The sequence below is a fragment of the Nelumbo nucifera genome, chromosome 6 (genome assembly GCF_055504915.1).
Source record: "Nelumbo nucifera cultivar China Antique chromosome 6, China Antique-T2T, whole genome shotgun sequence".
NCBI classification, from domain to species: domain Eukaryota; kingdom Viridiplantae; phylum Streptophyta; class Magnoliopsida; order Proteales; family Nelumbonaceae; genus Nelumbo; species Nelumbo nucifera.
Genome location: NC_142654.1, coordinates 21,403,282 through 21,537,029, shown reverse-complemented (window position 1 = coordinate 21,537,029; position 133,748 = coordinate 21,403,282). Strand labels below are relative to the sequence as shown.

At 38.1% G+C, this 133,748-nt stretch overlaps 6 protein-coding genes across 15 annotated transcripts; 2 read left to right on the top strand and 4 right to left on the bottom strand.

Moving 5' to 3' along the window:
• The first annotated feature begins 17,908 nt into the window (after positions 1–17,908).
• On the top strand, positions 17,909–18,680 carry LOC104608377 (uncharacterized). The gene has a single exon (XM_010274340.3). The coding sequence runs from the start codon at positions 17,968–17,970 to the stop codon at positions 18,400–18,402; it is 435 nt and encodes a 144-aa protein (XP_010272642.1). The 5' UTR covers positions 17,909–17,967; the 3' UTR covers positions 18,403–18,680.
• An 8,642-nt stretch (positions 18,681–27,322) lies between these two features.
• LOC104608378 (Pentatricopeptide repeat (PPR) superfamily protein) lies at positions 27,323–30,469 on the bottom strand. The gene has a single exon (XM_088890490.1). It carries the CDS (start codon positions 30,025–30,027, stop codon positions 27,892–27,894), a length of 2,136 nt encoding a protein of 711 aa, XP_088746616.1. The 5' UTR covers positions 30,028–30,469; the 3' UTR covers positions 27,323–27,891.
• A 6,876-nt stretch (positions 30,470–37,345) lies between these two features.
• LOC104608379 (mitogen-activated protein kinase 8-like) lies at positions 37,346–44,461 on the bottom strand. The gene is made up of 10 exons (XM_010274343.3): positions 43,816–44,461; positions 42,279–42,687; positions 41,819–41,946; positions 41,648–41,707; positions 40,449–40,598; positions 40,151–40,306; positions 39,561–39,772; positions 39,323–39,424; positions 38,517–38,683; positions 37,346–38,146 (listed from the first exon to the last, which is right to left on the bottom strand). Exons 1-10 carry the CDS (start codon positions 43,837–43,839, stop codon positions 37,710–37,712), a joined length of 1,845 nt encoding a protein of 614 aa, XP_010272645.1. The 5' UTR covers positions 43,840–44,461; the 3' UTR covers positions 37,346–37,709.
• A 15,455-nt stretch (positions 44,462–59,916) lies between these two features.
• On the bottom strand, positions 59,917–80,915 carry LOC104608382 (indole-3-glycerol phosphate synthase, chloroplastic-like). 6 transcript variants are annotated; one of them, XR_016077487.1, is made up of 13 exons: positions 80,327–80,721; positions 77,208–77,468; positions 76,936–77,112; positions 76,598–76,672; positions 76,427–76,471; positions 76,173–76,337; positions 75,613–75,691; positions 66,036–66,118; positions 65,803–65,871; positions 65,218–65,507; positions 64,965–65,048; positions 60,598–61,819; positions 59,917–60,523 (listed from the first exon to the last, which is right to left on the bottom strand). XR_016077487.1 is itself a non-coding variant. In XM_088890040.1 (11 exons), exons 1-10 carry the CDS (start codon positions 80,468–80,470, stop codon positions 64,965–64,967), a joined length of 1,182 nt encoding a protein of 393 aa, XP_088746166.1. In that variant the 5' UTR covers positions 80,471–80,719; the 3' UTR covers positions 59,917–61,819. The 6 variants fall into 6 exon arrangements, 2 of the variants coding, with proteins under 2 accessions (XP_088746166.1, XP_010272646.1); XR_737085.3 differs by having other exon boundaries at positions 59,917–61,819; XR_016077488.1 differs by lacking the exons at positions 59,917–60,523; positions 60,598–61,819 and adding an exon at positions 80,768–80,915 and having other exon boundaries at positions 64,724–65,048; positions 80,327–80,495.
• A 2,086-nt stretch (positions 80,916–83,001) lies between these two features.
• Positions 83,002–85,963, bottom strand: LOC104608383 (large ribosomal subunit protein eL32z). Of its 2 annotated transcripts, none has more exons than XM_010274348.2 (4): positions 85,807–85,963; positions 85,455–85,555; positions 83,506–83,687; positions 83,002–83,397 (listed from the first exon to the last, which is right to left on the bottom strand). In XM_010274348.2, exons 2-4 carry the CDS (start codon positions 85,542–85,544, stop codon positions 83,268–83,270), a joined length of 402 nt encoding a protein of 133 aa, XP_010272650.1. In that variant the 5' UTR covers positions 85,545–85,555; positions 85,807–85,963; the 3' UTR covers positions 83,002–83,267. The 2 variants fall into 2 exon arrangements, with proteins under 2 accessions (XP_010272650.1, XP_010272649.1); XM_010274347.2 differs by having other exon boundaries at positions 85,455–85,572; positions 85,807–85,958.
• An 11,394-nt stretch (positions 85,964–97,357) lies between these two features.
• Positions 97,358–114,704, top strand: LOC104608384 (protein MEI2-like 2). 4 transcript variants are annotated; one of them, XM_010274351.3, is made up of 13 exons: positions 97,358–97,452; positions 100,543–100,585; positions 100,755–100,898; positions 100,985–101,454; positions 106,690–106,848; positions 106,944–107,060; positions 107,178–107,329; positions 111,494–111,585; positions 111,748–112,699; positions 112,791–112,875; positions 112,976–113,044; positions 113,323–113,499; positions 113,943–114,704. In XM_010274351.3, exons 2-13 carry the CDS (start codon positions 100,555–100,557, stop codon positions 114,069–114,071), a joined length of 2,577 nt encoding a protein of 858 aa, XP_010272653.1. In that variant the 5' UTR covers positions 97,358–97,452; positions 100,543–100,554; the 3' UTR covers positions 114,072–114,704. The 4 variants fall into 4 exon arrangements, with proteins under 4 accessions (XP_010272653.1, XP_010272652.1, XP_010272651.1 ...); XM_010274350.2 differs by lacking the exon at positions 97,358–97,452 and adding an exon at positions 98,126–98,317; XM_010274349.3 differs by lacking the exon at positions 97,358–97,452 and adding an exon at positions 98,709–99,040.
• The last annotated feature ends 19,044 nt before the right edge of the window (positions 114,705–133,748 follow it).

Here is a 133,748-nt window from a genome sequence, read left to right as displayed (position 1 = left end):
TGGTGTTGGCAATGCTAACTTGACCCCCTTATCTTTATCCTCAGTTTTGTATGTCCCTAAATTTCCATTTAACCTTATGTCTGTTAGTAAGTTGACCAAGTCACTCAATTGCTCTATTACTTTTTACCCTTCTATGTGTGTTTTTTAGGATCTCAAGACGGGGATGAAAATTGGTGGAGGGCATGAAGCCGGTGGATTGTATTATCTTGACGGTGGTGGAAGAACATCAACAGCTCTTCAGTCATCTCTCTCTCCTCTCCAGTGGCACTGTCGATTTGGTCATCATTCGCTGAAAGTTTTGAAATCTTTGGTTCCTTCGTTGAGTCAACTTTCTGTTTTAGATTGTGAGTCATGTCAGTTGGGAAAACATCATCGTGTTCCCTTTAGTCCTAGGGTTGATAACCGTGTGTCGAGTCCTTTTTCTTTGGTTCATTCAGATGTTTGGGGTCCTTATAAAGTGATGTCATACAATGGATATAGATATTTTGTCATTTTTGTTGATGATTTTTCAAGGATGACGTGGCTCTATTTAATGAAAGAAAGAAATGAATTGTTTACCATCTTCCAAAAATTTTATGCTGAGATTCACAATCAATTTAGTGTTCACATTAAAATTTTTCATTCTAATAATGGCCGTGAATATTTATCTTCATCATTTCAAGAATACTTGGACCAACATGGCGTTATACATCAGACCTCATGTACCTACACCCCACAACAAAATGGGGTGGCTGAGAGAAAGAATCGTCATCTTTTGGAAACAGCACGATCCCTCATGCATCACATGAATGTTCCTAAACCCTTTTGGAGTGATGCGGTGCTTCTTGCTTCTTGATTAATTGGATGCCTACGTCTATCCTTGATGGTCATTCCCCATTCATTACTTTGTTTCCCACCTTGTCTCCGTTTCCTCTTTCTCCTCGGGTTTTTGGGTGTGTCTGCTTCATCCATAATCTGGGCCCCGGGAAGGACAAGTTAGATGCACGATCCATTAAGTGCATCTTCCTTGGCTATTCCCGGACCCAGAAAGGGTATAAGTGTTACCATCTTAGTTCTCAACGTTCCTTTGTATGTGTTGATGTTACCTTCTTTGAGTCTACTCTGTTTTTTTTGGGGTCCGGTGATGCTTCTTCCTCCTCATCACCTACCCTTCTTCCACTTCCAGTTGCCGATTCTGTTCCCCTTGTTCCAGCTGTGACCAAGTCCTTGCCTCCAGTGCCACCACCTGTTGAACGCCCACCTATCCGTCAAGTGTATACACATCGCCCACATGTACCGGTTGCTACTCCTCCGGCTCCATCACCGTCGACAGATCCGGCAGTTATCTCCGCACCAGCCCCAAACCCAGTATCTGATCTTGATCTTCCCATTGCCTTGCGGAAAGGTAAACACACTTGTACCCTTCATCCTATCTCTAATTATGTTTCACTCACTCACCTTTCCGCTTCCCATCGCCAGTTTCTCTTTGTTATCCTCAGTTGTTGTCCCTAAGGATGTCTAGGAAGCCCTTGCCTCTCCAGGGTGGTGCCGTGCAATGGAAGAAGAACTCTCAGCTCTAATTCATAATCATACTTGGGACCTCACCACTCTTCTTCCTGGGAAGCAGGCTGTCGGTTGTAAGTGGGTTTATACTGTTAAGTATTTACCTGATGGTAGTGTTGAGCGCCTGAAAGCTCGATTGGTTGCAAAAGGCTACTCCCAAACCTATGGTATTGACTACAGAGAGACCTCCCCAGTTGCTAAGATAGGTTCGGTTCGTGTTGTGATCTCTCTTGCTGCTATCTATGATTGGCCCCTCTACCAGCTTGATATCAAGAATGCTTTTTTGCATGGTGATTTGCTCGAGGAGGTCTACATGGAGCAACCACCGGGGTTTGTTGCTTAGGGGGAGCATGGTAAGGTATGCAGACTAAAGAAGGCTATATATGGGCTTAAACAGTCTCATCGAGCATGGTTTGGTAGGTTCAGTGAGGTGGTAAAGAAGTTTGGTATGAAACAATGCCAAGTTGATCATTCCGTCTTCAATCATGACTCTCAGGCAGGGAAAATCCTATTGGTGGTGTATGTAGATGATATTGTTATTACCGGGAATGATAAAATGGGCATTGACAGGTTGAAGACTTTTCTACAGGAACATTTTCAAACAAAGGACCTTGGTAATTTGAAATATTTCTTGGGGATAGAAGTAGTAAGACCTAAGCATGGTATTAATTTGTGTAAGAGGAAATATGTGCTTGATTTGCTGGAGGAAACAAGTTTGTTAGGTGCTAAACCAACTGAAACACCTATGGAAACAAATACTAGGCTGAGCAGTGATATGGGTGAAGTGTTTGAAGACCCTGGCAGATACCGGCGACTTGTAGGTAAACTGAACTACCTAACCATTACTCGGCCAGATATTTCATTTGCGGTTAGTGTGGTAAGTCAGTTCATGCAAAAACCTCTGGTTCATCATTGGGATGCAGTTCTAAGAATTGTGAGGTATTTAAAAGGGGCCCCTAGTCGTGGTTTGATATACAAAAGTGGTGGAAAACTTGAAATAGAAGGGTATACTGATGCTGACTGGGCCGGTTCGATGTCTGATAGGAGGTCTACCACAGGCTATTGTACTTTTCTTGGGGGTAATCTGGTGACATGGAAAAGTAAGAAGCAGACAGTCGTAGCGAGAAGTAGTGCAGAGGCAGAATATAGAGCTATGGCACATACTGCTTGTGAATTAGTGTGGCTAAGGAACCTTCTACAGGAGATAGGATACAATATTAACATTCCAATGAAGCTCTATTGTGACAATCAGGCTGCAGTTCATATTTCTTCTAATCCGGTGTTTCATGAAAGAACCAAGCACATAGAGGTTGACTGTCACTTTGTGAGAGAGAAGGTGTTGAATGGAGTGATAGACACTGCATATGTTAACACAGGGAACCAGTGGGCAGACTTATTTACAAAAGGGTTGAGTCGGGGAAGAGTGGACTACATATGTAACAAGTTGGGATTATATGATATATACTCACCAGCTTGAGGGGGAGTGTTAGTTTAGGGGTATTTCTGTCTTTATACTTATGTTGAGGTTGCTGATCTGTAATGTTATATTAGAACTAGTGTCCCTCACTTAAGTAAGGTCACTTGTGTCTTTTCCATTATGTTAGTAATATAAAACATGTCGGGCCGAATGGGAGAGGTGATTTTTTCCCTTATTCGAACCAGACTTTTCTTCTCTCCTTTTCTCCTCCTTTCTCTCTCTCTTTCTTTCTTCTTTCTTCTTCTCTCTTCTTGGCTGTTATCAGACTAATAGAACTCAAAGGCAGGCCGAATTATAATAGTTTTTAACAAACTACCTAGTCAAACTAGGAAGTTGGAAACAAAATTGCTTCTTAAATAATCCTATTCTCTCATTACTTTAACCGGTTATTTTTCGGGCTTAAACAAAATTTCAAGCCCGCGTACTTGGGCTCAGGCTTTCTCAAATAAGCTCGGGTCAATACTATTACATATAATAAAAAGTACTTATGTTATATATAATAAATATATATAATATTATTTGTTTCTTAAATTATTAATAAATATTAATTTACTATTAGGAAATACAAATTAGTTTATTAAATTATTACTAAATTAATATAATATTAGTTTATAGAAATACACTGAAAATAAGACATTTTGTGTGCAGATTGGGCTTCGGGTTTTATTATAAGGGCTAGGCTCGGACTCAAGATCAAGGCTTGATGGTCGGGCTAGGCTCGGGCTCAGGCCCGCACATTTTCTATTGATAAAGAGGCATAGCCCGACCCGACCCATGAACAGGTCTACCCACATCGATCTCAATTTAAACCAAAAAGGGTTCAACCCACATACTTCATGGTCGGAATTCACTAGGTCAAACTTAGTGAATCGTCCCAATACTAATTAGGTCCAAATTCAACTCAATAAATGTCATAAAATTGATTTGGGTTTTAGGTGCCCTATGAGCCCAAGCTCAATGGCCTAAACTGAGAAATGCCCATCAGATTATTAGCCCAACAAGGCATTTGCAATTAATCTCGTAGCCAATAACATCCAAAACATTGTTGATAGGGAAGAATCTCTTCCCTGATTGCAAGGTGCAGTATCACACCCTCCACTCAAATGGATATTGGGATTAAAACCATTTTGCAATCTCTTTATCAAGATAATTATTTATAAATATAAGTACGCTTTGCAAAACTGATTTCAAATCAAGTTAAAATCTTCTGCTGGTAGTTTTAGGTTAAAATTAGAGAGAGTGTATATCGGGATATTCTCTATGTCCGGCATATTGGCTGAGAGGAATTCAAGGTTATTTTTAGACAAGGAGAGTACTAAAGAAACTACCACAGAAGAGGTCTTCAACAGAGTAGTGCATTGGACTAAATCCTTGGAGCTTTTTAAGGATTTTCCAATGGAAGATTTCTTAAGAAACTGGAAGGAAATTGCTTCTTCAACTTTGGTTAAGAATGCCTTAATTCCCTCTTAGGCACCCCCAACTAATGGGTATATTAAGTTGAACTTTGATGGGAGCAGTGTTGGAAATCCAGGGCCGTTAGGAATTGGAGGTATTTTTAGGGATGAGGAAGGGAAGTTTGTTGCCTTATTCTCAGGCTCAATTGGAGAAGCTGACTCTCTAAGGGCTGAACTAATGGCAGTCTTGGAAGGGGTTAAAAGGGCAAAGGAGATAAGTATTCGTAAATTAATCTTAGAAGGTGACTCCAAATTAGTGGTGGGATGGTTGAATGATGAGAGGAACGACCTTTGGAATTACAACAATGAAAGGAAAACGTTCAAGTGGTTAACACAACATATTTCAAAGTGGTATGGCTCAAAAGAAGTGCCAACTCCATTGCTGATGGCTAGCAAAGCAAGGGGTGAATAGGGATGTTATATTTTGGGCTCAATTTTGGTTGCTTTTATTCTTGTATTTTGGTATGATTGTACTTCTCTGGGAGAGTTAAGAGAGTTTATCTCTTCCTTATTTTGTTATTGGCTTTGATTTTTTAATAAAGTTATCATTATTGATAAAAAAATACTCACTCAAGTACTTTCCAAGTCTACTCCAACATACCTAGGTATTTGACCCCAAAAGGATCTCACGGGTTGGCATATCAAAAGTAGGTCAATCCAACCCTTAGTGTGGTATCACAATCAAGTCAGGAGATTAAGTGCAACTTTCCAATTTGACCCCTCTATCTCCAAGGTCCAAGGTTCAATTGAAATGGTTCCATTAAGTGTTTCTTAAATACCCATTCACTATACCTTAGGTTTAACCTGAGCAGTTGAGCTAGATTGCTCCACCAATTCGACAGTACAGGAGTGTTGGCCTTGATATGATGAACTCCCCAAGTTCATCATTTGGATGAGAACATTTAAGCTTACATAAGTCTCATAAGTGTACAACTAAGGGTGGTACAGTAGCTGAAATCATCAGAGCTGTTCACAAATTATAAGCGGATGATCTGTTAAGGAAATGGGGAAAGATTGTTAGATACGCCCAGGTCAAAACAGGACTAAGCTTGTCTTGGATCCCTCTCCCCTCTGGTTTTTTGAAACTGAACTTTGATGGTAGTAGTAGAGGGAACCCTGGACATTCAGGGGCCGGGGGTGTGTTTAGGGATGAGAATGGGAATGTTTCAGCCCTATTCTCAGGTCCAATTGGGGTGGGTGATTTTCTTAGAGCCAAGATCTATGCAGTTATGGAAGGTGCCCAAAGAGCAAAGGAGATGAATATATAAGAAGACTTGTAATTGAAGGGGATTTGGTGGTGGTTGTAGGGTGGCTGAATAAAAACAATACCGGATTATGGAATTACAACAATGAAAGGAGAAAGTTTTGATGGCTGGTTAAAGACATGGAAGTCAAGATCAGTTGGGTGAAGAGATCAGCTAACTCGTTTGCTGATGGGTTAGCTAAGCAAGGGGTGGCGAGGCAATCTATGTTTTGGGCTCAGTTGTAATTTTAATTTGTATTCTTGGGGGCTCAAGCCTCAGTTGGGGAGATAAGAAAGTTTATCTCCTCCTTTGCAATTAATATTTCTGATTGATTAATGAAATGTGTTATTGATAAAAAAATGTACAACTAAGGGGTAATTCACAGAAACACACTATAACACATAAAATAATAATGTATTTACTGATTTTATTCAACAATAAATGTTAGTATACATCAATCTGATGGAGCTGAGGGCATACACTGTCTAATAGTCATAACACCCGATATGCAGGTTTGTGTGTATTGGGTGTATCAATACTTTGAACCTTGCCCAACACAACTCAGTTTAGGCTTGGGCTTAGGGTAGGCCAGGCCGGGGTTAGTCAAGCTTGGGTGGGTTGGTTGGGTTTGAAAGAATTTATGTATATATACTTTTCATATCCATCTTTTATTGGGATTTATGGCAGTATGGCCCAATTTAAGAGTAGAATTGATTGAAAATATGAACAAATTTCATTTACAAATGTATATATACATATTTTATACATACAAACGTATATATAATTAGAAAAAAAAATATTTTTGTAGAAATATAATACATGTGATATATGTATGTATTTATTTGGCAGGCTTGGGTTGGGTTGGGGCGGGCTCAGGTCGGGCTACCCAAGATCTCAACCCAAGCCCAACTCAAATTTAGGTCAGGCCTGAGTTTTCTGGCCCAGGCCCAAGCCATAGCCTGAAAACTTAGGCCCAGCGCGTGCAAACACTCAGGTTGGGTTGGGTCAGGCTCGGTGCCAACTTGTACCCCTACCATTCAATATGTGTATTTGTCTCTTGGAGAAAGATATCCCTGCCATTCAAGGAATTGAAGACTAATTAGTGATTGTTTATGGTGCTGATAAAATGGATTAACGTAACCTGTAATCATTTCTGAATCTGTTCTTCTGTAGGATCACTTGACTGTCTTTATTTGGTGGTTAATCTTGTATAAAATACAGGAAAACAGAGGTGAAACAAAAGATTTGAAACTTTTTGGACAATGCGGCTAAACAAAAAATGGATAAGCTACGTATATTTGTCTCTTGGAGAAAAATATCCCTGCATTCAAGGAATTGAAGGAGTAATTAGTGATTCTAGTTTATGGTGCTGATTAAATGGATTAAAGTATTCTATAATCATCACCAATTCTGTTCTTGTGAAGGATCACTTAACTGTCTTTATTTGGTGGTTATTCTTGTAGGAAGTACAGGAAAACAGAGGAAAAACAAAAGATTTCAAACTTTTTGGACAATGAGGCTTTAAACAAAAAATGGATTTTTTGATCTTCAAATCAGTTCAATCAGGTCGTACCAAATTCAAACCTTGAACTTTTGAAGGAAGTCCATTAACTTGACATTCATAATTATGATGACACCACGATGGCATGATTGCCTTCTAGTTAAATTGTGGCACTTTTTTTGAATGGTAGTTTCATTGTGGCTGTTGGTCTTCGTTGGTCTCATGATTTTAGGGGTGATCATGGGCCAGGCCCATTCTGGCTGGGGTTCTGGGGTTCCAGTTCTGAAACATAAGCCTGGGCCTGGGGCTGCATGGGCCTATGTCTCTCTATATATATATATATATTAAATACATGCGGGCTGGGTTTGAAGTTTTAGGCCCAGGGCTGACCCTGGAATTTGTGGGCCTGGGCCAGGCTGAAATGATCACCCCTACTCATGACTATTTTTTCTCTCTTTCCAATATTTAGCAAGGAGATCTTCCATAAAGTGGATCCTCAAAGAGAGAATGCACAATTGGCCCTCGAAAATTAAAAAGGGAAAAAGAATACTAGATAGACCATAGATGGTAATCTTTTAGCCCCATATGCATATAGCGCCCCCAGTACAACTACTATTAAACAATGTATGACCCATCTCTACATATGATTATAATCAATAATCCATCCATACGCATATTGGTATCTGAATATGTTTCCACATAAGATATGATGTATACTTAAGCCTCTTTCTTGATATGCATATTCAAATTCTGCTCCATGGATTATCTGCCCAGTTCAGAATAGTATTGCTACTTAGGCAGCCTGAATTGAGAATCTATTAAAATTTGAATGGGGTGTGTCCGGGCCTGTTGTAATTGAAATTTTTTAATAATATATATATATATATATATATATATATATATGCACCTTATTTATTGGTGCATTTCCAAGTTAGCAATTTAAAGTTTTATTTTTATTTCAAAGATGAGACAAAGGTTCTCAATTTAACCACACAGCATAAATTTCTTACTTGAATACTTGAAATATGCCCCATGAATAGAGGCTTGGATCTTGAGAGAGGAACACATACCATGTATTAGAATACTTGCTTATTGCAAAAACTGCAGCCCAACTTTGGACAGGAGGTGTTCCTGTTTATAATTTGAATAAAATGCAACTTTTCCTGTCGATTGTTAAGGAAAAAACCTCAGCCTAAGAATTAAGAAATATTTTACTTCTTTCTTTTGATATTCTACTACATTCCTCCTCCCCCCAAGATAAATTTCTAATTTAACTGTCTGAACATTATAAGTTCATTTCATCTTTGTTACTGATAAAAAGAATGAAGAGGCAATGCAGGCGTTAAAAATAAATAGAACCTGAAAAGGATCTTGTGTGATCATAGTTTTCTAATGAGGGTGTCTGATCCTTGTGCTTATCGAAAAAAAAAGGTGTCTGATCTTTGCAATTTGCTTGTGCTTGTGTGGCTCTTCTAGAAAGTTTTGGCTGCTCATGGTGCTGCAAAGGTTAGTGCATACGTAACCCATGCTGTTTTACCCAAGAATTCATATGAGCCATTTACCCACTAAAATGATGGTATTTCCCTGCATCAACTTACATTTACTTTTTTCTTATAAGTCTACATTCTTCTTCTTACTTTGATAGTCTCTAATACCTATCCAATTTCTCAGAGAACTCAGTGAAGGCTTTCACCTACTTCTGGATTACGGATTCCTGCCCCCTGACTGTGAAGGCAATAACAGGGTCAATAGCAGATGCCCTTCAAATCTGAAATTCATTGCTGGGCTTATGTTGTTGAACATTGATGAGAAAAAATGCATTTAGGAAATAAGGTTTCTTTTTTGGTCTTGATGTAAGCACAATTTATTCCCGAGGCATCTCCAAGATGCACCCCACAATTTTAACTGGTCTTTATTAGGTGGTAGTTAATCTCAGGGATGCATAAAGCTTTCATCAATTTCTTACAGTTTGAGTTACTCGGATTACTAGTCGCCAAGCTTGTCCTTGATGTAATGTAATTTAGCAGCTGGGATTAAGATGCTCATGCCATATATGATATGGGGTTTGGCAGAATGGAGAGGTTTCAGTATATGAAGCTTCTACTGTCTTTGGCACAATTTAGGGGGTGTTCTGAAAACCTTGTTGATTTTGTTTTTGAAAACAAAAACAACTGAAAAACAATAAAATTTTGCTGATGTAGCAGTTGTTTGTTTTTAACAACAAAATCAACCATGTTGTCAAACACCTCTTGTAAGAAAAGGATGGTATGTATCCCCAGATATCCATTAGTTGGCTCTTAGTGGAAGATGACTTGGCCGGAAGTCGGAACTAAAGTTCCAAACACGGCTCTTCATGGAGCTCGATTTTACTGGGTATCAAAGCAAACCCTTTTTTCTTTTATTTTCTTCTTTTTTTTAATCATAAGCAAGGCCGGCAATCTTAATCTTTGTTCTCTTGAGAGCTGCGAGGTGCCTTATTGGTGTTTGGCAGCTTATCCATTTTTGGGCTGTAGGGCATGATAAACCTAATAGGCGTGGGTCAAGTTCCGGGCTCTCAACTTCAAATAAGAAGTATTAACTATATAATATAAAACATTAAATGTATAAATATGTCATAAAATATATAAAACGTACATTGTACTTTATATAATATTTATTATGTCATATTATTTGGTATCTCAGATATAAATGAATTATCTTTGTTTTTTTTTAGGCTCTTCAGATGAGTTGTGATTATAAACTGTCGAGTCTCCTGAATAGATCTTTTTAGAGGAGTAAGATTTTTATATCCCTGCCACTTACGTTTTTTTGGCATATTAAAATTCAACGGTAGGCATCTCTTTGGGAAGTTGAACTGTTGACTTGTTTGATCACGGGGTCATAGGGGTCATAGGTTGTACATTGTAAACTTTTGGATGCCATAATTTTATAATCAGATGTCCAATTAATGTGTATTTTTTTTTTGTGTAACTTTTCGAAATCTTTACATTGTAAGGTGTAAATCCCACTATTTTCTCCCAAACAAGCATTTTTTTTTTACCTAAAATTTAAATTTTTAATATTTTATAAACAAAAAAATTAAAATTGAAATAAAAAAACATAAAATAATACATACCTGACGATTGAACCAATGACTTGCACCTTGAGGCAAAAATGTTTCTTGACTTCATTTGTTAAGATCTTTACTACAACCATCCCTAGCTTATTCTTGTTGTATTTAATTCCTTCATCAAATTCACAGGTACATTCAAAGAAAGAAAAAAAAAATAACAAAAGAGAGAAAGAAACAAAAAAACCCTTAGTTTCCTGTTATAGAACCCACCAACTCCATGCCTTCCTTGTCAAAGTCCCTACACCATGTGCTTAATGGAGTCCCAATCTCCAGGATTATGTTTTTTCTACATTCATCCAGAAAATTGTGCACCCTCGGCCACTTGCTAATGCATCTCCTGCTGCACAGCATCTGCAACACTTTTAGATTAGGTCCAGGACCTTTGCTCACTTCCAACTGCCATCTGCCCCACTACCACATGTAGGACTATAGGACACACCCAAGGTGGGTCTTAGTGAGATCCCTATTGAACCAAGAATCTATATGATTATGAGGATATATTTTTTTAATTGGCTAAAGAACATTCTAATTAACAAAAGCCAAACTAAATTCAAAACCTTCTCATCCTTATTAGGAAAAAAGAGGGTGCTAATGTACCCATGTCCATGACTAGATTAGGCTCTTCTTTGCATTCCATTCAATTAATTACATTATTTTATTATTTTTAGGCATAAAATAAGGTGGATTTTGGTAATTTTCAGTTGCATTAAATGCATTATGTGGTATTTGAAGGTAAAATTTTGGCTGAAGACTAGGTAATTTTGAGTTATGATTAGTATATTTCTAGAACTATTTGTTCCTTAGATATGATTCTAATTAGTAGCATTATCACAGTAATGCCATTCATGTGCACTATCAATATTTTGATATCTTTACCAAACATTTGGGGATTTCATCTACATATTTAGTCCAAAGTTTCCTATGTATTTTGAAATCAATAAAAATAATGTAAAATAATAAAATATCAAAAAATTGATAAAATTCTTAAAAATTTCAACTTTCTACAAATTTCATTTTTATCCTATGGCCTAAGTTAATCAAAATTTCCAATATTTAATTAAACCCATGAATAATTATTTACAAAAAAGTAAAATCATGAATAAGCCTAGCTCAATTATTTTATATGGTTGAATAATTCAAAAAAAGTAATAGCAATTAAGGCCCCATTTAGTTCACGGGAATATGGGGTTTGGAATCGGAATCAGAATGGGGTATTCTGATTTCAACTGTTTGGTTGGGCAGAATTGGAATCCCATTTCCATTCCTGCTTGGGAATGAAATCCCATTCCTACTTGTAAGTATGGAGGTGAGGCTAAATAGGGTGGTCTCCTTGAAGCACGAAGAAAGAGCAGGGCTAAGTCCGCAAGGGGTGATAATGGGTAGGCTTTTACTTGTGGAGAGTTTCAGTAGAGTCAGGTAGTGAGAGCAATCTGAGAGAATGTCTTTGGTCGTACTTTACAACCTCTTTTTATAAGGAAGACCTCAAGACTTTTAGGGGAAGGATTCCAAAAAAGGTTTGGTTCCCATTAGGAAAGGGAATCCTCATCTTTATGTTGGTTATCAAGGAAATACCACTGGGGTTTCGCCACGTATCCGACGAGATCCTTTAAGGACAAAGTTTCATTTTCCTTGAGGATTCTCGCCTAACACATACAAGCTACATCCTGTCATGGGTTTCCTCATGGCCATGTGGAAAAGACGGGATCTGGGTATGATTGATGTGTTTGGTTGTGCGCTCAATCGCTCTCGAGGCGCTACGTCACAACTTCCTTGAGCCTTAGGTTTAAAGTGGCTCTTTGGGCTCATCGCAGGTTTAAAACAGCTTGTTAAGGTCATCACAGACTCGGGATGGCTTTTTGAGTTCATCGTAGGCATATATGTGATTCTATTTTGATACTTTCATCGTGATTACGACAATGAAGGACCACATGTATTTACACTACTTATTCCAATTCTCATTCTCATTCTTGTCTTAACCAAACAGACTATGGGAATAGACCATTCTGATTCTGATTCCGACTGTAAACCGAACAAATCCTAATATTTTCTTTATTCTTATTATATAATCCAATGCCATGTCATTTTCTTCGAGCAATAATGCTATGGTATTAGTACTAATGTGTTATTTATTTGAAAAATATATATGACAATTTCCCAATGATTGTCCCAGCTATCCCCAGTGTTTGGAGGGTTAGACTAGATAACGACCTGACCTTTGGCATTGTTTTGCCAAATAATGCCAAAGTGGCCAGTGTTAGAATTTATTTTCAAATTAAACATTAAAATGTGTATTTTAAAAATTAATGGTTGAGAAATTTTGAGAAAAGCAACAATAATTATAATGTAGGATACCATTCTTCAAACGGTTTTAAAAAAATTAACCATCCAACTCATGCCTGTCTTATATATTTTTCACTTACAAAGATTTGCCTACATAAAATGCTGCACTTTGTTTGGAAAAATAAGAGGAATTTTCAAAATTTTCCAAGAATTTCTTATATACATTTAGCTGGCCAAAGAAACACCTTGTTTTAATTTCTATATTCTAATTTTTCCCTAATTAGATGGTTACTTTATCAAATATAGCAGAAAGTAAGAGAAAATGTAGGGTTATTCCATCAAATATACCTCTTTTTTTCTTTTCATTTTTTTTATTTTTTTTAATCTAATAACAGCTATGTTAATTCATTGTGCACCACCAACAATTTCATATTTTTGAATATTTTCTTTGCACTTCCCCACAAACCCAACAGTGTTAAAAATATTTACATATTTTTCATATTATTTGATTTCTACTAGTTTCTATTTTCTTTTCTCTTATTTCTGGCAATTCAATGGAACCTATGATAAAAAAAAAAACTATATATATATATATATATTTTTTTTTTCTGCTGATTTCATTAAATAATAATTACAACATTACTTTATTCACAATGGAGAAGACAAATTATTAAGCAAATATACCCAAACCACAATAGAAACTGAAAATATTTTCAGGAAATTTCTTTTTGATTATATGGAATGCTGTTAATGGATCAATTTCTTGGTCTAGTAAATCTAACACCTGGGACTGAATTTGAGACAATGTAGTGTAGGAAGAATGTGGACCTCATAAATGGCCACGGACCCAATATTATTAAACGGGGAGTATGGTGAAACGGAGAGCCCATGTGCAGTCTCTTAAATAATTAAATGTGCCTGTTCTCTTGACTCTTGTAGTTGTGTTCAGGCCTCCCAACCTCCTTACATTATTGGATGTCTTCAAATGGATAAGAATCAAACTGGATCCAAATTTGGGTTTGCATAAACTAAAACTGATCCATATCTTATGTGGACTTCTCTACAAGGTCCATATCCAACCCACCATCAACCCCATGAACTTCACACCAGCCACCCCTCCCCCTATGTTGTCAGGTTCAGAACAGACGGTCGGACCATTAGACCAGAAAGTAAGAAATCGGATCTCCCGCCCACAAGGATCTACTCACATCTACGATACAGAATCTAAGTGTCCAAACGGGTTGACCCAGATACAGTTTCCTGATAATGATGGCCCGTAATGGATAGTAATTTGATCCGAACCGATCTAATGATGCTCCGTAATGGAAAACCGACCAAGCTCCGGGAAACAAGTTCTGAGCTCACCATTCTCTGTTTACCATATTATTTGTGTGTTTGTTTTATTGGTTGGACTCAAAGTTCTGATGATATCCATTATTTTATGATGATGGGCACATCTTTCCATGACATAGATATACCTTCCATCAATGATCAAATGCCCAAAGCTCACGTGGCAATCTCTTGTCTCACGTGCATGAGACCCATAACCCCATAGTATCTCCTAATAAACACGTATCCACTGTAAAGGATTCTTTTGACAAACCTCAAATTGGACCAAACCAGACTGATTCGTTACTTCAATCTTCATGGTTGGGCCGGGTTGGTCTTAGCACCTAACCTATAGTAAGGACTATAGCCTTGGCCCGGCTCGCGCTCAAACCCTGGACTTAAGCCTTGGGCTGGGCTGGACACAAAATCTAGGCCCAATCCTAAAAATTTTTGAGCTGGACCAGATCGAGATATATATATAAATGATTAATGATCACCCCTGCACTCTGGAGTGAAAGATTGAATGGTGTGGGTCCATGTATTAACAAACTGGTGTGGGGCATTATCATTGGTCCCAAAGCCTGCTGTAAAGAAAACATTTGAGCCAGCCGGTTCGACCCGGTTTTTAGATAGTAGGTTTTGCTTCAAAATTGAATCGGACAGTTGGGATCCACCATACCAAGTAGCTTTGACCTCCGACGAGATGGAGTGGGATCCAATAATCAACACCACCCACGTTGGTGCGAGGGCTAGGCCTTATCTATAGCCGTTAGTGCGAGGGTTAGGCCTTATCTATACCCATTGGATCCATAATCGGACAGTTGAGATACAGTCCTTACGATCCATAATCAACCCCACCCACGTTGGTGCGAGGGCTAGGCCTTATCTATACCCGTACGAAAACAACATTGGACACTGGGCTTGCTGTACTACAATGTCCTCACATCAAGTCGACCTTATTTTGGCCGGACCCTTCAGGCAATTAATTCATACCAGAGAAATGTCCAAAGTTTAATGATATTTATTCTTTCAATTAATAAAATAATGGCGACAAGACCAGACAGAGATCCGAGAAATATTAAAATTAAATACAATTTAAAAATAATTTACAGTTATTTTTGAAAGGGAAATTAAAAAAAAAAAAAAGAGAATTGGGGAAGAAAGGTGTTTCGGTGCATCCCAACATGAGATTGAGAAAATCCACAGCTTTCTGATCATATGGACTCCCAAATGCCCAGCAAACGGATCGTAGTCTATTCCTACGAGTGGCTGCCAAGAAGCGCGTGAGTACACCGCAGACTGGTTTCCTCCTCGGGAGCACCGCCACTACCACCACCACCGCTATCGCTACTATCACTGCTGCTGCTGCTACTGAAAGTGGAAGTGGAAGTGGCCGCCACCGAAATTTTCGGTTGGGTTGGAGGGGTTGTGGGGCTCAAGGTGGGCCCGCATAAATGGTGCACGTGGCGTGCATGCTTATGTGGGTGATGAAGATCAGGGCAGATGGTGGAAGGAGGAAGGGGCTGCACATGGGGTGTGGTAATTTCAAGAAGATCATGTGAGTGCATGTGCTTTCGTTGGCTTCAGTGTGGCCCAGTAGCCCTTGTTTCATTCTTGGCTGGCTCCGAAGTCATGGGTCATGGCTTGTTTTGGCTAATGGCTAGTTAGGATTGAATTGTGTAGCGTTTGGTTGGATTTTTTCTTTTGAAAACATTCTATATGATACGTAACCATGGATGTGGGGTAAAAAAGTAATTATAATCAACATTCTTTTAATTTTAATTAAAAGGACAAATAAGAAAGGAATAAAGTGGGATAATACAAATGCAAGGAATTGGGATTTCCTCCCACAAAATTGGTCTACACACCCATCTCAGCCCTTACTGTCGCACATCAACAACATCTTCATAAAGTATGGGAAACCTTTTTTTTTTATTTTTTTAATGTCCTAATATGTTGATGCCTATTGTATGATACATATGTATTTTTAGGATCACCGATATATTGAATTTTTCAAATTGGTAAAATGTCTTTTTGGTGGACAATGATCAAAGGGTATCTGTTGATTGCCTTATAAATAAGGGAAAATTACATATAACCCATTTTGTACTTGAGGGTGGTAACACTTAAACCTCTAATATCCATTCTCAAAGCATTCTTAAAATGAATTTCATTGAAAGAAAGTTGAGGGAAATATGTGAGAGTTAATGATGGGGGCAAAGTGATGGAATCAAGAGGTTCAGGAGACTTTTTCAGATGGTCTCCCCACAAAGCGTGTTCCACACATGTCCCACAAATGCATCCGCCCATGCATTTGATACATCTCCCATAATTGAACCATATGAATTAAGATATATTCAATTTTAATCTGATGAATTATAGGTCCAATTTGATCTGAATTAGATATGGATCTAAATTCAATCCAATTTTTTAATTAGATCTGATTTTTTGATCCGATCCAATAATCTAAAGCGAGGATATCGAAATCCAATAAAATAAGATTGGACTTCAGACCGGATTGGATCATATTTAATCCATTTGCAACCCTATGAAAATGAGACTAGTGGTGGTTGAACCGAATGACTTATTACTTTATATTTTAATGGATAAAATAGTCATATGATAAGTATTTAGCCGAGTGAATCATTGTGCTGGATAAAACGAACTCTATATGAAGTCATTTTTTAACTTAAAAGAAAGTCAATGAAACAATGGTTAGCATTCACAAATTAAATTCTCTATTATATTTTATGCTTTTTCATTTATTTTGCATTAAAGATTGGATATTTCCTCATATATTTAAAAAAAGAAAAAATGGTACATTATTTAAAAAAAGAAGAAGATATTTTATGTTTGTTTGTATAAGAAGTTTTTGTCTTTTCCCTTGCTTTTACCCTTTACTTGAGCAAATTTAAGCCATTTAACTTTGGAAAATGTTTAAAATTTTCTTGGTTTGTTTGTTTTTAGAAGGGGTGTTACCCTTCATATTTTTCGATTATTTCTTGCATTTTTAAGGGTTTAGATGAAGTGATCTCATAATAAAAACTCACTAACCAATGATGGAAAAGTCCATTTTAATTTAGATATTAATTTGGTTAGATCTTATATTTTTAAAATAAATGGAGCAAATAACAAGTAAAGCACATAAATATCCAAGATACCCTTTTTTTTCTGTATTGTTGTTGATAAATAGCCAAACATTCCAACAAGCATCATGCGCTGTTCCAAGTTGCACCTCCAGCTACACCAAGTTGCATCCTCTGATATTTTTCTTAACACCGCCCAAGGTTTCTAATAGAAGGATCCAATATCTCATATTCATCAGCACATGGTAACATTAAATTGTACCACTCAACAGCATGCGGTGCAACTTCTAGTAGCATAAAGCAGCATTTATTTTACATAGAAAATGTTTTTGTTTTTTTTCTATATCATAGAATTTGGATGGTAAAAATAAATTCATATGGCCAATTTGTTCCATTCAAAATCCTAATCCCCTCTCTCTCTCTCTTTCAATTTTCCTTGGCCGACTCGGACTGGATCCGGACATACTTGAACCGGTGAGTTTTCCAAACCCACTTATTTGATGGTTTTTATGGGTTGTAATCAGTAAATTTGTTCTGGTTTTCAATCTGGTCCGGTCCAATTCTGGCAATATTAATTGGAGATTAGTCCCGGACCAATAGGGTTTAAGAGAGGATCTTCCAACCCGACCCATTTCTGCCGTGGCTTTTCTTGGGGTGAAGGACCCGAAAATCATGGCTTCAAAGAAGGAAAGGAGCCAAGCCATGTTGTAAAATGCTAAACCGAACTAAGCCAAGTTAAAATACAAACGGAAATGGTATGTCATGAATTCAGAAGTGATCCAAAAACAGTGATTGGGAAGCCAAAACTCTGTGGGCCCAGCTTCGTTGGCATTGACATTTCCAGAACTCAACAATAATTTAACCCCATAAACCCACACACTCACCTTGCATCTCTCTCTCTCTCTCTCTCCATTCTCTCTTCGTCGTCCAAATTATACATTCATGGAGACTCCTGAAAGTCATGGAACCCAACCCACATTGCCAAGAAGAGAGAAGATGAGAACCAAACAAGAACCTGAGAGGACTGAGATGGGCCACATACTCCATCATCAGTCCTCCAATGGCCCCCACCGGAGAAGACGTTCCAAGATTCAACAGAGGCTTGGAAGAAAGAAAAGGAGCAACAGTTCCATCAAGTCCAAGCTTCACAGGAATGTCTTCTGCACAGGAGAATGCGATGAAGACAAGGTTGGGATTCAGAGGAGGATCACCACCCTTCAGAGGATTGTTCCTGGAGGTGAGTCACTTGGGGTAGAGAAGCTGTTTGAAAAGACAGCTTGTTACATTTTGTCTCTGCAATGCCAGGTTAACGCCATGAAAATTCTGGCAAGCTTTTTTGAAGGCTTGGAGAAAGAAAACAACAAGTTTGGAGGCTAAACCACCATCACCATCACCACCATTATTGTTTCATTGCCTTTTCTCTCCTTTTAAACTCAAACTCAATTGTTAAATTCTGATATTTTCTTCTTCTTTTTTCCTTTTGTTAATCTTTAAATGGGTTGTTTTTTTTTGGCCTTCCCTATGAAAGAAGATGAGAGATTAGTTATGCTTAATTTGTTGATTTTTATTTTTTTTTTCTCTCCTTTTTTTATTTTGGAACCAGGAAATCTAATTAATTATGTGAAGATATACTAAACATAGTATCTTGTCCATTATATCTTGGGGTGTTTTTGTAAATTTGTAGCTCATTTCTCTTGAATTCTTGATCAATACATGGACGGATGGACCTACCTCAGAAATGGCCTAAAGGAAGATCCATGAATGCTTGATCTGTTGTTTCTCTTGGATTTTTAGGGGCTTGAGCAAGAAGACAGGGAAAAAGGAAAATAGTTTTTATTTTTTTCCTTTTTGGTGGAGAGAAGAAGGAATTAATGAAGGATATACATCAACTTTCCTTTGGTGGGTTCCTCTGGTAAGCTGGTTACTGGTTAAAGCCATATCTTTATGCCTTTTTACTTACTGGTTTAGATGAATTTCCATTTTGTGAGGGCTGGTGAAAGTTAAATCAAATTGATTTTTGGTTCATGTATTGGTAGCCTAAGGTGCAACATTCTATACTGATATGATGACCTGGAGTCTACTCATCCCCCGTGTATATATGGTTTTACAGTAGATAGCTAGCATGGAGAGAGAGAGAGAGATTGTTTTGGCCAAATGTACCAAATTGGCAATTTGGGTCAATTCAGGTCAGGTAGCAAAACAGAGTGGTGAAGTGCAGTGATTGGCTAAAGTGAGTATCTTTAGGGGCATTTGGGTCATTACACCCATAGTTTGATTTATCAAAATGCCTTTGAAATTTTTAGTGAAGCTACTTCTTGGTGGATCCACCTATTGGAGGAATCTTGTAGCCAATCTGGAATGGCTATGTGTCTACTTTTGCGGTCCGCATCATCCCTATGTCCCTCCTTGTACTGAAGTAAGGCCAAATTATGATGTAATCCATCTCAATTTTCAATTAAGAGTCTGTTTGGGAGAGCTTCTGCATTGACTGAGCCGATTTGGAGAAGCTACCTGACATAGTTTTATCAAAAAGCCGATTTTGCAGCTTCTGTGAGCCTATTCTTGACTTTTCGGATTTTCCGCTACGTAGATACCTTCCCAAAACGGGCACTAAGAAAGTTTGAAATATGACTTCATGGAAATTTTGAGATCCAAGAATGTGTTTAAATATGGAAATTTTCTTAAGGCTTACCAAGCAACCTGACTTGCATATCCATTCTCTTCTATCATCAAACTGTGCCCATACCTAGAACTTTATGGCCTAGGTGTAGGGGTGAGCAAATGGGCAGGTTCTGATTGGAATTAAATAGAACTAACCTCGAATCAAAGGGTGTCAATGGACTGGTTTTGGATTGGATCCTGTCTAGGATGGATTGGACGGACCAACAAGACATTGAGTTGGACCAGTCCAGACTTAAATGATCCAATGTATTTATTGGATTGGGTTGGACCTAGTCCATCTATAATGAATTTATATTGGATTGGGTTGGATTGACCCAATATCTGGTCCATTGATAGAAGATAAGAATATAGGTGTCAATGGACCAGGTTTGGGTTAGAATTAATCCAAGTTAAAACAAATTTGAATAGATTGGATGGTCTAGACATTGGATTGGATCAGTCCAAAATGTCCCAACCTTTTATGCTTGGGGGAAGGCTTAGATGGTGATGAATTATGTCATCCTTAGAAAATTTGTGAACTTGCTTAGATAGGAATGATATGAATAGGGGTGTCAATTGGACTGGATTTGGTCCAATCTGAATCCATTATAAATGGACCAGGTCCAATAGGTCCAATCCAATCCAATAAATGTTTTGGACCAATTTGGATCGGTCCAATTCAATTCAATGTCTGTTTTATCTGTTCAAATTTATTTTGATTTAGATTGATTTCAACCCAAACCTGGTCTATTGATATATATATCAATGGACCTGATATTGGCTTAATCCAACCCAATCCAATATAAATTTGTTCAATCTAATAAATATTTTGGACCGTTTGGTTTGTCTAATCCATCCAAATTGATTTTGGATTGGATGGGGTCCAATCCAAAACCAGTCCATTGACACCCTTAATGATGATGATAAATTGTGTTATCCTTCAAAAATTTTGCATTTTTGTGAATTTGTGAACTTCCAATAAAAACTCTCAATTTTCTGTTTCCTTTTATTTTCTATCAAACTAAATACAACCTAAGTATATACCTATGAGTTGGAGTGGAATCCTCAACTCCCTACCAGTGTGTTTTAAAAACTGACCCGGAGGTCAAATTATTTTTGCCTTCAGGTCATGGGTCACTGTTTTGGCCATTTGGGTTGAATGGGTCAGACCATGCCATGTCACCCAAAGGCCAAATTGTGTGTGTAAACATATATTTATTAATAAATAATGCATACTTATATTTTACATATAATATATCTATTATTTAATATTTAATTTATTTGTAAAATTCAATTTTTAATTTTTTTTTATTTGTAAAAAATATTAAGAATTGTGATTTGAAGCCAAAAAGGAGGTTTTATAAAAGTAAAAAGTCGGACTATTTTTTTATTAGGCCAACAGTTTTAATCAATCACCGAGTTTTAAGAGAATTAGACTCAGAATCATAGCTAGGTGACGGTTCAAACAATTCGACCAGTCGAATTAACAACGGATTGTAAACATTGCTCCTCATCAACAGTATCATGCTTAAAGTCAGCCCTATCTCTGACAATTACAAGCATCGACAATGCTCACTGATCGGGTCAATCAAGAGTTTTCTCAATGTGGATCAATCTTGACATATGGAAGGACTATGTGACCAATATTAGCATTCATCAACTTGGTGTCCACGTCAGCCCCACCAATATACCACCTCTGAAATAAATTGATAAGTGGAAGATTCTGATGTACTTAGACCTCTATATTGCACCAACTAGTGGTGGCTTAGTTGCTAGTGTCTCTGGTTGATCATTAGGGGTGTTTATTCGGTTCGTTCAGTTTGGTTCGATTCAAAAATAAAACCTAACGACATTTTGATTAAACCAGTTTCATGAATTTGGTTAATTGAAATATAAATGTATGTTATGTTTATATTAATAATTATTCTTAAAATTTATCAACGTTTTTAAATAAAGTATATATTATATTTATTATTAATATCAATATTTATAATTAAAATATAAATATGTATTTATTTTCAATTTTTGGTTCAGTTCTGTTGATTTTTTTTCTTGAACGAACTAAAAACCAATATTTCTAAAATCCCCCAATTAAACCGAACCGAACCGAACCGAAAACCAAAGTAACCAAATCAAATTGGCTCATTCAATTTGGTATCCAAATTTGAACATCCCTACTGATCAAAGAGGAGACTCAAGGTCAAATCTCATTGCCATCAAGGTTGGAGATTATGGGTATGGGGATGAGCTACCTCCATTTTGTAGTCCAATATTTTTAACCCGCCATTGAACAGTTGAACTAGATGTTAAATTGTTTGAACTGCCATCCAGCCCTTTTTTAGGTCCAATTTTCCTAAAGCCTACAAATTCCCTAAATGGTCAAAGATCTACCGACGAAAACAATTGAACCATTGACCCATTCAACCTAGCCACCAGGTCACGGGTTACACATTAAAATGTATTGAAATTTTTGTAAGTCACAATTTTATGCTCAGTTTTTAGATTAGGGTAATCTTTTTTGAGATCTATCTATTTTCCTAAGGAGCCATATTAAAGGCGCCTTCGCCCACTATTTTTGCCAAACAAAAAAAAAACAGATTTTGGCCTCAAATTTCATTTTTATCCTTTTATTTATAAAAATTAAAAACTAAAATAAAAATATAAATTAGACCTTATATAAATCAATTATATACATATATTGCATAAGAAACATAATTATATATTATTTAATTGATACGATAAATGTTTATACATACATATGTGTTGACGTACTCCCTCCCCGATGGTTAAACCATTGACTTGTGACACTAGAATAGCCACACGAGGTCACCAGGCCATGAACACACAGAAAAAAAAAAAAGGGAGGGGGGTGGGTGTGCTAACAGTTCAGTCAACCCTAGAAAACCTTGCTTGACCACCGAGTCATACAAATTGCTACTACCACCATTACCATCAGTTTATGGGTATTTTAATATTTAAGAAAATTATAAAAGCCTCCTTTGATTTTCTGACAATAAACTTCTGTGATTTGACACTAACAATAACATCTCCTATGATTTAAACAAAAAAAAAGTGCAACTACGTATGTTCCTTTAACTTTCATGTGAAAAAGACATTGCATGATTTGCATCTGCCCTCATTATCATTATCAGCACTTATTGTACACAATTTAACTAAAATTTCAACTTTACCCTTCATCACTTTATCTCTCTACTCATTGCCGTTGCCTTGTTCAAAGGATAAAGGCTGAAGTGAAATAAGAAAAATGAATCTATTTTTTCTGGGGTATGTTAGCAAATGGATATCTGAACGAAATTGGTCAAGGGTAAGTCTTGTATTTTAAAAATCTAATGCAATGTGCTTTTTTTCATTTGAAATGCTAATAAGGGAGGTATTTGCACCTTTATTTCAAAACTATAGGTCAGATTTATGTTAGGGTCAAAACACTGGAGAATTTTATAATTTTTCCTAGTATTTAAACTTAACCAATGTTGAAAGCTCACCAGGACCATCAAATAGCCAGGACCCAGGAAGATTATAGGTTAACTCGTTCAACCGTTTGGTTTAGTCTCCAGAAATTGAATTGATGTATCCTCTATAGAAGTCTGAAATACATCAAGTGGTCAAACCACCTCATGAGTAAGAGAAAATAAGGTTTGAAGGATATCTAGCAACTTGCTGCAAATCTCATAGCTCCATCAATGTTGATACCTTTGAACTCTTTTCGTAACAAAACACTAACGGTTATTCATAATAAGATTCTTAGAAGCATGGGGCACCTTGTTTTTATTCCTTTTCTCAAAGGGCCTAGAAGACTACATGAATCATGCTCCACCAGAAGACTTTTCTCCAACACCCAACCATTTCATTTCTGATATCGAAGAAGATTTGATATGCTGAGAGGCAGATCCAATCCCAGTCTAAGATACGTAAGAACTATTTCCAAATGTCCAAGACAACAAAAAATGGAGAAATAAATAATTAATTGATTCTCCATCCTGTATATATGCATAAAGGGGAGGTATTTGTAATTAGGCCTTCTCCTTTGAAGCACAATGCATATATTCACCTTCCCAAATGGTAGCTTCCCAAACAAAACCCCTTGCCCTTGGAGATATATGGGAATGGGGTAGAACTTTTAGAGGAGGCCATGTAGAAAAGGAAGGATTGAGTTAAAACCACCTGGTTCAGGGCTTCAAATCCTATCATCAAATTTAAAGGTGATAGAACAACAAATTTAAAGGAATTTAGGAGAAAAGCAACCTCCTCAATCCTCTAATATTCCTAGCAAAGTCAAAGCCCTGTGCAATGCCATTTGGAACAAAAGAGATGACATCAGAAGCAGTGGAATCTCCAGTTGTAGAAATATTAAAAAGGCATGGCTAATCCAAAGAAGAGAACTTTTCCCCACCAAATGTCAGTACCAATATTTAACTCTATAGCCATCACTCACATCTAGTTAAACAAAAAGAACAGACCAAAGCATACCTAAGTTCTTGGCAAGTATAGGGTCCAGCTAAAATACAAATCGGGAGAGAAAAAGAAGCTTATATTTATTGCATGTATAGCCAGCAGTTTATAGATATTTATGTGAAAATATAACTGAAGATGTAAAGAAAAGGAGTAACCTATCTCTAGCCAGATTTAAAAAAGAACAGTTCACTCTGTTCAGATAAGCCTCTTACTTGGAGTGATAAAGAACTAGTTTTTTGGTTAAGTCTATATGAGATGACCTGATGTTAACTATCCAGATTGGAAACAGTTTATCCTGATTGTTAAAAATAGAAGAAAGATGTTTCCAATTTATGCTGAGGCATGTACCATCACCTTTGCCGGAAACTTGAAAACTTCTGATGGCTATGTGCCATCACCTTTCCACACTGGCTATCTTTATTTATGGATATATTAATTTCACTTAAAGAAATAAATGCAATGATTATCTGCAACATTCTGTTCAAATAAAATATAGAAAATATATTTGTTAAGAACTTTAAGAATACCTACCTCTCAAGGCTACTAGGTCTCTAATGGTGTGAATCATAAGACAGGTAATGGGATCTCATGAAAGCAAAAACTCTACAAACACCTCCCCATGAATTTAACATACATGTATGGGAGATATTCCCAATGTGAGACTGGATGCCGTGCTTGGAGTTTTTGCTTTCAGGAGATCCGGACTTTGCATTAACTTGAAGACAGAAATTTTTTATAAGGACCTTTAACTAAGGATGAGTCTCTCAATGCGTTTTGGATAAAAAAAATGTCCCCTTGAAGCTTGACTATTGAATGTCTGAAAATTGCATCTTCAACATGAAATCTCATTCATGAGAGCATTGTGAGGCTGTTCTGTTAAGCAGAATGAGAATTTTCTCAATGATAATTTTACCTTTACAAAGTGCTGTTTTTCCTAAACTATAAACAATTTAATACATTTTAACACAATTCCGCTAGGGATCTTAGACAAGGGGAGTGCTGCCACCTTAGACTATTATCCTCTGTTATGATGCAATACAGAAACCCATGAATTTGGATAAAAGGCACATTTATTTTATAAGGGATAAAAGGCACAATTAAATCATCAAAGTTTCTAAAGAAAGGGCAAATCATCTTCACCTCATATTTGAAGATGACAGCATACAGTTCGCCTCATATTTGCCAGGGATCTTTGCTAGGTATAATGGTAAGGTTGAGAAGTGTGAGAATCCAGGTTCAAGTCTCAGAGCAGCCACTTTGTGACCCTCCCAAGCACATTTTCAGAAACTTCACAGTATACAATCATTTTAAAACTTCAATCCAATATCATCTAGAGAACTTGTGAAAATTCTTGTCTTCTCTCTATGAACAAGGATCCAATACAGAAAAAAAAAAAAAAAAAAGCATCGATACTGAGAATACCTTTATGCTGTGTTTGGTTTGAAGGAAAAAGCAGGGAAAGGAAGGGAAAGGAAAGGAAACCAGTACAAGTTGTAAAGGTTTCCCTATCTTTCACTTCCTTTCCCTACCTTTTCCTTCAAACCAAACATAACCTTAAGGAAAGTAAAATAATACATTAAGCAAAAAGATCAAAATTTATATGCTCATAGCAACAGCAGCAACAACAATGTGCAATACCTGTAAAGTGTCTAATATCATGGTCAAAATGCAGCCTATACTCTAAATACCAATTTGTTGAAATAGACTGCAATCTATAAGCCACAATTAGGAGTGGATCTGAAGCAAGCTATTCCTGAGCCATTTGAGCTTGGCTCACAAAAAGCTCAATTCGGCTTGGTTCAAATTAAGCTTCAAGCCAAACTTAAGCTCAATATAGGTTCGATTGCCAATTGAGCCAAGCTCAAATAGTATGAAGCTCGGTTTTTGAAGTTTGCGAGCCTAATCAGTGCTCATAAGTCATCTATACACCAGAAGAGCTTGATTATTATATATTTGTGAATTGAATTGAAATATATGCATTCAAAGGATTTCAACAAATTGTTGTTGAACTATGGATTTCAAACAGGTTAATGTTAGTTTTTAGTAGTTTTGAGTTGAACAGGTTGTTTTTTGTATATTTTATGATTTTAAATGTTAAATAAGCAAGTTATTCTTGTTAATTTGATGAGAACAAGCAATTTTGATGTGGTTTTGTGGTTTTTAAATGTTAAAATGTAGGGCAGGTATTGAGTTTGAGATTGAATTCGAACTCAAGTAGGCTTGGTTCACAATCAAGCTCAAGCAAAGTTGATCTCGAACATATGAGCTTTTGAGTCAAGCTGAATTCGAGCTATATTTCTAGCTCAAATCAAACACGAGCCTGAACTCAAGCTTTATGCTTTTCTCCAGAGCCAAACTCCAATGGTCTAATAGCTCAATTCGGCTTGGTTCAAATTAAGCTTCAAGCCAAACTTAAGCTCAATATAGGTTCGATTGCCAATTGAGCCAAGCTCAAATAGTATGAAGCTCAGTTTTTGAAGTTTGCAAGCCTAATCAGTGCTCATAAGTCATCTATACACCAGAAGAGCTTGATTATTATATATTTGTGAATTGAATTGAAATATATGCATTCAAAGGATTTCAACAAATTGTTGTTGAACTGTGGATTTCAAACAGGTTATTGTTAGTTTTTAGTAGTTTTGAGTTGAACAGGTTGTTTTTTGTATATTTTATGATTTTAAATGTTAAATAAGCAAGTTATTCTTGTTAATTTGATGAGAGCAAGCAATTTTGATGTGGTTTTGTGGTTTTTAAATGTTAAAATGTAGGGCAGGTATTGAGTTTGAGATTGAATTCGAACTCAAGTAGGCTTGGTTCACAATCAAGCTCAAGCAAAGTTGATCTCGAACATATGAGTTTTTGAGTCAAGCTGAATTCGAGCTATATTTCTAGCTCAAATCAAACACGAGCCTGAACTCAAGCTTTATGCTTTTCTCCAGAGCCAAACTCCAATGGTCTAATATTCGGCTTGGCTCAACTCATATCCAACCCTAGCCAAAATAGTTAAACAATGCTATGAAATAGAATAGAAAATGTCCAATGCAGTAAGAGAAACAAACACTAAGCTAGATACAATTACTCACATAGAAAGTTATCTCAACTTTCAGGAGATTTCAATATTCCTCCTGAAGTTTCTATCTAGGGTCCATTACATTGAGGCATTCAGGCAACGTTTCATTTATTCAAATAATCAACAGTAACAAAATATTAAGTTCAATATAGGGTCCACTAACTCTCTTCTACTTGAAATTAAAGAAAAATAAAAGAAAACAAAATCAAGCACCAACCGACTTTAAATGCTTTTCAACAACATTTCCATGATCTCTATCACTTCTCTGCCATCAATAGTTTCATAAAGAGTGTTAGGTAAATTACATGTATAGCAAAGAAACTATTTTTTTTTCTTACAAAAATCAAGTACGCATGTATAAGATTGCAAGAGATTGTTGCAAACAAATTTGTTGATAAAACTAACATTATCATATTTTACAATTAAAGCTAAGGGATTCACCATGATTTGTTAATAGTACCTCCTGTGTCTTGTAGGCAATGGCCATCGTCATCCAAGAAATGTTCTCTGAATTAAACATCAACTTCTCAATATGTACAAATTTAGTTCTGACCTCTGAAAACAAAATGAAGCATTTATACATGTTGTGACTCATATGCTTAACAGTCATCAGATGCACTATTCCTCCCAAAACATCTTAAAGAACAAAATTCACAATAGCGCTACCAATAATCCCCACAAGAGCAGTTGCCATTCCTAAAGTGATGGAAACGACTAGAATCTCTTACAATGATCTCACGCCCAATAATTTTTGCTATAAGCTTGATGGCAGAATGGCAATCCCCACATACACGAAGGTTTTTCATCACTCTTATGGTACTACCTTCGACAGTAGTAACCAACCCAAAACCAATAGCAAGTCTCTCACTATGATAAGATAAAATTACTTCTTTCTGTTCATCCTCCACATCATGCAAGGCAAAACTTCGATCAGGGACATAGCCAAGCTCCTTCAATTTTCCACCCAAAAAATCCATCTTCTGATATATTTTTTCACTCAATGGATGGGACCTATCTCCACAAAGAAACTCATGCCTTGACCCCTTCATTGTGACCCAACTACAACCTGGATTCTTTACAATTCCTTTCTGTTTCATCATCCCTCTTATTTGTGAAACATCATTCCATCTACTAGCCGAAGCACATAAGTTAGACAATAAAATATAAGCTGCACTATTATGTGGTTCTAGATCAAAAACATACTGTGCAGCTCTTTTGGCCACTTCTAAGTTAGCATGCACCCTACAAGCACTAAGCAAAGCTAGCCATACCATAGAGTTTGCTTTCACTGGCATGTTTCTGATAAATTCCTCTGCCTCCTCCAGTTTCCCACATCGGCCAAAGACATCTACCATGCATGCATAGTGCTCAAGCTTCACAACAATGGACTTATCCTGATTCAATTTCTCAAAAAAATGCATTGCCTTATCTAACATCCTAGAATGGCTACAGGCAGTAAGCAAGCCAATATATGTGATTTCATCTGGATGTATCTCCTCATGTACCATTTGGTCAAAGAACTTAAGAGCTTGAATGGCATACCCATGTTGTGCACATCCAACAATAATAGAATTCCATGAAACAATGTTCCTCTTGCTCATTTTATTGAAGAGGACTACTGCATCATCTATGTTTCCACATTTAGAATACATGACAACAAGAGAATTACCCACAAACACATCAAAATCCAATCCAAGCTTGACAGCTTGTGCATGGATCATTTTTCCTCTATCAAGAGCTTCTAGCCCACTGCATGAGTATAAAGTGCTAGTGAAAGTGGATTGGTTGGGAACTATTCCTACCTTAATCATATCATTAAACACAACCAATGCTTCTTCATATTTACTGTTTAGACCATAACCTGTTATAAGGGCTGTCCACATAACCACATTCATATGAAGGTTTTCTTGGAAAATCTTGTGAGAGTTTTCAATTTGCTTACAGTTTGCATAAAATGTGATGAGTGAAGTAGAGATAAAAGCATCAAAGACGTACCCTAACTTGACAAGATGTGCATGAAGTTGAACACCTTGATCTAATGCCGGTATGTTTGCACAAGCCGTTAGAGCAGAAGAATATGTGCTTGCAGTAGGTATTATTAACCCTGAATCCTGCATCTCCTGAAAGAGAGACAAGGCTTCACCACTCATCCCATATTGATCAAGCCCACCGATCATTGTGGTCCATGATATCACATTCCGAGAAGGCATCTCCTCAAACAACTTCAGAGCATCTTCAATTCTTCCATTACTACAATATCCAAAAATCATCGAGTTCCATGCAGCAGTATCCCTCCAAGGCATCTTATGAAACAAAACCTCAGCCATTTCAATTTTTCCAAATTGCAAGAACCCATTCAGGATTGTGGTCCAAGAGATAACGTTTCTCTCCGGAATTTCATCAAAAAGCTTCCGAGCAATAACTAAATTACCACAATCTAGACATCCCTTCATCATTGAATTCCAAGAAGCAACATCCCTGACCGGCATTTTGCAGAATAATTCCAATGCATCATCAAGTCTTTGGCTTCGTGAATAACGTGCAATCATCATCGTATAGAGATAAACATCGGGAGAAGTGATCTCATCAAATAGCCGACGTGCTTCCTCTAATCGTTCATTTTGGATGTGATACGAGATCATTGACTTCCACGACAAAGTACCCATTCCGGCATAATTCACGATACCCATGAAGGAAGAGAAGGATTTCTTGAGAGTACTTGAGAGCCCAAAACGTGAAGGAGAGAAAACAATCCATGAAAGTAGAATATTTCGAAAAAAGGCGGGAAAAGAAGGCATAGTACAACGTCAACGGCCTCTAGCAGGGGCTAGCCAGCTAGATGGGGCAACAGCAATAGCGATGGCCCTGCAGTGCAAACAGAAACTGAACTTGGTTTCTAATTCTATTAAGCTGAGCAGGTTCCAGCTGCTGCAAGTTGTTAGCAAGAATTCTTCTATTGCATTTCATTATCTTGATTTGATTATCCATAGTCTGGTTTTGAATCTTTTGCAAATTTTGGCGAAATCTTGCATCAGATGATTATATATATTTCCATCAACATAGCAGACATGAACCGATTATAACTTACATTCAACAGGCAAGTGGCTAGTAAGTTCAATTTGAGGGAACTTAAAAGTTGACATCCAGCAAATTCAAACTTAAAAGTTGGAGTTTTTTTTAGTTTGATTTTATGTGCGCACGGTCAAGCATTCGTTTTTACCAAAAAAAGGTCAAACATACCGAAAGTTAAACGGTATACAAGTATAAATAGTATATGGTACCAGAATCATAAGCGAAGATGAATGTTTACAAAGACCGACCCGGAGGCTGAACCGTTTTTGCCTCCGGGTCGTGAGTCAGCGGTTCACACACACATATTGATATATACATATGATTTATACTTTATATTTAGGTCTAATTTATATTTTTTTAGTTTTAATTTTTTATTAATAAATTTTAAAAATTGAGATTGAAGCCATAAAAAGAGGTTTTTTTTTTTTGCAAGAAATAGCAAAGTAATAAGTAGAGGTGTAAAACGGGTCGTGTTGGGTCAACATGGCACGGCCTGCGGGCGGCTTGCGCAAAGTGCGGATCATGTTGTGCCGGTTCCTGGGCTGTCCTGGGCCATGCTGCCCTCCCCTGTGATAACTTGGGGGGTCATCCTGGCACGGCCCACGGCCTAAGCTCGTGAGGGGCCCGTGTTGTGCAACGGGCCGGGCTGGTCCATGGGCCAGGCCGGACCGTGGACTGGGCCAAAGCTATTTATTTAAAAAATTGAAAAAAAAAACTTAAAATTTTAATTTTATATGAATTTTGATGTACACAATTGCTTATATATACAATAATTAAATAAATTAGTATAATAAAATTGAAAACAATTGTTTATTTTATTAATATATTATATACTATATATTATTATAAAATTATAATTTATATAATATACTATATATTATACATTATATATAAATATATAAAATATATATGGATTGTGTTGGGCTGTGCTGACACGACTGAGCGGGCCATGGGCGGCATGGCCTGCTCAATCGTGCCATGCCGGCCTAGCCCACGGACCTAAAACCTTAGGCCTAGCATGACCCACACGATCGTGTTGGGCCTGACACGGCCCATGGACCATCGTGTTGGGCTGTGCCGGGCTGGTCTAAATTCATGTCGGGCTGCAGGTGTCATGGCCCGATTTACACCTCTAATAATAAGATATGACCTCCAAAAGTTTCAATACATTGTAGTGTATTGAAAACATTAGACATTGGTGAAGATAGTTTGGTCATCCGAGTCAACGATGGGTTGAAAATATTGATTTGAAAAACTCGAATTAGATTTGGATTTAATCGGATTTTATTTCATTTTTTAAATAAAGAAAAATTAAAAAAATTAATTACTTTTTAACTTATATGTAATGAGTTAATATAAATATGAAAGATAAATTTATATATACTTTTATAATATAAAATTATATATTTATGTATTTGTATATTATTATATAAATTTTATATATTAAAATCAATATATATATATATATATATATTATAATATAATCAATTTGGATTTTAATTAGAATGAATGGAATTAAATTGGCATTTGATCCGATTTTGTAAACAAATCGTTCAAATCCGAGATAATGAATTAGATTGTTCGATTGGATTTCAGACCATAGGCAAATGGAAAAATCCAAGATGACCTTCATTTGATTTAATTTTATGGAAAATTATATGAAACTACAGGATAGTGACACTTAAAGCCCAATTTTTCACTTGCCATAAAAGAGCTATCCTATACTTTCAAATTCCAATACTCAAGTCCAACCATCAACACTCCAATTAAGCATCTGAAAGATTTGCACATGATGCTATGTGCATATTTGTACATTTCAAAATCCCATAAATACTCTTTGCATAATTCTTTAGGCCGTTTTACCCTTTCCTTCAATGATTCTCTAAAATCCTAGTTGTTAACCCTTCCTATCTTCATTCTCACACTTGGACGAACAGGATTGCTTGGCCCATCAATCCTCATTTTCTCCCATTCCCATGTAACCAGTGGACAAATTAGGCAATAATTACTTGAGTTATTATTAAATTAAATTAAACTAATAGATACATAAACGTTTTGGAAAATAAAGCAGAAAAATCATAAAACAACACAAGAATATATCAAGTATAAAGTTTAAAAGGAAATGCTGAAACTAACACAAGCAGAGTGCAAACAAATCGTTTTTGGGCATTTTAGGAATTTACCCTCACCATAACATCAATTAATGGACTGGACTTCAGTGATGGAATCAGAACATATTGGATAGCCATCTGTCACAAGTGAAAGTTCAAGCTTAAGCCCCTATTTGGGAGTGCTCATTTTGATAAACAAGTGTTTATTGGATAAATGCTTATTCTAATAAGTTGTCGTGACTGTTCAGTGAAAAAGCACTTATTTCAAATAAGGGTAGTATAAGTATTTCCAAAATAATGTGGCGGACTAAGACATAGCAGAAAGAAAATAAGCAGTTGTTGAATAGAAACTTAAAAATAATCTCAAAATTTGAGCTACTTGAACTTAAATAAGTGATTATTTTCAGGAATAAATACTTATTCAGACTTATTTCTCAAACTCAAATAAGTACTTGTTGGTGTGTGATCATGGCGATAATCACTCCCAAAGGGCTAGTGTTACTACCCAGAGTAATGGGTAATTCCCTTTATAATTTTCCCAAATTTTATTGATCCATAAATTCAGCACTGGGGGCTGTCATGAGCCAATCAAAGCTATTGTTGGAATTGGGGAACTTATGACTATTGGTAATTTGGTGTTAAAAGGCTCACCAAGATATATTATGGTTCAGTCTTAGGGATGGCAATTTTCTCCATCCTTGACAGGAATTCAATTTTTCTGATCCAATAGATCGGAGGATGAGGATTGCTATGGCAGGAAGGGGATGGGGATGGGGATTAACTGGGGTCGGTGTTAGGGATGGGGAATGAGGTTCTCGCCTTGCCCCACCCTGACCCCAATTATATATATTAAATATTATATTATATATATATGTCAAAATATATTTAAAACATTATATATATTTTAACATTTTTATTTATGTTAAGTAAATTTATTTTTCAAAAATTACTGTCAACTAAAAACTTTTGGGGATTCAGGTCCCTATGGGGAATCTGTCCCTGTCAAGGATTGGGGATGGACAACTTTTATCCCTGATAGGGATTTATCCAAAATTGGAGTTGGGAATGAAAAATATGATCCTGACCTCGTTGCCATTCCTATACAGCCTTGCTTGGATATGAACCATCATCGATCACAATATATGAAAATCTTGATCTTGTCAAGAGAGAAAATCATGATCTTTGCAAGGTTTAAGTTATCAATATGATATGCCTGATCAATGACTCTTACGTTGCATGAATGGTATGGGGTTGGTGTGCATTCTTTGTACACGTAACAGTTGGCTCCATCTGTATCATGTGGAAGAATGATTTATGTTTGCTAGCCACAAAAGTTAAAAAGTATATTAGAATCAAGAATAAGAGGAAGAATGCATTTTTTTTTCTTCATTCAATTCTTAAAGCTTAGTTTGGAAATAGTACAAATACAAATATGTACAATATAAATACATGAAAAATAATACAAAATACAAGATTTTGCACTCTACATATTTGTATTTGCACTCTTTCCAAATGGAGCCTAAATAGTAGATATGCATATTTCAGTGTTTGAAATGCAATTTTGTTATTAGACTTCAGATGTTTTTTTTTTTTTTTCTTGTTGTACCAGTTAGATCTATGTATTTGCACTCCTTCCAAATGGAGCCTAAATAGTAGATATGCATATTTCAGTGTTTGAAATGCAATTTTGTTATTAGACCTCAGATGTTTTTTTTTTTTTTTTCTTGTTGTACCAGTTAGATCTATGAATTTTCCCAAAAATTGAGAAAATAAAAAATTAATTTTAAATAGGTTTGATGGTGGAAAGAACTATAAGATGGATCTATGGATGATCCATCAACAACATATGTCAAAAAAAAAGATTTTTTTGTAATATTTGATAATATATAGAAATAAAAATAACAAAAAACAGAATAATTATTTTAGTACTATAATTTATGGAGTGTATATTATATAATATGTAACTTATAAATTCTAATGGATCTAATAGTTTTTAAATATGCATATTTCTTTAAATTCCTAGTTAATATTTAACAGTTTAATTTATAATAAATAAGTAGCAATATGTTGATTATTTACAAAAAAAAAATATTATTTATGAAATTGACATAGTTTACATTAATAAATTTTAATAAGTTAAAACCCATTGACTTAATTTTTTAATAGTTTACAAAATAAAAAAATAAAATATAGAAATTTTGATTAAGTAATTAAAATATAACAGTTGTTTTTTGATTTCTGTCTTGTATTCTTTGATTTATGGATCTTGTGCACTTTCATAGATCTGATTCATTTTTAGATTAATCATATAATAATGTTATTAATGATATCTATATGTTCTAAACTCTTTAATGCATTTTTATATAAAACATTAAAGTATGTATTTTTTATATATTTTTATCATTTATAGTTATTTCAACGATAGATTTAATGCTTATCAATGTACTTGTAAGAATCTCCATAATTCGAACATGGTTCAAACTTCAAAAGAGTAACGATACTCAATTTCAAGAAGTTAAAAGCATGCTCTCGCCAAGGCTTATCTGCAGAGAGCGGGTGAGCTCCAACTGATGCTGAGTTGCTGACCTACTATTATAAATTACGATTTACAGATGGCTTAAATTCTTCATTTTTTGATGTATCGACAACTTAGAAAACCACTTCATATCGCACATGGATACATTGAACCTTGGTATTGAAATGTATCCATTGCATTGATGAGTTCTGATGACACATATATCCATCCATTCATTTCCAAACTTTACCTATACCTAACAAGATCACATTTTTAAACCCAGAACCAGCTGCACTACTTCCGATATTTGTTTTTGGATGCAATGAACTTACAGGTACCCCATCAATATCTTTAATGGGTCAGCTCCCCTAGCACACTGTAATTTGTCCGGAAGTCCTAAATTATTGAAAAGTGGACACCCAGGCAAACCATACGAATTTATTTAAAAACTTGCAAAAAGCACTGTCCAACACCGCACGTGGATAAAACTAATCCACTACAAGCGTCCATCAGGTAACTGATCGGGTAGAGCTGGTGGCAGAATGGTCCTTTGCCCTTATGATTTACCAAATTGACTAAGCATTATCTCCATTGTTTTATTCTTACCCTTAGTATCCGTTAATATTTTATAAAAATTCGTACACACATGACATCATATGATGCATAATTTCATTTTCTTTCTCTCGATCCGCACCCCTTCTCCTCTTTCTGAAACAAGACACGGATCTAAAATATTATTAAACTAAATATCATAAAACACTCGAAGGGAATTAGAGTTCTGAACTCTCATCTCCAGACTCCACACCTGCAACCACAGGGTGACCTTAGTGTCACCATCTAAAGACCGTGCATCTACCCTATTTTTGTTGGGATCAAAATAGCCCACTTTTTCTCTAGCCCTCTTTTATAGATACTAAGAAACAAACTCCTCATCGTCTAAATGGTGCAGCTTTTGAATGTATTTTCATATCCGAGTCGGCTTCTCTTGCAAGGGAAGTAGGTTGTTCCTTTCCGTGCTCCTTGGCTTTGGAAGTAGAAGTTGTGGCTCTGAGAGCAAGTTTAGCAGAAATAGTGGCTTGTGGTTTCCCAAGGTTTCAAGCAAGTGGAATCGAATTGGGGAGTTTTGATTTCTATGATCAAGACTCCTCCATTTTGCTTCCATCCAATGCTTCTCGTCACTGGCAACGGAGGAACAAAGAAAGTGAAAAAAGAGGAAAGAGAGAGAAGGAGAGATAGGGAGATAAAAGGGAAAGAGAGGTGGCGGAGAGAGAAGTACCAAATCCGTCACTGCAAGTGGTGGAACAGAATAAGTGAAAGAGGGGAGAGATGTGCATCACGCCAGGAATGTGTTCATACTATAAAGTGTTTATACCAAATCTGCCATGCTACAGGATACACCCACCTTCTTGTCGGTCGGATTAGTCTCGAACATATCTCTACCGACGTGTGTCACGCCAGGAATATGGGGATGCTTCCATAGTATCATCCACTCATCCACCCACATCCACTAGGAACTCCACCCCTTTGAATCCATCGTAGCCCTCCAATATTGCCTTTCATGAATGACACAAATACCCTCGACATAGCCTCCTATATTAGCTCATTCATCTCTGACTTGTCTCTGTAGTATGAAAACGCCGGTTCACCATCCGCCTTCACGAACGGCTCCTCTTTCAGGTCCACTATTGCCTCATGCAAGATAGGCCACACCTTCATCAACACGTCCTACTAGTGCTGCAAAACATAACACGACGTAGGATAGACCCTCGTCAGTCACCAAGGTCTTTCTAATCTCCACCAAAGAATACTTGTGCTCCAAGGAGCCGTTCGCAATTTACTGGAAGTTTGCGGGATCGCCGGTTGGGAGGACATGTTCGACTGGTTTCCATCAGTAATGACCACTGCTTTCAAAGGTTGTAGTGGTGGCCATGGTGGCTTCGTTAACATTCCACTGTGTGCAAAAAGAGGTGAAAGGAGAGAGAAAGAGAAGAGAAAACCGCTTTCAAAAGGGTAAAATTGACATTTCAACTCTTTCATCAATATTAAACGATAATGATAATTTGTTTTTTAAAACAGTAATGATAGCTTTAGACAATATTAAAACAATATAAATATACTTAATCAATTATTAAATCATAAGGATAGTTTAAGAAATTTACCCTATCTTTAAAATCTCCTGTCGTCCAACACCGCACGTGGATAGAACCAATCCACTACAATCGTACAACAACGCGTCCATCAGGCAAGTGATCAAGCAGAGCAAGTGGCAGAATGGTCCCTTGCCCCAAACACATCACGCCATTCATTTGAGATTTTTCGGTACGAGACATTAATTAAACTTTAATGGTTGTACCAAGTAGCAATTAGGAGGATGTTAGAGCTGAATGGGCACTTGAGAGAGAGAGAGAGAGAGAGAGAGAGCAGATAATGATTTCCTTTTTCCTCTATTTACTTTATGCCTTTAACAATGGAATGTATAATTTCACTGAAGATATAATTATGTTTACTGTTGACACAGACTGATTGGTGATTGCTAGCTACCCCTTCTAACTCAATTGTGAACACTTCATCACCCCCAAAGACAGCTGCCCATTCAGTGAATGCAACCCACACCCTAACCCTCTCTTGTCTCCTGTTTTTTTGTTGTTTTCCTTTCTCTTTGTTGTTCATTTTCACTCCCTCCTTCACATGATGATTTCAAAATCGCCCTAGTAAATGGTCTCTCCATTTCTCTGCATCGACTGCTCTGATCATGGAGTACAGATAAATTCATCCTACTTCTCTAGTACATCCTTGACATCCCAAACTGAACAGTGCCCACCTTTCTATGTGCAGCAGCAGCTGCACCAATCCCACCGTACTGTGATTTTGCTTGTAGCAGGTTTGCATCAATGACTATTCGATCATCAACTTGTTCTGCTTTTGTCACTCCTGCTCGAGAAAGATAATATGGAGAGGTGTTGATATCGATGGCTATTTCTGGGGGCAATTTGGCTGCTATGCCGCATTGTGAAGGTTGTGGCTTGGTTTGTGATGAGTCCCTTACGGCCTCTACACCAGATCTTTCTTGCTTCATGCTAGTCCTGCGGTAACAGTATGGTGATGGGGCAGCCTGAGGAGGAAGAACCGCATTCCTGATTATTCTTGGATCATAGGCATCTTTGATGCCAGTCACATTCTCAAATGGCATAACTGGTCCCACAACTTTTCCAGGTTTAGCTAAACAGCAGAAAGACATAATTCATACACACAAATTAGAATAAAAAACAATGTGGCCAATGGTAAGAACTGAACAAAAATGCTGCATGTGGAACACTACACAAAAACAAAAAGCTAAATAGATACGGCAGAAAAACCCAGTTAAGCATGTGCATTACCGATTTTAACTTGTATGTGTTCATATGGATAAAAAGGGCAGCCCAGTGCACGAGGCTCCCACCAATGTGGGGTCTAGGGAGGGACAGATGTGCGTACACAGTCTTACCCCGCCAATGTGGGGTATGTGTTTATACTTTGCCTAAAATACCTTAAGAAGAATGAACTGTATGGATACACACACAAAGGAGAGAGAGAGAGAGAGAGATCATACCTAATGGGATCCTATGGGGCGCATACAAAGTCCTAGAAATGCTTCCAGAAGTTCCATCTGTCTCTCTAGAGTTCTTATTAGAGGCCTCATCTGGGATTTGCCTGTCTTTCAAAGAACCCAAATTTGTATCCTTGGGGGGAATTGTATTTGAATGGACAACTGTTGACCTGCAAAAATAAAATAGATTAGGAAGTCACATAAAAGTATTTATTGGGAAAAAAAAAACATTCGAAGATCAGTACTCCTAATTCCTAAACACTACAACCTACTCTGACCCGCTTATTGATATCATGGTGTGCTATATGCAATGATTTCTAGCATGTAAAATGATTTCGTTTCACAGGTCCACTGGAGAGGGGAGTAGCACATCCCCTACAGTCGTGCAGTAAAACAAACTTAGAAGGCTACGGGGTATTGCTGGAGCTCAAGTCCAAGAATCCAAATCAACTGAATTGTGCTGATCTCACAATGAAATCAGCAACCTGATGAAGTATGTAACATGCCAATTGAGGCATGTATTATACAAAGCAGAACCACACAACTAAAGGAAGAAATCAATGGTACTCAGGTAATGAACTGAATAGCTTATACTTTATCTTTTAATGTACTGTGTAGTGTGTAAGCCATTAAGAAGGTTGTGAGAACAATTCTTCGTTATCGACACATTAAATAACAAAACAGATCTTATTAAAAAGCTTCCAAGTATATCTGAAGTTGGATTAGACATGGTTCATATACTGGGAAGAAAATAGTTCTATATGCTATGAAGTGATTTCGTTAGGAAATGAATTTTCCATGGGAACTACCTGGGGAGGGAAACATGCTTCCTCTCCAATGGGATCACTGGTCCACTTTTGCCACCATTTTCATCCAGATGTGCAAATTGTTTTCTGAACTGATCAACAGCACTGTATATAGATGTAAAGAAAAAACATCAGTGGGGACACTGATAAGAAAGGACCCCGGTGGTAAAAGCAAAAGAAACTTCATTATCATCAGTTAAATGGATTTAAGAACAAAAGATAAATATGACAGAATTAGAACCTAGGATAGAGAAAATTTGTCCTCTCAGTCCCATTCATGTAGTCTTTCAGTAGCTGTGGATGATATTCTAGAATTTCCCTGAATATTAGCTCCCTAATGTCCTCCTTTGTCACCCTCCGCCTCTCAAACTCAAACTCTAGCTTTGTTATTGGCTGACAAGACGGTTCTCTCTCAACTTTTGCTAAGCCTTTAAAGTAAGGATCAGCTAATGCCTGGAAGACCCACACAACAATCAGCAATATATTGAAAACAGTTTTGGTCAAAATTAAATGAAACTAAAGTTGCCAAGATATGGGCTACATCAAAGACGCCCCAGTTCCAGTATAGAACTGGGGGTTGGTAATATGAATCTTCAGGTCTACATTCCTGAAATTAAACTAGGTACACCATCAAAATGAAGAGATGGCATTCTTTAGCAGTTGTTTCTAAAGAACAGAGTAAAAGTTAATTTGGTCACATTGTTTGATTGCTGAAGTTAACAATTAGCCTTTCTCAAATATCCCATATTAGATATAAACAAGAATACGTATCATTGATTGAATACACCAATGGATTGAACCACCTCCAATAGCCATTTCCATAATACGAACCTCTTCAGCAGTAGGTCGATCCTTAGGATCAAATGATAACAATCTTTCCAATAGTTTGAGTGCTGACGGATCTGCATTTGGAAACTTCTGTGCAAATGGAACAGGCTGCTTTTTCCTCATGCTTGTTAAGTATCTCCTTGCCTTCTCATTGCGGACCTGGATACAGTGCAGAAGAAAACATCAATAATGAGATCACCTATAGAAGAAAAAGGGAAATAAAAATGGGTAAGACTATAACATCAGAAGGGTAATCCAAATTTAAAATCTATTTTCAGCAATAAAAGCAAATATGATGTACCTGTGAGATGGTATCCATCGAAGGAGTTCCAAGCAGATCCGTCATCAAATCCAACTGATGAACAACATTTTTACCAGGAAATAAAGGCTTTCCAGTTAAAACCTCAGCAAAGATGCAGCCTATACTCCAAATATCAATTGCAGGTGTATACTGCAACACAAAAACCATGCTAGCTAAGTAATATAATCAAAATATAGAAATTTACACCATAACAAAAGAACTCAAGTGAGTCTAACATCAAAGTCAAACTAGACAAATTTTCAATTTGCAGGAGAGTTCAAAATGCATACCTGAACAAGCATTGTTTTAATCTAGTGATTACCATTTACTTAAAGACAATCAAAAGGCACTCACTAAGAAATGCAGCTACTGAACTCATAAAATTGACAAATTTCAAACATATACAAATGATGCTACAGTTAAAATCAACAGTGATTTGGTTGCAGAATAGTCCATATCAATAAATACTACAGACATTTTCATTTTCCAAATAGGTTTCAAAAAATTAGTGAATGATCCAAACAAGCAATTAACAATCTCAGTTCAGGTTGCCTTGTAAAATAAATTCAAGGACTCTAGAAAGTTCTTTATAGAAATGAACCACAAAGTAATTAATAGCTAAATCAACATCAGCACGAAGTGGAAAAACAAAATTTTCAACAGGCAATATTATATGTCCAGTAACTCAGTTATTAAGGGACAGTGGAAAAAAGATAACGAGACAACAAATAGAAGGTTGAACCTCAGGGAGAACTAAAACTTGACAAGTGTACCAATTACATGGTCAAGCTTACACTAAACATACTGACATGGCTATGAAATCAAGCATCTACCCCATGAAAAACAAAAACAGTTTCTTGAACACTCATCAAAAGCAAGAATGTTTTCTATCAACTCATCAGTTCAGTCAAAATAACCATTCATCACATGCTGGCAGTAACTTTACTCTAGTGTTTCTTGATAAGTAACTACATCAAGTTTTTAATAGCTGATTGCAGACACTGCCAGTCAGGAAAATCATTTAATAGGAAAAAAAAGGAAGAAAAACTGCATTCTAATACCTACATTAAGTACACTGATGGTAATAGCCACACAATCATTTAACCTATCAAATAATAGTGCATGCTAAAACATGTCACTGTTGAATCTAAATAAGGAGAGTGCCAAACAGCTTTGGAGTTTGAACAAGCCACACCTACCTTTGAGAAAAATGATCCACAAAGTTCTGGAGCTCTATACCATCTTGTTGCAACATAATCCTGCAAAATTAAGTGTTTCAGATGAAAAAAGAGGAAAGTATAAAATATCCCCAACATAATTTGCCTTAAGAATGAACAAGAATGTACTGCAAATAACTCTAGGTAGCATACCGTCCAAAATATTGTGGTAGGGGTATCATTGAATGCAACTCTTGCTAACCCGAAGTCACAAATTTTTAGCTTGCAATTTGCATTTGCCAATATATTCTTTGGTTTTAAATCTCGATGGTACACATTAGCTGCAGAAAACAACTTCAAGTCTAAGCCTTGGGCATTCTTCAAAACTCCAGGAAACATCAATTAAAACATCTAACACTAAGTGTAACATGCATCTCCAAGAGAAAAGGAAGATCACAACAAGTTTTAAATGAAAAAGTGGCTCAGAATAAGTAGAATTGAAAAAAAAATGGAACTCACTTAGACAACAACAACAATAATGATGATGACAAGAAATGGTAGCAACAACAATAATGCTGTTGAATGACTCGTCAACACAAATGCTATTAATTTTATAATATATGATTAACATAGATAATGATTGCAATAAAGCAATAGAGAGCTACCAAATTACCTGTATGAATATACTTTAATGCACGTAGCAGCTGATAAAGAAAAAACTGATAATGCTCCCGTGTCAAGTCATCATTAGCTTTAATGACCTGATGAAGATCTGATTCCATGAGCTCAAAAACAACATAAATATCTTTGAAGTCCCTTCTTGAGGGTGGTAAGAGGATGTGCTTTATTTCAACAATATCAGGATGTCGTAAAAGCCTGAGTAGTTTGATCTCACGCAGGATTCGAGCGGCATCTGATATGTGCTCAAAAATGTCATGTATTTTTTTTATTGCCACCTTTTCTCCAGTATGTGTGTCAATAGCTGAGCAAACAACGCCATAGCTTCCTTTCCCTATTACTTCCTGAATTTTATACCTATTGGCGTCCCCATACTCAGTGAAGAAATCCGTCTCTGTTGGATTCTGTGGTATAAAAAAAGCACAATCAGGTTTCTTAATTAAATAATATATAACATGCTCGTTTTTTGCATGGAGAAAACTTTAGTGGTAAACTAAAAATGGAGAAGGCCAACAATTTGCACGACACTGATAAAAGAAAGAACACAAAATCACAAATCCAAAAATAAAAAAAAAACAGAGAGAGAGAATGCATATTTAGCTCTATGATTATAGAGTACATGCAGCTCTAAGAGTCCATAAACTTATATAGAATTTAGTCTACCAATAATGGATTGGACTCCTATGTGTGGACAAAGCATGCGTTTTCTTTCTCAGGAAAGTATATAGTGAAGGAAAATATTATGTATAGACTTACTATTTAGTATTCAGAGCAAAATAACAGACAAATTTCTGAGTTGCTTTAGTAACATAGAAATGATGTACCCTTTAAATTCTTAAAGTAGAAGCCAACCATCCAATCCATTAAACTCAACAGGAAACACCAAATTCTCCATAGCTCTGAAGCCATACCAGGAAACACCGAAAGCAAGTCTCCATCGTAAGAACAGATAAAATCAATAACCAATTTATTTTAATATAAAAGCGCGCAGCTTTCAGATCACCAAAGAATGGCAAAAATGATGGCAAAAAATTTTATTCCCAAACAAAAAAACGATTCAAAGAGAAATACCCATATGGTTCTACACAGATAATTGTTCAAAAAGAGGTTTATGCTTTATCTGAGCAAAACTTTAGAAATAATCTCCAGAAAAGAACAAGTTTTTCTTCTTTACTTATCAATAGAAAGAATACGATTTTCTTTTGATCAGAAAGAAAAAGGCAGTGCGGGAAATTTTATAAAATATGATATGATCGAAATCCAAATTATGCACGTAGTAATGATCGTCATGATAGATTCCAACTATCAATCGTAGACAAATATTGTCCATCAAATCACTCTCAAGTCTCAAACGGATATTATCCAGTAGCTCTGTCGGTTCAAAGATCCAATTTTTCGCAGAAAAGAATCAACCTATATGAACAATTCAAAGAAACCAATCCTTCTAAGCCCAGAGGTAGCACACTACCCTTCCTCCAAGGCCCACAAATTCAAGAAAGAGAACCAAGAGAAAAGGATTCACAAACGCTAACCTTCTTTCGCTGATCTTGCTGCATTTTTAATTTGTTTTCACAAACTCCAAATTCACCCTTCCAAAACCCCGCTAATGAAAAATCTCCGTCACTGCTCAAAATCAAACTCAAACGCAAACGTACCAGGCACCGACAATAACCGAAATCAGCCACATTTCCCCCATCTGCCCCTGCTCCGTATCACAAGCCCACAGTCGCGCCTCACTCTCTTGGAATTCTTGACGAAGCATAGAAACCAAACCAAATCCCTCATGCACTCCTCCTCCTCCTCCTCAGCTTTCTTGCGAACCCTAAGAACCACAAGGACGAACGCTGCAGCGAAGATCATAGAGTGACCAACCACCGCATCAACTTCTGCATCGCCGGATCGAATTTCCAAAACCTCAACCGAAACATAAACAGAGAGATATTCACAGATGGACGAGCCGACGCTTTCCTTTCTCTTTTCTCTGTTCTTTCACTTGGATTCCATGCCGCACAAAAATATCAGCAGACGTCTGGTGAGAACCTGAATCAGTCTCTCAGTTAATCACAGAAGAAGTAACAGAAGTCAGGAGTGACGAAACCCTCTAGCTTTCAGAAGATCTGAGCACAGAGAACTCACGGAGAGAAGAATTGGCCATGAACATGAATATAGGGGCAATTTGTGCTAGTCTATTTATCGGAAACGTATATATACGAATATCGATGAGATACGGCAGTGGCTGTATATGGTAATTATGTGGAACATTAGGTCATTTAATATATTTGGTAACCTAGATTTTATTGTTATTCTTAATGGACTCCATTAAGAATTTTTGCTGAATCGCCAAAATTATTAGCCTAATTTTGTAAAATAAAATACTTATTTCCACATGATCAGGTAATTATTATTATTCGATTCACGTGGCACTTTTTAATTGTTACTGGTTGTTGAGAGAAATTACGGCATGTTCATTAGTTCATATACGGAAGCAATTACAGCCGTCTGATTAGAATAAGTAACAAGAGGATGCAACGGATGGAAAAGGCGAACAAAGGGGGTCCATAGATCTGACGGTCACACTTGTTTTATCGTAAGAAAGAGGGATTTAAATCACGTTGAGCACGTGGTGCGTTTCGCAATCGAGCCAACGGCCCAACGCACCGACGCGGTTTCTTGTTGTTGCCAAATGCCAACTACTGGTCGGTGGCTGTGGCTCGGTGCCTGCTTTGGAACCGCGCCAACAGAAATACCATATCCGGTTCGGCTAAGCCGGTCGAATCGGCTCGACTTTGGCTAGAGGAAAAGGAGGTGGTGCCCGGAGGGAAAGGTATATCATTCTCAACTTCTCATTGATGTGACGTTTTGGATAGATCGAAAGCATTAATTGATTTAGGTATGGGTTGTGTTTGGATAAGCTTCGCGATTTGTGTTTTTGTTTTTTAAAGCCAACGAGGTGTTATAGAAAAGTGCAAGGAGTAAAGTCTTACTTTTGAACCTCAATTAGGATTGTCGATAGATTTCAATTAGGATTGTCCATAGTTCCATCATGGTTGAAGTTTTGGCTCTTTATTATGGTCTATTTTTAGTTCAATAGCTTCAATTATCATCCAAAAAAATTATCATATGTTATTATTGAAGGCGATACTTACAGCTTTTTCAAATTCATGTGGGTGGATGATCTCTCCATCCACGGTGGCAGTTGATCCATATCATTACTGCCTGCAAGAGCTTTTTTATCTAACCTTCATTCTTGCTCGGTGAATTGTGATGGACGGCAAATGTTGCTGTTCATCTAATTGACAGACAGGGTTTACCTACGGGCTTCTTCAGAAATGGACTCTTCATCGAGTTAATGGAATTTTGCCTACGGGCTTCTTCCATTATATTATATTATATTTGGATGTTAGAATTTGAATGTGGATTTATTCTTTATTTGATTAAAATTTAAGTCTAATAAAAATTTATTATTTTATGTATATATAGTATAATTATGTAAGGTATAATGTAAAGTTTAATATTATATATTTATTATACATATATATTTTAAAAATAACTAATTTTTTTAAAACATTTTTTAAAAAAATGTGGATGCAGATGCAGCTAGATCCAATCTTAATCTGATCCATTTACAACCCAAACTTCAATCACGATCTCTTTGGGTGGAGTTGGGATCTATTCACCAAAAAAAAAACTTTCCCAATATGCTTCCACCATACCACAACTCATAAGTACCATGTTTTTTTTAATGGTTGGAAATAGGGGTACTCATTGTTTGGTTCAAACCGTAAAATCGAACCAAACCAAACCGGATTTGCAGCTTGATTTGGTTTGTACCTAAAACTGTTTGGTTCAGTTTCATATTTTTCTAAATTGTGGTTTGTGGTTTAATGGACTTTATAAACTGAACCAAACTGTAAGCCACAAACCAAAATTATATATAATATAAATATATAAATATACAATACAATTATATAAATAAATGATGCATAAATATTATATATAAACTGAATGTATAAAATTATAAAATAAAATAAAATAAAAGTTTTAAGTTTTAGGGGTATTATTTGGGCTTTCCAATTGGGTTAAGCCCAATATAATCAAAGAATGGTCCAAAATTCCTAAACTCGTATTGGGAACCGCACTAAACCGTAGTTTGGTCTGATTTGGTTTCTATGCCAAAATGGTTTAATTTGGTTTGAAAATTTCTCAAACCGTAGTTTATTAGTTTGTCTGAAATCTTCTATAAATTACATTGAACCAGACCGTTAGCAACCCAGAAAAAACAGCACCAATTCCAAACACCGCCTAAGACCCACTAATTGGAAAACATCATGTTTGTAATGTACGGACACAAATAATGTTAGAATGTATTGGAGCTTTTTGTTGTAAAGAGATTCGGCATGTTTGGGAAGACTAAAGTTTTAATTGAACTATTTCTTTCCATAAGCAAGGTGGGATTTCCTCCCAATAAAACTGTTCCAATACTCTTCCAACATAATAATTATGTCCGCACATCTCATCATAATACTGGGAGTCTGGCACCAACCATTTATGAGATGTGAAGACAAATAATGTTGGAATGTTGTTTTGTTAAGAGATCTGGACTCCCAATAAGCTTCAGTGCAAAGCCATATTTTTGGCTAAAATGTGCTAGTTATTTTGGGCTTCATGGAGCCCACCTTGTAAAGTTAGAGATTTTTAGGTTTTAAATTGTTAGACATTTAAAGGCAATTCATACCAAATACTTGAAACACTTGTTGGCTCAAATTTGTTTTATAATACCCAAAGCTTCCAAATGCAAGCTTTAATCAAATTTAGCATTAAAAACAAAGAGTTAACAAAATCCAAACTTTTAACTACTATATCATGTATTTTTAGGATGAATGTCCCTTTCATCTAACCAATCAAGATTTCTCTTCATTTTCTTTCACTTCTTTCCTTTTTATTCTTTTGTTAGCATATGCTTAAAACCCTTAAATCCTTAATTGAACAATGGTCAAGTAATAAAAATTATTAAAGAAAAGCCTTCCACCCTTTTTTATCTTTTTAACCAAAGTAAACCCTAAATCTAACATGTCAACAACCACCAACCGCCGCCACCACCATATTCATGACCAAAAGAAAACCCTAATTATTTGCAAGTACTGCTTATTTTCAATAAACGTTTGGATTCAACAATTAAATTTCTTCAATCATGCTAATTGAAAATAAATTAGGAATTGGCAACATACAAGAGTAAAATCACTATCAATTGTTTTGAACAGACTGGTAAAAGGCATCAAAGTAGGGTTAAGCTTGGATTTCTGGTGCTTCCATTGTTTTAAACACAAAAGGTATTTTATTATTTATAAACACAAGTGAGACAATAGAGACAGGTCATTTATTTTGTTCTAAAAGCTTAAAAGTTTCATCAAGTTCCTGATGACTTCTCTCAAATGCCAATATAAGACATAAGAATGAAATGCTTTCAACCGATCACCTAATTTTGGCTATTTCAACTTTGGGATTTTTCTACCGCACTCCACCTCAGAACTCTGATTTGAACGGCAGACCTACAACAATTCAAATTTATAAATACCTCCACCTATAACACCCATATCTGCCCATGAATTGACATCAATTCTGAGCCGATACCTACCTTGAACTATACGATGAAGCTAGTATTTCAGAGGTGGACTGAACTGTAAAAACCCCTTCAACTTTTTGCCAAATGATAGGTAGGCAACTCCATGACTTGAGTAGGGTGACATAGGGCTGCAAATGGGGTACCTGATTTATATAGCTCTCGTTACATCAGGTCCAAATGGTTGTGCCGGAGCCGGTCCCCTTTCAAATTTAACAAATTTCAACCCAAATTGCACCCTTGGTGATATAATATGAAGGTTTCTTTTGTTTGCTTGTTCAAGGCTTAAAGTATCATTGCTTGTTCCATCCAAAATCTCTCTATTACTATTAGGGAAGTATAACCACCAAAAGAAATTTTCCCAAACAGGGAAAAACGTGTGAATTTTACATGAAATTGATATTTTGTGGAGGAGATGCAAACTTTTAGTTACATAATCATACCATTTTTTCCTTTTAGGCTCAGTTTGAAAGGAGTACAAATACAAATATGTAGAATGCAAAATCTGGTATTTTGTATTATTTTGTATCTATTTGTACTATATATATTTATATTAGTATCAGTTTTAGAAGAGTATAAATACAAATATATATAGTGCAAATACATACAAAATACAAAGTTTTGCGCTCTACATATTTGTATTTATACTCCTTCCAAGCTGGGCTCAGTTTGGAAGGAGTACAAATACAAATATGTACAGTACAAAAACATACAAAATATAAAGTTTTGTGCTCTACACATTTGTATTTGTACTCCTTCCTAATGGAGCCTTATTTGCATTTGGTTGCAGTGCAAATCTTGACCAGGTGCAAAGTACCCAGTTTAATCTTGCTTTTATTTGTTTGTAATTATGCTTTGCATTTCTACCTGATTCAAAATTTGTACTTTGTCTCTTTTGCACTCTAGCATTGCCAATTTCGCATCATAAAACTTATGCAAAATTTGCACCACCTTCCTCCTACTTCAATTTTTTCTCATATATAGTAAGGATCACATCAACCTAGACAGATAACCCCTCCTACAATCTCCATATTCTCTTTCATTTAAAGCAGAAGTCACTTCATTTTACTTACCATTTTACTCCTCACAAATAAATAAGATAAAATCAAATCTGAAACAAAAGTAAATCAGGATTTACCCTCAGCCCTTTTGCACTCTTATCCATTTAAAACAATGCAAATAAAATCTGTACTGCAACCAAATGCAGCCTTGATTGAATATAGATGCATTAAACCACCAAAAAAATGTCCCTTTTTAACAATGCTTCTTAGAGGATCAACCATGTCCTGGTATGTTTAAGTAACCCTAGCCTACGTAACCCGATTGTGACATTCTAACTCATTTATACCGCAAAAAAAAGTAATAATAATAAAAAAAAAAAAGGATAATAAAAACATGAAAGAAAAAAATCAAAATCAACAAGACTATAGAAGCTGAGAAATCTCTTTCAGGAATTGACCCTTTACTTGTTTTTTTTTTTTCCCTGTGGATCTTTAGCAACCAAACAAAGCACATTGGATTCTTGTTACAAATGAAGAGAATCAACTATCAAGGAAGAAAATATAAAATACATGAATGATTTTTTAGCTAATTAGTAACATGAATGGTTTTCTTTCTTTTTTTTTATCATTAACTAAAGCTGTGTTTGGTTTAAAGGAAAAAGTAGGAAAATGAAGAAAAATATAGGGAAACCTTTACAAACCTTCTATAGGTTTTCCTACCTTACCCTTCTTTTCTCTACCTTTTCTTTCAAACCAAACATAGCCTAAGTGGTAGACATAGTGTTAATGGTATTTGGCCAATTGGGTTGTCATTCATTCCTCCTCAATAGCGACAATTCCACTGTTTAGTAAAACGACAAAAGGCCAGTTTGGCAAGCAAGGACATGGGAGAAGTATCTTGTGTATGTCCACATTGTCCAAACACCGCTAAATTTATATTATTTCTAGTAAGCGTTATTCAAGAATAAACCCATGTAAAGCGGTGTCAAGGGAGACATGATAGCTAAGTTGGCTGTTGTCGTTGGTGAGACAAATAGAGTACCTTGTCCATTCTCAACCAAAAATGTGAAAGGTGGGGTCCCTCCGGCCAAACAAGCCTTAATATGAACCATTCATCTAAAGTGCTACGTCCCCCTTGGCTCGATCAATATGTCAAATCTGCTTCTGCAGTATATGGTGGAATGCAATCCAACAAAAAAAAGGAAAAGAGTTAAGACAATTAATGGACTGATCAAGTGGTAACTGTCAAGATGAACAAGGGATTCTGATTCTAATCACATCTATGAACACATACAAAAGATAGACTGGTTGCTTCTTTGGGTCCAACATATTGATTTTATTCCTTACCAATTTCACTTCTCTCTTTGTTTTGTTCCTCTAGTGATGTAATCTACTATTGTCTATTGCCATTGCAATGTGGGTAAATTATTGAGACTTAATACCAAAGAGACAATACAGTGGGTATAGTGGAAGATGAATGATTTGGGTGTATCCCTTTCTTTTAGGAAGAGAAATGCCCTATATCATCACGGATCACTGGTGTGTTCACTCTTGATTGGATTATGTGGTTCATTATAGGCGCTTGGTTTGTAGCAAATATATCACTCTATTTGTACATCTCATCCCATTTGTGGTTTTAAAAGACAAGAACATCATATAAATTGATTCTTAATGGCTATTTCATTTTTGGTATATGCGATATTTACTGACGGAGATTAGGGACCATGCATGGTTTAAAATATCATGTATGACATACATTTTTGTATATCATGCGATTGAAAGGGTTTTTAGGGTTGAAAAATTGATACATAATTACATACTATATAATATTTATTGATGCATTGCGAAATTTTGAACCTTCATAAGAACTTTGATAAGAATAGAGCAGGGTGCATATGGGGCCAGATGGTTTTAACACTGAATAATTTTGTAGGATCCATATATCCCACATCTCTGCTATGGAAATATGCCTAGTAACCATCTCAACCATTAAGGATGTGCCTGGTTTATATATAACTTATAAAATTATATATACATATATAATGGGTTCGGATATTTATGAAATTGAATCAGATTATATTCAAATTTGATTCGATTATGTTGAACCTTAAATTCAAACTTAGGTACCTCAAACCTATCCCACTAAGTATTGGTTGGATAAATTGTATGTAATCCCTAGGGCCGCCAACTCGTGGAAGTATGGTAGCTATTAGTCTTGTCAGACTTGAGTCCTATCGGATGGTAAAGCCAGTAATCCAATGGCTGGTATGTACAGGCCGAACAATCCAATCCCCTAGTTAACCAGTATAGCTTATGATACAATCAGCTTTCTGGTTTTCTGTATAGTCCCACCAACCCGACAACATAACATGAATTCATTATGTAAGATTCGTGGCAATGTCTTCGGTTTCAAGCCTTTCAGCCAAATGACAGAATAATATAGCCTCACAATCTAAGCTTGATCCAATGAATATGTCAAATAGATCTGTTTATGGGCTGGGCTCGAGTTCAGGTTTTGTCGAAATTTGAATGGGCCCGACCTGAAGCAGAGTAAAGCAAAGGCCAACGGGTGTTCACGGAAAAGGTCTGATCTCAAATCTGGAAACCATAATTGAATTCAGATTTCGAATTCCAAGACCTAAAATTACAATGGGGACATTAGCTAATTGGGTCTTATTGGCATGAAAATTGGAGGCTGAAAAGTATACTTCTGATGGCTAATTTAGTAATTTAAGAAGGGGAAGAGGTAAAATGATATTATGGCTAATTTAGTAATTTAAGAAGGGGAGCCGGTTATATTGTTGAGGAGGTCCCATTATTTCCCAATCTTGCCAATAATGAGATAGAAATAGGCTCCCGAATGTGAACTAAATGGACTTATTTAAAAAAAAAAAAAAACCTAAATGGACCTGAACGTATTTAACCGGCTCAGTTTGTAGTAGGGTATATCTTTAGTTGCAGCGGAGATTTGGGATCAAATTGCCTCTTCATGGAGGGTGTTGGAGAGTTTTCGGCCAGTTTGGGAGTGTTTTATTTATTTTAATAAACATTTACGAGTGTTTGGTGAAAAAGCATTTATTTTAAGCAGTGGTATTATAGGTATTTTTAAAATGATGTGGCAGGCCGAGATGGGCCAAAAAGGAAATAACTCAAATAAGCACTTAAAAATAAGTCTAAATAAGCTTCTCAAATAAGTTCTTTTTTGGAGAATAAGCATTTATTTTGGGCTTGTTTTTCATATGCAAATAAGTGCTTATTGGTGTGGTTTCGATTCAAAATAAACACTTATTTGAATAAGCATTTATTTTTAAGCACTCCCAAACTTAGCCTTATACATATACTGCCATGGGTGTGAGGTTAGTGTCTTTACAAGTATTCTCCTAATGAAAAGGACAAGCAAAGAGTTGAGTGAGACAATCAATGCCTCATGCACAGGAAGCTACCAAACAGCCTAAACTTTTTTGGGGTTACCCCTATTGAATAGCCCCACCACGGAACACACACATGCATATAGACTTTGTCATTCAGTCATTGAACACAAACTCAAAACCATGAGAAAGGCCTCTCTCTCTCTCTCATATTCAGTTGAACCTTACCTAACAAGAAATAAATTGAAAAAAAAATGGTCTTCTTTCATCAACTTTGCCTAAAAATATTTGTATATATCTATGCTATATTATTAAAGCAATGTTTGCCCCATCATATGGCCTCTTTTGTTCCAAAACCCCCCTTCTAATTTTTTCCTTTTTCGCATTTTTCTTTTTATAGATCCGCGTCACTCCAACCCACGAAGTAGATGTGTTAGAATTCACTTTTGCTACAACACTGTCATAGCATAAGGCAGAAAATCATGGCCTGCAATGGTCCCACCAAGAAAAACACTTCATCCAATTCAAGATGGGGCTATAGCAACAAATCAATGGCTTTTGTTGTTTCAGCACAAGGTACAACACTGTCTAGAAAAGGTGGGTTGGATGTGTTATTAGGGAAAAAAGGGTAAATTTCTTAAACTATTCTTTAGGGTTGTTTACGGGTCGGGTTGGGTCGGTTAATTGAGGTTTTTCTAACCAACCCGACCCGGTCGGATTACCTGAGATGGAAATCGAAACCAACTCAGTGTTAAGCAAAACCAACCTGGTTGGTTTGAGTTGGGTTAGGTCGGTTTGGGTCGGTTTCGACTCTAAGTTCATCCATGCCCCCCATGGCCACCAAGTTTTCTGGAAATATATTTAAAACTGAAATATGTATTTTAGAAATATATAAATATATATATATATATAAATATATATATATATATACAAAAATATACATACAAATATATTAGAATATATATTTTCTAGAAATTTATATCTGAATATATATTTTTTAGATATAGATATTGGAATATATATTTTCAGATATTTCAATTTTTAGTTAAATAGGAACTAAGTCGGTTCGGTTCGGGTCGGTTTCAGTTTTCTTGTGTGAAAACCAAAACCGACTCAATCCGATCGGTTTATAAATTTGTACAACCCAAAACCGACCGGTACTGATGAAAATCCAGCTAACTCGGATTGGGTCGGTCTGGATTAGTCGGTTTGGGCCTTCTGAACAGTCCTACTATTCTTATAGTTTTAGCTAATTGACTAAGTGTATAACTAACACTACGTTGTTTTTGACAATTGACTAATACTTCCCTCGGGTCGTTAACAGAAAGATAAAAAATACTATTTTACCTTGTATTCTTTTTCAAATTTTCAAAATGAAATAAAAGGATTAAAAATATAGAAGATATAACAATCTACTACCCATCTCCAGCAGCCCCAACAATTCAGATATATACAAAAATCTTTAGTTACTCATGCTGAAGCTGCTGAATCGGTTTTGAAAGTAAGATACTTGATAAAAAATAGAAAATGTAATGATCTACAGAGGTGGAGAGGGAGAACGAAGAGGGGAAAGGGGGCGGAGGAAGATCACCGCCGCTCACTTCCTCTTCCAGAACCCCACTGCAAACCCCCCATGGCATACGAAAAAAATGCAGCGAAGTCGCTTCTTGAGGCCTTGTCAAAGGAAGGCTTCTCTCTCGAGCCTCGTGGTAGTTCCGTCTCAGAAAAAAATAAATGAAAGGAAGAACAAAGAGCAGAGTGGATGCCAACGTGTCACAGGTGACTCCTTCGTCGCGCCATCAAGCACCTATAGTGAGCCATCCGAGTGCCAACCGCGTGCCTTCATGGTGTCAACATGTGTGTCATGGGTGGGCTTTGCTTGTATTTTGTAAGGAGGACCGCCAATGGCGTTATTGTAATTACTTAGTATGCTTTTCCATCATTTTGATGTTTCCTATTGTCACTCCCCCAAAAGCTTAACGTATTCTTTGAGGGGAGGTAGGTAGTCGAGTGAGCTCATAAGCGTGTAAAGGTTAAGCACGAGATCCCCTCGACACTATATTGCGTGCTTGTGCTTACCACTGATTAATGCAATACAAGTAGCCTTTTGCTAATTCGTGTGTCATCTTGTTGCCTTTGTGTGTGTGTTTGCTTTGTTTCGTAGGCTTATTCGCCCATTTCAAGTGCCACACGGGGCCCCAACGATTACCCCCGTGACAGTTGGTATCAGAGCAGGTGCTCCTACAAATACTCTGGACCGTCTTCGTCCCTACATCAACCCAATGAAGAGCAATCGGGGCGTTTCCGATGACACACCACATGGGCGGATTCAAGCCCACGACACTGACGAAGCTCCACTTGACGAACCTACCAAGACACAAGCCCCAAAGGGGCGTACAACCAAAGCTAGCAAGCACGACAAATCAATCGACCAACTAGCTACCGTGGACATGCGCCTCCTACGTTGCGAGGTGACAATGGGAGAAACCCGAGATCGGGTTGATGAACTCCACCTCAACCTAGAGACGGTTGAAAATGCAGTGGTGGAACTAGAAAGACGTCTCAATGGCGCCTTCAGAGACATGCACACCACCATACAGAATTCGGGAGCTGGGCCTTCCCAAAGCAGCCTATAGGGCTTGCTAGACAGATTCCAAGCGCAATTGGATGAGATGAGAGATGAGATGACTCTCCTAAAGAGGGCAGTGGCCAACACACCAAGCACTCCCTCCACCCTAGCTTCCATGAACATCAAGATCCGAGAGCCAACACCTTACTCGGGTGCCCAGGATGCTAGGGAGCTTGACAACTTCTTGTGGCAATTGGAGCAATATTTCTCTGCTAGTGGCATCATTGACAACCAAACTCAGGTACGTACAGCTGCTATGTATTTGACTGATATCGCAATGTTATGGTGGCGTAGGTGTTGCCAAGACATTGAACGTGGAACCCGTACCATCGACACTTGGGTTGGATTCAAGCGTGAGATCAAGCGGCAATTCTACCCAGAAAATGTGGAGTACTTGGCGCATCGAAGAATGAAGAATCTCAAACATCAAGAATCACTACATGACTATGTCAAGGAGTTTTCGGCCTTGACACTAGAGATCACTGACATGTCAGACAAGGATCTTCTGTTCAATTTTATGGACGGTCTTAGGCCATGGGCTGAGCTCAAACTCTAGCGACGTGGGGTTGAGGACCTCGCCACCGCCATGGCCATAGCTGAACAGCTTGTTGATCTGAGAACACCTAAGGAAGATGTGCAAAGACCATCCAGCCTAGGTACCATGAGTTTGAGTGGGGGAGATCCACAATCAACCCCTACAAAGGAGAAACCAGTGCCCGCGAACAAGCCCTACACTTACCAACAAGGGAAGAAGCCACAAGGAGGCCCAAGCTACCAGGGCCACCAATCCACTAGGAGACCTCCTCCTGCGCCGTGTTACCTTTGCAACGGGAAGCATTGGACGAGTGACTGTCCAACCCAAAAGAAAATAACTGCCCTCATCGCCAAACTCAGCGATAGTGAAGAGAGTGATGAGGAGAAACCCACAGCGGTGCCCAGAGTAGGCGCCCTCCAACTCATCAATGCCATGGTCAAGAAAGAGGCCACATCAAAGCGGCCCACCAAAGCCCACAAGGGGCTGAGTTATGTAGACATCACCCTCGGCGGGAGGCCGACCCAAGCCTTGGTGGACACTGGAGCCACCCATAACTTCATTTCGCTTGCGGAGGCAAAGCAACTCGGCTTGACCACCACCAAACAAACTGGGTGGGTCAAGGCTGTCAACTCTGGGGCCAAAGCAGTAGAGGGCACGGCCCGTGGAGTAGAACTCCGAGTTGGACCATGGAAATGACCCATCAATCTATCTGTGGTTCCCTTGGATGATTTTCAGGTGGTTCTTGGAGTGGAGTTCCTCAAGCAAGCGGAAGCAGCACTTATGCCACACATCAACAGTTTGCTTATTCTGGACGAACACTCCCCTTGCATGGTTCCTGTCTCATCAGCCTTGCAGATACTTGGGAAGCAGCTTTCAGCCTTGCAGTTGTACCAAGAAACTATCAACCATGAAGACAGCTCTGCGTCAACAAGGAAGAACCCCTGTCAAGTACCTCACATCGACACTGGAACTAGTTGGGAAGTCGTCACCCCCAAGACAGTTCCATTTTCAGCGCCAACACCAATGCCAGCGCCCAAGTCAACACCAGCAGCAGCATCAGCTTCAGCGCCAACCACATCAGCAAAAGTCGACTTCGCAGCAGAAGCCGCAAGTGCCCGCAACTGGTAGGCCCAATAGAAGAAGACCCAAGGCCGTGTCAAACCTTGCCCACATCTACTACCACAACCACTGGGGAGAGCGAGTGCCACCCAAGCCATCTAGGGACCACATTCACATCATCCCTAAGGCTAGTTCCCGTAGTAGCCCGGTGAGATACCCTTGGGGAAAAATGCATGGGAATCCACACCTTAATAATCCAAAACACCATTTTGATCTTTACCTGGCCCAAACCTACCCCTTAGCCAAACAGAACCAGCCACTAACATACCTTGAGGCTGCCAGGAAAGGACTTAGCCATAGGAAACCCCAACAGAATGAGCCAACCCGACCATGCCACCAAAATATACACCTCGGCCTTGGACGACAGCCGGTTCGGGGAGCAACAGAAGAACCCTCCTTCCGCAACAGTGACTCTAAGGGACCAGCCGAAGCCGATCTCCGAGGACGTAGATCGAATTGAGTGGGGGAGAATATCACAGGTGACTCCTTCGTCGCGCCATCAAACACCTACAGTGAGCCATCCGAGTACCAACCGCATGCCTTCATGGTGTCAACATGTATGTCATGGGTGGACTTTGCTTGTATTTTGTAAGGGGGACCGCCAATGGCGTTATTGTAATTACTTAGTATGCTTTTCCATCATTTTGATGTTTCCTATTGTCACTCCCCCAAAAGCTTAACGTACTCTTTGAGGGGAGGTAGGTAGTCGAGTGAGTTCATAAACATATAAAGGTTAAGCAGGAGATCCCCTCGACATTGTACTGTGTGCTTGTGCTTACCACTGATTAATGCAATACAAGTAGCCTTTTGCTAATTCGTGTATCATCTTGTTGCCTTTGTGTATGTGTTTGCTTTGTTTCGTAGGCTTACTCGCCCATTTCGAGTGCTGCACGGGCAGTATGTTGGTGCCTGTGCAGTAGTTCTGCATCGCATTAGTTCTTGTGCGCTAAAAGTATCCAGCGGCGAAACACACAGCTCGTCTCCGAACAAAGCGCTAGAAGATAAACCTTGTTCTGCTCTCCCATCTCTTTCTTCCTCTCTCTCTCTCTTCCCTTCTTCCCTTTTCTAAAGCAGTAGGAATAACCAGAAGCAACAATAAATGAATTAAATCAAGAAGACAGTAGATCTAGACGACAACGTTCTCCGACGAGAGAACCGGGGTGTCGGTGTTCTGCCATTGCGTGAAGAGGAGAGGGTGTTGCTGCCGCTGATTAGGAACACTTCGATCTGCCCTCTTCCGAACCCCTGTAGCCCTCCACCTTCTGCAGAGGAAATCACGGAGAAATTTGGCCTTTAAGCCGGTCTCTGGAAGGTATTAATTCAGGGTTGCGTTTAACTTAAAAGTTCTAGTTTCAATAATACGGAGAGCAGTCGTGACCTCAGATGAGAAATCAACATGCCTAGGGGAATCAATAAGGTTTATAAGGTACTCATTCCCTTGTAGTTCTTCAGAGGTTCATCAGTCATCAAATAATACAGAGAAATACCAGTAGCTAAACCACAATGATACGCTCTGCTTCATCTTTGCGTGTATCTGTCATCCGAACATCTCCTGCAACTTCCTGAGCAATGATACTAGCTACAACCACAAGTGAATCGGTGACCGGAGACTTCCCATGATCAACATGAGCAATCACAGACACATTAGGGATGTTGTGTTTCAGCCTTTCAGGTTCATAATCCTGTGAAGATCCTGTACTATAAACTTCACCATCTTGATGGATTTTTTTATCACCCATTGAAGAATCTGGAAGGACTAGATTTGCTCCTCGGAGTGATTACATCTACACAACCCTAGGTAAGAGAAGGAAAAATAGAGAGGCAAGAGAGAGGAGACTGGAGGTCTGAGGAGAAAGGGGTTGCCAGTCAGAGGAAGCGGATGAAGGATGGGAGTAATATGTCTCACGTGTACATGGGTTTTAATGAAATACTAACAGACAAGTAGAATTAGTCAATTGTGAAACAGTAGGGTAGTCTTAGTCAATTTCTAAATAGTAAGAGTACATTTAGTCAATTAACTAAAAAAAGCTTTTTTCCTAGTGAAAAGGATTTGATTTTAATTCTTAACAAGAAAAAAAAAGCGAGCTGATTTCAATTCATGTTGCCATTTTTCAAAAACAGTCTAAAAAAGGTTCCAGTTGAATTTAGAAACTAGGAAGTGCACACTTTTCTTTTCTTTTCTTTTTTTTGAACTTATTGATTTTTTTTATTTCACGTCATTTTTACAAATAACCAATAAATACTCAAATTTCCCTCTATATTCTCCTCCAACCTTATCTTCAAAAAAAGACTCAATATTCTCTCAATTATCTTTAATTTCTATTTATCCTCTCCCTTCACTAGAGCCCCACCCTTTTATACTCCTGATTTATAGGAACTTCTAAATTATCTCCAACTTCTCTCTATTTTCTCCACCTTCTTATAAAAATAGGGCCCTACTAAGTAAGATTTTGTTTAGCAGCTAACACAACAGCCAACCCAACTAACACCTTCTTATACATTATTTCCATTTTAAGTTAATATTTATATCCATTTAAAGACAAAAAAAGAACATGTTTTTATAACCAAATTCAAGAACATGTTTTTTGTTTCAGTTTTGAAAACAAGAACCGTACACAACCAAGAACATGTTTTTTGTATTAAGAAACAATCTGTTTTCAAACCAAGTGGTTTTGATTTATTTTTAAAATCATCAATAATAAAAATAATTCACATTGTAGAACGCCCCCTTAGAGTGCAGGTTTGCAAGTATAGCAAGCTAGAGTTTGTGATAAGTGTGTTGACTACTTTGATCATTAATGCAAGGGATATAAGAACTGTTGATTTATTGAGATTTCTTAGATTCTTGGCAGCTTCTTTAATGTCTTTATTTTTTGCATTTGGTTTGCTGGTGGCTCAATAATTGCATGTGTCAACGGGCTACTGACAGTTTTTTACCCTAATGATTTTTGCCTTTTTCTTGGTAGGCATGAGCATGCTTCGTTTTGCTTTGTTGGTTTTTATTTAAGAATGAATACAGGCTGTGTTCTAACCTTAGTGCCAGAGTTGTAAAGAGGTCAAGCTTCAACTTGGAAAATATTTGGAGCAAGCCTGTTAGTGGAGTACAGAGAACCTAATCTATCTCACTATCATCCACCTTCCCCCATACCTTTGGAAAAACCTTCATCGGTATATGATAAACTTTCCTCAAATTTTTTATCTATCTCAGGTTATTCCCATTTCAGGTTAAGAAAAACTCTTCCGTTGGTAATTTGACAATGCTTTTTTTCCTTATATTTTTCCTTCTAAATCAAAAGTTAGGTTTTCATTTTGATCAGGCATGAATAAAAATAAAATCCTATTTATGTTGAATGCTAGTTAGTTTTCCAATTGAGGTTTGAGGTTAGATTTCTAGATTTTTCAAATTCATGTATCCATGAATGATACTTCAAAATTTTAGGGCTGGAGACCCCAAGAAAAGGGGGAAATAGCAGAATCAAACTGTTTTTATCAAAACTGAGGCACCGTCAATTTTGTGGAACTTTTATTATTTTTTCTGTAATCTGATGGGGTTTTTTCTTCTACAATCAATCAATTTAGTCTACATACCTTACCATCCTCCCCCAGAGCAACAAACCCAGGTGGTTGCTCCATATATACCTAATTGCCAGGGAAATTAAGACACAGACTAAGCTAATCTTTGCCACTGGAGAGAAGGTCTCCGTATAGTCCACCCCATACAACTGAAAATAACCTTTAACAAGAAGTCGAGTCTTCAAACGCTCCACACTGCCATCCGGCAAGTATTTAACAATATACACCCATTTACAACCCACAACATGCTTACCTGGAAGAAGAGTGGTGAGTTTCCACATGTGAGTACACTTAAGAGCAGAGAATTCCTCCTCCGTTGCTTGACGCCACCCGGGTGAAGTAAGAGCCTCCTGAACATCCTTAGGTATAGAGATAGATGACAATAGAGAAACAAACTGTCGATGTAAAACGGAAATGTGAGAGACTAAAACAAAATTAGAAATGGGATGTAGGGTACAACTACGTTTACCTTTCCGTAAAGCAATGGGAAGATCAAGCTCGGAAGATTCTGGGACAAGAGCAACAACAAGATCCATAGACAAGGTAAAAGTCAGAGGAGGTGCCGGTGTCTGTCGACGAGCATACACGTACCGGATCGGTGGTCGTTTAGTAGGAATCTGCACTAGAGGAGATGAAAGTTCAGCCCCAACTGGAACAACCAAAACGGGATCACGGACTGGAAGAGGGAGAGGAAGCGAAGGTGGGGATAACGAAATTTCAGGTCCTGAGAAGAATGGAACGGACTCGAAAAAAGTAACATCAAGACAGACATAGAACTTCCGAGTAATGGGATTGTAACATTTATACCCTTTCTGGGTCCAAGAGTAGCCAAGAAAGATACACTTAATAGAGCGTGCATCCAACTTGTCTAACCTAGGACTCAGATTATGAACAAAGCACACATAGCCAAAGACTCGGGGTGTTAATGGAAAGGGAGACAAGGTGGGGAACAAAATAGAAAAGGGAAACCGACCATGAAGGACGAAGGAGAGCATCCGATTAATAAGGAAACAAGCAGTAAGCACAGTGTCACTCTAAAATCGTTTAGGAACACTCGTATGATGAAGAATAGACCGAGCAGTTTCAAAGAGATGACGGTTCTCTCGTTCGGCCACCCCACTTTGCTGAGGGGTGGATGCACATGAAGTTTAATGAATGATGCCATGTTGTTCTAAACACTGTTGAAAAGAAGTGAGGAACTATTCATGACCATTATCTGAACGAAGAACTTTGATTGGAACACCAAATTGCGTACATATTTCAGCATGGAATTTTTTAAAAATGAAAAATAATTCACTCCTTTCTTTCATTAAATAAATCAATGTCATCCTTGAACAATCATTAATAAAAGTGACAAAATACTTGTAACCATTATAAGACTCTATTTTAATCGGACCCCAAACATTTGAATGAACTAAAGCAAAAGGACTCAACATACGACTATCAATTCTAGGACTGAAGGAAAACTGATGGTGTTTCCCATATTGACATGACTCACACTGTAAAGACGACAAATGACTCAAAGACGGAACCAGTATCTTGAGTGCTTTGAGGGATGGATGTCCCAACCGACAATGCCATTGTAGAGGAGTGAGGGAAGTCTAAAGTTCAACTGACGATCCACCATCGTCAAGATAATACAATCCATCGACTTCATGCCCTCCACCAATCTTCTTCCCAGTCTTGAGATCCTGAAAAACACAAAATGAAGGGAAAATGTAATAAAGAGATGTCGTGTCAACATAAGATTGAATGGAAATTTAGGTACATATAAGAACAGATGATAATGAAAGAGATGTCGTGTCAACATTACCAACACCACATATGGGAGAAGAGAAATCGTTGACAAGGGAGATAGTTTGAGATGTGAAAGTTTCAAGGGAAGAGAATACACTTGGAGTCCCGGTCATGTGATAGAGGCTCTAGAGTCAATAATACAGGGAGAGGGTTTGGATGCCAAACAAGCTATACCTGAGTGAGCAAGGGTGGTTGTAGTATGTTGTGAAGTAGCCTAAAGGAACCTCTCATACTCATCGCGCGGTACACTCATCATCTCCTTCCCGAAAACAAATGTAAATGTGGAAGGTGTGAGATCTAGCTGTTGGTTATCACTGACATCAACCCCACCAGCTACTGCATGATTAGCCCATGTAAAAGGTGGGCCATGGAGATCATAACAAAAATTCACTGAATGTCCTTCCCTGCCACAATGGGTATACTTCCTAGTAGAGTTACCTTTTCCTTTACCATGGCCTCCCCCTGAGTCACAACCACCACCACGGCCAAACATGGAACCACCACCACGGCCAAACATGGAACCACCACAACCTCCTCGAGATCCATGTCCTCCCCCTCTAGTACCATGTCCACCTCTTCTGGCTGCCACAAGTCCTGATTTGTCAGACGGTGTGGTACTCTCTATAGAATCCAAAGAGATCTTACAAAGCCTTGCAAATACTTCCTCAAGTGTAAGAAGAGTAAAGCCACCCAATATTTGGGCTCTAACTAGTTCGTATTCTGATTTCAGCCCCACTAAGAACCTAGTGACATCCAGTTGCTCCCTTTGTTGTTGCTGAACCTTAACATCCGAAGTTAGGGGATAAGAGACATTTAATTCATTTATGAGGTTTTTCACAATGGCATAGTACTCTTCTAGGGTTTTATTCCCTTGTTGCGGATCAAAATACTCCTGATAGAGCTGATATACCCTCGCAATATTATCCTACCCAAAATAAAGCTTCTTAGCATGTTCCCATATGCCCTTAGTTGTATCTAAGAACATAAAATTGGCACTTATTTTGGGTTCCATACTATTCCATAACCATGTCATGATTTGGGCATCTTCCTGTTCCCAATCATCAAACCCTGAAGAGTCAACTGATAGTTTATCTTCCTTCACATGCTTCACTTTCCTCTTTGCCTTGAGAAAAACTTCCACCGACTTGGCTCATGGCACATAATTCTCACCATTAAATTTAATTGAAGTCATCTATACACCCAAATAGTCAGAGGGAATCACTACAGTAGTTTTCTGATCACTACAACCATCTCCAGTTGCTGCCATGATGCCCTCCCGATGCTACTTCTGATGTTGAATACCCAGTCACCAACCAAGTACTACTGTCAGGAATTTAATGTTCTAGACACTACAGCAGTCTCCAAACACAAATAATAGGTTCACAACCAGTCACAATCAATCACCACTATATAAACCACCATTCAGATTAAAGAACAAAAGGTAAACCAACATTCAGACAGCAACAAGGCAGAAAATTGATGTAGACAATTCGGCCATTCCTTCTAGCACAAAAACACAAACTTTTTGTTCTTGTTCACACCACTACTAATTACATAGAACCATAAATCACAATGACAGTAACTCAGCAACTCACTAACCACATACGAGCCCTCTTGAAGCTGCTCAATAGAGGGTGAGCATCACAAGCACCACCATACGACCATAGCCGTCACACATGGTACAGGTCTATTTGAGCTTTTCAAAGGCAATACAAGTCCAAAACCATCAACTACTACCACTGCAGTATTCTGTCAGTCAATTCAGGTCACTCGTGACCAACAAAGGTTTCAAAACCTTACAGATTTGAATCTACAGACCCACACAAAAGGGCAAACATACCCTTATATTACTCGGTCACTGTAAACACAGCCTGTTCTTGGACCTTTTTGCCAAGAACCAAGGCTACAAACAACCTAGTTCTTTAGGTTCTGATCAGTCCAAGCAGATTTTGAAGCTTTTCAACCTAGAAATACCAACAACATAAAAAAAAAAGAAACCAACCTCGATGGAGAGCTTCAGTCAACCATCCACTTAATTTTGAAGTTATTTTCTTGAAAAGCAATCAAGTTCTGAGCAGAGGAAGAAGGACCAAAGTGTTCTCAGACCTAGGTCGAGTCTGTGTTCTCCATTCTCAGTCCAGAAAAAAAAAGAGAGTCACGATCAGAGAGGAGCAGACTTAGAGAGCAACGTCCTGCTCTGATACCATGTTTGTTCAGTGGCTTCAACAGTTCGAACTAGAAGAAAGTGAAGGAGGAAGAGCAGAAGAAGAAGAAGAAGAAGAAGAAGAAGAAGAAATCGGTCGAACTTGGTAGCCTAAACCCTACCAGTCGACCATAATATAGATTAGGAGTTTAATTTAAGTACAATGACTAAACAGCCCCCACTTAAGTATGGGACAGGAAGTCTAATTAGAACTGCCACATAAGCACATAACTTAAACTGACGGAAAAGACTAATCTACCCCTCATTCGGCTAACTGTAACAAGAACCAAATCTATTTACCCTTGATAGAGTTCATAATCTCAGTTTTTTGTTTAAGTTGATTTGAGTAGAAGCAGCTAGAATCAGCCAGAACTAGTGGTAGATTCTATCTTAAAGCAATTCAAATATCAATTCCACGATCTTATATTCTAAATTTTGTTTCTGCCATGATCTTATATATCCATACATGAATGACATAACCCAGAATAACATGACTGGTGCAGTAGTCACCTTATCAAAACCAAATCAAGGTGATGGTGTGAACTTTAAAGAAGTTATACCAGATTAGGTGATCAAACCTTCAACCTCATGGATATGGCATAAAGAACATCCCAACTACAAGTACAATTTTCTTTTGGTTTTTTTGAAGCCTCCCAACTATAAATACAAGTGAATTCAACATAATGGTAATTAAATTACTTTTTTCAGAGTTCAATAGATATAACAGTTTATAACCTATCAAAAAAAATTAAATATAACAGTTTATATTTCCACAAAGCCAGAATAAAGAAAAGGAAAATAAGGAAAACAAAAATGGTGCAGGCAGTTGATAGTACTCATGAAGATATATCTTTGCCAAATAGTCCAGTTATTCCTAAACCTGGATCTTTTTGTTTAACAATTGACTCCCCAACCAAAACCTACAAAGACAACATTGAAAATTCAATTAGAACTACTAAAATGTATCTCTGTCTCAAATACAGAAATGCAACCACACAAGCATTTATATGCATACAAGCATAAATCTGCAAAGGATATACAACACATGAACTGGTGTAACATTGGATACAGATAGTGATATGGGCATACCATGCATATGCATTATGCATGCCGTGATCTACCAAGCCAAAGCAATCTCAGACATGCAATATGAACACACCAAAATGCTTATCGGGGATATGTTTCTTCTCTCAAGAGAAAATTAAGACCACATAATCGTTTATCAAAGGTAAAAGTAACATGCAGATCAGGAGGCATCTCTGGTTTCATCTTGAAAAAATCACATCAATGTGTTGGATCCTCAGGAGGGCCAGAAATGGTAGAAAACTGGACCCTGCTTGATGGTTCAATAGTTGCATCGTCAAATGGGTTCCTGAAGGCTGAAGCAGTCGAGGTTAGTCCTCAATTTTTCCATAGCCAAAACTACCTGAAAATTGTAGAGCAATTATTGACAATTCGGTGATTTTAATTTTCTATGTCATTTTCTGTTTCAATCTTTTACTTCTGTAATCATGGTTTTATATACTAACAGTCAAACCACTGAAGTATGACTTGCTAGTCTCAACAGTTTTCTGTCCAGATCAGGTTTTCACAGCTAGCACCAAAACAGGTATTGCCATTTGGAGCTCTGAAACAATCAATACTCACAATCAATATACAGTTTTGTTGTCTTACCGCTTTAACTCCAGCTTCTTGTACATAAGCTATGTCAGCTGGAGTAAACAGCCCAGATTCCCCAACCACCTGAAGAGTCAAGAATAACAAAAATCAAATCCCATGGTAACACAAAACATAACAATACTTGTAACCTTTACCCACCCAAAAATTTCAAAAAACTGAAGGAAAATAAGGGAGATAAATTTGCTATACCTTAAGATAATAATGATATGGGTGAAAAGATTACTTACAATTATGTCTTTCTGCCGGATCAATTTGCCACGCTCTCCCTCAAGAAGTTTCTTTGTGTTGCTAATGTCAACCTCAAATGTTTCTGTGGATAAGCCAAACAAAAAGTTTAATTGTCAATGTGACAACTAAATGGAGAGAGGTACACATCTAAAATGTTAGTGTATGTTATCAGTGGATGGCATATGATACATGGTATTCATTCCCTCATGTCAATACCTAAAAGAGCAGTGGAATGTGTTGAAAATCCAGCTATATATATTTCTAAAATAAGGTTAAGTAAGGAATGAATAAAGTATGGTAATGCATATTTGGAAGTTTATCTAACTAAAAAAGCTTCAATTGTTTGGACACAACCATCATAAAAGAAGATAGCTAAAAAAATTCCAAAAGAAAATAAACCCCAGATATCATTGTGATATGGCAATTTTAAACACTTTTTTTTTTTGCAAAAGAAGGATGAATACTTAATAATATTTAAAAATGGATCAAACATAAGTCAAATAGATTTTATCCTTGCTAAGAAAACCAAATGAATGATGTGTAAAGATTGCAAAGCTATTCCAGTAGAAAGCTTAACAACACAACATAGATTAGTGGTGGTAGATGTGCTCAATAGGAAATGGAAGAGAGATAGGTGTCCAAGAGTTAGGTGGGAAAACCTAAAAGGAGAAAAGCTAGTTCAATTTAGAAACATGTTGATAATAGAAGGGAATTGAAATTTAGATGAAAAGATTAATGATATTTGGCTTGAAATGGAAAACAACATAAATAAAGTAGCAAAGGATGTCTTAGGAGAATTTAAAGGAAAATGGAAAAGTACTAAAGGAACTTGGTGGTGGAATAAAGATGTTCAAAATATAATCAGATTAAAATGAGCATGAATGGCAAAAAACTAAAAATGCAAAAAATTGGGAAAAATATAAAACCATAAGATAAGAAGTTAAAAAGGAAGTGAGTGAAGCTAAATGTAGGGCCTGTGATGAGTTTTACCATAAATTAGGCACTAAAGAGGGAGGAAAAGGAATTTATAAACTAGCAAGCTGAGAGAAAGGAGAGGCAAAGATCTAAACCATGTTAGGTCCCTAGGTGCATTAAAGATGGAAATCAAAGAGACTTGGTAAAAGATGAGGAAATTAAATAAAGATGGAAAAAATGTTTTGAAAAATTATTAAATGAACAACAGGGAGAGGGTGCTAATGGAGGATGTAGAAACCACTGATGTGGTCCCCACCTCTTTCTATTGTACTCGTGTACAACTACTAGTTATTTAAGTGTCAGTCCACAATTAGTTGTTAGTCTCTTATTAGGACTTTAGTCTTGTCTTTTAGCCTTTTATTAGGACTTTAATTGTTGTCTTTTATTACGATTTTGCCATGTAAGCAGTCTTATCCTTACTTCAGAATTAATATAAATAGAAAGAGGGGGGTGGAAGATTAAGCATCCTCTTCTTTTCTGAAATCCTTCCTTCGAAATCTTCTTCTCTTCTTTTCTCTTTCTCCTCTCATGCTCTCCTCTCATCCTCTTAATTTCCTGTTGATTATACACCATAGCTTGGGCTGTCAGTAGTCTCATACGACTACATGGTATCAGAGCCAACCTAGGAAATCTTATGATAGTCTGACATGGCCGGCTGCATAAGAATTTCCTAGGGTTGGAAAATTTCCAGCAAAAGGGATCACCGGCTGAGTCTTGGAGATTGTTGGTGAAGCATCAGAGGATGACCAGCAATCAGGAAGAGTCAAAAGGAAGAACCCTCAAGATTAGGGTTCAGACTTGTTTTTGAAGGTTGCGGCCAGAAAGTCAGAAGGAAGAACCCTCAAGATTAGGGTTCAGACTTATCTTTGAAGGTTGCGGCCAGAGCTTTGCTGAAGTAAGTCAATCTTTTCTATTAAAAGGATTACCTTTTCTGGATATTTCAAAGGTTCAACTGAAAGTTTTTTCCTCCTGAACTGTTCTTGATACATTAAAAGAATAGTTTTTTGGTTACTTTAAGAGGTGCGGCTGAACTGGTTGTGTTCTTGGCTTGTTTCTTGACCTTTGATTGGTTCTAGGTTCAAGATTCTAGTTTCTTGACTGTCGCCAATTCTAGAGCTGCAGTTAGTTTCAGCCTTGCACTCTCAGCCCTGCACTCTAAGTTGTACTTGGAAGGTTATCTTTTTTGGGTGGATTGCCGACCTAGAAGGATAAAGTAGGTTCGGCTGATAGCAAATTCTGGGTGTAATTATCCAGTCTCAGTGATACAAAAGGCATTTGTTAATCTTTTCTTGACAAAGAATGGAGTTTAAGAGCCAAGGGGAACACTATTTAGGGGCTGGTGGTGTTGGTAGCATACCTAGAATGGGCCCAATCAGCCATGATGGCTATTGAGGGTAGAGGAAAGCTAAGTTATTTACTAGGAGATGTCAAGGAACCAGCCAAGGATGACCAAATATATACCAAATGGGTTCAGGAGAACTATTTGGTTATGACATGGCTGTGTAACTCCATGCAACCACATATCAGCTGAAATTATTTATGAGCAAAAACAGCTAAAGAAATTTGGGATATCATGAAAGAAACCTACTCCCAGCCCCTCAATGTTGCTAGGGCCTATGAGTTAAAATGTAAGGTGAATAACCTTAAGCAAGGAGAGAAGCCAGTCTTGGTTTATTTTTCCACCTTGAAATCCTTGTGGCATGAGATTGATCACTTAGAAACAATTGAGTGGGAAAGCCAGAAGGATGCACAAACCTACAGAAAGCAGGTTGAAACCAATAGGGTATTTGAGTTTCTAGCTGGTCTGAATTCTGAGTATGACATTCTGAGACAACAACTTCTAACAAGAGACAGTGTGACTCTATCACAAGTTTACTCTCTAGTGCACATTGAAAAAAGTAGAAGGAAAGTTATGTTACAGCACTCGCCACTTGAATCAGCCTTGGCAGCAACTAAACCCAAGTTTGGGGGGGATAAAGAGAGAGATATGAAGAAGGAAGACAAGAATGACCTAATATGTGAACATTGCAAAAAACCTAAGCATACCAAAGAAACCTGTTGGAAGCTACATCCTCATCTAGTTCCCACAAAACTCAAGAACAAAAAGGGGAATGCTAATACAATTGTTACTACTGATTGTGCAACCTCATCAAGCACAAAAGCAGCACCACTAGACACTCTAGCTGCTGTCCGAGCTGCCTTGACTCAATTGGAAAAGGAGGTTGGTAATTCAGCATCATCCTCTTAGCCAGTCACAACATCGGCTCCTCCCACCTCAGCATTTGCTCATTCAGGTACACGGGCCTCAGCTTATCATGCTTCAGCTCCAGGTAACACTGAACATTGTTGGGTAATAGACTCAGGTGCATCTGATCATATGACCGGTTTGCCTTCACTATTTACTACCTATCACTTATCCTCTGGTAAAGACAAGGTGTCTATTGCTGATGGATCACTTGTTCCCATTTCTGGCAAGGGAGACACCAAGTTGTTTAGTGCCATTTCCCTGTCTTCTATTCTGTATGTTCCTAAACTTAGCACCAATTTACTTTCAGTTAGCAACATTACTAAAAACCAGAATTGCTCAGTAACCTTTTTTCCTGATCGATGTGTTTTTCAAGACTTGGAGACAAGGAAGGTGATTGGGACTGGCCGTGAGACAAATGGAATCTATCTACTTGGAGGAAGTTCACAATGGGACGGTAGTGAAGTTAGAGGGTCTTTTGTTTCTCAGTCTATTGGTCAAGTCATGCCTTGGCATAACCGGTTGGGTCATTTATCCTTTAGGTCTTTGAAAATCTTGTTTCCTAGTTTATTTGAATCTACCCAGATGTCCAGTTTAAAATGTGAAAGTTGTGAGCTTGCAAAGCATTGTAGAACAACCTATTCATTAAGTAATAAGAGAAGTAGTGTTCCTTTCGACATTGTGCATACCGATGTTTGGGGACCATATCACATCACTGCTATGGGGGGGTACAGATACTTCTTGTTGTTTGTTGATGACTACACCCGGTTTTCTTGGGTCTACTTGATGCGTTCTCGAGATGAGGTCCCTACCCTAACCCAGACCTTTCATCAGATGATTTTAACCCAGTTTGGGGTAAAAATCAAAATTTTCAGATCCGATAATGCGAGAGAATACTTTAAAACATCACTAGCCTCTTATTTTCTTGACCATGAGATTATCCATCAAAGTACCTGCCCTCATACCCCTCAGCAGAATAGGGTGGCTAAGAGAAAGAATAGGCACATATTGGAAGTAGCTAGAAGTATCATATTCAACTCCAATGTGCCAATACATTTCTGGGGAGATGCCATTCTCACAGCTGTGTATCTCATCAACTGAATTCCTTCACGGGTTCTTGACATGAAACCTCCATTCACTCTTTTATATCCTGATAAAGAGTTGTTTTCTATCCCTCTTAAAACCTTTGGTTGTACCTGCTTCGTGCAAACTCTTGGCCCTCACTATTCCAAATTTGACCCTAAAGCCTCAAAATGTATTTTCCTTGGTTATGCACAAACTCAAAAGGGATATTGCTACTACGAACCTACTTCAGGACAGAAATTTGTATCCATGGTTGTTACTTTCTTTGAGGATGTACCTTATTACTCTAGGGTTTCTTCTTAGGGGGAGAGTAGTATGGTTGGGGTTAACACATCAAAAGTCCCTTTACCTATTCCATTGAGTGAAGAGGGGTGTAATGGGGAGGGTTGTCAAAAATGTCGGGATTTGAGAGTTTATCACAGACAATGGAGGCAGGTTGATTTCGGTCATCAGCAGTCTAGGCCAGCCCCAATTCCTTCTGAAGATCTAGATCCAGGTACTACATCTCTTCCAGCTCCCATTACAGATGAGACTTCTGCTGTTGAGCCTTCTCCATCTTCTGAGCCCTCACTTCCATTGAATGACCTTGACCTTCCCATTGCAATTCGTAAAGGAAAACGTCGTTGCACCTCATCGACAGCCCATTGTATCTCACAATTCTTGTCCTATGATCACCTATCTCCCTCTTATAAGTCCTTTCTTACATCAATTGTTGATATTCCCATTCCCAGAACAGTACAGGAAGCCCTGACCATTCCTGAGTGGAAAGATGCAATGAAGGTAGAAATGGATGCCCTTCTGAGAAACAATACTTGGGAGCTAGTTGATCAACCCAAAGGGAAGAAACAGTTGAATGTAGATGGATGTTTACTGTGAAACATAATGTTGATGGTTCCATTGAAAGGTATAAGGCCCGGTTAGTTGCAAAGGGATTTTCTTAGACTTATGCTATAGATTACTTGGAGATTTTTGCACCAGTAGCAAAAATGACCACTATCAAAGTGTTATTATCTCTTGCAGCCAGTTACTCTTGGCCCTTGTTCCAAATGGATGTTAAAAATGCCTTCCTCAATGGAGACTTGCAAGAAGAAGTGTACATGCAGTTGTCTCCTGTTTTTTATAGTACAGAGACAGGTAAGAAGGTTTGTCGGTTGAATAAAGTTTTGCATGGACTAAAACAGTCTCCCAAAGCTTGGTTTGATAGATTTAGACAAGCCCTTGAAAAGTTTGGCTATGTGCAGGCATAATCAGATCACACTTTGTTTATTAAGAAAGTGGATACTTCCTTGACTCTACTTGTTGTATATGTGGATGACATTGTAGTAACAGGAAATGATAACAGCGAAATAATTGAGTCTCTTAAGAAACTTCTCCATCAAGAATTTGAGGTAAAGGACCTGGGAGAGCTACGATATTTCTTGGGTATTGAGGTACTCGGTCCAAGCATGGAATCTTTGTTTCTCAAAGGAAGTATGTCCTTGATTTGTTAGAAGAAACAGGAAAGTTGGGTGTTAAGCCAGTTGATACACCTATTGAACAGAATCACAATATTAGTGCAGAAGGTGGAGAGCTTCTTGAAGATAAAGCTATGTTCCAAAGATTAGTTGGTAAACTACTATATCTTTGTCTTACACAACCAAACATCAACTATGCAGTCAGTGTTGTTAGTCAGTATATGCACTCTCCCAGAACTACCCACCTACTTGTTGTTGAGAGGATATTAGCATATTTAAAGAGGTGTCCAAGCAGAGGTGTACCATTTAAGGATAATAATCACATGAAGATAGAAGTTTACACAGATGCAGATTGGGCCGGTTGTATTGATGATAGAAGAAGGTCTACCTCTGGATATTGTGCCTTTGTAAGAGGTAACCTTGTTTCTTGGAGGAGTAAGAAACAAAATGTTGTTTTTCGTTCCAGTGCTGAAGCTGAATATCGGTCCATGGAAAATGGTGTGGCTAAAATACTATGGTTGAAATCATTGTTTGATGAATTGGGTATTACCTATGAGAAACCTCTAATGTTGTACTGTGATAATCAGGCTACTATTAATATAGCTCATAACCCGGTACAACATGACAGAACCAAGCACATTGAAGTCGATCAACATTTTATTAGGGAAAGGGTTGCATCTCAAGAAGTTTGTCTTCCATATATCAGCTCCAACATGCAGCTTACTGATCTTCTCACCAAGGCAATTTCAAAGAAGAAGTTAGAAGCAGATCTATGCAAGTTGGGAATGACAAACATCTATTCCCAACTTGAGGGGGAGTGTAGAAACCACTGATGTGGTCCCCACCTCTTTCTATTGTACTCGTATACAACTACTAGTTATTTAAGTGTCAGTCCACAATTAGTTGTTAGTCTTTTATTAAGACTTTAATTGTTGTTTTTTATTAGGATTTTAATTTTGCCATGTAAGCAGTCTTATCCTTACTTTAGAATTAATATAAATAGAAAGAGGAGGGCGGCAAATTAAGCATCCTCTTCTTTTCTGAAATCCTTCCTTCGAAATCTTCTTCTTTTCTTTTCTCTTTCTCCTCTCATTCTCTCCTCTCATCCTCTTAATTTCCTGTTGATTATACACCACAGCTTGGGCTGTCAATAGTCTCATACGACTACAGAGGAAAAGCTAGCAATACTAATAGTGTTAAAAATAATGCATACCTTCATATAGTTAGACCTTTTGAAGTAAAAGAGGCACTTAATAAGGTCTAATAGAAATGTGAAAAGGTATGGGAGAGGTAGGGTTGCTATCGCTAAGCTATATAATAAAACAGTAAAAGAAAAGATATATGATGATTAGAGAAATAACAATGGTGCCTATATTTAAGAACAAAGGTGATATACAAAGATATAATAATTCTCATGAACCACACTGAAACTTTGGGAGAGAATAATTGAACAAAGATTACAACTTGAAACAAGTGTATTAGGGAATAGTTTGGCTTTATGCCAAGGAGACCAACCATGGAAGTTATATAAATTTTGAGACGATTAATAGAAACGTTCAAAGAGAAGAAAAAAGATCTTCATATGGTGTACATTGATCTAGAAAGACTTATGATAGAGTTCCTAGAGAGATAATATGGTGGGTCTTGGAAAAGAAAGGGTTTCAAAATAGGTATATAGACCTAATTAAGGATATGTATGAAGGGGTAACAACCAATGTTAGAACACCAACAGGAGATACTACAAATTTTACAATTAAGATGTGTCTTCACTAGGGGTGGATTCAAGTCGAGCCGAGCCAAATACTTGGCTATTCCAGTTTGGCTCACTGAAATTGAATTAGGATAGAGCTTGAGCTCGAGCTCGAGCTCGATTCGAGCTAGAGACTCAAGCTCGATTCGAGCTAGAGACTCGAGCTAGAGACTTGAGCTCAAGCTCGGCTCGATTCAAAGCTCGCAAGTTTGAGCTCAACTACAAGCCAAGTTTTTTCTAAAGAATAAAAAGTATACATATAAAAAAATGTTTTATTTTACGTACAAAAAATTAAGAATTATAAAAATTATTTATTATAATACATATAAAAAACGAAAAACATACATATGAAAATGTTTTTATTTTACATACAAAAAATAAGAATTATAAAAAATATTTACTATTATACATAAAAATAAAAACACTATTATATATAATAAAAATTATTTATTATATATATATATATTTATATATGTATATGTTTTTGTATATGTATATGTATGTAATAAAAAATTATTTATTTATTACACTAGGCTCAATTAGCAAACGAGCCTATATATCAAGCTCATGCTCGGCTCGAAGCTCAGTTTAAACCGAGCCAAACCAAGCTTTTCACGAGCTGAGCTTGAATAGCTCGTGAGAAGCTCGGCTTGTGGCAACCCCTACTCTTCACCAAGGTTTAACACTTAGCACTTATCTATTTGCACTGATCATAGATGAATTGACTAAACACATTCAGGAAGAAGTTATGTGGTGCATGTTGTTTGTAGATGGCATTGTTTTAATTGATGAAACTAATGAAGGATTAAATGCAAAATTAAACCTATGAACAAATTCCCTAAAAACAAGAGATTTTAAAATAAATAGGACTAAAACAGAGTATATGACATGTGAGTTTAGTAATAATAGGAGTGTAAATCAGGAGACACTTAGGATTGGGGACCAAGATATTACTCAATGTGACCATTTCCGATTCCTTGGTTCAATAGTTCATAACAAGGGATAGATAGAGAGGATGTCACCCAAAGAATTAGAGTAGGTTGGGCAAAATGAAGGGATGCATCTAGACTTTTGTGTGATAAGAGAATACCTCTTAGACTAAAAGGAAAATTCTATAAAGTTGTAAGGCCAACTATGTCGTATGGAAGAGAGTGTTAGGCAATCAAGAAACAACATGTTCAAAAAATGAGTGTGGCAAAAATGCGAATGCTAAGGTGGATAAGCGGAAAAACTAGGAAGGATAGGACCAAGAATGAAACCATCCATAGAAACCTAGGATTAGCTCCAATAGGTGACAAAATGAGGGAGAGTAGACTAAGATAGTTTGATCATGTGCATAGAAGACTACCAACAACTCCAATTAGAAGAAGTGATTTTTTACAAGTGGAAGAGGCTAGAAGAGCTAGGGGTAGACCAAAAAGGATATGGGTAGAAGTAGTAAAAAATGATTTAAGCATTAATAATTTAATAATGGATATGGCTTTAAATAGAATGGATTGGCGAGATAGGATTCATGTAGCCGACCCCATATAGTTGAGATAAGGCGTGGATGATGATGATGATGATGTCATTGTTAAAGAAAAAGTTTGGATTGGAAAAATAAAAACCATGGAGTCAAGGACAAGGTTTGGGTAAGTGGAATTCCACAAGGATTGGGCCTCATCACTTCTCACCGGTCTCATATTTTAAGAATCATGACCACCACTGAATAGGTCCTAAATGAAAGATTGGAAATACCAAGAACTAACATAATAAGATGATTCTTAGACAAAATTTGGGCATTATCTGTAGGCCATCTTTTTAACTTTAAAAGGAATTTTTCTTCATCCAATTAAATGCAGTAGAATCAGATTATTATAACACCTTTTGTGCATACTATTTTTTGGTGTAGCTGATTTACTAGGGAGGACCAATCTGACGGTGGGTTTAATGCTCAAAACAAGGGAGACTTGGCAAGTTATAGGAGCCCCAGACCTATCTACAGATCCTGTGTTCCCACACCCAAGATTTAACCACTTCATAAAGCTAGCCATTGATAAAGAGGGAGGGGGGAGAGAGAGAGAGATTACCAAGGTCACGGTTGTTGATGCCAATGAGTTCCACTCCGTCAATTCCTAAAACACGATCCATTTCCCTTTCATTGTGCACCTTAAGAGGGTAAAAAAAAAGAAAATACAAAGAAAACCATGCAAACAATAGCATTCAATTAATCACTGCAAGAGCAATACCTTTTTCTTTCATAAAAGGAATGCAAATAGAAAATGACAGACATAGGCCCAAATGAAGATAAATAAACCAAATATGATAATGTTGTATCTCTTCAGAAAAGTCAAATAGATTGTCTGTCAACTTTCCATTTTTCAATAAAGACTTGCAAATAATTACTTAGAAGCATTAAAAGGAACAAAAAAAAAATCAGTCTATTTGGACCAAAGAGTAGCTGCTGTCAGTTTGGCCTCAATTCACTAAAACTTGATATTAGTTACACACTAACCATGTTAAATAAACAGAATATTGAATCTTTCTTTCCTTTTTCTGTAGAAATGGTACGTATAAAAAGAAGAAATGTGAAGAAAACAATGCAATTACTAAAATAATAAAGTATGTGGCAGGAAAACAATCAACAGACCTCCACCAATGCAGCCAAGCCAAGTATTTTGCATATCTTAGTCATGTAGCTTATGTCAAGATCAGGCAATACAGCAGCAATCAAAAGAACTGCATCTGCCCCTTTTGTCCGAGCATAATAAATTTGCCAGGCATCAATGATGAATTCTTTGCAGAGAAGAGGACACTACATAACTTTTCGAAGTGAGAAGGTTGTATTTAAAAGATAATATGTGTTGATAAGAAAGATTAGAAGACATATCTATCAGGGCAGACCTTTACTCCAGAATTCCGTATTGCCTCTAAATTTTCAAAGCTTCCCTTCATTAGTGAAGAAAAGAAAAACAAAAGAAAGAGCCAATTAGTCGAAAAAACCTTTCTTCAATTGATGTTAGTAGAAAAAAACTACATCTCTCCACCCCATAAATGTCAATTAGTCAAATGTACCTGAAAGTACTTCTCATCTGTCAAAACACTAAGACATGCAGCTCCTCCTTTCTCATAAGCTTCAGCTATTTGAATCTGTTTCAGATCATGAAGTCAGAGACAAATGATTGCCAAATAATCAGGTAGAAACACAAATCAGCACAAATTTGGTGCAACTGCAAGACAGAAAAATTGTCTGGGAATCTGATTTTGGCAAGACAGAAAAACACAGACTTGTGGGCATGTCCATAAGAATCTAAGAATTGTCAGAATCCAATTTGTGTCCAACACAGACACTTCAACCATTTAGGAAAGCCCATGCAACACTGTAGAGACACGTACACAAATAGAAAATTTACCGGATCAAAATCCTCTCTCAATATGCCTCTGCTTGGAGAAGCCTTCTTTACTTCAGCTATTAGAGCTGGTAAATCAGTTCGCATATGAGATGCCTTCAATGCACCAACAAAATCTCTAACAGGCGGAGCATTCTCAAGAGATTTCTTCAGAAGAGATAATGGCTTTCTTTCTTTTAACTGGAAATTAAAAAAAAAAAGTTTAAGGAATGTAAGGGGTGAATCCATCACATTATAATGGAAAAAGAAAAATATGAAACGGAGCATAAACATACTTCTGATACTTCAATGTCCTTGTTCCATATTATTTCCTCTAGAATGTTACGAGGAGTATTGCCCTCATTCTGCAACCGGAACTCAAAGGGGCCCACATAATGCATAGGGGGTCCAGTGGGTGGCCGTCTCCTAATTCTGATACCCTGACTAGAAGCTATTTCATCTATAAGTCTTCCTGCTTCCCATTCCTTGATCTCAAGTGCATTAGCTTTGGAATCAACCATTGGAGGAAGTGTAGAATTTCCATCCTTTGACGCTGACTACCAACACAAATGAAATATAATATAATTTTAGAACCACTTAAATGATTTATCAAGAATTAATTTTGCTTACTGATTCGGGTAAAACGCATTTCTTATAAAGAAGGATTATCTCTAATTAAGAGTTAGAAATGTTTTCTTTTCAAAGGGCATAAGTAGCCTTGTCTACTAACTCATTATTACAATCAAGGTATTATTTTCTTTCCATTTACTAGGAATTCCTTTTCTAATTTCTATAATAAATTGAATGGGTTCAAACAAGCACCATTAACTTTATGGTATATTTGTCTGCAATTCCTGCCTGTGGAAAATTATCAGTTTTCTTACTTGATCTGAATTTTAACATATTTTGAAATTTTTCAGCAGTGTCTTTTTGAAAATCATGTATACAAGGTTTTATTCTTTTGTCTTAAACATTATCAAAAACAGAAACCAAGAACTTTCACGACTCTAGCTTTGACCTCACTGAAACACCGAGTGTTCACTAAAGAACAGCTTGATGGATCCCCAGCATTAAACAAATGGAAGCCTACACTTCGAGAATATCCAAATTCAATTTTAATGGCTGTTCCTTAGGCACTTCAGGGTCATTAGGGATTGTGGGGCATTTAGACATGGAATTGGTGAAATTTACATGATGTTTTCAGGGTCAAAAGGACATGGGGGCTCGACTAGAGAAGAAAGAGCTTGAGTACATGGTCTGAAGGTAGGAATATAGGATATGGCTCAGTTTTGGACAGAAGGGGCCTCTCAAACAGGATTATACAAGTTCAATTCAAATGTCCATGGACTCAAAGAATCTCCTAGGAGAGAAGGAAAATCTTGACAACCAGCTTAAACCACTTGTTTGGATGGATACCAAGAACAGATAATACATTGGCAGATAGCCTAGTGAGAAAAGGAGTAAATATTAATAAACAACATATCTACTTGGATCTTCTTAACTTGGAGTAACATCATATGATACTGTTTTAGGGCATTATCTGGTCGGTTCTAGGACAGTGATCACCTTTCCTTCCTTCTCCTTGGAAAGGGTAAGGAGGCAAGGAGTTGTACTGCTTTCTCTTTCTTTCAAATAAATAAAACTCATTAGTTTTCTTAAGAATATCAAGGAATAAATATTAAAAGAATAAGAAAAATTAATAATATTCAGTGTCATATCCATTGTTATATTATGGATTCTTAAATCACTACCTAAACCCATATCCTTCTTGGTCTGCCCCTAGCTCTTTTGGCCCCTTCAATTTATAACAAATCATTTCTTACTGGTATTGTAGATGTTCTTCTCTACATGTGCCCAGACCATTTTACTCTAATCCTATACTTTCCAGCTTTCCTACTCATCCATCTCATCAATTATATTTCTGCTACACTCATTTTTTGGGGATGTTTCTTGACCATCCAACACTCTGCTCCATAGAACATTGCTGACCTCATAACCATTTTATAAAATTTTCCTTTTAGCCTAAGTGGTATTCTCCCATCACATAAGACTCCAAATGCACCCTCCATTTTTCCCATCTTGCTTTAATTCTACAGGCTAGTTGGCTACATCCTCCTCAATCTCTGCTTTGTTGTGGATTGTAAAACCAAGGTAATGGAAGAGCTCATATTGAAATATCTCTCAGTCTCCAATCCTAACTATACCCTAACTTTCGCTCCCACTATTATTAAATTTACATTGCATGAATTCTGTTTTAATCCTACTTATTTTAAACCTCCTGTTTCTAAGGTACTTATCTATAAATCTAATTTCACATTTAATCCTTCTTTAGTTTCATCAATTAATACTATGCCATCAGTATTTTTTTTTAAGCCATGCCATCAGTAAATAACATGCACCATGGGACCTCCTCCTGAATATGTTAAGCCAATTTGTCCATGACTAGTGCAAACAAATAAGGGCTAAGTTCTAGGCCTTGGTGAAGTTATTATATACATATGCATTCATATATACATACATTAGCCAGGTTGTATACTGACCTTCCCTAAATGACTTAAAAATCTTTAACATGGTAATTTAGTTTGCGGGTCAAAAGGATTCTCCAAATTCCTTCCCCAGTCCTTTATCTAAGGGAACAAACCAGCTCAAAAGAAAGCCACATTTTCAAAATAAGCCTTCTTGTGTAGGCATCATATGGGTTATATAATTAAAAAATGGATAGATATTATCAACTGGACACCCCATTAGAAGGCTGGACAGTATGAATCAGTTGCAGGACCCTTCTTCAGGGCAGAAATAGGTGTAGGGAGGAAAACAATATAACTGCTTAAAAGATAGGCATCAATATAACTTTAGCCAAATGAAAATTTAAACCATTTGGTTAGTTGGATTAAGTGGTTTATATCATTGAGCATCTCCAAACAAATCACCTTGATTTTGTACAGCACGGAGAGGCGGCTCTACGCATTTCCAAATTCCAATAATTAATATGACCCAGAAATAAATTGATAAAAGTAATACTCATAATTTAACAATGGATATGGCATTAAAGTTAACGGAATGGTGAAACAGGATTCATGTAGCCGACCCATGTAGTTGGGAATATTCTATAGTTACACAGAGAACAATATCTGCAACGGTGATTAGAGCTCTATAAGTAAGAACTTCGTAGTTGTCATCAGAACTTAATCCAAAAGATCTTTTTTTCTTTCATCATTGAATAAAACATCTAAATAACTTATAAAAAGCCAATCCAAGCACCTCAAAAATCAAATAATACTCCAAAAAAATAAATTTATGTTCGAATAAGAATCAACGGTTTTAACTCAAGGCTTATCAACTGAAACCGTGACCATAAATCAAAAAGGAACGAAGCCCAGCTGACTTGGGTGGAGTTTGAAAGGGCGTCGCGCACCTGCTGTGCTCGAATGATTTGTGAGGACCCAAGAGCCATGCGACCATTGTCCATTAGAATCGACCTCTCAGTTGTGAAATTCTGTCGTGGTTTAACAGTAGGAATACACGGAAACGAAACCCTAAGTGACGCTGTGATGACCATTGCTTACTGAAAACCTCCGACGATCCTGTAGCAAGATAGGCGCAAGCTGAGAAATGCACCAAGACGATACTGTACTTAGCAGAATGCAATAGTAGTTGAGCAGGCTGTAAAACCAATTATAACGAGAAGGCTGTAAAACCAATTATAACACTGCAAATCAGTCATCATAAAATACATGGCCCCAAAATTATTCAACCTCAGTATGGGATCCATGTATTTTATCAGTGGTGGGTATACCACGAAGTTAAAGCATTCAGGAAAAAATAATGGTTTGAGGGTGACACATATAACCGGTACCTAACCAATTTTGAAACCGAACAAATGAACAATCCGACTGTCCAAAACCTTGGTACAAAATCTTATTGCTGTGATTTTTGACAAGAGATACAAAAAGTCATTTGATTCAGCTTAATCTTATACTCTTATTGTCTTGTATGGTATAATAGAAAGTAATTAATAAATAACGAAAATTATAAGCTAAGAACTTTACTTCGAATTTTCTGTTTCTATCTTATTTTATATCAACCCAAACATATATAGTTGTACTCTCTTTTATTTTATGCTAAAAATATGATTATTGACATGATCCATCTTTTAAAATTTTAAACTATGATTTTCTAGTTAATTCAGATAAGAAGCTTTCCCATGAATCTAGCTTTTTTGGCTCGTGAAAAAAGCAAGCACCAAGGGTGTGATTGGCACGATAACTGATACTAACTAAACATATTGGCATACAACAGTTTCTACGCATGTATATGATTGAAACAGGCATATCTCAAAAATGCACGTGTTAGAGGCTCTTTGTATTGCTCTAAGGCCCTGAAGCCCAATCATTCTAACTTATTTGTTTTAAGTGTAAGTTCAAATTTACACCGATGAAAAATTTGATTCCGGTTTAGTGATTGATGGAAAATTGAACCCGGGTATTTTGGAAAATTGAACCCGGGTATTTTAGAAATTTTCTCTCATGTTGTTTGGTTGTTCCGATATAAAAGTGAAACTCTGCTCTGAAACTCTGCTTTACTCTCACACTCTGCTCTGCTCTAAAATTCAGTGCGAGCATGGCAACACGGAAGAACCTGGAATGGATGTTCTCAAGTTTGGGGAAGGAGAAGACAATCTACATCGACCATGTTTGGTTGTCAAGGTTTAAATTCGGTGAGATTGTGCAGAGGAGGAGAAGATGATCTACAGAGGAGGGAAGCAGGGGAAGAAGAAGAAGAAGAAAATGGAGGAGAAGCGAGAGAGAAAGAACGAAAGAGAGAAAATGGTGAGAGAAAGGTTGGAGGTGGGTTCAGATCTTCCATTGTAACCATGCAGCGGCGGTGATGGAACAGAGAAAGAAAAAGGGGCAAAGAAGAAGAAGAGAGAAGGAAAAGAGAGAGAGAGAGAGAGAAATCGATTCGACAAGATCGTAGCTCTCCGAAACAAGTTTCTTCATCTCTTCAGTTGGAGTGCATACAAGGAAGAAAACACTAAAAGCTTCATTAAGTCCATCGGTTCGGGCTTCCCTAAAACGTGACATGATCAGTGAAACCATTTGTCTTGAGGGTTTAGATCTTGAGAGAAAGCAGAATCATGAGAACGACTATGTATATATTACATCGATTATCGGTGAAACAGTGAAGAAAAAAGGAGAAGAGAGAGAGAGAGAAAATGAAAGAGGTGGGTTCAGATCTGTCGCTGAAGGGAGGAAGAAAAAGGGGGGAAGAAGAAGAGAGAAGAAGAGGGCAAGAGGAAGAGAGCGACAAAAAGGAATTAAGAAACGTTTACATCCATAATTTCGATGTATATATTACATCGTGAGAGAAAGAGAGAGAATGGAAGAGGAGGTGGGTTCAGATCTGCCACTGCAGGGAGGAAGAAAAAGGAGGGAAAAAGAAGAGAGCGACAGGAAGGAAGAAAGAGACGTTTACATCAATAATTTCGATGTATATATTACATCAATTATCGGTGTAAAAAAAATAAAAATGAAATTTTACACTGATTTATGGTGTAAAATTACTCTTTCCGAACTAATGTAAAACCGATCCTAGGTGTAAAGTTTACCCCGGTTCCATTTTCCACCCCAAACAAACGTATCCTTGGGGGAGAATGACGGGGATGAATCCTGCTTGTAAATTGATCCAAATTCACAGACAGTATGCAGTTCATAAGAGGGGCTATTAGTAGACTATGGGGGACTGTCATTCAGAATTCTACATTGGGTTGCAGCGTACTTAACCCTTTTATTTATCACTCCAATCGTTTGAGGTAGAGTAGAAACAGCAACAGCAATCGTACCAGACATCCTCAAAATATGGGAAAGCTGCATTCATCCAATGGGTTGTCTAGTTTGGAAGAACTATGAACCTCTATCAAAAAAATGGAATGTGCACCATTTCAAAAAAAAAAAAAACCTAATGGATAGCTTTTCCTTGTGGCTGGGTAAATCCGGCAACAAGTATCTCCAATCAATTACTTGTAGTTCTCCTACATCATGCACCATATTCTACTTGGTACTCTGTCATTTTGATTAATAGCATTGCCACTGGTACTGAAAATACAAGTTTATGATCAACCGATTCAAAAAGTTGACAATAGGCCATTAATCAACACTGAAAATAACAACAAATTGACCTCGGAAAGGAGCAAACTCCAGCAAGCAATGGAAGCTATAGCTTTAAGGATGATTAAAAAGCAAAATTTGAAGTAAAACATGAACAAAAAATCCGAAAAAAAAAGGAAATCCTTCTCTTTGGAAACTTTCAACCTAGTGTACTACAGGGGTGAACTTGGGATACTCGACGACTCTAGCTCATTCATCCTCCTGGCTGCGCAACCTGGCCAATCTGTTTGTGACAACAACATCAAGCTGAGCAGCTCGTTCAACAATCTCTTTTCTTTTCTTTGTAGACACATTGTGTGCAATTTCAGCACAGTAGGTCCTGTGTACAAACATCAAAAGAGAAGTATAAGAATTGAGTGGAAATATTGTGATTTCCATTGTTTAAATATAATAGCAAAAAGCAAAGCGAGTTCAGACAGCTTATTACCTATTATGCATCATCAAAAGTTCAAGCTCCTTCACATTGTGAACCACAAATTTCTTGAAGCCATTTGGAAGATAATGGCGAGTCTTCTTGTCTGAGCCATAACCGATATTGGGCATCAAGGTGCATCCCTTGAACTTTCTTCTGACACGAGAGTCAATACCCTTGGGCCTACGCCAGTTTGGCTGTCATGGGCACACATTAAACCCAACCATGAATTATCAACCAAACAGTGACGCAATAGGACACAAAGATCGTTGTACCTCATGCTGAGATTATAAACCACAATATAAAATGTAGGACTTAAAAGATATTAAACAAAGATGTCAACTGCTAGTTTAACCATTAATGCAGCAAATCTCAGAAACCCATTATCAGTGGTCAAACACCAAAGCCAGTGAAAGGCCTCAACACTCTAGTAAGTACCACATACACCATATGCCATGTCTTTTAGCATAAAGGTAACGATCAAAGCATAATTTTTCAAAAATTTGTCTGAAGACTGTCCCAGTGGAAATCAAGTAGGTACATGATAGGTGCACCAATATGCAGAAGCACATTAATTGGTGAGACCTTCAAGTTTGAGGTATTAAAGAGCAACATTTTTTGCACTGCAACTGTTAGCCTCAAATTGTCTTATTTTATCAATATTGGCATGTGCCAAATTGTCAATTGTAATTTGAGCAAGTTTTGAGAATGTAAATGATTTTAAACATAGTGTTTCTTTCATTCCCAGTTTCCCACAACAATATGAAATGGTGTACTTGTTGCTCGATTACCCTCTTTGTATATTTGAAAGAAAAGGCCATCTACATGAAGAAAATGTAAAGGAATATCGTAAAATAAGAGCCTTGTCTTTTTCTTTGATTTTTCTCCTTTTGGGTGTTGAGGGACCCCCTCCCTCCCCCTTGGTATCCTTCACTCCTATTCATTTTATATATAATAAATTCCTCCTCTTGAAAATGGAGGTTTACAAATTAAAGGAAAACACAATATAATGCATGACTCACTAAAATAAAGTGAAATAACACAATTGACGACCAAAACATTACATAATACAAATTAGAGACATCAATAAGCTGAGATACAATCATTTGTGACCTCACACACTGAACATGTACCTCATTAGTCATCATCCTAGATTTCTTACAACCCCAACTGAGCATGGGTCCATCCCAAATTTCCTGAACCCAAGGTCAGATGAGCAAGATTTTACTCAAGCCTCTGCTCATTCACAGCCCTATTATAGAGGTATAGTAAGTTTATTCATATATCGATACTAAACATACTTGACAAAACCTATAACATATGAAATTTATTCCTGGTTTGGCTAAAAATGGATAATAGTTCAACTTCATAACCTCCAGGAAATAACAACTTACTCATTTGAGATGCCATATATTATCATGCTAAGGTGACAAAGGAAGAAACAGTAAAAAATTACTGCAGGAGATTTAAAATTCCTTAGTTCTTACAAAAACTTCTATTCAAGTTGAATAATCAACCGGGAACTCATACAATTTATGGATCAAATAAAATCCGGATAACATAAGTTCCTACATCTACTAACCAACCAACCGAGAAATAAGGACAATCGCATTAAGGGGGGCATACACAAGAAATCCTCAATCTATGACTCAGCATATAACGTAATTACAAATTCGTTAGTAGTGCCACCAAATAACAAGTAAAATAAATAAATAAATTCTGCAAAGGCTTATAGGCTATCTTAGTTTTCTTGACCAATCCCTCTCACAAGCCCGGAAAACAAATCGAAAAACTGTTTTAAGCCTCTGATTCTAATCCTAAAAACCCATTCCCCAATTTATACAGTACAACTTAGTAGGCTACGTCACTAGTTCTCTACCCAACTTCATCCTGACACACAAACATTTTCGGTATACAAAAATCCAGAGTCGTTTGTTAAGTTGAGCTAACAGAAGGAACTATACCTTGACCGCGACCTTCCGGTCGCTCTGCGGCCTCTTGAACTTCTTGACACGCTTTTTCACAATCTTCTTCGATAACAGAGGTACCGCCATGTCTTCCGGTTCTTCCAAGATCAACAAACTACACGTCAGACCAAAACATCCACACAACCCATTTTACTAACTAAGAAAAGAGTTCCATAAAACGAACCCTAAAAATAAAAGAGAAATTGCAGGATCAAACCAAAATGATAAAACAAAAAATCGAAATGTAATCGCTAAACGATGAAACGGATCAAACAATTTGACAAAAAGATGGAAGAACTAGCAAAACATCTGTAAATCTGCAGATAAAAAAAGAAGAGGAATGCCTTACGCTGGGGTTTCGGTTTCGGCGCTGCGACAGCACTGGAAGACGACCTTCCTTCCTCTTGCCTCTTTAAACAGAGCTCTTACTCGGTTTTAGGGTTTTGTTTGTGATGACTGAAAGTCAGAGTAAGATGCCTAGCCTGGCCCATACAACAACTAGTAAAGCACTTGGGCCCAAAATTACTACCCAGCCTAAGATTGAGTTGGGTTTTTATGAGTAGCCCAGGTATGTCCACTAACTTCATGTTGGGCTGTGTCATGTTGGCTAGACTGGTCCAACTTTCCGGGTCAATGATGAAAGAAAAAACATCGGTATGGACAAAGGTGGAGAACCAAGGAAATTGTAAGATGGACCAATTACAGGGTTGGAGGACATGCGTCGTACCAAAGTCGTTTTATACAATAAAAATAAATTTAAGGTTTAAGGGTTTAGGGATTTAGATTTTAGGGTTTTAAGATTTAAGATTTATGATAAAGTTTAAGGATTTAGGTTTTAGGGTTTAAGGGTTGTTTTATAGAGAGTTAGGGCTTTTAGGATTTAAGGGTATGGAGTTCAGATTTTAGGCTTTAGGGTTTAACTTTTTGAGTTTTAATCTGAAAATGCAAAGGTGGTCGGATGCATGCCCTAGCTCTAAGCTAACCTAATTTGGATTAATTGAGCGTGATAGTTCTTCAGCTGGCTGTGAAACTAATCATAATAATGATTTACCCAATATTAAATTCATGGGTTCAATGTAAACATTATCATGGGTTCTACATCCAGTTGGAACAGTCATAGCGTTCAGAATCAAGATTTGAAATATCGATACGCCTGATACGTTGGTAGAGATATATCAGTAGTTGTTTTTTATTTTTTTATTTTTTTTTAAATCTGATTCAACATGATCGGTTTGAGGTCCGCCCACCCCCTAAACCGATTGGAAACCCCATATTTTAAACCTTGCCTCCAACCAACTAGAGTTATTGCTGGATTGGATTAACTCGAAGGGCATATTTAAATGGATTGGGGTAAAAACAGAATAGCTTGTGCTCAACGAGAGCAAGTATAAGGTCAATAAAATCAGCTATCTAGTGTAATAAAACAATTTGGTTGGGCTGACTAAGGCAAGGATCCAGTTAATAGGTAATGAAGATGAGTTTCTATATTGGGGGAACCAGAAGGCAGGAACCAAACCAGTTGCTTGCATAGATACTCCACCTCTTTCACATGCGAGAATGATGAAATCAATCTAATCCAATCTAATATTTCCGTCTATTTGGCTGAGAGTAATTTTGATCCACGTCAATCCTTTGTCATCCAATCCAATGCCACAATAATTAATTGAATTGGACAAAATAGGCATCCAATTCTGTTTTTACTTGACTCAAACATGTGGTGGCTTACATGGCAACAAGTTCCAGTTGGCTGCATCCAAAATAGGGCTGTCAAGTGTCAATGGGTCGGTTTTATCCAACTAACCTGAATTGATTCAGACTGATTCAGATCCAAATCGATTACTTTGTTAATTATATATAAATGTTTTCTAGTTTTTTTTATAAGTTTTATTGTGTGAAATGATAAAATTGATAGATGATATATAAAATAATTTTGGTGAAAACACTTGGTTTATTAAGAGGATGTTTGGTATGATGGGCGTTTTTTTCTGAAAAATAGTGCCACGACGGATCCATGTAGGTGATTCCACTTTTCACCGCCTACATGACTGTTTGGTTCAGGCGATTTAAAAAAAAAAAAAAAACGGTGAAAAACAGGCATGCATCATAATTTACATCCCTCCCGTTGCATGAAACGTCAAATTCATGTAATGGCTATATGATGTGGCACTTACATGTATCCTAGTTGTCACTATCATACGGAATAATGTGTACACATACATAAAAAATGGTGATGGAAATCACCTTACCAAACAGCATTAATATTGTTTACTGCCTATGTGGCAGAAACACAACCAAACATATGAAGGTGTTTATTTATGAAAAATGGATTTACCAAACGTGGATGGTTTTTTCTTTGTTTTGAAATCGATCCCAAAAAACGTCCACACTTCCAAACATCATCTAAGATGTTCTACATGGGGTTCACAATAGTGGTAGCCCAACCTCCAAACCCATAACCCCTAACCCTGATCTAGGGAGGATTCGATCCCAAGTGTCCTTTACAACCAGCAAGAGACCTTACAAAACCAGCCAATTAGCACCTTGCCTTAATATATAGCTATTGGTGACCCTAGAAAACTATACATGTAGCAACCATCACATGTTGTTGATATTTTGAACATTGTTTCTATCAAATCAAAAATAGCCTTAAGGGAGAGGGGAATAATCTTGTCAATTTGAAAACGAGCAAGTTGTAGGCCCAGGCCTGGGCTTCGGGCTTTTTATGAGGCCGGGTTCGGGCCCAAGTTGTAGGCCTAATGGTCGGATATTAAATTATAAATATATATTTTAATAAATATTATATTATTTGTATATTTTATATAATATATAAAATACATATTATATATTTTATAAAATATATAATACTGAGTTGGGCCGAACTTTTTTAACAATTCCCGAACTCGGCCCGAAACACAGTCGGGCTTACTGTATTAAGCCCGAGGTCAGGCCCGCGGACCTAATTGCATAACCAAGCCCAACCGGGGTGCAGGCTGGGCTGGGCCATTGGGCTACCCGGCCCATGAACAGGGTCTAAGTGATAAGTCTAAATGATGACCTCCAATAACTCGAGGGTTCCATTTTGAGTGAATAACGAAGGAAAATGGAGGATTCCCCTTTTCTTCCAACTATTTATTACATGGGGATGATGAATAAGAAAAAGGTACATACCCGGTAAAGCAATAAACCAGAGTGGCGTGCCATCTCTGCTTTCGTGAATGTTTGCTGCAGGTTTTACCTCTCCTACTGTTTCTCCAGTTATTTATTAAATGATTAATTAGAAGGTTAATTGCAAAAAGAGATAATAATAAATATCGTTATCTATTAAAGGATTCGTTAGAAGGTTAATTGCAAAAAAAGAGACAATAATAAATATGAGAGAGAAAATTTATAAATTTTTGAGCCTGTTTGCGCATCAGAGTCTTGGGGATAATTCTGTGAAGAGAAAAACCCACGATCAAAATCGAAAGAGAAAAATCGTTTTTGTTAAAAGGGAAAATACAGCAATGGAAACCTTGGACTTCTCTATCAAATACCAGGGAGTCGGATATAGAAATGGTATCATCTATCTCTAAACCTTACCAAGTTCAACTTCAAACAACTATAAGACATATTGGGTTTCACTCTTCTAACAAATCATTGCAGATGTCCTTACTGAACTTGAAGAAGAGAGAAAAAACAATCGATTAAATCAGACTCATATATAGATTTCTTTATGAAGATAAAAAATAGAACATACAAGGATATGGATGCTCTGGTTCGCTTGCTCGTGGGTCAAGTGTTGATGGCTCCATCCATACACGCACTGGTGTTTATATGTTCGAATTCATCAATCCACGTCTTCAGTCTTAAGGTAGGTAGAAGATAATGAATAGTGTTTTATTTTCAAGGGTAATTTTAATTTGTACATGTCATCATGTATTTATACATATCATCATGTGATGAAACTGTTAACCGTAAGGACTAAATTGACAGCTTTTGAAAGTTTGAGTACTCTTGTGTGTCCACTTGGTGTAGGAGCGGTAAATAAACCATATAATCAATTAATTTTTCCACTTTTCAAGTAGAATAATTAGCTAAAAATTTATTCCCAAATTAACCTTGAATTTGCAATAAACTCTTCTTAATGATGAGTAGTTAACAGTAGAAACAATGGTAACTTAGAAATAAACTTCTTGGATGATTTTTTATAGTATGGAAAGTAGAGAAATAAATGAGTTGTAAAGTTTCTGTATGGCTTCAAATTGAGTACCTTGTCCTTGAAAGCTAAAAGAAGCACAAAACATTAACAAAAAGACTTTCAAACTAGAACAACTTGCCCAAGCATGTTCATACCTACCCAATCCCATTTTAGTTTTGTGTTGCGTCTAACTTAATTAGGGTTTAGGTTAGCAAACATGGGAGCCCTTCGACTTGACACAATCAATCCAATTTAAATCCCTACTTTATCAAAAGAGTGTTAAGAGGGAGAGGTGGGTTTTATTAGAGGGAGTTATAATGAGTCAAGAGTCCAAGACTTAAGACGGTTTATTGCCAATTTTTATAATTCTAATTTGAAAACAAATAGACCATATGTGTGAGTAACGAAAGGAGGCCTTCGTGAGTATTGTTTTGAAAAGATTCCTTGCCTTTCTATTTCGAGTTTGGCTTCAGTCAATGCAATTCTAAATAACCTCTTACAGCTTGTTTTGAGAATATCTCTCTATAAAATAAAGTATATAAATATGGAAATATTCCCAATGCAAGGCCGTAAAAGCTGATAGAATGATGATGTACTGACTGAATCCGATCTCCTCTATTTTCTTTATATAATATTAATATAGATGGAAAAATACCTTTTGCTCTCGAAAATTTTGATCAATTAAAATAATATGATCCATTTGTCCAACTCCTACACACTCTCAACAACCATTTCACATTAGACAGCTGCATCTTTTGGTGGTTTGAATACATCGTACCGAGGTGACTGATTTTGATGGTCTTAATCAATCAAATCATGGTTTTTATCGCCAAAAAAGATAAAAATGATTCCTTCTATTAACCACCATTATGATGCGTAATGTCAAATATGGGTCCCCAAAGGACCTAGAGGGAGTCCTATAACTAGCAAAATATTTTATTCGTAAGGCATATCGATTCCCCTTGTTTAGGAAATAGCACATTGACAAAGTATCAGCATAATCAGCTACTCTGAATTTATTTTCACCAAAGTGATTCACACATTGTGCTAAAAGTTTTCATAGTCTTCTCCAAATAGAAAAATGATAATAAAGATTGTGTTACTCTTTGCTTTCTCTCTCCCTAGAAACATCGTAGGACCTAGGGGTGTCAATTGGACTGGATTTGGTCCAGTCCAATGTGAGTCCATTACAAATGGACTTGGTCCAATCCAGTCCAATGAATATTTTGGACCATTTTGGATTGGTCCAGCGATTGTTCAATCTGTTCAAATTCTTGTTAATTTATATTGGTTTCAACTCAAACCTGGTCCATTAACACATATGTTCTAACATTCTATCAATGGACCAGATATTGGCTCAATCCAATATTAATTTATTATGGATGGACCAAGTCCAATCCAATATATCATATTGGTCTGTCTAGTCCGTCCATTCCGTTTAAATGAATTTTAATTTGGATGGAGCCCAACCCAAAATCGGTCCATTGACACCCCTAGTAGGACCCATGATGGAATGACATACTAAAAGACAATTTGGACATGTTTTTTATAGGTCCACCTTCATTTCATCCATAGGCCCACACCCATAAAAAAAATAAAATAAAATAAAAAAGAAAACCCCAAATATTGCATAAGCTTGTTCTTTCCTAGCATTCTTCTAAAAAGATGCTAACTTCCCCATTTCTTTTCGACTTGATTTCTTGACGGATTAATCATCAGGGTGGGGCCTATTTTGTTGACTACCATATATCATCTATACATGAAGGCATTTGTCATATTATGGCCCCAAACAATGCTCTACAAGTCATGCACCCCTTCATCCATTTTTGCTTGCTTGTCTTTTCATGGGTTATACACTGTCTCATAAGGTGAATCGCCCAAACAAGTTATACAACTCTTGAACGGTACAGGTTTAGTGGGGCCAGGCATGGATCTCAACCTTGTTTTAGTATGAGACATCCAAGAGTCTCATAAACTCATAATTTACTAGCATTCTTTTGGATTAATTGAGGTTTAGTTACTTGTTTGTACCAAACAATTTTTTATTTCTTTGCTTTTTTTCTTTCACAGTATGGATATGGGCAGCTTACCTCTCAAGGTTAAACTAAAAAGCATTTGCCACGTGGAAAACAAGGAACCCTTTTCTACTCTATTTCCATTACTTTCCCTCTCTTTGAATATTTAGAACACCTAGTAGCTATTTATGTGTCATGGCTGGCTTGACATAGTCAAGAAGTTTGACATTACTTCATGTACACCCAGAAGAACACTAAACTAAACAATGAAATGGCTGCTATGTCTATGGATAAAAATATTTTATGCCTATAACAATATTTTCTTTTTGTTGTTTTGTGCTGTCTTTGGACAATCATGGAATATAGGAGGAAGAAAAGCTTCAATTCAGAGACATGGTAAGGGATAAACTATACTTCCACTTTTAAAAAGTATATATTTAAAGGTTTTTAACCTGTGGTTCCCGGACGGTCGAACCGTCACTTGGTTGACTTTCCGGGTCCGGTTCTCATAAGTCAGTATTTTCGTAAAAATCATTGATAAGTTAGTGAACCGGATGACTCAAACGGTTGAATCATTGAACCGGAGACCCGATAAGTGGGGCCGGTTTGACTGTCAACCCCCTTTTCTTTTTACATTTTTTAGGTTTAAAAATTTATAAAATCCCCCAAAAGTCCCAACTCGAGCCCCCCCTTCTCTTTTACATTTTCTATTACTTTCTCTGTTTTAGATATAGGGTTTACGCAAGATTTAGAATAGGAGAGGAGGAACTCACAAAGAGGACGGGCGATCAAAGAAGATCGACATAATATGACCTCCAGTCGCCGGTGACACCTAGCTAAACGCCATTCTCATTCCTCACGTTTGACTGATGCTATTGTCTATTCTTCTCTGTTTGGGCAACACCAGACCGCTGAGTTTGGGTCTTTAGGTGACACTGGTTTGGGCGGCACAACATCACAAGCTTCACATCTTTATTTCTCGTCAGCAAGAGGTGATTGTATCAACTATCAAACATCCATAATCAAAGTTCAGAGCGACAACTGTATATCAACTATCACAGGCTTGCCGGCGAACAGTGAGCGACACAACGTCACAGGTATATAATACATAATTTTTTAATATTTTAATTATGACATCATCAGACCGAACCATTCAACCCATCCGATCGAACCAATGACCCACAACCCAGTGGGAAAAACCGGGTCGACCTCTAGGTCAGTTTTAAAAACATTGGTATATTTTGCCTTTGGAGAAAGTTTTGATGTGTGCTGTGAAAAGAGGTGAACCAATAATTCTAGAATGAAGAAATGGTTGGTTGGTTTTCATGTAAATTGTTGGTTTATTTCTTATATTTTAAGCATGGGAGATTTACGGTGAAAAGAAAGGAACCTCCACTCCATTTTCTTTTCATCGATCTTAATTTAATTTTTTGGGCATTAACTAGATTTACACCCAAATTCTCTTTTGGGTCAATAGTTTTATATACATACTGCCTATTTTGTGGTTTGTGTGAACAAGGTGTTTGAAAAAGGTTGGAATCTTTCATGGGGTGAGTTGTAGGGTTCCACGGAACACCATGTCATCCTTTACATGGTCAAAAATATTTTCTTCAGGCCAATAACTTTATGCCACATGGCCAAAATGTATAGCCTTTTCCATTTATAACTTCAATGGCTATTATTCAGAAGAACATGGCATATGCCACACACCAACACCAACAGAGTAATCTGCTAAAGTGGAGAATGGCAACTAAGGTGAATCAATTCAAAGGGTCTCTTTATTCCTTAGGCTTCATTACTTTGGTAAAGGCTCCTTTCCATTTTTTTCTTTTCCTTTCTTTTTCTTTGATAAGAAATGCTTAGTTGTTAGGGTGTCAATTGCAAATTAGTAGTCTAAAGAGTCAAGACCAGATCCAATTTCAAGTCTCACATATGAGAACTTTATCAATTGACTGGTATAATTTTGGGATCCTCATGATTTGGTTTGATCCAATTTTTGGATCCTCTTTGAAAATGCCACGTTACCACGTGAATAGGTGAACGTGTCTACTTCAAAAACGCTCCCAACAGCATAGACCGTTGGCCTCCAACGGCCAAAATTATCCCTTACATGGGGGTAGTGATCAATTACCAATCAAAACGCTTCCAATATTGTCTCAACAAGCCATTGCTGCCGACCAACGTTTTAAAAACTAGAAATGAAACCAGTTACCGGTTTCTGGGTCAGCGGTTCAACCGTTCGGGTCTAACGGTTTGTATATTAGGGCAAATGCTTACATGAGGTTTGTATATTAGGGCAAACCTCATGTAAGAAAGAAGATGTCGGCTGAGAAAGAAAAAAAAAAGAAAAAAGAAGGAAAGAGAGGAGGGAAGAAGGAAGAGGATGAAGAGGATTCGATGCTCACCGGCGACGACAGTACATGCAGATCTGAGTTCTCAGTGTTAGATAGTGTATGTACTTAGCTCCAATTAGTTTGATGTACATTATAACATTTATTGTAAATGAATAAAGTACATATTTGATTCATGTTATATTGGTATATGCTTATGTGTAATACTCTTAAACTGGACATTTATAAGACTCGTGTTAGTTTAGAATATTCACAGCCGTTAAATAGATCTGTGGAGATTTATCCTGTTAAGATTGACACTGATGTATTGCCAAGTTGGTTGGGGTGGCTTGTCTCAGTTGCTAGGGTGAGACCTGAGGTACATGCAGTGTGGGTTAGCTTGAAACCTTGAACTATACCAAATTCCAGTATTGCCCTGCACCTTGGAGATAGATGAGCAAAACTGGAATGTTACACCTGACCTCTAGACTCGATTATGGTACTACACTAGGCGTCGGATTGGGCTATCTTTGATATACATCAGTGAGATCCTTAGAGGGGGTCAAAACCTGGGTATGTTGGGGCAGTCCGAGAATTCACCTGAGTGGGTGATCATAGTGACAGGATCAGCCCATTTGTCGGACAAAGTAAATGATCGGGGAATGCACTCTCTCTGATGGAAACCTAAACTACCAATAGTTGATTTCAAAGTGTTAAAATTTGTTTTGCAATATATATATGGTTTCAGAAAATGTTTGCAAAAGGTTTTAATTCCCGGGATCCATGTGAGTAAGGATTGTAGCACTGTACCTTGCAGCCAAGGGAGAGGCCATCTCTTGTCAGGTAGTGCTTGATCATTAAGGGATGTGAGGTTAAGTGTAAGACCATTTAAGGATAATAAACCTGATGGGCTAATCTCACATTTGCCCACAATCCTTGGGCCTTCATAAGATGGCTGGACCCAATGACCATTTAATATAAATGTTGGGCCCGTTAAGAGTCCATACTGATGAATTCAGGGGTTCACTGTATTCAACAGTGAATTCGGCTAGGCCTTATAACAGAGGCTAGGCTGAACCCATGTGGCTGATGTGGATATCAATGATAGGGTCCCACGCCATACAAAGAGAGCCAAGCTAGCTAAAATTAAAAGGAAGTGAGCCTGAAAGTTTAATGGGCCTAAAGCCCATTTTGAACTGGGTTAATTGGATTAATTAAATAGGGGGCGAATCTGGGTATGGATCAGCAAATAAGGATAAGAGGATAACTCTTATCCACTTAAAGAGTCCAGATCCAAATAAATATTTGGATCAGGAAACTTCTAATTTGATTAGGAGTAATTGATCTCGATCTGCAGATAAGATAATGGATTATCCTTATCACTTAAAGAGTTCAGATTCAAATAAAGACTTGGATCAAGAAACTCTTAATTAGATTAGGAGATTGACTCTTTAAGGGTTATATATAAAGAGGAGGGCGAACTAGAAAAGAGATACACAGTTTGACTGCTTTTTGCTTCCAGTTCTCTCTTTCGTTGCTCTTGCCGGCCTACCATGTTCGGTCTCCACCTCTTTGAGTGATCAAGATTCGATCTTGATATTGTTTTTTGGTGGAAGAAACAACTTTGAAGCTGTGCTCACTACTCCATTCGATTATTGTTGAAGAATCTAAGGTTCTTGGTGAAAAACCACTTGCTGATCCTGCATCACCCTAAGCTGTGTCATCTTTTGTGGATGGAGGATTTTGTACTCTCTTTAGGCGTGAACACCTACATTGGAATGAGCTTTTTGCATGGATTTCGTATCAGGTTTTCCTTTCCCTAATTTTGGTTTCAGATTTGGTCCGATTTGTTTCAAGAACAAACATTGAAAAATGCAGTTTTTCTAAATCAAGGAATAGGATTCCCAGATGGGATAAAGGAATTTTTGAAATTTCGCCCAGCCACCTTGCATGTTTTGGCCATCCATATGATGGATCTCTCATTCCTTTACTCAGATATCATATATGAGTTTTCTAAAGTCTAAACACCTATAGTTCTTCTTCTTCTTCTCCTTCTTGGATCGCATATCTGAGTTCGTGAGTATCTTAGGTCTGAATTCTACAACATTATATAGCGAACCGCTGGCTAGGTCAAACGAGTCGACGGTTCGACCGCCCGAGTCAACAGTTTTCTGAAGAAATCAATGGTTTTTTACCCAAGAACAAGTTAGGAATGAAACGGAATCGGTTGCTTGGACGGTTTCTGGGCCAAATGGTTCGACTGTCTGGGTCAATGACAGTTCAAAAACATTGTTGTTGACTATTTGTCAAATGTTGGGAGCATCTAGTTGGTACTTGGCAACAGATATGAACTCGATATATAGAATCCAATACCTACTAGCATAAAACGAAATTGAATTTGCTCCTCACAATGGGCGCCTCACACCGGCCTCACACGCACACCCTACCATGCATTGGGAGCATCTCCCATACTTATAAGTTATGGGTTGGGTTGGGTTAACCCCTTAGCCAACCCGACCTAACCTGAACTCGACTCTATAGTACATGTCATATATAAATATATGTTATATGTAATATATAACATACATTGATTTGTTTAGATGCATGATATTTGTATAACCCCCACCATATAGTAATCATTTCACTTAATTCTAATAAGAAAGACTAAAACCTTAATAACATTATTTTATGTTTTTTGAAAATTTTATTCTTCATCTCCTCTGTGTTGTTTGCCGCCTAAGACTGTAAGTCATAATTGATAATAAATTAGTCATTTCTGCCACTTGTTTTTCTGAATTTTGTACCAAAATAACAAAAAAAAAAATGTCAACAAACAAATATCAATGAAACATAGGACTAATATATGTAGCGAGAGTTAAGTTAAGATCTAAAATCAAAAAATTATATGAGGTTTTAAGGGATGGGAAGAATGTTGGGTTAGGCCCGGAATTGACTTCGCGTTGGGTTGAGTTGGGGTTTAAAACTTAGGGTTGGACTAGGGTTGGCCTCAAGACGACCTAGATGTACCTATGAGGCACCTATGTGTGAGGAGCATATCCCGTTCCACATAAAACGTGGCTTTATTAAAAAGTGTTTGATAAAAGATTGATTCAAGTAGGCCCATCTTGGGTAGCCACCACAAACCATAAGTTGCCACGTGTGGGGAACATGTAGTGGGAGTATGATGGTAGTTTGGAGTTCGCATCTCCACCGTGCCTCGCCCCACAATCACCCCACACAATGTGCGACTGGCACCTGTTCAGTCGCACGCGGTGGGGTGTGCCTTCGTGCGGGGCTAAGGGGACAGACATTAGCCCCTCCCGTTAGCCCTAAAACGATCTCAAAAGGCAAACTGCAGGCTTCTCCCATATTCCCGCCCCCCTGAATCGCAAATCGGAGGCTCTGACCGCCGTTCTAGCCCGAGCTCAGATCTCCGCCCCATCTCTGGCACTAGCAATTGCTCCGGTCACCAGGTAAGCTATAACTCTCGTTTCATTAAACCCTCCTTGGATCTCTTCCTGAATATTGGAAGCTAGGGGGTCATCGAAAAGCAAAAAGGAGCCATCCAAGATTGCAAGGAATTGCACCAAATTACAATGAGTTCTCTACAGAAATCCTTGTCCCGGATTCGTTCTGGTGACACCCAGAAACTATCCGACGCTAGAGCATTCCTCAGTGCGTCTCTCACCAACAAAAAGACTTGTTTAGAAGTCTTGATTCTGCGACGGGTCCTCTCAAGTCGGTTATAGTCCAGTCCATAGCCAGTCTCTATAGACACATTAGTAATTCACTTTTAATGTTGCCGAAGCAGGAGCTCAGAAAAGTGACGGAAGGTTCTAACCGTCGTCTCATGGGTTTTCTGGCGTGGGTGTCCAGGAAAGATCGTCGGATATTACAGAGATTCGACGGTGACTATAATCCAAATGACGTGTTTACGGTGGCCAAAGACGGGAGCGGAAACTTCACCACCATCACGGACGCTTTAAAGGAGGATTTAATAAAAACCAAAACCCCACATAAAAAACGAGAGTTAGAGCTTATCTGGTCGCCGGAGCGATCGACGGTGTCGGAGATGGGTGCAGAGACCTGAGCTCGGGCTAAAACGGGGTCAGAGCTTCCGATTTGAGGTTCGGGGGGGGGGGAATATGGGAGAAGTTCGCAGTTTACTGTTTTGAGATCGTTTCTGGACTAACGGGCGGGACTAACGTCCGTCCCGTTAATCCCGCACGCGGGCACGCTTCACCGCGTGCGACTGGACAGGTGTCAGTCGCACGTTGTGTGGAGAGATTGTGGGGCGAGACGCGGTGGGGCGGAGATGCGAACGAGCAAAAAAACAGGGTACTAAATTAACTAGACATGAAAATAATCCACTTATCTAATCATCATTTGTTGGCGACTTGGCGTTTATATCCCGTTTCATAATCATCTTTAGGAGCTCCTCGCATCAACCTCACAACGATTAACAACCGCACATCTAGAACATCTCCCATACTTTATATTGTCATCGACAGGGAGATGCTCCAATATACAGAGGGATAGGGTTGTTAGGTGTGTATTGGAAGTAGCGGATGCCGGGGATGTGTCAACGGACGCCAAACTGGATTCAAATCCAGTCGAATCCACACGCACACGCATAGGCTCAGCACACACGGAGAGAGGAGAGAGGAGAGAGGAGAGAGAAAGGGTAGAGAAAGGAGAGAAAAAAAGGTGGAGAGAGAGAGATTGTCTCAATCATTTTCTGCTCTTTCACTCTTTTATTTCCTTCAATCATATTTTTTTCACTCCTTTCGCTCTCTCTCTCTCTTGCCACACTATTTCCGGCGACAGAGAAGGAAGTAGAGAAGTATAAGAAACAAATTCTCTCTCCTTACGTAACTTTCTATTTTTCTCCTCTCTCCTCGATCACGACAAGATTTTCTTCGAATCTCCCGAAGATCCCACCTGTAATGGCGATCGTCCAACTCCTCCCAATTTAGGGTTTCTTAACTGAAAATTTTGGTTCTCTGTACTGATTCGTGGGCTTGGATTGAAATTTGGAGTTATAGGGCAAGTAATCATCGGGTAAGCGATCTTTGCTTTCTTTGTTCTTCGTTCGAGTTTTTACTGGGTTTTGTTTTGTTAATCGAGTTATGGTGCAGAACTCTGTTGTTTTGAATAGTTTCCCGGGGATGGGAGGGGGATTAAAAATTTAGTTTGGTCTGTGATTGGTTCAGCTAGTTTGCAAAGTAGTGTTATCATTTCGAAAAATTTTGGCGTGACGGCGAATGGGTCGACATAAAAGGTCGTCTTTTTAATTATTTCGCGGGAAAAAAGGTTTTTTCTTTTGGTTTCTAAATTGGAAGAAGTTCCTTCGAGAGTTCTGTTTATTCGGAGTTTGATGGTTATTCCGAAGTTGAGGATTGTTGGGTTTGTTTGATAAATTGAGCCATAACTATGCCAGGGAGAGACAAGATGGCTTAAGATGAGCCTATTGCTCTTTCTATTTTTTGGTCTTTCGTTGTGATTTTGGTTTATGTTTTCTACAATTTGGTCTTCTTGTACTTTCCCTGTTTCCAAGCGGACAACTTATTGGGGATATTCATTTATTTTTATTACTTTATTTAGTTTTCTAGGTTTTATATCTTAAGTGTGTCGTCATCAGACCTTATAAATCCTTCAGGGATACTGTCCAAGTTCTAACACCTGAGAAATCATCAATTGCCTGGTCCTATGCCATAATTTGGATTTATTGTGAGTTGTTAAACTTATTTGCAATTTTTAGAAGTAACCATTGTCATAGTTTTTTCTTCACTTCGTCTCTTTAATTGGGGTTAGATATAGGCTGTATCTCATATATATGATTTACTTTGCACAACCTTGTACTGGATTGTGACTTTGAGGAGGATCTTGGATTTCTTAGATTTTGATCACTTGAGAAGTTAGACAACTATCAAATGCTCTTAAAGCTTGTTATATACCTCGAGAGTAGATATTTTTGCAATCTGGTGTCTTAGTGATGTCTTTGTGGAGGCTTCATAATATCTTCACCTACTCTTTGGGTATAAAGTTTCTTTTTATAAACTTAATCAATAAAAAAATTATCTTCAGAAAATTTCCCAGCTAATGCATATTGTATGGGTTCACAAATAGCGGCAAGTCTAGATGAATTGCAGGTTTGCAACCTTTATATTTTATTTATACTGTTGTAAGTATGCTACTTAGGTGCCGTCCTTATCCATGTTATCATTATCTTCTTCTTTGCCTGTAATTTCACCCCTTCTGGTAGATTCTCACAACGGGATGAGAGGATCATCTTTGACAGTATTTTTTTTCTCTGTGGGTTCACAAGTAGAATAGTGGTTCATTCTAATTGGAAGTCTGCAATTTGATTTGTGTGCGCGTGTGTGTGTTTTGTTGGCATCATATTCCATGATCTGCTTTGTGCCAGGGATTCTTGTTTGTTTTGTACAGCCAATACAGTGGAACCTATTTAGTATATCCAGTACTTGGAGCCACAAAATGATTGTCATAGAGACTAATAATTGCATGTTTTTCCATTTGTATCTTTCCATTACTATTTGCAGGAAGGCAGTGGGATGGAGCAGTCTTCAGATCATCCATTCTCAGGTAGTTCTTAATGTGTTCCATCTACCTACCTACCTTTCCACCAAAAGGTCTTCTGTATTTCCTCAATAGATGCAACATAAATATAGATGTGGATGCATGCATTCATGAGGATAACATTCATATCTACATGCTTCTTTGGGGTGTTACTCATTCTTGTTGGCTGTTGCAGGTCCTTCCAAGATATCATCAGTAAATATTCCAGAAAAAGTGAGAAATGGTGCATGGGGGATTCCATTTGGATCTGATGCATATCATACCTCAAGTGATGCTAGCCTCTTTTCAAGCTCATTACCTGTTCTTCCACATGAAAAGTGTATGTTCAACCTCTCCCTTGAAGATGCTATTAGCAAACTATGTGTCATGGAAAAGGTTTTCCAACCTCTTTTTGTCAATGTGCAGTGAATTTTACAGATTCAGAACATGGTGGCCAATCTGTTGATGATGCGTCATCTATTTTGAATAAACTACATCAAGATGTTGAGGGTAAGGATCCTCTTGAAGATGTTGAGCTGCATGCAATAGGAAGCCTACTTCCTGATGATGAAGATGAGCTCTTAGCTGGTATAATGGATGATTTTGACCTTAGTGGGTTGCCTAGTCAATTGGAGGACCTAGAAGAATGTGATCTTTTTGGAAGTGGAGGGGGTATGGAGATGGATTTTGATCCTCAGGAGAGTCTCAGTATGGGTATGTCAAAGGTAACCTTGTCAGATGGCATTGCTAGTAACGGGGCCACTCCATATGGTCTTCCAAATGGTGTTGGAACAGTTAATGGGGAGCATCCATATGGGGAACATCCTTCTAGAACACTTTTCGTGCGAAATATCAATAGTAATGTTGAGGACTCAGAACTGAGAGCTCTCTTTGAGGTTAGTAAGATATCACTTCAGCTTGGTTCTAGCTATTTCTTCTTTTCCTCTTTATGTTCTTTATTTTTAATGGTTAATGAACAGAACTTTTATTTCCATACACTACTTTTATTGATCACACCTTTTTAGTGTTTTTTTTGTAATTATTCTATTTGTCAGGCGGAAATATTTTCTTCTTCGTGGTTGTGTCTGGATAAGTCAAGGTTGAACTTGCATTACTATGGTTCAGTGGAGACCTTTGATTTTATTCAATGATTTACTTTTGGCCCTAAGCAAATAGAACCGTTTCTAATGTGTTATGGTTGCAAATGGCTGAGCCGTATGTTAGGTTCTAATTCTATTTTATTTGCTTCTACTCATTGCTTCTGAAAAACTTACTTCTAGAGTACAAATCATACAATATGGTCTTTTACAAAGAAATTTGTTTTGACTTTATTAAAGATTTTTTTTTAGCAGTTCAAAAATATTATTAACAATGAGCAAATGAAAGGGAGAGAGTTATGCAGCATATTTGACGTGGCCCAACATTTACCCTTTCATTATAAAGATCAGAAATTGATGTTAGAAGTTCCTATTTGATAGATGTGTTGGGAAATGATCGTAGAGTGGCGGTGGACCAATTTCTATGCGGTGTTTCATGCAAGGATTAAAATATCGATATGCTTGATACCCAAACATGGGTATTAGTGCATATCAATATGGCTGATACAGTGATACCCTTTTTTTTTAATTTTTTGTTTTTTATTTTATAATAATTAGAGGGCTGGCAAAGAGGCTTGAGACATTTTAAATATTTTATAAAGTTTGTGTATTGGTGTATCCAAGTGCATTTGGGTACACCGATACTGGTATGATACATCCAACATAGGGTGTATTGTATTGATATTCTAATCCTTGGTTTCATGGACATGGACATGGGAGTTGGAGTACATCACATGTCGAAGAGTCTATTGTGGCAAGATAGGAAAACATGGACATGCATACACATCTATAGAGAAGTATATACTATTAAAATAGTTTGTATTTTTTGAATTCTAACAATATATACCTAAAAAGTTGCCTTTGTTACTAAATAATATTTTATTGGAAAAATGGCACTCATCTTGTACATTAGCTGTTCATTTATTCAAGTAAGCCAAGAAAAGAAAAAGAAATATTTTTTTTGATCAGTAAAAGAAATGTTATATAGAATTGTCTCTCAAGAACCTATGGAATGTTAGAATATGATGCATGTTTGACATGGGCATGGCCATTTAGGATAACCCATGTAACATGAAGGATTAAAGTATCGCTATCAGGTATCGTATCGGACAACTCGGATACGGATATAGATATGGATATGCTTTGGAAATGCATGGATACAAACGGAAAATGAATATTAATTCCATAAATATATTACTACAATGGGTTTAATGTCAAAATAGCTAAAATAATGTATAAATACGTAATGATTATATATTCCAGTGCTATATATGAAGAAATATATTACAATTAATATAACGGATTGCATAAATATCATACAATTTTATTGATATGCATCAACAAAGATTCCAAGAATCTATCAAAAAAATAAAGATTATAAGACACATATTATATAGATTTTTACAAATTAATACATACACAAAGCCATTATTATCTTATTTTATATTAAAGTTCAAGGCACAAAACATATGCACATATTATACAGTGTTTTAAAACGTGGAGGCATGATGCGAGGCGTTCCACTACCCGGAGGCATGATACGTAGTTCAGAACGTGGGAGGCGTAAGCCTCCCGAGCACAGGGAGGCATAAGCCTCAAGTATATATATATATATTTTAATAATTATAGTGTATATTAATAAAAAACAGATATTTTAAGCATAAAAGCATATGTAACACTAAAATAGGAAGAACAGAATCAATAGATTACATAACATGGCTGTGTGGCATAATTTATTCATGCAGCTCTGTTAAATAAGGCTGAAACAAAACTACTAAAATCAAGAAAAAAAAGAAACAAAAGAAATGAATAACATAACTACTAAGTACTAATCGTTGAAGCTTATTGATCCAAAAAAAAAAAAAAAAAAAGAACGTTGCAGGCTTGCAGCTTTGTCACAGGTTCACAGCCGCCCAGGTTGGTCGGTTGGTCCAACAGCAACCTCTCTTTGATTGCAATTGAAAATAGAATAAAAAAATTAAGATCACCACATCTGAGAAATTGCAGGTTGCTCGAAGAAGGAAAAAAAACACATACCAGACCAGAATGCCTGAACTCGAAGTTGCAGGTTGAAAGTTGAAGATGAGTAGAGACTCGTTCTTTGCACAGGTTTCACAGAGACACAGAGTTCAGAGTTCAGACTCAGTTCTCTCTTTCGAGCCCTAAAGTTTGGGTTCGAAAGAGGGATATTTCCCCCTCTTTTACACTTAATGGTCTGGACGCTTCTGTCATGCGCCTTTGGGCGTTTTGGGGGCGTCGCCTCCAGGCGTACGCCTTCCACGCCTTTTAAAACATTGATATTATATGTTTTGTGCCATTTTTTAAAGTTCAAGGCACAAAATATAATAGGTGCCATTATTATCTTATTTTATATTAAAGTTCAAGGCACAAAACATTAACATTAACAAAAATGTCAACTAAAAAATAATTCTCAAAATTTTGGTAAACAATAAATATGTTATTATAAAATGCAAATCAAAATATTAATTGATAATTTATAAATATATAATCCCAACTTAAAATATATCAATTCTATTTAAATTTCGAAGATACATATTATATCAAAATTCATAAATTTTAATTACTAAAATAATTATTTCATTATTAATATTTTTATTTTTGTAAATTTCTAAAATAAAGAATAATCTTTTAATATAAATATAGATTATTGGATTTGATAGATTCAATTTATACTATATTTTTAAACATTTTATAAATAATAAATACATGGTTATTTAATGCAAATTAAAATATTAATTAATAGTTTATAAAAATTTTGAGATACATATCATGTACAGATTTATAAATTTTAAGTATTAAAATAATTATTCTATTGAATTTGTGCTTGTTGTCAAACTGAGGTTCGATACGCTTCCGTATCGGTGCGTATTGGACTGTATTGGCCAATACTGCATGATACACACCGATATGATGGCGTATTGGACTGATACGCACGACTGGAAGGATACAGTATCCTTCCAGTCATAGCATATCCCGTACTGTATGACCCGACACTGATATGATACGCCCCGTATTGGGTGTACCGTATCAATATTTTAATCCTTGTGTAACATTGGAAATTTGTGAAGAAAAATTAATGGTGAAATATGAATATGACTGTCTAGACTGCAGGAGTTTGTTGCTGAATAGAGATCTCAGCAATAAGAAATTATAAGAAAGCCCAAGATAAAGAAAAAAACAAGAAGAAATAGTTCCTACATTAAGGATAGATAGCAAACAATAAAGAAAGAACGGAAGAAAATATGGATAATTATTATAGATTATAGAAAACAGAGAAGCAATACCTAGCTACAAAATTAAATCAAACTGCCCCTTGCTTTGCTAGAGAGTCAGCTAAAGCATTTGCTGATCTCCTCACCCATTTAATATTAACAGCCAGGCTCCTTATCAGCCACTTAAATTTTTTAATTTCATTCTTAAAACTCCACACGATAGACTCAGGGTTCTGTAACCAGCCCACTACCAACTTGGAATCCCCCAATTGTATTGGGCTCATTTGTTGGCTGAATTTGTTTTTCTGTTTTCTGTTTCTTGTTCTTTGTAGAAGACGCAGCTCGCGCCTCTTCATGGGTAGCTTCTTTCTCCAGCTCTTTTCTTAATGAAATCTTAAATTATTTATCAAAAAATATAAATAAATCGAACCGCTTTTGTGAAATCAACAAATCTATTTTTCAATTACAGCAGCTATGTATTGACTCAACACACGGATTAAATCTCCCTTTATATACTCCAAATCCAACTTCAGAACAGACCAGAATTAACCCCTAATTGCATTAGCACTTATGTAAACTAATAAATGATACATAGGAACATTCAAATAGAGGGGGGGGGCAGTGATTCTAGAGGTTTGGTCCTATCAGCCAATGACAATTTTCCTAGGCACTTTCTCAGTATGTCAAGGGTAGAAAAGGAAATAGAAGTTGTATCGACTGTCGAGTAAATTATTTTTGCATAGTATAGAGCAACATGGAACATGATGAAGGGTGACTCTAGAGTGGTGGTGGATTGATTGAAGAACAACCTTGGCAGTACCCAAGCAATACGAAGGAACTAAAGGCATTAGCAAGGGAAATGGAAGCAAACTTACATTTTGATACATAGATACAGCAAATGCTTTGGCTGATGCTATGGCTAAACAATGGGTTAACAGGGCACGATTATTTTTTAGGGACTTTGGTTAGTGTACTCTAACTTCTAAAGAAAGGGATAGGTAGCTTGTGCCATCCTATGGAGTAGGGATGCTTGGAATGTTTCATAATTAATTCTTTCTGTTTATTATCTAATAAAATTTTACTATTACCAATCAACCAAAAAAAGGAGCACAATGAGGTCTATTACTTTCTTTTTTTAAGTTACCATTTGGAGGAAAATGAAATAATTATGACCATTCCATGAAATGGTGTATCATGTTTGCTACAGGGTTGGAAGTGATGAAAGATTGATGTTTTGGAGAGACTCTAGTTCGTAGTTAGTCCAAAATCTCTGGATTCTTAGAGGTTGACAATACTAAGAGTATACTCAATAAAAGCTATTTTGAGGAAAAGGGGTTGGGGTCTATGGATTTCAAGTTTTGCAGGAATATTGAAACACTTAATGATTAGGGACTGTAGCACTGTACTTATTGGTAGATCTGTGGACTAAGCTGCATGACCTGAGTATCCTTCTGCAGGGAGGAGATAGGAGAGTTGCAAATAGGTTGATGTGTGCTGGGACATGCTTTGCACTTTTAAGGTTCTGGAGTTTCACATCCATGGTTTTGTGTTTGGGCTTTAACATATTCCATTTATCTGGTTACTTGTTGGAAAAAAAATGTTTTCCAGATTCCAAGTTCCTGTTAGTCATATTCCATGGAATGTGCCATTTTAGTGAGAAGTCTAATTTGTGTTAATGTTTTTCAGAATGATAGCTGAATAGCCAAATACTTCTCTGAACTCATAAATATATATTTTGGTTACAACTTGTTCATTTTAGATGTTACTATCTTAATATGTTTGACATTGTGTTGTTTTGTAGCAATATGGTGATATCAGGACTCTTTATACTGCATGCAAACACAGGGGCTTTGTGATGATTTCCTACTATGACATTCGGGCTGCTCGAACAGCTATGCGTGCATTACAAAATAAGCCCTTGCGACGGAGAAAACTTGACATTCACTTTTCAATTCCAAAGGTTCAAAAACAAAATTTAATCTTCTTAATTCCAATTGCTGAGCCACTGATTTACCATTTATTACCTGCTTCATGCCTTTTCTTCCTATATGCCAGGATAACCCATCAGATAAGGATATTAACCAAGGAACTCTTGTAGTTTTTAATTTGGATCCATCGGTTTCAAACGATGATCTCCGCCAAATTTTTGGGGCTTATGGGGAAGTTAAAGAGGTCTGAAGTTGTTTTCGTATGTGTAATTAATATTTTCTATGGTTTCTGCATTAGTTTCTTCTGTATGGTACTCAACCTGTGGGTATTTGATGTTTCCTCATTGCATAAAAAGCATAGATCAGGGAGACACCACACAAGCGGCACCATAAGTTTATTGAATTTTATGACGTCAGAGCTGCAGAAGCAGCACTTAGGGCATTAAATAGGAGTGACATTGCTGGGAAACGCATAAAGCTTGAACCTAGCCGTCCAGGTGGAGCACGCCGAAAGTGCGTAATGCTGTTCTCTCTCTCTCTCTCTATCTATATACTTAAATGCACAAATACGCTGGAGATCATGCAGCTTACTATTTTCTCTTTTATATAGTTCCTAATTTTCCCTGCTGCTTTCACTCTTCTTTTTTTTGTCCTAGTAATTCAAGTTTTTGTTTTATTAAATTGTGTTCCGGAGTTAGTTAATTTGAAACACTGAAATGGGGGGTTGAAAACATAGAGAAAGTCTAGGGGTTGGAAGTTGTCAAGCTTGACATTGTTAGGTTAGGGAATCCAAGACTCCAAGTCCTTCAGGAATCAGTGTCAGTGTGTCACTTGAGTTTACAAGAAGATTTTCATGGTATATTACAAGTTAGTTGGCTTTGATGGTTCTATTAAAGTTGAGATCATGGCTTTTGTAGAATATATTAGGCTAATGTATTCACCAAAATTTGAATTGGTGGAGGTGGACTCCCAGATGTTATCAGCTGTTGCAAGAGTCTGCTGATGGCCGGTAGAGTTTAATTACTTCTTTTGAAAGGAAAGTGCCTTGGTTTCTAGAGAGACCATCTTTTTCAGATGGAATTTATGGTCTGTCTGCTGGATTTCGACAAACTTGTGAGGTGTTTTGAGGTTTGAGTTCTGAAGAGCTGATATTCTAATATTTTTTCTGTTGCCTATTTACCTCCTTCATTGTATGGTCTTGAAGGCCTTTTGTATGCTGCTCTACTTTCCTACCCTGGGGTGTTGAGCACTTCCAATCCTTTTTTTCTTTGCTTCTTAGTACAAGTTTCTTTGTGGATAAAAAAATTAGAGTTTTATTGGAGCCAAAGGTTAAAATTAAATGATAGTTTTTGAACCGAAAAGTTAGGGTGCAAGAAAGGAGATTTTTTTTAATCAGTAAGCAGTAAGCAATTCATTAATTACTGAGAAAAAAACATTAGAAGATAAGACAAAAAGAAAAAGAAATGTTTACAGTCAAGTTTTAACAGCCCCTATTACAAACCTGCCCAGAATAAAACATCCTTACACACCCCTTGTTTTGCCAAGCTATCTGTCATTCCGTTTGCTGTTCTCTTTATCCATTTGAAACTTGCTTCAAAATCAAGAAAGGAGATTTACCAAATCTGAAATTAGTGAAGGATTTTAATGATAAGAACAGATTCGGGTAATGCAGACTATGGAAAGGAATAAGTGGAACTTAACCACTAATCTTTGCCTTGGGACATGGTATCCTCTTCAGTTAGAGCAATAAAAACACTAAAGAAGTTCTTGTCATATATTTTTCTAAATCTTAAAATAGCGATTGGGAGAAAAATCTTTTCTAATATTTCCTTATTATATCTTTAGATACGATCTCCTACTAATTAATTACCATGCAATTTCTTTCTATAATGTTACTAATTAATTTCAGAAATTTATATTTTTACTTTCTTAAATTAAAGCCAAACTACTAGCCCCGATAACATTATTTTGATGAATAACTGAAGCATTTCATTAGAACTGAAAACCTAACTGCTCACCAAGATGTGCAGCAGGCCAAGCCAAATTGTACAAAGCTTATCATTATTATCATCTAAGTCTTGACCCAACTATATGGGGTTGGCTACATGAATCTTGTTTCATCATTCTATTCTGTTCAGTGTCATATCCATCGTTAAGTTATTGGCACTTCTAACTTCTTTACCCACCCCTGCCCAAAAGGATGCAGGAACCCTTACCTGTTTAACACCACAACTGGCTGTTGTTGTGGGTCACTTCTGGTGTAGTGGGTTTCTTCCAAGGGATGCTTTAGCATGAGGATGGAAATACATTAGGATCCATGACTGTGAGTGTTTGGCAAAAGTTTTAGTGCTGGCTGCCAACTTGACACAATTCTCCTTTATCTGAGCTTGAGACCAGCGGTGTAAGCAAGGTTCAAAATTTTGACACGATTGGGCATATTGTATCATATTGGTGGGGCATTAGTATTCAAAATACAAGCTTATTGGCCTTTTAACCTAATTTTTGAAAAACAAAACAAAAAAATAGACATGAGTTAGGTGCAAAGCACCGATACACCCCTTTCGGTGTATTGGAGTGTATCAATACTTTGGACCTTGGGTGTAAGACAATCTCACATTGGTAGAGTTCCAAATTGTACAAGGCTAGCCCTTAAAATTACTAACCATGATAACATTAATATGAGCTATAGCTCTAAAATTACTGAACTGCTTGGTGAGCCAAGAACCAAGGCAACCAACAGCATGTGTCTTTTAATTAGCTCTTAGTGTACTGTATTGAACCCCACCAAATTTTCTAGTCAAAGTATTATGAAGACAGTGTCAGTCATATGATATGTTTTGATGGGTTGCTCTCATTCTTGGGATGAAATACTAGGAAACACATACCAATTGTTGTAGGAACAATTGCTCTTAATTCCAAATGATGTTGGATGGCTGTGTTGCAAGGGTGTTCCTAGTAAGGTATTAATTAGCTAGGCTGCTAGAGTAGGGTTTAGGGATGGTTTTAGAACTAAAAGAGGAGATTTGTTAGTGTCTTGGGGCTTAACTACAAGAATTGCAAGTTTGTTGTAAAAATGTAAAAAAGCTTTGAATTAATGAATATAGTTCTAGGATTGAAAGTTTTCAATGAAATTGTATAGTTGTGGGTTTGAAATTTGGTTGATATTGGTAAGGTTTTTGAGTACGTTTGCACAAAAAGGCAAAAATTATTTTGTGAAGAAAGTTATTGACCAAATATCAAGGCATTAAACTTTTTTTTTTTGAGAAGAGGTAAAGCATTGATTCATTAAGAAAACAAAGGTAAAAAAGACCCATGTACAACCAGAGGGCTATACATTGGGGAATACAAACAAACACTAGACCACTATCCCATTTGTCATTACAAAAAGGTTTACAAAAAGTACTTGGATCAATTTCAATCCTTTAAGGGCATTGAATGAACTCCTCTAATGATGAAACTGTGGGTTGTTAATGGCTGTAAACTTCTACTTGTAGGATTTGATAGAAGATAGAGAGGAAGAAAAGAGTGAAAGCGCAGAATAGCTCATCTAAGAGCCTAGAATCATTTTAGGATATATTATATATATCACTCATTAAAAGCAAAGTATGTAGAAAATCCACTCCAATTCACCATGTTTTTGACTGAGTTGCAACTATCATAATTTGTCTCAAAGAAAGCACAGTAACTCCTAAACTACTAAACCAATTTCTCTGAAATTTTAAACATGACTAAACAGTCACTAGATAAATTATTGAACACCTAGGGTGGACCTCACCTACATGTAGAATGACCAAAATACCCCTAGTGTTTAAAAAATACAAAAAACATAAAAGTTCAGAAAAGCCAAAATTTGGCTCTTTGGTTCTTGCATCAAACTGGATATGGGATGCTATTAAAATATGGAATTGAGTAGAAGGCAAGGAAATAAGCTAAGAATGGAGAAATACCAACAATTGGAGCATACACAAGGAGATTTGAAGAGAGAGATTTAAAGAATTTATTCTTGAAGTGGTTTAAACTAATTATGATTTCATCACCTTGGAAATCTTGGAGAACCTATTAATTTGTGAAGGTTCACTGCCTTTTTAGTTTTTAACTCAACTTAATACCATTCCCACCAAAACCTTATAAAACCAAACAAGCTTGTAACCTAGAGTGTTCATGGACCATGGACTTGGATTCTGGTAAATAGATATTCAATTGATGTGAGCAAGTAAAGCAGATAGCTTACTGACTTGTGTACTTTCAATGCCTTGTATGAAATGCAGAGATATTTCTTACCTACAGAGTTTTCATGAATAAATAGATTCACCTCAGCTTCTTATCATAACATTTTCTCAACCATTGGTTTTGATGTGATGCTTAATTAACTTTATTTTATGGAGCACTTGTCATCATAAACAGCCTGCTTGTGTAATTCTGTATCTCTTTGTTGTTAAAAAATGATTGCAGTTACACATTGTGAACTCTCATCACAGTAGTTTAGTCTTGTTGGTTGTTCTTTTATCAGGGCTTCTATGGTTTCTTTTTTTTTTATATTTTGTGTAGAGTAGGCTCGAGTCACACTCATGTCAATTTGTTGAGTTGTGGTCTAGTTTATAGTTATTTATTCTCTTGAGTCTTTCAATTTCTAGTTTATCATTTTAAAATTTATTAAATTTATACCTCTATATTCAGCTTGATGCAACAGTTGAGCCAAGAGTTGGAACAAGATGAAACTAGGAATTTCCGACATCAAGTAGGTTCACCAATAGCTAATTCCCCTCCAGGTAGGTTCTATTTGAATCTTTTTTTCATATTTAATAGTTTCTACTTTCTAGTCTCTTCTTAATCCTTGTGCTTGTTTTAGTTTGTATTACTTGCCCTTATTGTTGTAAATACAAGTTCTATTAGAAACTAAATTGATTAATTGCATTCTGCATTTCTGACAGGTAACTGGGCCCAGCTCAGCAGTCCTGTTGAGCACAGCCCTTTGCATGGTATGAGTCATTCTTCTTCAGGTATAGGAGCAATTAGTCCTATGAACAGCAACCATTTGCCTGGCTTAGCCTCAATTCTGCCTCCTCTTGGGTCAAATTCTTTGAAGATTGCACCTATTGGCAAGGACCAGGGACAGGTGAGCCATGTGGACTCAGTATTCAACAATAGCAGTTCAACACATGGAACTGCATATATGCAATCACATTCATTCCAAGAGATGAACTTGAGCCGAAGTCCTGGAACTGTATCTTCCTTAAATTTATCAACCTCAAATGCATCCGTTATTGGAACATTGTCCGGTCCCCAATTTCTCTGGGGCAATCCCTCACCTTACTCAGAGCAAACCAGTTCTGCTGCATGGCCAACACAATCTATGGGGCATCCATATACATCAAATGGACAGGGGCAGGGCTATCCATATTCCAGTCGACATGGCTCTCTCCTTGGTTCATCACACCACCATTTCCATCATGTTGGATCTGCTCCATCTGGTGCTCCTTTTGAAAGACATCTTGGATATTTCCCCGAGTCACCAGACACATCCTTCATGAGCCCAGTTTCTTTTGGACGTATGGGCTTAAGCCGCAATGAAGGTTACATGATGAATGTTGGTGCTCATGCTGCCATGAATACTGGAGCTCCTATCTCTGGAAATATATCTGAAAATGGTTCACCGAGTTTTAGGGCGATGTCTTCTCCAAGGTTGGGTCCCATGTTCCTTGGTAGTGGACTGTATCCAGGCCCAGGAGGCAGCATCGAGGGCCTGGCTGAACGTGGGCGTCGCCGAGTGGAAAGCAATGGAAACCAGCTGGATAGCAAGAAGCAATATCAGTTAGATTTGGATAAGATCATTAGTGGGGAGGATATTCGAACTACTCTAATGATAAAAAACATCCCAAACAAGTAAGAATGGTCATCAATGACTAAATGATTGGATGAACCTCTATAGTCATTTGTAGGTTCAGATGTTTACCCATGTTTGTTTTTCTACTAGATATACCTCAAAGATGTTGCTGGCTGCCATTGATGAAAATCACAGGGGTACCTACGATTTTTTCTACTTGCCAATTGATTTTAAGGTAATTTATTCTGGGGCATTTTGGAGGATGTTATATTTTTGTTTTCATTTTTTTTCTCAGTTGAACTGAAACCAATGTTTATTGCCTTATGTGGGTGCAGAATAAATGCAATGTGGGTTATGCATTTATAAATATGGCGTCTCCTTCACACATTATCCCCTTTTATGAGGTTCAATATCTGTCCTTTATTAGGCTTGGTATTGCATTCTATGAGTTCCTATGATTTACTTATGTGATAAGTTTTATAGAATGGAAGTGGAACAACTTAATTTGACAAATTTTATCAATGTAATACCCTACTTGTGGAGGACAATTTATAACATTTCAGTTTCAGCTTAACTTGCCTGGCATCTCATCTACTAGATGAGTTCCATTCTTTGGGAACATGTGCATTATAGAATCTTCAATTTTGTATTCTCCTAAATGACACTTCTAATATTTGTGCAGGCATTCAATGGGAAGAAATGGGAGAAATTTAATAGTGAGAAAGTTGCTTCTCTGGCATACGCTAGAATACAGGGCATGGCAGCCCTTGTTGCTCACTTCCAGAATTCAAGCTTGATGAATGAAGATAAAAGGTGCCGTCCAATTCTATTCCATTCAGAGGGCTCAGATGGTGATCAGGTAATATAGTCAGGCATTATTACTGGTAAATACTCTTCCCGGTGAAATATTTATAAAAAAACTGATGCTTTATCTACTTTTCCATGACAAGCTGAAATTGCACTTCTAAATAATTACTAAATTCTGGGTGCTTATGCAATTTAGTATCATTTTGAGGAATTTTAGCATGGTGAACTGCAATATCTTGTCAGTCCTTAAATCAGAAAGAGACAGAACTTGAAATGGGATATGTTTTTGTAAATATATGATTCGTTAGGGATCTTTTGCCCTTCTATGAAGAAAGGACTCTCCACTGTTTTGTTGCATCTTGTTTTGAGTTCCATATTTCTATTTTTTGTTACCTTGTTCTTGTCCTTATAAGTGCAATGTCATCTTATGATATGTTCTGTTTTTCAAGCCAGAAAGAATTTACTGATTGAATCATGCTTGATTTTTGCTTGTAGATTGTCCAGGAACCGTTCCCATCCAACAGTTTGAATATCCGTATCCGTCAGCCAGATGGATCTTACTCAGGTGATTCACCAGAAAGTCCTCCAAAGAGTAATTTTAGTGATAACTTAGAGACGAGTTAACACTGCCTTTAGAAGGCAGCTTGCTCTCAGCTCAAACGAGAAGATGACAGTGAGTTCTAACTGTTGCATAGATTATCAAGTGTATAAAGTTGTCATGAGAAACCGAAAAAAAAAAGGAAAAGAAGGGAAAAAAGTTGTGAAGGTCTGTATTATAGGAAGTGTCTACTTTGAGTGAAGGATGCACCCGGAGCATATCACAAGAAAAGCTTTGAAGGAAGAAGCAGAGGCTGAGGGTGTGTTGTTTGTGTAGAGTGAAGCAATCATATTTAAAGAGGGGAAAGAGAGTAAGGTGAAGCATACAGGTGAAGGTGCAATCTCTCTGCTGCAAAATGCGTTATTCGCCGGTTTGTGCATGATTCTATCCTTTTTGTTTCATTTTTTGCCTTTTTGGTTAGTATAGTTGATGTCAGGGATGAACGTTGGATTATATTCTGCAAATATCAATACGGTGTCTATATGGGGGTAAATTTTGTATGGGAATTGAAATTTTGAGTGATTAAAGGGTAGGGTGCTGTTCTCAGAACTGTATAGAGGTGGGGAGGGGGAACACCAGACCCTTGCTCCATGTTGTTCTCAATGTTTGTTTACCCTTGAAACGGTGGCAAATTTGTATTTAATGAGATATTGAACTCTGTACAGATCGTGCATTTATATCTTTCTGTTCTGTAGATTAAATTGAAAGGAAGGAAAAAAATGGTAGAACAAAGAAAATTTCACACCCGCTTTGAGAGGGGGTTCTATTTTTCTATCTTTAGTTATTTTTTTTATTCTTTTCACCAGATTATAGCTCAATGTTTTTAACTGTCTTTGACCCGGAGGGTCGGACCGTTCAGTTCGGAAACTGTCCAAGCAACTGGTTCCGTTTTATCCCTAACCCGTTCTTGGGTAAAAAACCATTGATTTCATTAGAAAATGCTGACTTGGGCGGTCGAACCGTCGATTTGTTTGACCCGACCAGCGGTTTGCAATATAAAGTTGCAGAGAGGAGAACTCGATCTGAGATCCAGTCTGAGACACGAACTCAGATCTGGAATCTAGCACAAAAAAGGAAAAGACTGCAGGTGTTTCAGAAAAATTGATCCCCCGCTGTCGCCGTTTTCTAAAGCAACTGCAATGATGTCAAACAGACGCTAGATTAACCTGCGTGTTTTTTTTTTGGTAATCGCCTACTCCGTTTTCATAGGGAGTTGAGTATTTTCTTTCCTTTTATGTCGTGTTCGGTTTGGAATTGGATACAACGACGAAATATCTGGTACGAAGCTTTGAAACTTTGCATAGGTCAAACAAAGGACTACTTGTACTTTGGAATTGGAGAGTTTTAATGTTTAGATTGATCATATATCTGTTATTGGTGGATGCATGGTAAAGTATTAGTGAATGCATGGTAGTTGGACTCTGATTTAATTCCTTGTATTTGATATGCTAACAACCTCTAAAGCCGATGTGTTAATGCAATATTGTTTGGAAGTAAATTATTTTCTTTAATGGAAATTAATTATTTATTGCTAATATTAGTACATTACTGCTTATTTTCAATAATATACAAGAATGGTGACTCTTTACCATTCATAAAGGTCTCAAACCAAGATTTCTCATAATTCCCTCCCCAAACCCATTTGCTTGCTTTCTTCTTAATTCTCTCTCTTTCTTTCTCTCTTTCCTCCATTCCCCTTTTCCAGCCCTTCCATGTAGCCAGGTAGTACCCTCTCTTCTTCACTAACTCCTCTCATGTTCTCAATTACTTAGCCAATCCCTTCCTAAAATTTCTCCTAAACTATGTACTTCGTCCACCTAAAATTCCTCCTAAAACACATGGTAATCTATATTAAATGCTCAATAAACCATCTAAAACCCAAAAATGTGTTAAGTTAATTAGTTCAATTAATATGGCTAGTTAAATTAATTTGTGAAATATTTTTGATATTTTCAATAATTACTGATATTATTCAGTAAATATTAACACCCAAACTATAATTTTCCATAATTTTTATGAATTGGAAAATTTAATTACTAAATATTACTTGCTGAAAATTACTGATTTTGATAATTTAATTTCAGAAATTGTTGAAATTAATTATTGAAATCAATAATTACTGAAAATGAATAATTAATTAAAACATTAATAAATACAAATTTAATAACTAAAAATTATCAGTAATTTTTAATTGTAAAATTTATTTTATTAAATATAAATATAAATTTTTACATTTTTAGTAATTTTGGTCAATTTATTAATATTTATTGATATTATCATATAATAATTAACAATTTTTAGTAACTTTTAGTGGAAATTAATTTCGATAAATATATTCTTTTACATTTTTAGTAGGTTTGATATTTACTATAATTTTTTAGCAAAAATTAGTGATTTTGGTAATTTAATTACTAAAAAGTACTGATTTTTGCAATTTAATTTAGTGAAAGTTAAATTATAAAATTTCCAATTATTCAAATAAATAATTGGAAAATTTTAATAATTTCCATAATTATTAGATACTACATTTATAATTGCCATAATTATTGGAACTATATTTATGGGTTGGGAGATGATCCCTGAGTAGGAATGGCAATGGGCAAGTTTGGGGCAAGAATCATACTCCCTGTTTGTAACCCCAATCCTTGTCAAGAAAAAAAATTAGCCTACATCTCCAGTCCCTGACGGAGACAGGTTCCCCATCGAGGACCTGAATCTTTGAATTTTTTAATTAAAAGTTTGTTTTCAAAAGGTATTGATTTAAAATAAAATGTAAATAATATTTTAATATATTTTGATATATTTAATATAAATAATATTATATATTTAATATAATATATATACACATATATTTAATATATATAGTCAGAGCCAGGTGGGGCGTGGACTTCAATCCCTATCCCCAATTGGGTTTTCCTATTAATTCCATCCCCACCCTATCCTTGCTAAGGCAGTCTCCTTCCCATCCCCTCTTGGTCGAGGAGGCCAGGTACTCAACAAGGATGGGGAAAATTGCCACATACCCTCGGGTTGTGTAGCCTTGTAGAGCAATAAGTTTTAAGCCCTACGAACCCTAAGATCTTTTTCCCATGCATTGCATGTGGGCCTACTAGTATTATATATATAAAGCAAGGTGGTCCACAAGGGCCTCTCTTTGCTCCAAACTCCCCATGCTGCTCTCTCCCCATTCCCCCTCCCACCACTCTTATTTAGGGCTGTCAACAGTTTGGGTCTGATTCGGGACAAGGTAGAACCATTCTGAATCAATTGTTAAATCAATAGCCCTAGAACCAAACCAGGCGCTAACGGTTCTAATAAATTAGAACCAGTACCGATCCCATCGGTTATTAGGACAATCTGGTCTGGCCCGATAAAAATTGATTAAATTTAAAAGCTGTTAAAATCTGTAGTTTTTTTGTAAAGAAAAAACATTTTATTCACCAACGTGTAAATAAAGAACATTTAAAAATTGTTAAAGTCTGTAATTTTTTTCTTTTTTTCTTTTTTTGTAAAAGGCTGTTACAATTATAGACATTATTATAATACAAATTTCAAGAATGCCATGAAAGGTATGAAGACAATAGCATGTACTTGTGTTATTATTGAATATTTAATCGGTTCTGGTATGAGTCGGTTCAGGATAGCCCAAACTGGTCCCGAACTGATAAAAATTGGGAAATACAATGAGGAACCGGAACCGACCCAACGAGATAGAATTCTAAACCAGAACCGACATAATTGGTTCGGTCGGTTTGGTTCAATCGAGTAGACCCGACCCACATCGAAAGCCCTACTTATTATACCAATAAAGTCAGCCAACCCCCCTCTCTATTCATTATACAAACCACAACATAATCCCCCTCATTATTTGTTCATTCACATTTCACAAATGTGATGGATTGAGAAACGACTTCTAATCTCTAGCTGATAAAGGCAATTTTTTGCTTTGAATATAAAAAGAAAAATAATATTTTTATAAAATAACTAAAATAAGATAGTTTTTTTAAAAAAATATTAAGAAAGGGCAAAATGACACTGTTCCTCGTCTTATTCCTTGCCTCCGTAGATTCGAAGACAACGGCGAGACTTTGAGGAAGACAAAGGCGGATAAGAGAAGGAAGAGGAAGAGGAGAGTTTTGCACTGACATGGGCGGATAAGACAATCGTCTTCCTCCGTTCTACGCACTGACATTGACATGGACTGATAAGAAAAGAAAGAGGAATGAAAAGGAACAATGAATTCGCCTATATCAGCGGAGGCGCCGTCGTCTTCATGGTTTACTGTAAATTCATGCTGATTGAGGGGATACACTGGATTCGCCCATGCGATTACACTGGATTTGAAGACGACACCCATATCTTATTGGTAGTTAGAAATGGCCGAAATTCTATTTTTTCAGTTTTTTTTTTCAAACTTTGGTTTTTTGAAAAGCTAAAAACATGTTTTTTATTATTAAAAAAAGTTGGAATTCTAAAACACTTGGAAAAAGGCATTTTGGAGCATATCTTTTTCAAAAGATATAGTGCGTATCATATCGATACTTTATACCATACAAAAAGTTTCCCTTATCAGCTAGAAACCCTTTTTTTTCTTGCCTTGAACAGATTAAAAATTTAAAACACCATAAATACTCACGAACCTCCCTCTTTTTGCCCCTTTTAATCTTCTTCATCCCTATTATTCCACAATGAAAAACTTAGTGCAACATCTCTTGAAACTAATGCCATAGAAAGTACAAAAGAAACCGTCCATCACATAAGGTCGTAGGAATGTTGCAAGTAAACCATTCATTAAGGTAAGTTTTAAGTTTTTGCTTAAATAAAGATTGCTTTGAAACTTTTACTTCAAGTTTTAAGTTTTCATAAATTATTATTTTTTTTTTCATTTGTTGCAGAAAAGTTGTCACTTTGATTACAGTCCCATAGTTTCTCTTAGAAGGAAGTTTTTTGCATTGCAGATATACTACTGATTTTATAAAATTTTTCAGACTTTATAGTGGTTTTCTTCTTACATTTTGAGGTTTAAAAGGGTTTGTGTTTAATTTGGAAGTAGCGGTGCCATACGGGATTGCTAATGCAGGTGCTGCTCCTGAATCTGGGAAAGAGTTGGTCTAAATAGGTAAAAACTCAATTTTGATTTAACAAATTAAATGGCCAATGTTTGATAGGAAATTACCGCCATCCAGCCGGTGATACAATTACTAGTACCCATATGTGATGTCGGGTGAAGAAGAAAGGATATTCGGGTTTATATTGACCCACCATCAATTGGCCATAAATTATTAGAGTTAATGCACAAACACATGTTTATGAATGAGATAAGGCATCAAAGATTTTAACGGGAACTTTTGAGCTAAATATGTATTCGTACTAGTTGTTGTAAATAAATTTGCTATGTAAATAAATTTGCAATGATGCAAAGTCATGGCAGTGCAAATGATTTGAGTGTAAATGTTGACCTATTTTTGTTTCAAATTTTAACTTATTTTGTTTGATTACAGTAGTGCAAATGAAATAAATTAAGACATGAAGCAGAATAAAATAAAATCCAAAATAAAATTAAATCAGAATATGCATTTTTTACATTTATACTCATGTATTTATACTAGTGTAAATAAAATTACACTACTACAAATACATGAGAATGCAAATACCATTTATGAGCAGCAAATCGGTTTCAGACCTTCGGTCAGCGCAAGCCCGAATTCACACCATCCCAACGGCCTCTTGCAATCTTGCATCTAGAATATCTCTCCATGAAATAAAACACATGAGTAAGGAGATATTTCCAATGTAAGGCTGTAAATTAGCTAGAAATGTAAATTATGAAAATTACTGATAAATTCTGGATTTAGTACAATTTCCATTTATTTAGATTCAAGTACAATTTAACTCCGCATTCACTTCTTTACATTCAAGTACAAGATAGTCCCTATTAAAGCTCCAGCAACGAAGGCATTTGTATCCTTTATCGTCTCATACATGTTTCTTAATTCTTGCATATTTTTTTTTTCCAATAAAATCGATGCTTTTCCTTAAAACTTGCATTTTCTCATCTTCCAAATATTCGACCTCCCCCGTTAAAGACCTACAGACAGAGCACACATGCATAGTCAGAATCAGTATCAAAGAAAGAGAGAAGGTGAAAATTCAAGAACTAAGAGGGAGAGTTACAGTTCAGAGATAATAGAATGCAGGAAAGATAGAGAGGAAGAACAGAGGGTCGAAGGTCACCACTTGTCTACTCCTTTTTATAGCGAGTTAGAGGATTCTTTGCCTTTCCTTTTCCAAGAAAATAATTTATATTTGTTTCATTCATGCTTCCATCATTGTTTGATTCTTTCGATCAAATGCGACACAGATCAGCTGATGATCGAGTCTTTAGCTGAATTTAGATTAATCCGGGTCCCTTTTTCGTGGTCGTCTACTCCGTTTTCATAGGGAGTTCAGTTCAGTATTTTCTTTCCTTTTATTTCGTTGTGTTTGATCAGATATCTGTAACCTAATGTGATTTTTAAGGTAGGTGCACCCCTCTACATCTACGAATCGAAGTATGTCTCGTCAACTTATTTCTTCAAATCCACCTAAGGGAGTCATCCTGCAGACTTCTTGATGAATTATTTTACCCGGTTCCCAACACCGATTGTCATTCTCTCCCCTACCTTTGCCCATTCGAACTCCTCTCTTTCTATCCAGCTTCCTTCATCCTCCAGTACTGCAACCCAGTTGTTTCTCAAGCTTTAAGTCCATATTCCATGAAGTTAGGGTTTGAAGTGTTAAGTTGATGTGGGATATTTTTATCCGTGGATGCAGAGATTTTTCTATAGGATGGCAAACAGGTCGGATTTAAGGAGAGTTTTGTAAATTCTAGACTTTATTCATCTCCTTAGACCTCTCAACCCGTATTCTCTTCAAAATTCATAGCCAGTTGGATTAGGAGAATCAAAACTCTCTTCACAAGTAAAAATGCATAAACCCTCCCCAACCCTATTGACCCCACATTTGAGGGTGGGGCAGATTGGATCCTGAACCTATATCTAATTTCCTATTATTTAATGTTATATACAAGCAAAAAAAAGTAAAATAACATGAACAAACATCAAAATTTATAATTATCTGATTAAAACATGTAGAAAAATACATAAGTCATACATATCCTTTATATAAAATTCAAAATATTATTAAATTCAACATTTAATATACAAGTTCATATGCCTATCAGCATATATATATATATATATATATATCGGGCAGGGTTGGATTTAGCCTAATAACCGATTTCTGCCTGACATTGTTTTGTTTTACCATATCAAATTTCTAAATTTATGTAAAAAATATTGATAAAAATTGGGCAAATTATGAGAAAGGGTAAACCATAATCTTCACTCAAATATATGATCAATGATATATTGTGATCTGTAAGTAGGAATATCAAAAGCTTGACCGGAAAAATTCGAGTATTTAGTAGCTAGGACGCCATTGCCAAAAAAGATGAACTAGAATTTCTTCACCATTCCTGCTACAACCTTTACATTTAATAGAGGCAAGCGAGAATACCCATGACTATGACTGTATGGCATGACTTGATGCATTCTATTACTGCTTATCTTTTAAATATGAGTTCATGAATTTCTCCCAAATTTGAACACCTTGAAATACATACACAGAGGCTATTTTCAAGATTTAAATCATCATCACTCAGCCAATAATGGAGCAATGAAGGATCAAGATTTGACTCTTTGATTTAGTCTAAAACATACTGAAAATTTGACTCACCTCCACTAAGGACAAAGTCTAGCTTCCTACTGGAGAGACCTACAAATAAATTCCCAACTTTTCCAATGATGATTGTTTCCAGAATCCGGGTATCGAAAGAAAAAAAATCAGCAAAAGAAGCCAAAAGCCATTAAAAACCCAATATTCATGAAGCTTTCCAAACACCAAAAGCCAAACAACACCATGCAAATGAATAGGGATATTAAGAAGTCAACAATTCATGTTTGATACAGATTTGCTTTCACCCTAACCTAACCCGATTGAACATCATGTGATTTTTGAATCCAATCTAACCCTACACGATTCGACCTGATATCACCCCAACCTAGGGCTGTTAGTGGGTTGAACCTGATCTGATATATGAACCTAAACTAATTGGGCCGGTTCTGGTTCTAGGAACTGGAACTGACAGATTAGTTTTTGGTCTTAATATAGTGCCACGATTATTATCAGTTTGGAACCGGTTTCACCCAATCCTAAATCAATTCGGATCAAACCTGAAATATAATATATATATATATATATATATTTATATATATTAAATATGTATATATGTACTTATTTATTATTTATTATAATCGAATCCAGTTCGGTTCCCAGTCCTCATTATTTCAAAACAGATCAGTTCTGGTTGTAGCTAATCCCAGCCTAGACCCGACCAGTTGACAGCCAACCCCAACCCGACCAGCAGACTTTCAATTATATTTTTTATAAAACATGCATTTCTGATTCATGTGTGAAGACCAATGGAAACTGATTTTCCTTACAATCACAAATCACAAAAACCATGGTTTAAACTAAAAAGTATTGACATGCACTTAGACCTAGCAATTGGGTTGGGTGGGTCAGTTCGGGTTGGGTCAAGATACTTTGGGTTGATTTCGGATTGGGTTATCAAATGCTAGACCCTAACTCTAAATGTTCGGGTTAGGGTTGACCCATGGGTCAATTAGGGTCATCCCAAAAAATAAGTGAAATTTAAAAAATAAATAAAAGCTAAATGAAAAATGCCAAAATTAAAAAAAAATACCCTTAAAATTCCAAATATAAATAAAAAACTGAACATTTAACAATTTAAAGAGTAAAGACTAAATAAAAAAAATTTAAAGAGTGGAAATTTCTAACAATGCATAGATAGTTCCAATTAGACTTGACAATTGGGTTTGTGGGTTGACCCATGACCCAACCCAACCCAACCCAACACAGTTTTTTCTGGGTTGGGTCGGGTCAGTCTCACATTCAGGTAGTTAAATATGAGACCCTAACCCTATTTTTCCGGGTTGGGTTAGATCGGATTTGCAGGTTGGGTTGGATCAGATTTTCCTGTATGGAACGTGCCAAAGTATTGATACCTTTGATTTATGTCTTTTCAATGTCAACTCATTTGGAAGTACATTAATATATCATATAAACTTTGGAAATCTTATTATTCTTTAATGGAAAAATCTATGCTGCATCATAGACATGTCATAACTCATAACGGATACTAAGGTTTGAAGGAAAAGGTAAAGAAAGGAAAAGAAAGAATGGGAAACATGTACAAACCTTGCATAAATTTTTTTGCCTTTCCTTTCCTTTCCTTCAAACCAAACACAGCTTAAAGTCTTAATGGTAGGTATAAACTAACAAAAAGTATATTATATGTCTATATCATGGTTCAAAACATAGATACAGGCCAATATGTTATATGGGGCGTATCAGCCTTTATCTAAGGCTGCCTTAATTGATTTTCTATTATTTTTTTCCTTTTTTTTTTCAAATTGATTTAGGGAATGGATTTAAGGCTCATCTACCCGCTGAAATAAGTGGGATAAGGTTGCATTTGGCATTCTTTATTTTAAGGACTTTTCTTCTTTTGAGGGTTAAAATGCCTCTATGAATATTCAGCTTTCAACCCCCAAAAAGAGACAAGTGCTTAAAATAATATCGACTTATACATTCCAATATGTTGTGATATTTCAATCCTTGGACTATGTAATGTTCTAAAAAATGATTGGTTGAAATCTTACTTTAATGTGCACGAAATATTAGTAAATGAATGGTAGTGGACTCTTCTTTAATTCCTTGTATTTAATGTATCAACAACCTCAAAAATATGTGTCAATGCAGTATAGTTTGGAATATGTATCTATTCCCCATAAATCTGGACTGTTCAATTTGTTCAAATTCATTTTAATTTAGATTGGTTTGAACCCAAATCTAATCCATTGATATTTATAATTACCATAGTTACATATCTGGACTCCATTATCCCTATTCTGTAATACATGCACCATGGATTATGTATTGCCTAAGGGTGTTCATTTGCTTGGTTCAGTTAGAATTTAATTAGAACCTAAATGACATTTCGATTTGACCATTTTCATTAACCAAACCAAACCAAATTTAAATTGGGTTCATTTGGTTTTTAATTTACTTTGGGCCATTTTTATGGACTTTTAGTACTCAACATAAGCTCACATTAACCAGCGAAGACATGCTGAAGTTGAAGTTGACTCGATTATTTGGGTCCGGATGTAGTAGGCACGTTAGGTAAGCATATTGAGTGAGCACGTAATAGCTGTGTGACACATGCCCCAGTTAATATACCTTTTAACTAAGCGTTTTTGTTCCGTTAGACAAAAATTATTTAAAATAAAAAACAATAAAAAAAAGAAAGCGTAAATGGGTCCCAACTCCCAACATGTTTTAAGTTTTCCTTTTTTATTGTTTTATTTTTAATTATTTTGAAAAAAATAATAAAATAATGGATAATTTCTATCTAACGGAATAAAAACGTTTGGTTGAAAGACACATTAACTGGAGCATGTGTCACACATATATTATGTACTCACTCATTGTGCTTACCTAACGTGCCTACTACATTGGGACCCCCCTACCAAGCCTCATACCCCCCTTCTCTCCTTGATTCTCTCCCTTTTGGGAGTTGCACACCAAAAACAAACAAAACAACCAAAGCAGATTAATCCACTGTAAAAAACAAACAAAACAGATTAATCCACTACGAAAAGGAAATCAAACGGTGTGTTTTGAAATAAATATAAAGGGTAAATTACAAATTATACCCTATATTTTGGGATAGCGGCAATTGCCCCCCTGAATTTTCAGTTGCGATCGACAAAAACCCTTTGAACTTTTTATCATTACTTTGAAAAAAGATTCTCATATAACTATTTAAATATTTTTAAATTTTCATATTACCCTTTATCGAATGATTTTTTAAAATAAGTGTTGAGATTCATTTTTGATGAAGGGAAATTTGGCCCGACCTCGCCATCACTCGACGCGTGGCAAAAGCGAACAGCTCGGGGCAACAGAGCGCCCAAAACACAAGCACCAAAAGAAAAAGGAGCACGAGCTCCCTACTAGGAGCCCGAGCTCCCTGCTAGGAGCCCGAGCTCGCTACTAAGGACCTGAGATCCCTACAAGGAGCCCGAGCTCGCTACTAAGGACCCAAGCTCCCTACAAGGAGCCCGAGCTCTCTCCTGGGCCATAAACCTCACCAGGCCATGACCCGAGCTGGCCCATTGAAGCTCGGAGCACTCCCCAAACCGAACTCAAGACTTTGTCCCCCCCGTTACTCTGGCACTTCGCCTCCGAAACGCCAGACTAACCAAGCATACCATACCTGACACCAAGGATGTCCGTTTCCAAGGGCGGCGCACCTGACTGATTTGGGATCTGACGCTTGACAGCCGCACTTCAAACGGCCTCCTGCCACCGCCACCTGCCACCGTCGTCACCAGCCGCAGAAATGGCTCCGACAAAAGGAGTAGTGGCGGTTCTGTCCGGCCAGAAGGGATGACATCCAAACTGGCAGGAGCTCAGAGATAGTCAGGCCCGATTTGACAGAAGCCTGTAAGTGAGTGCGCGAGGTGGTTATAAAAGGCTCCCTACACCCAAGAACAAGGTATGCAAACTTTGCGCTATCTGGTTTATCTTGCCTTTGAAGGATTCTAACTTGAGCTTTGGAGCCTCTACATCGGGTTCTCCCCGGAGCTTCTTCATCTCCCCCGTTTCAGGTCCCCAATTACTCAATTCAGAGGCAAGGTCGTTGACAGCTAAGACTGGCCGGATCGCGCATCATCAATTGGCGCTGTCTGTGGGAAAGTGCTTCAAAAAGCCTCCCTCCAAACTCTCATACCCCTTTTTTCTTCTTCAAAAAACCCAACGCTCATGGCCTCCTCCAGCAACGCCGGACGCGGCACAGAGACAAACACCACCGGGGAACAGCTTCAAGTTCCCATGGTGTGCGTTGGACAGTTCACCATCCCCCTTTCGGTGGATGGAATCCCCAGTTTAAGTGCGCCACAAGCAGTGGCACCCATAAACCTCCCTGCCACAAGCATCCCCATTCCTCCCCCTATTGAGACAACTTTTACTGAACCGACTGCCATCCCCGTGGCAGCTAGCCAAAACCGGTTGGACGACCTGATGCAGTGCATACGGGCAATGCAAGCCCAAATGCAATAGTTTCAGCAACACCAACTTCACCAGCACCAGGTGCTGCACAACATCTCCCAGTATCACTATCAACAGCAGTTCCCCCAACTGCCACTGAACCAACCACTACTTCCACCTCGCCACCCTGCTCCGAGGCCGGCCAAGGCCTCCCCGCAGGATGGACGCCCCCACCAAGGCAAGGCCTCCAAGCCCCAAAACCCCCTAGCAGCCAGGCCTCTTCCCCAGGCCGAAGGGAGAAAAAAGTCATCCCCGCCTCGCAGCTCGCAGGCGGGTCAGGCACCTCGCCCGCGAGATCGGCACCTCGGCGCTCCAAGCACGAGTTCCCACTCGTGGGAAACCGATTCAGCGCACTGGCAGCAGCGGACTACCAGCATTCCGGGCCCATCGAGCTCGGCAGCACGGAGGCCAGCAGTGCGGGTACAAGGCCCACTCAACAGCGAAGGCGCCGGCGAAGTCGCCGAACCGCCACCCGTGTCCTGTCAGAGCTCAGAGGCAAAGAGACGAGCTCGGACAAGGCAGGAGTCACCCCGATTCTCTCAGTTCCCTCCCCCCTCGCCTCAGAACTCCTGGCGGTCCCCTTGCCCAGAGATTTCAAGCTCCCGCCTCTAGACAAGTATAACGGGTCCTTCGACCCCAACGACCACGTTGACACTTTCCAGTCCCAAATGCACCTCGCCAGGGCCAGCGAATCATGCATGTGCGTGGCCTTCACCACCACCCTCCGGGGGGTAGCCCGCACTTGGTACAGGAACCTGGCCCCCGGGTCAATAAAGTGCTGGGCTCAGTTCATGCAGGTCTTCACTGCACACTTTGTCACCAGCAAACGATGCCCCAGAGCAGAGGAAAGCATCTTCGGAATAGTCCAAAGGGAAGGGGAATCCATACGGGGCTACATCAAGCGATTCAACGAAGCATGCTTGCAGATACCGCAGTTAGACCCCGCGGTGCAGCTCGCGGCGGCAAAAAGAGGGGTAACGCACAAAGAATTCAAATGGCACATGGTAGATAACCAGCCCGCAACCGTGGCCGAATTCCTCAAGCTCGCGGACAAGTTCATGAGGACAGAGGAAGAAATCAACTAACGAACCGAGGGCGGAAACGAGAAAAGAAAGAGGGAAGGCGAGCCCTCTAACCCAGTCGACCGGAAAAACCCAGCCCGAGAGCCGAAGCCGAACCAGTCATTCCGAGCTCCCCTAGCAGTTCGGACGGATTACACGCCACTGAACACAAGGCGGACCGAGATCTTAATGACGATCAAGGACGCTCCATACGTGAAGTGGCCACCCCGCCTAAAGGGAAATCCGAACGAAAGAAATAAGAATTTGTATTGTAGTTTCCATAGAGATCATGGTCACAGTACCGAGCAGTGCAATAATCTTTGGGATGAGATAGAGGGGCTTATCCGTCGCGGATACTTGAGAAACTTTGTCCAGCACAACAATAATAACAATAAGGCAGATCGGCCAGGGGAGCACGAAAAGGATGCCCCCGAATCTAGCAGCAGGCCTGCCGAACCATTACAGCGACAGCCTCCGGTGGAGAGGCCAGTTCGGGGAACCATCCATGTAATTGTTGGAGGTTCGGTGGTAGCAGGGTGTACCTCGGCAGCCGCTCGAACTTCAGTTCGCGAAGCGGCCCTTGAGGAGCGGAACCCTCCAAAGAGACCAAAGACCGAAGAACCAATCTTCTTCACGGAGGACGACACGCAAGGAGTCCGCTAATCCCACGATGACACGCTTGTCATTAAACTAAGGATCAGCGACTTCGAGGTCAGACGCGTACTCGTAGATTCGGGCAGCTCGGCAGACATCCTCTTTAAATCAGCGTTTGACCAGCTACAGCTACGGAGGAGCGAACTAAAGCCCGCTAACACTCCCCTGGTGGGTTTCAGCGGAGAGGAAGTCAGGCCCCTCGGGAAAATAACAGTACCTGTGGAAGTCGGCACATGGCCTTGCGCGGTCAGGCTCAACCATGACTTCCTGGTGGTCGCGACCCCCTCTCCATACAATGCCATGATAGGGAGGCCGATCACGCATATCCTACGGGCGGTGGTTTCCACCTACTATTTGGCCATGAAGTTCCCTACGAACTTCGGTGTGGGGGTAGCGCGGGGCGACCAGCTCGAGTTCCGCAAGTGTTATGTTGCCGCCCTGAAGGGAAAAACCAAGGCAGCCGGCGACCTTGATCTGGAGCGGCCTGCGGAGCAAGGCGAGGAACGAGCTTCGCCCACAGAAGAAACAGTCGCAATCCCAACTTTGCCTACGGACCCAGCTCGCACACTCCAGATTGGTGCTTCCATCGAAGAACCCCTACGGACCGAACAGGTGAGTTTTTTATTTCAAAATTTAGATATTTTTGCATGGTCCGCGGCCGATATGCCCGGTATTGACCCTGGCCTTATAAATCACAAATTCAGCACTGACCCTATAGTCAGACCCGTTAGACAGAAGAAACACAACTTAGCCCCAGAGCGCTGGAGGGCGGTCGACGAGGAGGTCGAGAAGCTCCTCGCAGGAGACTTCGTAAGGGAGGTCCATTACCCGAGTTGGTTGGCCAACCCTGTGCTGGTAAAAAAGGCGAACAGCAAGTGGCGCATGTGTGTTGACTACACCGACCTGAACCGAGCTTGCCCGAAAGATTGCTTTCCCCTCCCCAGAATTGACCGCCTAGTGGACGCGACCTCGGGACACGAGTTGCTAAGCTTCCTGGACGCCTACTCAGGCTACAACCAAATCTGGATGGACCGGTCCGATGAGGAAAAAACAAGCTTCATAACCGAGTTTGGGCTGTACTATACAAGGTCATGCCCTTCGGATTAAAAAATGCCGGGGCGACCTTCCAAAGACTTGTAAAAAGGCTGTTTCGACCCCTGATTGGCACCAAGATAGAGTGCTATGTAGACGACATGGTCGTCAAGACACAGTTTTCACAAGAATTAATACAAGAGTTAGATTATGTCTTCCAAATCCTACATCAGTTTAGCATGAAATTGAACCCCAACAAATGTGTCTTTGGTGTCACCTCGGGCAAATTCCTAGGCTACATTGCCAATCGGCGCGGTATTGAGGCCAACCCGGAAAAGATAAAAGCCATCCTAGATATGAGACCACGTCGGAAAGTAAAAGAAATTCAGAGGCTAAATGGCCGCGTAGCCGCTATAAGCCGCTTCATGTCCAAGTCAGCAGACTGCTGCCTTCCTTTTTCAAAGCAATCAAAGGCAAAGGGTTCGAGTGGACCCAAAACTGCCAGCTCACATTTGACGAGCTAAAAGGTTATCTCGCCAGTGTGCCAACCTTAGCTCGGCCTGAGGAGGGTGAGGTCTTAGAACTGTACCTCTCGGCAAGCGACGCGGTGGTCAGTTTGGTACTAATAAAGGAAACAGACCAGGTCCAGCGACCCATATATTATGTTAGTAAAATTTTGCAGGGAGCAGAGACAAGGTACTCGCAGATAGAAAAGCTAGCGTATGCCCTGGTGATAGTAGCTCGAAAACTCCGCCCGTACTTCCCGGCTCACACCGTCATCGTCCTGACCGACAAACCTCTAAGACAAGTTTTACTCAAACCCGAGGTTTCCGGTCGACTGACACAGTGGGCCATCGAACTCAGCGAGTACGATCTCCAGTACAAGTCGAGAACTGCCATTAAGGCCCATGCCTTGGCAGATTTTATCGTAGAATGCACGTTTAGCCCCGAAGCCCCTGAGCCGGTCGAGCCCGAGGTCCCCAGTTCGGGCGAGCTCGGAGCTCCCAAGCCAATCGAGTCCGAACCCCGTGGAGTAGCAGCCAGCGTAGCATTTTTCCTGGTTAGACCAAGCGTGAACTAGGATGAGGAGCCCTGGATCCTTCACGTAGATGGCTCCTCGAACCAGCAAGGCAGCGGGGCTGGAATAGTGTTACGCGGCCCGAGTGGGACAAGGTTGGAATACGCACTACGCTTTGAGTTCGCGACGTCCAACAACGAGGCGGAGTACGAGGCACTGATAGCCGGGTTGAACCTAGCACACAAGGTTGGAGCAAAGCACGTAGTTATCTGCAGTGATTCCCAGCTCGTGGTCAACCAGGTTACGGGCGAATATGAAGCACGCGAGCTCACTATGATTGCATACTTGGCAAAAGTAAAGGAGGCTCTGCTCAACTTTCAGTCACACTTCATCAGGCAAATCCCGAGGTCATAGAACACTGAGGCCGACGCCCTGTCCCGGTTAGCCAGCACGAGTCACAACGCCATGAGAACCGTGTACATAGAGGACTTACCTCGGCCCATCATTCTCGGTGGGGCAGGAGAGGTCGCTCCCGTCACTGAAGCAGAGCCGAGCTGGATCGACCCACTCGCGAGCTTCCTGATAGTCGGAACCCTCCCCGCAGATCATAACACAGCCAAGAGGGTGCAGCGCCAGGCAGCCAAATACGTCATGATAGACGAACGGTTGTACCGACGATCCTACACGCTCCCCTACCTGCGGTGCTTGCGCCTAGCCGAAACCGAGCTGGTACTCCACGACACTCATGAAGGCTTGTGCGGCGGACACCTGGGGGTCAGAGCCCTCGCCCAAAAAGCACTACGACAAGGATACTACTGGCCAACGATGAAGACAGAAGCCATCGAGCTCGTCAGAAAATGCGACAAGTGTCAGAAGCATGCCAATATCCACCATCAGCCCGCTGCCGACCTCAAATACCTCACCAGTCCATGGCCCTTTGCCCAATGGGGCATCGACCTTTTGGGGCCATTCCCACCAGCGACAGGCGGGAGAAAATTCCTAGTAGTGGCAGTAGATTACATCACAAAGTGGATAGAAGCTAAACCCCTGGCAACAGTTACAGCCCGAAACATACAGAACTTCTTTTGGAAGAACATAGTATGTCTCTTCGGGCTACCTCGGGTACTGATCTCCGACAACGGCAAACAGTTCGAGGATATCAAGTTCCAAGAATGGTGCCAAAGTATGGGAATTCGTCAGAACTTCACGTCGGTCGCACACCCGCAGGCAAACGGTCAAACAGAAGTAATGAACAGAGCCATCCTCCGCGGACTGAAAGCACGACTAGACCGAGCTAAAGGATTGTGGGCAGACGAGCTACCAAGTGTCTTGTGGGCTCACCGAACCACAGAAAAAACCGCTACAGGAGAAACCCCCTTTAACCTCACCTACGGCACTGAAGCGGTAATTCCGGCGAAAATCGAAGTACCTACACTGCGACTAGAAGCATACAACGAGCAGACAAACGGAGACGAGTTACGCACCAACCTTGACCTATTGGATGAGGTAAGAGACCTCGCGCACATCCGAACTGCGGCCTACCAGCAAAAGGTTGCTCGGTACTATAACGCCAGAGTAAAGAAGAGGAGCTTCCATGTCAGCGACCTGGTTCTCCGTAAGATCATGGTACCCGAACCCAGCATGGGAAAACTCGAACCAAATTGGGAAGGACCCTACAGAGTAAAGAAAGCAATCGGGGGGGCATACGAGTTTGAAACCCTATAGGGAAAATGAGTACCCCGAGCATGGAACATTGTCAACCTAAGGCGATACTACCTATAGACCACCAAGTACCTCGAAGCCGAGGTAGAAAACGAACTCGTAGAGGACCGAAATAGTCAGTTCGGCAAAAAACACAGCTCGAAGACAGGACAACCAACACTTGAGCAAAAAGGCCATTTCATTTCAGATAATGAGGTGTACAAAAAAAAATGATTAGCCATTTCATTTTTTACAAGTCCGGGGCTACTTCTTCGTTATTAGAAGCCACTTCGACGATACCCGAAGGCCCTGCCTCCCCCTCGGAGTCCGGTTCACCATCCGCAGCGTTGGCCATCTCCTGAGTAATACGCGAAGTGGATATGGCGCTGATGTCGAGCTCGGGGTACGTATTCCGGATCATCCACCGGCTTAGCTTGAAACCCCTCCTGTAGGAGTCCAGCATCAGATCATCGAAGTCCGGCGAAGCGATATAATCACTAACAACTTTCTTCTTCGCATCTTCGATGCCTTGAGAGAAGATCTGAGTCCTCTCCCTGATATCCTCCTGAAGATACTCGACCTGATGCTGTAGGTCCAGCTTCAATTCCGCCATATGTTTCACAACCACTCCCATAGCCTCAGCATCTTTCTGAGACCTCGCCTGCCTAGACCGCGCGAGGCGAGCAGCCTCCTCAGCAGCACGAGCAACCTCCTCGACAGCTCGCGCCTGCCTCGAGCTTCTCTCCACCTGGTTCGCCAATGCGTGAATAGAATAGTTCACCTATCGAAAGGAAACAAGTGATCAGAGGAACGAATAGAAGAATAAAAGCCGAAGAACTCTAAAAAAGGGAGATCACTTACCACCATGGCATGGGTAACGGCACGGCAGGCCACTTGGTGCAGAGGAAGATCGGTCCACGCCGCGACTTCCTCGGAGAAAATGGCCTCCTTACTCCTCTGAAGAGCGTGAGTAGGCGACAGCACACTCCTAAAGTCCCCCGGGGCCCCCGAGCCTGATGGCCCAGTTCGCGTTTGGGCAGACCCGGAGTAGGCAGGAGCCTCCATGTGAGTAGTTTCGGCGTAAGGAGCCCCCGCCGGCTCCTGCATAGGAGGAACCATCTCGGGCTCCATAGGCTGATCCTCCGCTGAATAGTCCGGCACCTCGGGTTCCGCACCATGGGGTAGCTCGGCGCGAGTTCGCTTAGCCACCCGTTTTCTCCTCTTCATGCCTTGGAACAAGTGCCCACCTCGGGTCCCTCGAGAGTCCATCGCACCTGCGAAAAGGAATTCGACATCAGTATAACAAGCGAAAGAACAGCAAGACAGGATCGCTAGGGGAAGAACCTACCCGAACTCAGGCCAGCAGCAATAAGCTTGGCCTCCGTCAGATACTGTTGACACTTCAGCCCAAGCCGCGCCCATTGACGGAGGCCCTTCACCATCTCTTTGTCAAGTGTGACGCCAGAGTCGGGAGCGGCCATCCCCCAGCCGGTCTGAAACGGCCACCCCAGCGCACTTCGCACCCCGAAATAGTCCCGCTTCCACGCCGGGACCTTATTAGGGAGTTCGTGTAAGAGCTTGAAGCCAGGGAGAGGAGACAGGTAGTATGCCCGCCTATGCCCAGGAAGGGGACCCGCTTGCTTTTTAAGCATTAAAATAGAAGAAAAAATCTCCAAGTCCAAAGGCAGCTGTAGAATAGGGAGATCGTCCCCACTAAATTCCTAATGGAGTTCGGGTGAATTGATGAAGGGAAATTTGGCCCGACCTCCCCATTACTCAACGCGTGGCAAAAGGGAACAGCTCGGGGCAACAGAGCGCCCAAAACACAAGCACCAAAAGAAAAAGGAGCATGAGCTCCCTACTAGGAGCCCGAGCTCCCTACTAAGAACCCGAGCTCCCTGCTAGGAGCCCGAGCTCGCTACTAAGGACCCGAGCTCCCTACAAGGAGCCCGAGCTCTCTCCTGGGCCATAAACCTCACCGGGCCGTGACCCGAGCTGGC

Excerpts from the sequence above, each read along its gene's own strand:
- LOC104608377 (XM_010274340.3), top strand. The coding sequence starts at position 17,968 with ATGGAGACTCCTGAAAGTCATGGAACCCAACCCACATTGCCAAGAAGA.
- LOC104608378 (XM_088890490.1), bottom strand. The coding sequence starts at position 30,027 with ATGCCTTCTTTTCCCGCCTTTTTTCGAAATATTCTACTTTCATGGATT.
- LOC104608379 (XM_010274343.3), bottom strand. The coding sequence starts at position 43,839 with ATGCAGCAAGATCAGCGAAAGAAG. Across the intron at positions 42,688-43,815 it reads AGCAAGATCAGCGAAAGAAG|AATCCAACAGAGACGGATTT; the intron begins GTTAGCGTTTGT and ends TTTATACCACAG. Across the intron at positions 40,599-41,647 it reads GTGGATCATTTTTCTCAAAG|TATACACCTGCAATTGATAT; the intron begins GTAGGTGTGGCT and ends TTTGTGTTGCAG.
- LOC104608382 (XM_088890040.1), bottom strand. The coding sequence starts at position 80,470 with ATGGTCATCACAGCGTCACTTAGGGTTTCGTTTCCGTGTATTCCTACT. Across the intron at positions 76,472-76,597 it reads CAGATGAGAAGTACTTTCAG|GGAAGCTTTGAAAATTTAGA; the intron begins GTACATTTGACT and ends TCACTAATGAAG. Across the intron at positions 65,049-65,802 it reads AAGAAGCTGGAGTTAAAGCG|GTTTTGGTTGGGGAGTCAAT; the intron begins GTAAGACAACAA and ends TTGTCTTTGTAG.
- LOC104608383 (XM_010274348.2), bottom strand. The coding sequence starts at position 85,544 with ATGGCGGTACCTCTGTTATCGAAGAAGATTGTGAAAAAGCGTGTCAAG. Across the intron at positions 83,688-85,454 it reads ACCGGAAGGTCGCGGTCAAG|CCAAACTGGCGTAGGCCCAA; the intron begins GTATAGTTCCTT and ends TGCCCATGACAG. Across the intron at positions 83,398-83,505 it reads CTTTTGATGATGCATAATAG|GACCTACTGTGCTGAAATTG; the intron begins GTAATAAGCTGT and ends GTTTGTACACAG.
- LOC104608384 (XM_010274351.3), top strand. The coding sequence starts at position 100,555 with ATGGAGCAGTCTTCAGATCATCCATTCTCAG. Across the intron at positions 100,586-100,754 it reads TTCAGATCATCCATTCTCAG|GTCCTTCCAAGATATCATCA; the intron begins GTAGTTCTTAAT and ends TGGCTGTTGCAG. Across the intron at positions 107,061-107,177 it reads CTTATGGGGAAGTTAAAGAG|ATCAGGGAGACACCACACAA; the intron begins GTCTGAAGTTGT and ends TAAAAAGCATAG.